Below are 144,179 nucleotides of genomic sequence, written 5' to 3'. Positions count from 1 at the left end.
ATGCTGCAATGGTCATAAGTGTGAAAAATGGTCATAAGTCAATATTTCAGTGCCGTTGTAACAGTCAGTAAGCGAACTGTTGTAAGTCAAGTACTACCTGTACTTTATTGCTTTTTTCTTTCTTTCTTTTTTTGGTCAAGTTTCTGACACCTTGCTAGGCGACTGGTGGTACTCAAATATTGCCAATCCTAAAAGTGGTACAATCTATGAAAAGGTTGAAAAGCCCTGCTCTAACAAAGTCAAATGAGCATGGCTTAATTACTGTAGAATTCTGACTTATTTGCATGCACATGTATATAAAAGTGGTATGTGAGTGTGTGCATACATGAATTATGTCCAGCCAAGCCAGCCAGCCACTGCTTTTTTCCTCAACAGAATGGCTACAACCTTGCCTGTGACTTGCCTGCTCAAAAGTCCAGCCAAGGTATTTCATTTGGCTACGTGCCGTATTAACTGCACTGCTGCTTACTGTCAGGGAAATGGGGCTGGACATTTAAGGCACTCAGAATTAAGAAAATATGGACTAGAAACTTGCAACATTGCAGGATAATGACTGATAGACTTCTATGTAGAAGTCCATTGCTAATACCTTTTTTTTCCAATCACCTATATGACAGCTATGTAACAAAATGTCTTGAAGTGGGCAATGTCATAACAAAAGATATTACATCTTATGTAGCAGCAAATGGAAAAGTTCTCTGCTGACTTGCAAACATTGCCAAGGGCTGATTGTGAATCAGGCCATCGTCTATTAATCATAGAAAGGTATCAGACTGAAAGAGACTTACAGTGAAGAGAATTAAACTAATGAGGTACAACCTTGAATACATTTCTGAAGAATATGAAGCTAGAATCAGTTTCAAAGACCTGAACCTTGTAGACAGAATATCTGAAGAGTTGTGGGGAGAAATTAAAATGATGGTAAGAAAGACAAAACCAGAAAACATATAATAAGACACAGAAAGAAACAAAGGATACACTGTTTTCAAACAAAGTTATAGAAAAAGCTAAGGAAAAAAAGTACTAACTAGCCAAAGCCACTGAACTAATACAAACTTCCAAGAAGTGATAAAGTGGTATACCTGAACTCAAAATATAGTTAAGGAGATAAATATTAACACTATAAGAAACACAAGGGATCTATTTAGGAAAATTAGAAGAATCATGGAAAGCTTCCCACCACATCTCAATGACATGAGAAACAAACAGAAAGGAAGGAATTAACAGAAAACATCTACAAGAAAGGCAACTTAGATGAGGCCATAGTCAAGAAAAGAATCTGAGGATGAGCTTGAGGAACAAGTCAGATGAACTATAAACATATGGGCAAGTAGAAAAGCCTCAAGAGTGGATGAAATCTCCACAGAGTTCTTAAAGGGGCTAAGATGGAAACAATATAGAACAAGCCAGCCCCCCCCCCCATCAACAGATTTGGGCTCTACACAGAAATAAGATCTGAAATTGTTGCAGTTCCTAAAATGGGGAAATTAAAGGAATGCTATAACCATAGAATAATAGCTCTAATATCCAACAATGCAAGGTAGATGCTGTTGAGAATCCTTTAGAAGAGATTATATTGCAGGTAAACAGGTAGAATTAAGAAGGAACAAGGGAATATAAGGTCATATTGCTAATATTAGGTGGATGATGGAAACAGCACCAGAATATTAAGAAGAGCCTTACTGTTTAATAAACTATTTCAAAGATTTTGGAAATCTCTCAGAGCAATGTGTATGCCAAGCATCCAGTTCTTCTGATACAAAATCTCTACAATAACCAGAAAACTGCAGTAGGAATTGGGCTCTCCAGAGAGGTTGGGGCTGTCCCTATTAGCACAGCAGCATCTATAGGCAACTTTAGCTCTGCCCCTTTGTGCCTGCACACAGTGTTGATGCACATACAAAAGGGACAGAGCTTCAACTACAGCACCACCAGCACCATTGGGACTTATTGGCTGCATGGGGAGCACTAGATGATTAGGCTTGGACTTAATTATAGAACCAAAGAAGTCAGCTTTGACTCTTCCCCCTTCCCTCCATATTTTCTAAAGCTGCAGAAGCTATGAATACCTGCTACATAGCCAGCACATATTCCACTTTCTCCGTGGAAGAAATTGTTGCTGCTGCACCCACTGGTTTAAGATGGTTCCAACTCTACCTCCATCGGAAGAGGACATTCTCAGAGCAGCTGGTACGACGGGTTAATGCATTGGGATTCCATGCCCTGGTGCTCACAGTTGACGTGCCCTACACTGGCAAAAGGCGGAATGACATTCGCAACAACTACCAGTTCTTGAAATCCATTCAAGTGAAGAACTTTAAAGGAGCTTTTGAGGTTGGTAACTCCTAAAACCCATCAGTTTGAAAAACCACATGAGGGAAGGGATGGTGGATCTTAGCATCCAAACATGCTGCAAATTTTAGAATCCTGGCTGAGTTTCCAAAATGTGCAGTCTGCAAACTAAGGTTTAGAATTGCCTACCTATGCAGCTTCTACTACTGAGGCATAAACTGTTTCTAAGGCTGAATCCTCTGAATTAATGATGTGACAGTGAAAATCTCACCCTAAATTATTGTTCGTGAGCTTCCTGAAGGGTAACTTCATGTGATGTTTGAACATAGCAAGTTCACACGTACGGAATTCATTTCTGAGGTATTACATTCTGAATTGCTAATAACCGATAATGTAAATAGATGACTAAATTATCTCTCTCTCTGAAAATTATTTAAAAATACCAATATTACTGATCAATTTTGTCTGATGGCTGTGCAGATGGTTGAATGACCATCAGTTGAGGAAACTGTAATAATGGATTTCTATATTTGGCAGGAATGGATAATTTCCTTCCAACCCGGGAATTGTCCATTGTATTGTATTGTTCTTAAGCAAATATCTAATAAATATATTTCATTAGTAGCACTTAATATTTGACATTTAAGTAGCAGTTGATGTCTAACATTTAATACTGATATGAGTACATGAAGTTTTGTGAAGGACATTTCATTTTTATTTTTCCTGTGAAAATTTTGAAACTCAACATTTCCCAACCATTACTTTGTCTTTTTGGCCCTAGGCCAGAAATGCCACCAAAAGGGCCTTATAGGCTAAAAAAGACAACACCCTGTCTGGACTGATTCACACCACATCTTTACTACCGAGCCATTGTGACAATATAGCTCTTTGTAATCGACACTTCTTGATTATTCACACAGAAAATGACGAACACCATTATAAGTACAGTAATATGTAATAAAAGACTGAGCCATCCAAAATTAAATCTATAACATTCCTTAAAATAAGATCAAGGATGGATTGATGGATTGAATCCCGATCCAGATTTCTAGCATATACTTTGCATATTTGTACTTGATAGTCAGAAATGTACATCTGCTGGAAGGGGGGTTGTTGGGGGCTTTTTCTAGGCTCAAACTCTAGAAATGGTCTGCATGTGAAAAAACGACTGTTCATTTTTATGAAAAGTCAGGCAACTCTTAAACTCTTAAAGTTTTGATGGTCCTGGTGAGGACAACCTTTTTGAGCTCTTTAAGATGGAAACACCAAACTTTTAGTGATGCACCATGGGGGTAGGGAGGACAGAGAAATGTGTTTCCAAGTTACACCTACCTCTCCTTGAGAAAAGGTTCATGCAAAGGCAATGCAATCCCAGATGACAAGTTTTCCTGGTTACAGTAAATGAGTTCTTGGGGTAATTGCTCAGTCTCTAACAGACTGTACTAAGCAATGACCAGAAAAAAGAAGAAACCTCCTTAACTATGAAAGGATATTTGGCATACTGGAGAGTATTTTAACACTTATTGTCACATCCCTTGCAATCTCTTGCAAACTTATGAGGCTTCCTTGCAACAAAATGAGGAATGGCAAAATGTTGCCAAAAGGCTACTTATATACTAGGAGTTAAAAAGTGAAGCACCAGAAAATTTTGGAGGGTGTTCATTAAATTTTCCAGCTTTAACGTCTGATGCTCTGGTCGTCTTGTCAGCAAAACAGAAGGCACCTATGACAGCCTGCTGGACAATTCTTAGGTGAATTTAAGCATTCCATGGGACATATGCAAGACACCTGGAAGCGCCTCATAAAAAGATAATTATTTTGGAACAGCAGATTTTAACAAAGGCATCAATGACAGGAAAAATAAGTTATATATAAAGCTAATCATATTACCGGAGAAGTGTTAAATTATAATAATGTTGCAGGACTAATAAGCCAGCATGTACTTAAGCAGACATATGTATACTAACGGAACATACAATGGCAATGAAATTTCAATCTTCCTCTCTCCTTTAGGATGAAGACCAGACTGAATATGGTCTACCCTCTGGATCCATAGACCCATCTATCAATTGGAATGACATCACCTGGCTACAAAGCCTGACCCAGCTGCCAATCATCATCAAAGGGATTCTGACAAAGGAAGATGCTGAGCTAGCTGTGAGACATGGTGTTCAAGGGATTATCGTATCCAACCACGGAGGAAGACAGCTAGATGGAGTCCTTCCTACTGTAGGTCATGAGCCACTGTTTATCCTATTTGCAACCTGGCTATAGCAAACAGTGTTGCATTTTCATCGTAAGGGTCCTTCCTGAGGAAAGTTAAAGTTAGAAAGCTATAACCCCATTTAAAATGTGAGATCCATCCAGTTGCTGGGTTTCCAAAACAGCTTTTGCAAAACTTGTTAATAGGATGTTAATTTATTTTAGGTCTGTCTTGGAAAAGAATTCCTGAGTTTAAGCACAGTCCCTGAAGATCCATTTCCTCCTCCCAATCAAATGGATAGCAGGGCTTGTTGAGATATACAAGAGGTTCTTGGCAAATAATTTTAATAGACAACCAGGTTATACAGAATGCTTATGTCCTTCATATTAGAATAGAAAAGAGCTGGAAGGGACCTTGGAGGTCTTCTAGTCCAGCTCCCTGATCAAGCAGGAGGACCTGGGAACTAACCGAAAAGGGGTCTATTTGTTTTAGTTAAGCACTTACAAGTTGCCCCATTCCATGCAATTGTGATAGTTTGATTTGATTGATCATGTTTGCAGATTGCTGCTCTGGTTGAAGTTACTACCGCAGTGCAAGGCAAAATTGAAGTTTACTTAGATGGTGGAATACGAACTGGGAATGATGTATTGAAAGCATTGGCACTTGGAGCAAAATGTGTCTTCATCGGCAGGCCCACTGTATGGGGTCTGGCTTATAAGGTGAACATAACTCCCTGCATACAAGTAGCTATGATAAAAAGTTGAAGATAAATAGCTGTCTCTATGCAAACAACTGAAGTCAGCTTCCCCTTTTTCTTTAGATTTGCACTCACTAGATAATGCTTCCCATTTGATTTCATACTGCATGCCTGTCTAAAGATCAAGCTTAATGTACAAACCTGATTTATTCAATAAGCTTCATTACATCTGCTTGTATTCACATACACACATTTTTAGATTTACTTCATGTCTCTGATGCAGCAGGCTCTTAGCATGACAAGTTATAATTCAAGCAGGAATAGTAGAGAAAGATCTCTATTCAGAAAGGGAGTTTTAAATCAAGTTGGTCATTTACCATAAGAAAGGCTAGTATTCAGAAAGCAAAAGCTGAGTTTTTACAAACAAGTTCTTGGTCAGGCATAAAAAGAATCTAGCATTTAGTCTTGCTCTCTCGGGTGCTTGAGCACATCTCTGTCATTTTATATATCATTATACCCTTTCTTATAAAGATAAACCTAATTATAGTCACAACAATACACTTTACTGAATTTTATGATAGCTGGAGGCATGGAAGTTTAGAAAAAATGGAAAAGAAGAAAGAGATGGTATGTTGTAAGGTCGCTAGAACTGCACTAAAATGAAAGCTGTACTTAAACCATTCTGGAGAAAATTAAACTCTCCTTGCAAGGCATCTGCAAGAGGGTCAAAAAAATCAAGTTAGTAGCTATGATCATATAATCAAAACCTTGGCCCGTTTTACATGTTTCACATAACACACATTTAAAAAGGGAGGACCTTTGCCATATTGACTTTTTCGGCTCTCCCCCTTCCTGCTCCCCCCCCTCCGTGTCCCCATTTTCTGATATCCAATAAATAAAATCTTATCTTTTTTTCTGGACCCACCTGATAATTGTATCTCCTAACCCAGAACTGATCCCTGTTTGCCACACTGGTTCCAGTTTCTTTCTGGTTATGAGCTATGTTCAAATAAAATACTGTAGTAACTTAATAATAATAATTAGTAGGAACATAAATCCACGATCCTTAGGTTCTTCTAGGAACAAATTTGCAAGATTCTAAAATTTACTCCACTAAGCACAAACAATTATACTGACAGTAGCTCATGTTAGTTCTCAGAAAAATCTAAGGATCATGGTCTCAAAAATTCACAGATCATTTATTGTTAAGACACATATCTGAGAAACGGCAAATAGTTTTTAAAAAATATGTACAAAATAAGATAGCTTTATTTTTTTAAAAAAAGTCAATAGAAACAATTTGCACATTTAAAAAATTCTTCTCAATGCTTTTATATGAGCACCTATTTACTTTGGTGGAACTAGCATATGAAAAGTCTGCATGGAGGTTAAATATGTAAATGAAACCAGAGACAGATTTTAAGGATCTATTTTAATCCATGAAAAAAGTTGCAGCCCAAAATAATACCAAGAAACCTGGATGGTAAATGAAATGGTTCACGTGGATTCATACATAATAACTAGTTCAAACTTCCCTACTGTGCCAATTTATTTGGTCTCTCAGCAATGCTGTTAGAGATAGTGAAGATTCCCAAATACTCTTGGGAATGGCTAAGAGATAAGTAATATTTTTTGAGAACTGGAAATGGAATATATACACCTCTTTTTCCCCAGTCAAGGCACTAGCATCTTGCTCAGATAGGGTCAACAGGTTTTACATAACTTTAAACGCTGACAATTCTGATTAGAAACAAAATAAATAAATAAATATACAGCCAACATCATAGAAAATGCTGTTACTGAGATCCTTTTATTTGAAAACGGCAGGATTTTCTATATTTTCAAGCTATGTTAGCCACATCATTTACAATGCCATTCATTTTTGAGACAGGGTAAAGAAGGACTTCAAGAAGTTTTGAAGATTTTAAAAGATGAATTTTGTCTGTCAATGGCTCTGACAGGTAAATACATTTTTAATTTATTGTTGTATTATAATTTTTCATTTCTTTGATTGGTATATAATAACAATAACAATAAAGTTGGAAGGAATCTTGGAAGTCATCTAGTCCAACCCCCGTCTCTATGTGTTGATTAGATTTGGAAGGCCACCCAACTTAGAACTACTCTGAGCAGCTTACAGTACAAAAACAGAAAAACAAGGTAGAATCTGAAGTAGCTTTTCAGTTGTATCCCACATATAATACAAACACTGATAAGGCTACACAAACACTCCATCCCAAGGCCTTGGGAAACAGCCATGTTTTTAAATTTTCTGGAACACTGTTAGCGTGGAAGCTGGCTGTCTTGGGGGAGGGGGGTGTCTTGCACCAGAGGAGTAGCATTTTTTGATTAAAGGGACTTGAAGGGCACCAACTCTATTCAATCTTACTGATCAGGCAGAAATCACAGGGAGATCGGCAGGCCTATCAAATAACCAGGCCTAGGCCTTGAAAATAATAATAATAATAATAATAATAATAATAATAATAATAATAATAATAATAATAATAATAATAATAATAATAAAAAGTTGGAAGGGACCTTGGAGGTCATCTAGTCCAACCCCCTTCTCACGCAGGAAACCCTATACCATTTCAGGCAAATGGCTGTCCAGTCTCTTCTTAAAAACTTCCAGTGTTGGAGCATTCACAACTTCTGGAGGCAGGTTGTTCTAACTGTCAGGAAGTTTCTCCTTAGTTCTAGGTTGCTTCTCTCCTTGATTAGTTTCCATCAGTTGCTCCTTGTCCTGCCTCAGGGGCTTTGGAGAATAGTTTGAGTCCCTCCTCTTTGTGGCAGCCCCTGAGATATTGGAATACTGCTATCATGTCCCCCGCTTGTCCTTCTCTTCATTAAACTAGACATACCCAATTCCAGCAACCATTCCTTGTATGTTTTAGCCTCCAGTCCCCTAATCATCTTTGTTGATCTTCTCTGTACTCTTTCTAGAGTCTCAACATCTTAGTTATCAGCACCTTAAATTGCATCTGGAAATCCACTGGCAACCTGTGCAACTCAATTCTATATAATGTTGATATATTCAATTTCAAAACTCATAAGGTGAATTTGAAGAAGAAAGTATTTTCAGCTGAAAAGAAATTGTATAGGTGGCCCTTGACTTACGACCACAATTGAGCTCAAAATTTCTAAGCAACACATTTGTTAAGTGACTTTTGCCCCATTTTATGACCTTTCTTGCCACAGTTGTTAAGTGAATCACAGCAATTGTTAAGTTAGTAACACAGTTGTTAAATGAATTTGGCTTCCCCATTGATTTTGCTTGTCAGAAGGTCACAAAAGGTCTCCAGGACACTATAACTGTCATAAGTATTAGTCAGTTGCCAAGCAAACAATTTTGATCATGTGACCATAGGGATGCTGCATTGGTCATTAGTGTGAAAAATGGTAATAAATCACTTTTTTCAGTGCCATTGTAACTTCGAATGCTCACTAAGTGACCTGTGGTAAATCTAGGACTACCTATATTTGAAAGTCAGGAAAGGGGGGGGCGGGAATGCAAAATTAGATTTCCATGTTTAAATGTACTTCAATTCATCAGCTCATAACAAGAAACTTAAATCTGTTTTAAAAAAAATTTATGAGCCTTAATTGTTTTCTGGGTGTACTAGTTTCCTTTAACTATTTGCATATTTTCTTTCACTTAGGCTGTAAAAACGTCTCAGAAATTGGCCGGCATCTTGTTCAGTATTCCAAATTGTAAAGAACTCTTGTGTGGCACTTACCGGACCAGAAGCAGTATGCTAGCTAAAGAAAAAGCCCTGGATGATTAAAAACAAGGGGGAAACCTCAGCCACAATCCACATTTCAAAAAGTTTGTCTGATGAAATTTTTGCAGTCCCCTGAAATGAATGGGACACAGAAGCTTATAGCTGGCCTATATTGAACTGTGAATAACTGAGAGGCCCAGTTCTTTTGCATGCCTGTCTTCATGACAACCAGCTAGGTTAACATTCCTTAAAAACTTTCAGTTTTACCACATTCTTTCCCCTGGATTATGTGTGTGAAATGCCATAGTATCCAATGACTTATGTGTTTCACTTTGAATAATATAATAAAAATAAATAAAGGCATTGGTTACTTGGAATGGCAATATTAGACCACAGAGTCCAAGTACAGTTCAGAGATGAAATCTCAGTTAAAACATCCAAGACAGGTTTCTATCCAGCATCTGTCTGAACATCTTCAATAAAAGGGAAGCAATCAACTCGCTAGATTAAAGATTTTTAGATTTCTTTTTCCTTACTAGAACTTGTCTTTGCAAGTCTGAACTGCTCCCAGAGGATCAATCAATCCATCAATCAGAATTCTCCATTCCTGATCAATATCCTGGAAATGCATCAGCCAATTTCTATTCATCTTCCAGTTAAAAAGGAAAACTACCTGCCCATCCATGACTGTAAAAACATTTCGACGATGCTCTCAGTTTAAATACAGTGACGTCAATAGGGCAACAGGAAGCCAGACCTGGGTGATGGTAAAAGCCCAGCAATGGCTTCATACAATTGCCAGGGAGTACAACTCATTTTTGACTGGATTTGCCCAAATCCATCTGGAATGATAATGTATTTATACTTTGTTCATGTGACAGATACTTGAAGAGCACTCTTATAGGGTTATCACCCTTTCAATAATGTCTTCTCAAAATTAAGCGTGCTTAGCAATGTTCATTATTCTTCACAGGGCTTGCTCTCTGGGCCCATGAGCAGAAACTAAATTGTTGCCCTTTAATCTAATCTAATCTAATCTAATCTAATCTAATCTAATCTAATCTAATTCCTAATCCTAATCCTAATCTAAACATGTGTTATTCTCCTGAATTCTTAAAGGGAACCAAATACCAGATATCAAAAGTGAACAGACTGTACTTGAAGGGGTCTCTAATCAATCCAAAATAAAATAGAACAAATCCTGTGGTTTAGAAATTGTACTGTATAGTACTGTGTTTATATTATCTAACAATGTGCTTGTCTCTTCCAAAGCCTCATTAAGCAGTTAATTCTTATTTATATTTTAAATATCCACAGCTCCATGTGCCTAAAGGGAATCTAATCAATCACTCATTATTATTCAAATAATAGAAATTAAATCAGTATGCTCTGTGCATATTTTTAAAATCCAAGTACTGAGCGCAAACCTTGTAACTGTAGCTAGGATTTGCTCATCATGACTTTTTATCTGTAAAATGGGTGGGTAAACTGTAAAGCATCGCCAGAACGTCTTGCCAAAATTTAATTGTAAAGCCACCAAATTTCAAAGGAATGATTTTTCACTTTTGAAACCATGTTAAAGTATTATATTCTGTCGCAACATTGCAACTCAGGGGAAAATATCACATCACAAATCCTGCAGCCTAAAACTCCAAAATAAGAAAAATGCATTCTCTAACCACAAAGAGATTGATTAACCCTGCAGCAAAACGTGTCTCTTATTTTTACTGCTGTGGTTTAAAGAAAGCTGCTCAAAAAAAAATTATGACTTCACAAAGTCACAAAATACTAAATTTTTGCTTGTAGTCTCGAATTCATCGAAGTATATACTACTCTCTGCAATAAAGACCAAAACACAAACTTCAAAATGCCAACTCCTTTGGCTGTCATTTTGGGTATCAGGAAATCCAGTGTGCCTTGGCATTCCTAGATCTGGCTGTAAGCCACCCTTTCAATCTTTTTTTTTATTTTTTTTTAATTTTCATTTTTTCCAACTCTCCCCCATACATATCAATAAATATACCGTAATATTTTATCAAGTATTAACATACATTCTTTTTACATTCTTATCTGTCAGATACTCCTAATAAAATAAATACATACACATAAATTTTGGTGTTGCTCGTCCATTTCCCCTTTCACTGTATCCACACTCCTTCTCTTTCTTCCCTACTTCCCTCTTCTTCCTCTCCTCTCCCCTTTCCTTCACCGCTTCCCTCCCATTTCTCCCTACTTCTCCTCCTCTTCTCCTCCAACCTTCCTACTTCTTTCCCCCCCTCCTCTACTCTCTTCCCTCTCTCCTCTCCTTTCTTCCCTTTCATTCCTCTTCCGATACAATTCAGGGGTAATGTCCAAGCAACTCCTCTCCCTAGATTTTCAATATCTATATTAGATATTGAAGGGATTTTATTATGCTTAAGCTTGATGTTAGTAATATTGATATTAGTAGTGATACTTTGCAATCATCTTTGTTTATGTGCAAGCAGCTTTGTAGGTGCTTTATATTGTCCCAGATTGTTGGGGGCAATAAGCTGACTTTGTAATAATGCCGCTTGGGGGGTGTGTGTGAAAGCCCTAACAAGCAGGCATATACATAGAATGAAGGCTACTGCTAAGCTTGTAAGCCGCCCTGAGTCTTCGGAGAAGGGCGGGATATAAATGGAAATAAAATAAAATAAATAAATAAATAAATAAATATTGGGGAAATAGTTATATAAAAGCAAATGTTTCATGCTTTAGATACAGGGGATTGCTTACATGAAAAGAGCATGGGGAGGGGAGGGGGGAAAGGAGTTGCGGATGGAGCCTGGGTTGTTGTGTATGAGTCAATTATTTTTCTGTACCTTTTGGTTCCTGGCACCAAGACCAGATCTCTTTGTTCTGGAAAGGTATAAAAGGTGGAAGACATCTTTCCTGGTTGTTGCCTTCATCTCTCTACCAGCCACAAAGAGAGATGTGGCCACCCAACTCTATTTTGATCAAAATAAAAGTTGTTGGCTTGCTGAAACCTCGGCTCAGGAGTTTCTTTTGGCTCTTTTAAATTCCTGAGTAATGCTGGGGCAATTGTGAGGCTAAGCGTAAAACCTTACATCATAATAAGATTAATTTTATAATTGGGAATTATATTATCAGGCTGCAGCATTATCACGGATGGGAAAATGGATCTTACTGAGAAACACAAGATTATTGACGTTAGAGGGACATGATTTACAGTTGGGATGGCATGCTTTCATATGGTATGGGGAAAATAGGATACCTAGCTATTTCCAGAGACACCATATAAGGAATTCTTTATTTGTGGTTTGGGAGAAAATAAAGAGAAAGCATTATTTGAAGGTTCCAAATTGGCTGTCAACTATGGAAGCGCTAATACACCCCAATATGTTTAATATGGGAAATATTATAAGATATAAAGACTTACTAACAGACACGGGGGAGCTGAATAACTGGGAATAACATAACTGTGCTTTCAGTTCTCCATGGCCTTCATTTGGGGCCTGCCTTCCTGTTCCACAAATAACTGACCTTGTAGCCAACTCATAACTCCTTAGATAAGAAAATGACTTATCACTTATCAGCCCATCCAACAAGGGTCTCCCACAATGACAAAGCTTTCTAAGTAGCCTCAAGGATTTATGTGGGATGTGGAAAAACATGCTGAGCTCTTTGAAAAAGAAGGACAAGTACATGGAGATTTAGTTTTAATTGTCTATGGTTATTAGAGACAGCCACAGAAATACCAAGTCCAGATCTCTGTTTTTTCAGACTGAACTAAATGAAGCAACTGGGGCAGCAGATGGTGAAGGCTGCAGGAAGGACCTGGGTACTTGGTTCAAATTATGTCTACTTTTATTTTATTAGATGTTTTTAATCCCAGTTTATTGTTTTTATAAATACCTTGATGTGGCAGACACATCTAATACTCCTTCCTCCTCCTATTTTCCCCACAACAACAACCCTGTGAGGTGAGTGAGGCTGTGGGGACTAGAACTCACAGTCTCCCAGGTTCTGGCCTACTCCCTTCATCACAAGGCCAACCTGGCTCTCTTTGTTGGAGTTAAGCAAAAAGGATGCCCCTTCTCCCAGCTCTTCTCTAAAAATGACTAGCCATATTTAAATGATAGGATATAGATGAGAGCAAACTAGCAAAGAGACATAATTCTCAGCCTCTCAGAGCAAAAAAAAAAAAGGTTCTTTCAATGATTGTCATTATTGCCAGGCAAGTGATTGACAGTTTAAACCTGATACTTGGTCCAAAGATTTTAAAAAAAAACAACAGTATATAAATTTGAAATGCATGCATTGCGTTAATAATCACACTGGATTATGCACAGAGTGATTTAGTCTATAGATTAGACTGAAAGGTCTGAAATGCTTATGGCGCAGAATATTGGGGAAATTCGGCCATTGGATTTTCAGTCTCAATATGCAAGTTGGAGTCTATTTCAAAGTAAAGGCCCATAGGAATTTATTGCAAATTATTTTTGCTTCTAACATCTACAGATAAATGAGATAGGTCTTATGTCAAACTCAGCACTGTGCTCATTGTCAAAAGTAATAGAAATGAAGAGGATATTTGAAGCACACATTAGTCAGCTACAATACTGAATGGTGGCGGAGGGGGGGGCAATGCAAATCACTTCTTTCTTACTCAGAAATATAGGAAAAGGAATGGCAGAACCTGGGGGCAGAGTTAAAAGAGGGATCAGCCTAGAATTCCTACGTAGCCACAAGCAGACTAAATTAAACCCCTTTTGAATTCCAAACACTCCAAGCAGGTGCTAACCAGTTAGTTGAGAAAATTCCTGTGCAATAGGCTGTCTAGTAATAAATCGGTTTAATTGAACTGTTGAAAGAAAAATCTTCAGGGTTCAGTCCAAGCTGGGAATAAACAAAATGGAGACTGCTTTAGAAAGGTTGTAGTTTATTGAACAGCAGAACCACAAGACATGTGGCTCTGGGGCAGCTGACCACACGCAGCTGGGAGTGGTGGGTTATTATAACTTCTTGGGCTTTTGTGTTTGGAGTTGTTTCCTGTTCCTGTGGCATGAACCTTGACCTGAGCTTTTAAGTGTATCTGTCAGGACTCTTGGAACAGTTTCTTTCCAAAACGAACTTGTATTAGGAGAAGTTGATAGCAGGCATGATAGGCAGGATCTGAGGGTTTCCCACTCAGATCACTAGGTTAAAACAGTCCCAAGCATAACCCCGCCCCAATAGTTCATCCAGTCAGTTTGAATGGGCCAGGCGTTACGTCTGCTGTAGGAAAGGAGCTGATAACGGGGTCCTTTCCCATGCTTGTGAAGATGTTGTTGAATCTTTGCACCTTCCCTTCCGCAGCGAGAGATAAGCCAGATGGCCAGAGGCACATTCCTTTCTCACCTCAAGGAAACATCAAGGGAGAGACTGTTCAAAGAGTAAGTATGTAGGAACAGCAGAAAGGATACATTGTAGCAAAGCAGAATAACATACCACAGAGCCTTCCCCCTTCCCCCTCAGGAGAATGGCAGAACCCTCAGAAAGAAATGAGATAGATTCCCAACCGAGGGAAAGAATGAGTTCTGACATCCTGCCCCCCCTTAGAAAAAAGAAAGATCCACCTGTAGGAAATAAAACAGAAAAAAGAGACAAGGATTAGTCTGGTTTATCTGGGTATGCAGCATGAAACTTACTAAGTAGTCAGCGGGCCCTAACATGATGTTTCTGAACCCAACCATTTTGGGAAGGCAGCAGGTGTTTCCATGCTACTAGATATTGGGTGGAACCATGATGCTTCCTGGAATCTAGGATTTCTTTTATTTCAAAATGTTGTACACCTTCCACCATGATTGGAGGAGGGGAAGGAACTGCAGCTGGCCTTAAGGGTGATTGCAGTTCATGTTTTAAAAGACTGCAGTGGAAAATTGGGTGAACCTGTCTGAGTGTCTTTGGGAGCTCCAATTCTACAGTGACCGGATTGATTATTCTTTTAATGGGAAATGGTCCCACAAATTTTGGTCCTAACATTTTTGAGGGCTGCAGGGATTTTAAGTATTTTGTTGACAGGCAAACTTTTTCTCCTACTTGAAATGGTTTGGGTTCACTTCGTTTCCTATCTGCTTGGAATTTATATGATTCCCTTGCTTCATCTAATGCCTTTCTCATGACTGGCCAGGGTATTTTGTAATTGTGCAATTACAAAGGGATGGTCTGGTCACTCGATGGGAGTTCAAGCATTGGGTTAAAACTTTGTCCCGTTGCCACCTGGAAAGGAGTGTAGCCCGTGCTGGAATGTACTGTGTTGTTATAGGCAACTTCTGCGAACAGGAGTATTATAGGTACTGCTCCAGTACTGAGTTCGACCGTTCAGTCCCACCATTTGTCTGCAGATGGTGACTAGATGACAACCCCTGTCTGGTTCCCCAACAGTCCCAGGAATGCTTTCTGATGTGAACTGTACCTCTCTATCTGATATGATTCATTGTGGGGCCCCATGAAGTCAATAAATATGCTGGACGAACAGCTAAAATGTACTTGTTTAGAGAACAAATCCATCATGACCCAAATGACTGTGTTCCCCCCACTTTCCAGTAACTCCACAATAAAGTCCATAGAGATCTCTCTCCAAGGCACTGATGGGGTCGCTACTGTTTTCAACAAGCCTGGGGTCTTTCCTTGCCTTCTCTTCACCACAGCACAAATTGGACAACTGGCCATGTAACTTTCAATATCCTTTTTTTATTGATGGCCACCAAAACTGCAGTTTCACCAGGTGGAAAGTTTTTACACACCCAAAATGACCAGCTGATTTTGAATCGTGGCATAGCCACATGAATGTCAGTCTCTGGCTTTTTGGGATGTACAGCTTTCCTCCGACCCATGGTAAACCATCAGTCATGATGCATAGGTTCTTGTGGCTTAGGAACCATTCATCAGTTTCTAGCACCTTTTTGAATTCAATGCCTGCTTGGCTCGCTAGGGGCTTTTGAAGTTTGGCTTGTGTTCAGATGGTGACTTGTGCTGCTAATTGCTTTGATGGCATAAGTGGGTCTGTTATTTCTGTTCGGTTGCTATTATACTGGGGCAGTCTGGACAATGCATCTGCTAAGAAATTCTTCTCCCCCGGCAAGTGCTTTAGAGTGAAATTAAACTGGTGGAAATGCTGTGACCATCTCGCTTGCTTAGGGGTCAGTTTCCTGGGTGTTTTTAGTGCTTCCAGGTTCTTGTGGTCGGTCCATACTTGGAAAGGAATTTTGTTCCCCTCCAGGAAGTGCTGCCAGGTTAGAAGGGCCATCAGACTGCGTAAGTGTCCTTCTCCCAAATTGCCCACCTTTGCTCTGTCTCTGTGAGTTTCCTTGATGTGTACGCGCAAGGCTGCAATTTCCTTTTATCATTCTCTTGTAATAGTACTGCCCCCACAGCCATGTCACTAGCATCAGCCTGAATCACAAAAGGTTTTTCAGAGTCAGGGTGCCTTAGAACTGGTTCTGTCCACTTCAATGGCTGACTTGGCTTCGGGTTTCCCTCCCCTTTTGTCTTTAACAAGTTAGTAATTGGTAGTGCGATCTGTGCCAAGAAGGGAATGAATTGCCAGTAAAAGTTAGCAAATCCAAGGAAACTTTGCAATTGCTTCCTGGTGCGAGATGGAGCCCAGTTGTAATGCCCCCATCGGAGCCTGAATCTGCTGAAGAAAATGAGCTGGAACTGGAACCGATGGAGGTTGAGGGAGGGGTGTCTGTGGCTTCCAAGGAATGTGGGGAAGAGCAGGCTGAGGCAGGCTGGGGCGTTTCAGGATTGGGACAGGATGAACTTGAGAAACAGAGCTCAGGTGATGAGCAGGAGCCACCCCCACCTGATCCTAGAGCACAGAGAGTGGAGACAAGGAGCGAACAACACAGGCAGGCTCAAATACTTGGGAGGAGAGTGCCCTGCCCCTCTCCACAAGACACATCTGGAGACTGTCAGGAACAAACGCTGCATGCTTGGAGTTTTGTGTGCCATTGCTGATCTTGGAAACAACTCTCTGATCTCTTGTTCTGTGTTGTGATTTCTGCTGGGAGACCCTGAAATTCTGACCATTGGACTGGCTGGGAAACTTGATTTGTTGTTGAAAGACCTCAGATTGAATTTTGGCTTCTCTTCTGAAACTGCCCAGGCAAGCTTGTATTCCCACAGATTCGTTTTGGATGTATGTTTCTTTCCTTGTTATCTACGTGGCCTTGAGTAAATTACTCTTCTAATCTAACTGTGAGTTGAAACTTGAAGGAGGGCGGCTTGTTCCATACACACACTCTCCTTGCCTGAAGAGTTAAAAACTTATGAAACGACTTGCAGCCAGAGGCTCCTGAAGGTGTATGTGTCTTGCTTTGTTCTGAGGCTTGCCAGAAACGTGGGAGCATTTGGGGAAAATTGGAGCAAATAAAGGGTGGTTTGAACTGCCAGTTGACTGTTTTGCCTCCGTGCTATGCCCTGGGTCATCACACCATTCTAGTACAACTCGGACTTTCCCAGGGTCCATCTCTATGCCACTTGGCGAGATGCAATACCCCAGGTGAATTTCCTTATGAAATTCACATAGACAATTTAGCATACAGGTGAGCTGTCTGGAGTTTTTTCAGCACCGTTCTGACTAATTTCAGAAAGTGGCCATCTCCGTTGGCTGGTGCGGCTTGTCAGGGGGTGGAAGCGGCTGTAGCAACAGCTGCTGCTTCTTTGGCACTGGTGGAAGGGCCTTGGACTGATGGTTCCCCCCCCCCGTCATCTGTTCCTTCGGCTGAACCTGGGTTGGCGGTTCCCCGGCATGGGTCAGCTTTCTCCTCCTTCATGGAATCAAAGGTAACTCTCAACATGTCGATATCTTGCTCCAGGAACCGGCTGGAATAGGGCAGGCAGTCGTCCTCGTGAAAAATTTTCAGGGTTCAGTCCAAGCTGGGAATAAACAAAATGGAGACTGCTTTGAAAGAAGGTTGTAGTTTGTTGAAGAGCAGAACCACAAGACATGTGGCTCTGGAGCAGTTGACCACACGTAGCTGGGAGTGGTGGGTTATTATAACTTCTTGGGCTTTTGTGTTTGGAGTTGTTTCCTGTTCCTGTGGCATGAACTTTGACCTGAGCTTTTGAGTGTGTCTGTCAGGACTCTTGGAACAGTTTCTTTCCAAAACGAACTTTTATTAGGAGAAGTTGATAGCGGGCATGATAGGCAGGATCTGAGGGTTTCCACTCAGATCACTAGGTTAAAAGAGGAATGAGCCAATCCCCAGGCATTAAGTCTGCTGTGGGAAAAGAGCTGATAACGGGGTCCTTTCCCATGTTTGTGAAGATGTTGTTGGGTCTTTGCACCTTCCCTTCCGCAGCGAGAGATAAGCCAGATGGCCGAGGCACATTCCTTTCTCACCCCAAGGAAAAATCAAGGGAGAGACAGTTCAAAGATTAAGTATGTAGGAACAGCGGAAAGATACATTGTAGCAAAGCAAAATAACATACCACAGAGCCTTCCCCCTCCCCCTCAGGAGAATGGCAGAACCCTCAGAAAGAAATGAGATAGATCCCCCCCTTCAGGGAAAGAATGGGTTCTGACAGTGTCCTTTTTGGTATTGTAATGGTGGTGGGTTAATCCTATTATGTCCTAAAGGTCATGTCTTTAGAGTTTGGGTGGGGAATGCAGATTTTAGGGGTCTTTGTCTTTCTAATCTCATCAGCTGAAAGCTTTCTGGCTCCAGACTTTCTGAATGAATCACCAACTCTGCATTTCTACAGAGCTGGTTTCTGCTTGGGGCAGGGAGAGGGGGTTGGTTTCTGGGAGCTGGTTTTGTCTTAGTTTTTGTCCCATTATTCCTTTGGGGAAATATAATATTCTGCTTTGTATTACAGGTAGTCCTTGTTCAGTGACTGCCTCATACAGTGACCATTCACCGTTACAGCTGCAACTGTGTTTTATCATCGTACTTCTGTTTTTCCTTTTGCTTTAAAAACCTACAAAGGTCATCAATGCTAGGATTGGTTGCAAAGTTACTTTTCCATCACCTTCATAACTGTGATTGGCCACTGTATTAGGCAGTTGCTAAATGAAGCTTACCTGCACTTTTTCCCATTCTTCTTCCCTTGTCAACATCTCTCACATGGCAGCTTCTCTGGAGAATTTTTTGTCTTATTTTGTTTGGTTTGGGCTTTTTTACAAATCACTGGACAAACCTAGACAATTGAAAGCAGCCATTTAAGCCATCAGAGCCAATCCCCTGCTTACTGCATGGAGCTAACCGAAAGAATTCGTCAGAAGAGCTCCCAAACCTCTGCTTGAACATATTCATTGATGGACACTCATCACCTTCCTTAATTGAGTTTCACAGTTGAACTGATTTGCCTTAGATTGGTAGGGAATTTTTTATAGTAGGCTCTGCCTTCCTTATTGTTAGATGAATATTCAGAGGCTGGGAGGAAACTGCTAACAGGTGATGGTAAACAGACCCTCCCCCCATTTTTTTTTAATTCTGATCACACACCTTGAAATCTAATTCAAAAAAATCTTGAGATACATCCAAATGTCAAATATGATACAGACAGTTGTTGGCAACATCAGTTCCACTGTATATGCTTGGCTGTGTGTCCTTAGGCATGGCTCCCTGCATACGCAGCAGATGTGAAAATCTACTTCCATTCATGGGTCCCTCATCCATCCTGGATGCTTCTCTGTGGTGTCAGATGTGGCTGTTCTGGCCTAGATCTTTGGCATGTGTAACCACCCGCTACCTGTTCCTCAATAGCCTTGTCCAGGCCCGGCCACCACAAATAACTCCTGGCTAAGGCTTTCATCCTGACTATGCCAGGGTGTCCCTCGTGTAGTGACTGTAAGACCTTGTCCCTAAGTTTCTCCGGAATGATGACTCTGCTACACCATAATAGGCATCCCTTGTGAGAAGACAGCTCATGTCTCCTCGTGAAGAATGAAGCCGCTGGGGGAGCAGTAAACACGACCCATCAAACTCGACCCAGCAGCCCTGGCAGTTCCATTCATCATGGAGAGGCTGTAGACGGCGGAGAAGCGGCGGAGGAGGCTGAGATTGATGCCATACATCAAAAGCAAGGAAGACAGCAAACACGGTGAGACAACAATGGAAGCCAGCGGAAGACACCAACGACTAGCAAATGCACAAGCTGCCACTGCAAAGAAACCACTCAAAAATGTGCTAGCTGCGGGGGAAACCATCCAAGGGTGACCTGCAAGTTCAGATCTGTTAAGTGTCGGTCCTGCGGTAAGATAGGACACATAGCAGCCGTTTGCCGAAATTGCACGCGGGACAACTTGCACGAACTTCAATCGGTGGACGCGTAGCCTAAAGGTACTGAGTCCCCTCATCTCAATTCTCCTCAGCCCTCTCCGACCAAATTACACGGGAACAAGGTGACCGTGTCACACATGGACATTCACCGGGTTCTCACACCAAAAATCACATTAGATGTTCAGTTGCAAGGGTTACCTTGCAAGATGAAACTCGACTCCGGATCTGCAGTCTCCATCATTTCTAGCGATACATTTAGAGCAGTTTGCAGCTGGAGCAAACGGTGGGCTCCTTTGAAGCCCACCAACATTCAGTTAGTGGATTTCCAGCACACACCCATTAAAGTTAAGGGGGTGGCCACCATGTTAGTGGGGTTCAAGAACTTCCAGGGTCCTTTGGACGTCCTGGTAGCCAAGGGCCGGAGGACCAGTTTAGTGGGGCTTAATTGGTTTCAGGCTCTGGGAATAGGGTTCTCGGGAATCCATAGCACCCAGACCAAAAGCCTCGAATCCATCTGCAAAACGTTTGCAGACATATTCGAAGGCAAGCTGGGTAAATACACAGGATTGAGCAATAGGGGTTACCTGTACCCCTTATATACCTGGCCAGGTGCACTGGCAGCCAATCCTTTACTTGGGTTTTCCCACCGGCTGCATCCCAGCCAATCCTGTCGCAGCACAGCACGCCCTGATGGTTACAATGAGCCGCTGCTTGTATTTTATTTATCCCCATACATAACACATAGAGTTTGATGACAAGGCTTTACATGCCATGGCTTCCTATCTCTTGCTACTATTGGTTGGGCTTTCCTTTACTTAATAGCAGAAATAATAAGCCACAGTTTGCATGGGAAAGAACCCAGAGGACTCACTCTTTTTGACAATTTTTTTCTTCCATCACTCACCTCTCTCCATGGACTAGCAAATATCTTTTATTTCAATCTGCGGAGCTTATAATAATGTGACTTGAGATTTTCCTTTTTTCTTGTACATGCAAAAGGTGTATCAAGTATCTCTCACTGGATTTTGTTTTCCTCCACATTTAGGAATCAGACCTGGCATACTTCTGAAATTCCCTCTGATTTTCAGTCACCATATATTTTTTTCCATTGGAATTCCTTCTCTAGGAATTAATTTCTAATGAAGTTCATTTCCTTTGATGGCTGGTGAATGTTTATAATGATTGATCAGGCAATAAAAATTCTGAGGAAGTGGGAGCATTTCATAGCAGCTGCATTAGGCCAGGTGATGGAAGCAGCATTTATGAGTGGGATTACAAAGTATGTGATTATTTCCAAGGCCCTTATCTTGAGTCATATTATCAATAATTCAGAGATTAATTGCTCCAGAGGACTACATCACTCCTGAGATGCAAGCTTTTCTGCATCTGAAAAGATGCTGAATGTTCTCATTCTCTGCAGGGTTTTATTTGTAATGTTTGTGTGGGAGGGTTTTATAAATTGGTCTTAACTTTTAATGTGTATTAATTTATTTACGGGCATTGCTGTTTAATTACTTTTTAATTTTTGTATCCTGTTTTTATTATGTATTGCCCTGTTCACCGCCCTGAGTCCTTCGGGAGAAGGGCGGTATACAAATTAAATTATTAAATTAAATTAAAAATTAAATTAATTTCACCTTTACTCTTTCTGACTATCTTTACATTACTACAGCATTTCAAATACTTTGGATCAATTTAGATATTCTGCAAGATAAAGGAATTACAAGTTTTTTCAGTCCTGGACCATTTCAAGCAGAAATCTCTCTATGGAAATACATGATCCAAAGAGAGTATATCTATGGTATGGAGAGACTTCACTAACTACCAAGTAGAGGGGGGGGGGTCAGGAAGAGAAGGCAACCTGTAAAGGCCAAGAGCCCTCAAGTGCCATCTCAAGCCTTAGAGGCCAAAGACTGTGCAGTTTAGTAACATTTAGAGATTAGAGTGCTCTGATGTTTCATCTCAAAAACATGTAATAACTCAGCAGCAGTAGGCAGAGGAAAAGATAGAAGCAAATAGCCTTGAATATGAAGACACTCCCACTTAGCCAAAGCTTGCCAGTTGAAACCTCCCCCTTCTTCCTAATAACTTTCTGCTGCATTCTTCTCCTCTGTCTCTTTTTCTCTTTTGTTTCAGGAGGAACAGCAGCCCTTGCAGCATCTCCTTGCTCATCATCATGTCCTTGGGAGGAATGAGATGCCTCGTGACTGGTGCTGGTGGGTTCCTGGGTCAAAGGATTGTTGGCCAGCTGCTGACAGAAAAGGAGAGTTTGGCCGAAGTCAGAGTCTTGGACAAAACCATCAGCGCTGAAGCACTCCAGGATTTTGAGAGTAAGTAAGGTAGTTGAAAGGAGAGAGTAATTTGGATGCCCAGGAAGAAATACCTAAATCCACATTGTAGAAGTTCCCCATGTAGAGGACTCCATTGTGCTCAGGTGGCACTTCAGTGTCTCAACCAAAGCCACTTCAGACTGCTGGTGAAGGTTCACGTAATGGAAACCTTGTCTCCAATTTTTTAAATACACAGAATTTTGGACAACAAACTAGATTAATACCCTTTTCCTTGACATGTTAGAAAAAAATGCTTCTTCTATGGAGGAACATTTTATCTGCTGAGCTTCGGCCTCAAGTCTGATGAAGTGTAAGCTCAGCACCCTCTTTCCTTCAACATTGGCCAGACTAAATTGTTTAAATTAGATAATTAACATTTATTATTAATATGTCTATATAACATTTCTGCTAAGAGGTCTGTCAACAATATCTAGGATACCGTATTTTTTATGACATTTCAATTTTAGTTGAAAGGGACGATACGTAGCATGTGTGCACACATGCAAAGTGGATTAGAAGATTAGCTTTAAAGAAAAAATAGATGTCATCTCTCTGATGCCCAAAGTAGTGGAATGCATGAGCTCGTGCATGAATCCAGATTAACAAAAAAATAATAATGAAAATCAGACATTGTTTGCACTGTTAATAGAAAAAAGGCTTAAAAGTAAGCATTATGTATTTAAAGTAGTGTACAACAACTAAAAATAGGAATATATTTGGGCATATGGATTTGCACAGCTCCTGCTCAGCTTTCATATTCCTGAAAGGCATCTTGTTGTTAACTACTGTAAATGGGTTTGCTTTCCTTTTTTCCTTCCCACTCCTGGCAAAACCTTATTCTTTTGGTGTAAGGGGTCCAGGGAAAACATACTTGTCCATCACTTAATTAGTAAACATTCAAAAGTCTCTTTGGTATTTCTGACTTCAGCAACTGCCTGTAGTTTGATAGGAAGCAATCACTTCACGGGGATAGAACTAAAAGAAAGCTGAAAGACTCTTGGCAAACTTCTGCCTTGCATCCAGAAACAAGTCTAAATCAGTAGTGACAGGTAGATCCATGTCTAAAATGGAATGCAAAAATATTTATATTTTTGGAATTTATTTTCCAAACAGAATGCTGAATATATTACTGTAATCTATTATTGAGGCTGGGACAACTATGGATGTAATGTAAGTCCACTGGGGCTTTAGAGAACTTAATATTTTTATGAATGTGACTAAGACATAGTCCTTATTTATTCTTGTTCATTTCTAAGAAATTTTGTCAGCAAATGTAAATGGGGTATTTTATGCGGTCAGTGCAATCATTTATGCAATAAATTGTAATATAACTAATGTTTTTAAAAGCACAGAATATGCATTGTATGCATTATGCTATTGACAGAACAGCTCAGTTTAATGCATGTTTCCTCATAGGATTAGTGAAGATATTCAAGATATTCAAGACTGGGTTGTAAGATAGTTTGTTTGCTCAGCAAGTTCAAATGATTTTGTTCCTCAGGTTGCAGCTGTAACAGTTCTGGGGCAAAAGCCTCATACACTGCCATTGACAAGTTTCCGTAGGTCGTAGCTTGGCCCAAGGTCTCTTTCTCTGACCTTTTGTAATAAGAAAAGAGGCTCACTTCTTCCTATGGTCCTTGGATCCTTTAAATCTTGCTGCTTGTTCCAACTCCAGTCAATGTGCTAAGATAAAGAGACACCTTATTTTGGAACACAGGTCCTTGGTCCTGAAGCTCATTGGCTATGACCAAGTCTGTCCTTGTGCATGGAGCCACAGATATCTTTTAAGTAGCGGCTTCTCTTCAGATAAGATGGAGAGCCAAGGTTCGTTGGAGACTTGAGTCAGGGTTTGTCTTTCAACGGCACTGAAGGAAAATTGCTTTTTCAGGACAAAGGCAACAATAGCTAAATGGCAACTAAGCTGGGGTGTCCATTGCTGCTCTATGTTTTTCTGTGTTATCTGACTAGATGGCTAATGAGAAATAAAACTCAGCAGCATGGCGGAGGAGAGGGAGGAGAGCTTGCTTCTCTCCCCAGCTATAAGGATGGTCTGCATTGCTTGCTTTAAAGTGAATAAAAGGAAGGTAAATACAGGTCGTTGCTTTATTGGGTGCTTTTCTTCTTCCAGAAGTGAAAAGTAACACCCTTTTGACAGTCATACAAGGGGATATCCGGGATGTGGCGCTTCTTCAAACAGCAGTCCAAGGAGTCTCGCTTGTCATCCACGCAGCTGCCATCATTGACACCCAGGGGCTCATCGATCGACAGACCCTCTGGGATGTCAACGTCAGAGGTAAGGTGGGGTGACGTTCGATGCCAAGCCAGAGAGGGGCACTTGAAAATAAATTTTAAATGCTCTCCAGACTGCACAGAGAGAGGTGAGCCACTCACTGGCAGGTGGTGAATGGGCTACTCCTGTTCTTATTAGGAATAACAGTGTGTGTGTGGGGGGGTCTCTCTTCGTGGGGAGCATCTGGATTGCAGACTGACAGGAGGCTTTACCTCGTCCTTCTGTTGTAGCTGAGTTTGTTCTCTCTGTGTGGATAAGTATCTGCTTAAGAAGAAAAGTTCTGCAAGACATTACATGCACACATGGATACGCACAAACCCTACAAAGTTATCTTCCTTAATGTCTCACATGGCAAAACAGATAAGAGGTCACGTAACCCCATGCACATCCTTTATTCTATAAGAGACCTAGAACAAGTAACTTTAAACTGATCCCATGCAAATCTCGCAAAGCAGGCAGCATGTATTTTATTCCATTCTTCCTGGACAAATCCATGCAGTTTTCTTGCAAAGGTTTTTCAGAAGTGGCTTGTCCTTGCCTCCTTTCTAGAGCTGAGAGGAAGTGACTACTAGCCCAGGTTCACCCCTCTGGCTTTGTACCTAAGGCAGGACTAGAACTCTCAGTGTCCCAGTTTCTAACCTGATGCCTTAGCCACTGCAGCAAAGTCAACCCTTCTCCCTTTCTCTCTATAGACTGGTAGTCCTCGACCTACCACCAGCATTGAGCCCAAAATTTCTGTTCTTAAGTGAGACATTTTTAAAGTGAGTTTTGTACCGTTTTACGACATTTCTTGCCACAGTTGTTAAGCGAATCGCTGCAGTTGATAAGTTGTTAAGTGAATCTGGCTTCCCCTCTGACTGCTTGTCAGAAGGTTGCAAAAGGTGATCACATAACCCTGGGACACTGTAACAGTCATAAATATGAACCAGTTGCCAAGCATCTAAATTTTGATTATATGATCATGGGGATGCTACAAAGGTCGTAACTGTGAAAAACAGTCATAAATCACTTTTTTCAGTGCTGTTGTAACTTTGAATGGTCACTAAATGAACTGTTGTAAATGGAGGACTACCTGTATATGTGTGTCCAAACACACAAAAAAACCCAAACATTCTCAATGTTATTCTCTCTCTCTCTCTCTCTCTCTCACACACACATACACAGACAGAGACAGAGACAGAGAGGGGGTGTGTGTTCTTTTTAAAAACCAACTATATAAGATAACCAGGCTGGAAACCCAGAGGTAGTGAATTCTAATCCTGTTTTAGGCATAAAATTAGCTAGGTGACCTTGGGCCATTCATTTGCCCAAGCAATGTCAAACAGTTCTGAAAATATTGCCAACCCCCCCCCCCCCACAGAAAATAGTCCAGACTCCAGGCAGTCATCAGGACTTAATCCTGACTTGGACACACACAGAGAATTGCATTATCGAATTAGCTAATCCAAGCACATGGCCAAATCAAGATCCATTTTGCATTTTATAGAAAAAACATTCCCAATCATGAATAATCCTAGTCAGGAATCAGATTGTTTATTGTTTATTATTTTACTTATATCTTTGTTTGCTTTAATCCTTTTTAATTATGTTTTACAAATAACCTAAGGTGGGGATCATAAGTCCTAAAATATTTAATAGGACATATGAGATGGTCCACAGTCCTGGTATCTGCGCCTCATGCAGATTTATGTGCTACCTGTATAAATGCCAAGGCCTGTCTTATCACAAAGATAAGCCACAATTGACATTTCCTAGAAACATGCATATTCATAACTGTTTGTAATGAGTGAAGGAAAACGTTAAGTTTATTTTGAAACAGATTGCCATCAATGTGGTTATGTCAGTAAAATCAAAGCAGTAAAGTAATTTTTAAAACACTATTTCATCTGAAACAAAATCAGAAATGCAGCTTTTGTTCCAATAAAGAAGATGGCATTCATTCCTAGGTTAAAGAGAAATAATAATGGAAAATGAGTGGATTAAGTTATAGGCAACCTATCTGAAACAGCACTGTTCTTGGGAAATACATGCTGTCTTCATTAAAAGATTCTAAAGCTTCCAATATATATTTGATTGAGGTGGGGGGGGGAGAGATATTCAGTGAAGTCCTTCAGACTTAGAGTAAGGTCTAGAAAGGAGGAGGACACTAAGAAACAGAGGGAAAATATAAAAGCCTCCTTTAAAAATTTCACTGTAGTTCTGGGGCTGTGAAAGTTCTTCTGGGGAACCTTAGCTCACATTAATCCACAATAAAAAGTGTTTTCTAGCAATACTTGCAAAATCAACAGTATCAGACCTTCCTCAACTTGGGCTTCTAAGTAAAAAAGATCCTTATCTCCATTTGTTGAGAATGATATACAGTAGTCCAGAAGGTGGCAGTTCTGACAAACAGGCTCAGAGGCCTTTGTGGCATCAACGTAAGATGTTCTCCTGGAGGAATAGCAACCACCTCAGCCTTTGTAATGTTGCTAACATTTCCCTTTTTCTGAAGGTACACAGTTGCTGCTGGAGACTTGCCTCCGCAATGATGTCCAGTATTTTATTTATACCAGCAGCCTTGAGGTGGCAGGTCCAAACAACAGAAGCGATCCCATCTATGACGGTGATGAAGACACCATATATCAGATAACCCAAGGCCCACCCTATGCTGAAACCAAAAGAGAGGCAGAGAAATGTGTCCTGGAGCTGGACAGGTTGCCACTCAAGGGGGGCAACAGTTTTGTAACATGTGCTCTGAGGCCCATGTACATCTATGGAGAAGGCAGTTGTTTCCTTCTGGGTCACCTCGATGAAAGCATCCTGAACAATAATGTATTTTTGAGGCTGTCTAGGAAAGAGGCGATTGTAAATCCTGTCTATGTGGGAAATGTTGCTTGGGCTCATATTCAAGTGGCTAAAGCCATGAGAAACCCAACAAAAGTGAAACTGATCCGAGGGCGTTTCTATTATATCTCGGATGATTCTCCCCACACAAGCTATTCCGACTTCAATTATGAGCTGACAAAGGAGTTGGGCTTTGGTGTTGAACCCAAACCTGTGATGCCCATTACACTTTTATATTATTATGCTCTGCTCCTGGAGATTGTGAGCTTCTTGCTCAAACCTTTCTTCAGATACGTTCCTACTATCAATCGTTCCCTTGTAGTCCTGCTCAACACCCCATTCAGTTTTTCTTACAAGAAAGCACAAAAGGATTTTAACTATACTCCTCACTACTCCTGGGAAGAAGCCAAACAGCGAACAAGTCGATGGATTGCTGACATAACCCCCCTAAGGGCAGCATATCTGAAAAGCAAGACTACCTGAATACCAGAAAAGAAAAGCCTATTTTTTTAAACAAAGGGAATGGGGGGGGCATAAGAGTATCAAATCAATTAATTTTTTTTATTATGGTCACAGACTAGCATCACTAAGAGTATCCAAATAACTGAAATGGGAAAACAACATACTGAAATACCTGAATAAATAAAAGGCAAAATTTTCCACATTGTATATACATTTGCACCATTAAAATATCAAATGAGCATCCCTTCTGACTTCTCGCCATTTCTTATGTCCACTTAAGTTGAGTTCCTGTCAGCATTCACCATCCCAATTCCAGAGTATCCAAACTGTCGGGTATTGTGAGAACATTTCATTCTTCTTTGGGAATGAACAAAGATGTTGATAGGCTCACTTTGTTGAGCATCTTTAAGTCCATGTAGTTTTACATTCACACTGATTTTGGTCCGCACACACCAGACAAATGTCCTAGCACATCATGAACAACCATCTATGGATCCCACACTTACATGTCTCTAAATATGGCCTGAACATGCTATGGTAACTGACAGCATCTCAAGATGCCATCTTCATCTCCAGTCCACATCTGGGGCAGCTTGAAGTCATATTTATCTCCTCCACTTACAAAGTAGTATTTTCCCTCTTCTCCTGATGCAATCTTTGCCGGGAACACAATGTGGAACAATGTTGGTGATGACATGGCTGGCCAAGGGCTAACTAGTTCTGATTGTCTACTTTAGTCTGTTGTGGGAATGTTCCATCTCCTCCAGTCCCTGTGCAGTCTCCTTCATAGTTGCAGAAGACACTCAATACCTGCTTTCTCCAGAGGCAGCTGCCACGCTAACATTTGATCAGAAATTTTGAAACTGTTGTCTTGTAAAACATCACTAGACCTCTTCTTAAAAAAAAAAAAGTAAGACTACTTTAGTGCTCCACTGAGTAATGGAAAAGAGCAAGGCCACTAGTAGAGCAGCAAAGCTCCTTCATCTTTCACCTTGCAGAAAAGAGCTTTACTTGCCAATGGCAGCTCCTCACACAGGAAATATTGCAATTTTGAGCCTGCTTGGGGTGCTAGACATGCTGGGGGTCTCTCTTGACTTTGCTGCTAGGGGAGCATCCATTGCCTGTCCAAGCAACAATTCTGGCTGAAGTAGGAAGAAGCAATAAGATATCCATATATCAGGCCACCCGCTGCAGGGCGAGGTGAGGGTATTGTAGTTCACAGTGCAACACATCTGTGAGAGACCTTCTTTCTTCTCTTGTAAGCTGCCTTGATAGCAAAGCCAAGGTACCTCTTGCAGCTGTCAGGAAATGAGGAAGAAGAACAGTTGCTTTCTTGGGGGATCAGGATCAAGTACAATTTAGTGAATACCCTGTCTGGCTAGTGGTGACCCACTCTGAGTATCTCTCCCTCCCTTTGTCCACCATGCAACAAGCCTGTCCCCAGCTCCAAGCATCTCTGGAACACCAGAGACTGCTTTTTTCCCCCCTGTCCAGGCGCAGATTATCATCAGAGCTTCTGTGGCCCCTTTGTGGAGGCTTCCTTTGAGACACAAGATTCAGAAAGAAGCCTCACGTGGAGAAGGGGGGGAGATGCAGGGTGGGGAGACATGCTTGAGGAAATGCCTTGCTATTTTGGAAAATGATTGGTTTGGGGGGCTTCAGTGGGGTATCTTTAATCTGCCACACAATCAGCTTCAATCCTTTTGGTCTCTATAAAGGCTGTCAAGAGTGGTTGCTGCCCCAGGTCTCTAGCCCTGATAGCTTAGAGCCCTTTTATTATTTTATTATTGCTTACTGGTTTATGTTTTGGAGTTTTTAATTTTATTTTATTTTTTGGTATTGTTGTTAAATTCTGCTGAATTGAAGCCCTGAAACAAGGGCAGCCCAGAACTACTATAAGTGCACAATCTTTTTAAAATGGAAAGAAAAGTGAAAATAGTTCTCTATGTTTTTGTACCTTTTAAAACTAAGCACAATCTATTTTTGCCTGAAGATCTGAAGGGCCAGATTTGGAAGAAAACATCATAGAGAAAATCTATGCAATCGCTAAGAGTCTACACCTATTTAAAAACACATAATCAATGTTTGCCTGAGAGGTTGATAAATATTTTTAGATTTTTTTTAAATGCTGGATTTTTTTAAAAAAAACTATCCTGCCAAACTGGATAGTGTAATGAAGCAGGTTTTTGAGCATCCGCCCTTCCGATTACTAAATCAGATCAAAGGCTAGAACCTCAGTTAATATTTTAATACAGAACTTTACTTGGAACTTTATAAAAGAAGAATCCAAATTATTTATTGCTCCATGAATTGCCACAAGCTTAATTCTTAAAAGATTATTCTAAGTTTGAAACATTCCCCCCACCTCAAAAAATCCTTCAGCATATGCTTCAAGTTATTTTTCACTTGGCATTAGCAAGACATCTTATATTGATTTTATGGAAATCAATTAGCAATTCTCAATAGATTTCTAGTGATATTTCAGTAAATTAGTACTCAAGAAGCTATTGTTGTATTCAGCATAAGGCACAGGGTATTTCCTCTTCCAGGTTCTTGGGATATCTTGTAGATCGTTGAAAACAAGTGAAAATTTTTAGTTGCCTAGATTTGTAATCAACTGCTCCAGCAAAAAGTCCCTCAATTATTCATGGGCAGAAGTACAACTATTTATAGATTGTGTAAGATTGTGTAAGAAGAATGATGAGATTATGGCTCTCGGCTTTTTTTTTTACTTGAAATGCTTTGTAGAACCGCATGGCTCTATAAGGTAAGGTAAGGTAAAGGTTCCCCCGCACATGCGTGCTAGTCGTTTCCGACTCTAGGGGCCGGTGCTCATCTCCGTTTCAAAGCCAAAGAGCCAGCGCTTGTCCGAGGACGTCTCCGTGGTCATGTGGCCGGAGACACCAAAGGTACATGGAACGCCGTTACCTTCCCACCGTAGTGGTCCCTATTTTTCTACTTGCATTTTTACGTGCTTTCGAACTGCTAGGTTGACAGAAGCTGGGATGAGTAACAGGCACTCACTCTGCTACACGGCACTTGGGATTCGACCCACCAAACTGCCAACCTTCTGATTGACAAGCTCAGCGTCCTAACCCACTGAGCCACCGCGTCTCTATGGCTCTGTAGGAAGTGCAATAAAAGAGAAGCCACCTCTGCAAAGCCCTCACTTATCTTCTTATTGCTTATGACATTTTTGTCTTCACATGAAGAGCTTCCAACATTATGAATCAAAAAGCATGACACTATCTATAAAGCAAATTATTTGCCTCTCTCTATTCTTAGCCTATTTATAGCCACATTTTAATTTTCTGCTGAATGCTTATGAAAAAAAAATTCCAAAGATTGACAATTTCAACCAAGAAAGCAGTAAAGGGATGAAAGCTGGCGTGACAAATTAGTGTGAGAAAAAAAACTCTGAAACTGCACCTTATTTTCCCCCTACCCACCCGCCACCTTTGGCATTGATATATATGAAAGGAGAAAATTTCCATTTGGAGATGAAAAAGGATAATTTTCAAAAGCTGTATTTAAATGCAACCACATGTAGTCCTCGACTATGATCATACCTGGGAGCAGAATTCTGATTGTCATCACGATCATAAGTTGGGGCAATGACAGGACTCAATTTTATGACTGTTTTTGCAGTAGTTGTTAAGTGAATCATGTTGTTATAAATCCAAATCACATGGTTGTTAAATAATTAATATGGCCAAGAGCGCAACCCTCTCCTTGTCTTGTTATGCTATATGAAGCCTGTGGTACTGCACAAGTTGAGTGTCATGGTTCCGATAGATGAAACCCATCAAAAGAACTTCAAGGCAAGAATTCTTCCTCAAAGAACATTTTATTCGGGAAACAAAGCATCAGCACTACATAGTTGAACCCTAAACAAGATTCCCTTCCCCTGGATACAAAATTGAAAATTGCAATTTCCACCCCCATGAAGCAGTCTTTAATCACATTCTCCAATTAGCCTGAATCGCGGGCTTTCTCCCCAGCTCCTCAGTTCGCCCAAACGTTATCAGTTTGTGTCCTTTAGCTCCCACAGAGCAGCATTATTATTATGGCTAGCTGAGCTCAAGCATTCACCCGAACCCCCCCCTTCTACACCTGATTTCTAAATAGACGAAAAAGCATGTTAAAAGCATAGCAAAAATGGCTGCAATTTCCATCAGTTGTCAGAGCGGGAACATCCATTGTTACAGTGTTGACATTGAGTCTTGTAATGGAAATCTCTCCCTCATTCAGGACATTTAGAGAGTTTCTCCCAACATGGGTTTTCCAATGCCTTAGGACAGGGGTCAGCAACCTTAAAACACTCAGCCACTTGGGCCCGTTTCCCACAGAAAAGAAAACACTGGGAACCGCAAAACTCTCGCACGCACACACACGCTGGAGGGGGGAGCTTGACTGAAGTTTAATTAAAAAGAAATAGAGGCTGCTGTGCGTGAGTTCTCTCTCTCTCTGTCTCCCTCTCCCTCCCTCTCTCCAATCCTTTGCTCACCTGGCAAGCTGGCTTCATGCTGTTCTCTGACAAGCTGACACACATTCTTATTGGGCTGGCTCTCCTGCCCTTGGTGTGTGTGTGTGTGTGTGTGTGTGTGTGTGTGTGTGTGTGTGTGTGTGAGAGAGAGAGAGAGAGAGAGAGAGAGAGAGAGAGAGAGAGAGCTGCTGCTTCCTGTGGAGATGCAGCAAAGGCAGGAATCCCGCCCAATAAGCTTGTTAGCTTGTTGAAGAACAGCATGAGGCCACTCTCTTTTGCACACACACACACACACACACACAGAGAGAGAGAGAGAGAGAGAGAGAGAGAGAGAGAGAGAGAGAGAGAGAGAGAAGGGAAGTGCAAGTGCCTCTCTCTTTCTCTGCAATTGGCGGAGCCGCGGGTTGCTGACCCATGCCTTAGGAGGTTTGAACTCTGCATAAAGCCTTTCCCATGCCCAAGGCATTTTCATTGGGGTGGGTTCTCTGGTGCTGCATCAAGTTTGAACTATCCCAAAACCTTTTTCCGCACTCTCCACATTCAAAGAGCTTTCCTGTGTGAGTTCTCTGGTGATTGACCAGATGAGAGTTTTGACTGAAGATTTTCCCACACTCAGCACAAAGGAATGGCTTCTCTCCTGTATGGATCCTCTTGTGGATAAAAAAGTGAGAGCTCACAGCAAAATTTTCCCCATATTCGCTACATAAATAGGGCTTCTCTCAAGTGTGAATTTGCTGATATTTTATTAGGTCAGAATGCCAGCTAAAAGTCTTGCTGCATTCAGTGCATTTATGAGGCTCCAATAAAGGAGAATAATTGTAGCTCAGGGTTGAAACTAGAGGTTCTTCATACTCCCTGAGCTTGGTTGTTTTCTTGCAGAAGATGTTAGGTAACATCCTCAGTACTATGTCAATGCTGTAAACATTGGATGCTCCCACTCTGACAACTGATGAAAATTGCAGCCATTTTCTCTTTGCTTTTAACATGCATTCTAAATACATTCTGGTATTTAGAAATCAGGTGCAGAAGGGCGGGGTGGGATGAAAGCTCGAGCTCAGCTAGCCATAATAATAACAACGCTGCTTTGTAGGAACCCAAGGACAAGCTGATAACGTTTTGGCGGGCTGAGGAGCTGGGGAGAAAGCCCGCTTGTAGGCTAATTGGAGAATGTGATTTATGACAGCTTATTGGGGGTGGGAATTGCAGTTTGTTACTTTGTATCCGGGGGAAGGGAATCTAGTTTTGGGTTCAACTATTCTTTTGATGGGTTTCGTCTATCAGAACCATGACATGCTATTTATGAGGTTTCTCTCCCATAGAGGAGATCTCAGCTTCAGTATTAAGGCTTGTGTTCTCTTGGGTGGTCTCTCCCCTTTTAGCATAATTATTCTAATCCCAAAGGAGTTCCAGTTCTGGGGATGAGATCTTGAAGAATCTCAAAGACTCCTGATGGATCAGTTGTTTCAACCTGTGATTGATCAAAGAAACAGCCTTGCCCATGTTGCTTTTCAAGGGTTTAGAACACAGAACCTTAGGACTGGAAGGGACCTTGGAGGTCTTCTAGTCCAACTTCCTGCTCAAGACAGGAGACACTATGCCATGGTTATCCAGTCTATTTTTGAAAACCTCAGTGATGGAGCACCAACTCTGGGAAACAAGCTATTCCATTGATTAATTGTTCTCGCTGTCAGAAACTTTCTCCTTACTTCTAGGCTGGATTTCTCTTTAACAAGCTACCATCCATTATTTCTTGTCCTGCCTTCTGGTGCTTTGGAGAATAAGTCAGTCCCCTCTTTTCTGTGATAGCCACTCAAGCACTGAAAGTTATGTCATCACTAATCCTTCTCTTTGATAGGCTATACATACTTAGCTCCCACAACCATTCATCATATGGTTCAGCCTCCAGACCTCTAATCATCTTTGTTGCTCTTCTCTGCACCCTTTCTAGGGTCTCAGCACCTTTTTTGTCTCATGGTAAATATTTGTCTGGATAAAATCTCTTCCTGCACATTCTCTGAATCATTCAAGAATGTCCTGATCATATTCACTTGGGATTGCACAATTTCCTTGAAGAGAAAAACACCAGGTAAGAAAGTTAGGCAAATAACATGAAGTCCTTTAAGTGTCCAAAGAAAAGTTTTCTTAATTTACTACATTTCTTTTATTTTGAAAACACATACTGAATGCAGTTAATGAATAAACAATGATAGAAAAGCTTTAAGGGAATGAAATCAATTTAGCTCCTCCTTTGAGTTTTATTCCAGATATCACCCTGAGAAACCTAGCAACTGTTCCAGTACCCCCAAGATGAGCATATATTAAATAGCTGTATGAGAAAGGTACCCATTGCTCTAAGGAAAGCATACTGCTCTGATTTAAGCATATAAAGGGAATTTATAAATACACAGTAAATGTCCCCAAATGGTTGCAGTTCAAAACACACTGGAATCTACACTTTGGAATTCATAAATAGTGGTGTATAAAAAAATAATCCCGTACCACTATTTTATCAGTGTTCCCCATTTGTAAAAATATTCTTTTAATCAATAACATCTCTGCCAAATATTTGCAAACTGAGGCGAAGGCAGGGTTCATGTTAAAGTGCAGAGCCAATGTAAGAGGTATGGAGTCTATCCCTTTCCCTGCTTCTGCTTTTAATTCCTTCCCCCAAATGTCTTGTAACCTGAGTTGTATGCCACATACCAGATTAGTAGAGAGAAAAAAAGATGGAAAATAAAAGAGGATCTTGTATATTTTGCATGTCATTTGCTCATGCTGTGGCTAGTGCAACAAGAATCATAATTTCTACTCAGCTTTCAAACCAAGGCAAAAATTGGAATCCCCATTCCTTACCAGAAAATCTAGGGAGAAGGGATGTGTTGCCTAGTTCACTAAGTCCTACCACCACACCATCCTGCCATATTCTCCAAAGGAAACTGCAATTGGCCAATCCTCTCCCAAAAGCACAGAAAGAGGGAGTAAGAAAAAATGGTTACAGGGAGGTGGTCAATAAATTTGTCGTTAAGGATGAACAGCCCCCACCAGACATAAGGTAAAAATAACAGTACTTTATTAGGTGGAAATCCTTTAAAAAATATGAAGAGATGTATCTCCCACCTATGATCTCATAAAAGTCTTCCTCTTTCTGAAGTGTCTGGGGGCACAAGGGGGTACAATCCCTCTTCTGATTCCATCCACAAGATGTGAGCTCAGAAATCCTACTTTCAGTAAGATATATGTGGTCATGCTATGGTAGCAACTTAAAATGGTTTTCAAATCACACACAATCTTTCTTTATTAAAATATAGAATGTATTTATTCCATATATTTTTTTATTTTAATCCCATTTATATCCCGCCCTTCTCCGAAGACTCAGGGCGGCTTACAAGCTTAGCAGTAGCCTTCATTCTATGTATATGCCTGCTTATTAGGGCTTTCACACACCCCCCAAGCGGCATTATTACAAAGTCAGCTTAATTGCCCCCAACAATTTGGGTCCTCATTTTACCTACCTCGGAAGGATGGAAGGCTGAGTCAACCTTGAGCCTGGTGGGATGCGAACCTGCACTAATTGCAGGCAGCTGGTGTTACTTAAGGAGGCATTAGCCCACTGCTCCACCAATATAAATATGTTTTATATAAGTATATAAAGTACACAAGAATGGGTGATCAGTGGCCCTATAGATTTACTCAAGTACATCTTCCAGCATCCTTCACTATTAGGAATTCTATCTATGGTTGAAGAAAAAGCAGAGTTTGGGGGCAGAGTCAAGAGAGGAATCAGCCTGGAGTAGTTATGTGCCCACAAGGGATCCAAGTCCAGTCACCTCCCCTACCCCCCAATTCCATTAGTTCTTGTCTAGCACCAATTTTAGTACTGTTCATTAGTTGACTAGATTCTTGTGTATACACATGAAAAATATATCAGCTTAACTGGAGCTTAATGTGTGGTCCCATTCTTCATTACTGACAATAGTTGCTACAATTTTCAGTACTTCAGGTCTAAAGGGAGTTGCTTTCAGTGTTCACTGATCAATTACAAACATACAAAATGAAAGGACAGAAACTAAAAATAGATTTTGGGGTAGGCTCAGCTTAGTAAGCAACACCAAAGAGTGTTTTTCTTTGCCATCTGCAAAAGAAGCAAAATTTTAGTCCTTTTCTAAGGCACGGAAGTATACACGTACACAAAAGAAGACAATGCTTTTTAAATATTTATCTTTACACTGATCACTTGCAAAGAATGGCACAGAAATATAGCTATTTAATTAAATACATATTTTATTTATATCTAATTGAGGTACCATCCCTACCCAAAGTAACACCAAAAAGTAACCAAAATGCTCTGCTTGTTTATTCTAAGCAGTTCCCTCAGAAATGCTAATTGCTATGGCAATTCTTTTTTAACCTTTCAAATAAAAATGTGCTAGCGACGTTAGGCAATAGGATTATAAAATTAAATAGGATAAAATAAATAGAGGAAAAAAATAAGTAAAATTACATTGCATAAATGATTTGCACTTTAATTTCAAAAAGTTCTTTAATAACTATTTCTACTTTCAATCAGTGAGTGGATCTGTGGATTTTATTTATGGATAGAGTTGGATTTAAGTAAAAAGATGCGTTGTAGTACAGAGTTTTTCAACCCAAGAACTTTATGATGTGTGGACTTCAGCTTCCAGAATTCCCTATCTGGTCAATGCATCTTAAGATTGCTGAGGTTGAGAAACACTACTCTAATGTAAAAGTTTGGGACTAGGGGCAGGAAGGCCTAATACTCTGTGGGTTGTTATGAAAAAAATATAGAAAGTAAATCTAATGAAATAAAAACACAAGACTCTAATAAGACTGCTACTATAGATATAGTGGATTAACTTCCTGACAGTTAGAACAATTAACCAGTGGAACAACCTGCCTCCAGAAGTGGTGAATGCTCCAACATTCTTAAGAAGAGATTGGCCAGCCATTTCTCTGAAATGGTATAGGGTTTCCTGCCTGAGCAGGGGGTTGGAGTAGATGACCTCCAAGGTCCCTTCCAAATTATTATTGTTGTTGTTGTTGTTGTTATTATTATTATTATTATTATTATTATTATTATTATTATTATTATTATTATTATTATTATTATTATTATTATTATTATTATTATTATCTATTGTTTTCTCATCCTTCCGGTGATGGGGAGTCCACAAAGAAAGTGTTCCAATATCTCAGGGGCTGCCACAAAGAAGAGGGAGTCAAGCCATTCTCCAAAGCGCCCGAAGGCAGGACAAGAAGCAACGGATGGAAACTAATCAAGGAGAGACACAACCTAGAACTAAGGAGAAATTTCCTGACAGTTAGAACAATTAACCAGTGGAACAACCTGCCTCCAGAAGCTGTGAATGCTCCAACACTGGAAGTTTTTAAGAAGAGACTGGACAGCCATTTGTCTGAAATGGTATAGGGTTTCCTGCCTGAGCAGGGGGTTGGACCAGATGACTTCCAAGGTCCCTTCCAACTACTGTTGTTGTTATTGATCATTGCAGTCAGCCAGATGTTCAGACTGGATTTGGCATTTTTGTCTACCTATCGAGTCCTTACCAAGGACCTGGGATAGGCAGATATGGATGTTTGACAGTATTACAGATATCGCCGCAGGATGGAAGCAGTTCCTAGTAAGGCCGCCTTTCGCAATTGACTAATAGCGAATTTGTCAATGCCAATGGTGTTCAAGTGGTGCTCCAGTTGTTTTGGGATTGCACCCAAGGCGCTTATTACTCTTGGTACTACGCTTCCTCGCCTTTGCCACAGTCTTTCTATTTCTATTTGTAGGTCTTTGTATTTTGTTATCTTCTCCAGTTCTTCCTTGTCTATTCTGCTGTCTCCACGCGCTGCCACATCCACCATCCAGACCTTTTGTCTTTCTTATTGACAATTGTTAAGTCTGGGGTGTTATGTTGCAGGTGCTTGTCTGACTGAATTCTGAAGTCCCAGAGCGGATTATTATGATTATGACTATTGAAACTATCACCTAAAGACTTGTTCAAGCATTTGCACTTTTCTTCCCTTGTTCCATCTAAAACTCTGGCTACATACAGTACATTTTGGTGTCCAGTAAGTTTTCTCCCCAGTCTCTCCCCACCTACCTTCAGTAGTACTTTGCTTAGTGAAGAAATTATGACACACCACTAACTTGCACCTTGTTGTGTGATAATGGTTGGCCCAATACAGCTTTTGTGTTAATATGGACTTTGGAATTTTTCTTGTTGCCAGAATGGCTTTTTGGGAGAATCTGCTCAGAAGGGCAAGTCAATTAAATTATTGATATTGAACTCACTGCTCTTTAAGCACACATAAAAAATGGGAGATTGATGTATGGGCTTTGATACAAAGAAAACTAAATCATTTCTGATGCTTGTCCTCAATTTGTTATTATATAAATGAATTGAAGAAACCTGTCTGTACAGGTTGCTAACCAATCCATTTCATTCTTGGCCAGCAAATTAAAGTGTTCTATTTCCTCCTTGCATATCATTAGCATTCAATTGCTGAGTTCAAAAGCAATGAGCATTGAACACCACTCTGAATAATGTATTATGTTAGAAATGGGGCATTTGATCTCTCGGTCTTAGAATAGGCCATAGTAGGTAGTGAAGTGAGTAAAGAGAATTAATCTTCCAGCCAGCAGGTGGAACCAGCTGCCCCTGGTATTACTTAGCTGGTGAGACAGACAGACACACACACACACACACAAATATAACACAACTCATTATAGTTGCTTTCTCCCCTATTCCTGCTCACGCCTATCTATTTTTAAACTCAAATCAATCAGCTAAAAACAACTTTTAAAAGAAGAACTTGAACTTCTACTATCAGCTCAGAGAAATGCTTCCCCTGAATTGCATGGAAACTTGGATTTTTGAATTAAGTGTGCATACTTCACTTAACATACTTATTTGGATAAGACTACATTAATCCCTTCCTGAAGACAAAGGAACACTCTGAATTATTTGCAGTCTTTCCTACAAGATATTTCTTACATGATATACAGTCACGTATATGATCAAACTACACCAAGTTACATTATGCAGGAGCTCTACAGATAGTTGTTATAGAACTTGGACTGTCCATTGATACTCCTCATTAGGCTCACTGAACAGGCCAATTATGTTCTCTCAGATAATACTTACCTGAGGATAAAAATGAAGGTTGGCAAATATTTATATATTGCTCTATGCTCCTTGCTGAACATGTGATTAATAATTATTAATATACCACTTTACTTATTTTGCACTGTAGATCAAATAAGGTTTTAACCAGAATAATCTGCTAATTATACTTCCTCTGCGCTCTGGGGTTATTGGACCAGGCTGCACGGTATGGGAAGCAATAACAACAATTTAATACTGGTATTCTCCCAAAATAGGAGCATGGCATAAGAAAGTAATGAACACATCTTTTTACGAGGAAAATTATTTTTAAAATTTTAAGGATATGAAAGAAATGGCTAGCCTGCATCTGACCACAAAGGTGGGGAAAACATTATTTTTCTGCTTCAGTACTATTGCGAAGTAACATACTGATGAAGACTTTTTCTTCAACTATACTGTACATAACCATTGAGATCTGTCTGGCGTCAAAATGCTAAAATTCTGAAATATTAAAACTAGGTTATTCTCATTGAGTTCTCTTTGGCTGAAATTTTTGGTTGCCATGGCCCCATCAGAGCCCGGTTCAGAGGAGGAGGAGGAGGAGGAGGAGGAGGAGGAGGAGGAGGAGGAGGAGGAGGAGGAGGAGGAGGAGGAGGAGGAGGAGGAGGAGGAGGAGGAGGAGGAAGAGTTGGAACTGGGACCATCCAACAGGGATGGCACCTCTCCTTTGGCATAGAATAGAATAACAGAGTTGGAAGGGACCTTGTAGGCCATCTAGTCCAACCCCCTGCACAAGCAGGAGTCCCTACATCTAGTGTCATCTCAAATTTGATAAGTTCACCATCTATTCCCTCAACTAGGTCATTTATGAAGATGTTGAAGAGCCTAAGATGGAGCCTTGTGGTACCCCACTGCTTACTTCTCCCCATGTGGATGTAGAACCACTGAGAACTACTCGCTGAGTACAGTTTGTCAGCCAGCTACAGATCCATCTGGTGGTAATGTTGTCTATCCCACCTTTTTCTAGCTTACCAAGAAGTAGATTGTGGTCTACTTTGTCAAATGCCTTACTGAAATCTAAGTATACTATGTCCACAGTGTTTAGCTGGTCTACTAACTTAGTCACTTTATCAAAGAATGAAATAAGATTGGTTTGGCAATAATGAAGGTATTACTAGAGAAATTCTACTAGATTTTTGTACATTAAATATTTCAATGCTGTCTTCTTGAAATACTGACAGTAAGAACAATCAATGACACAATTTTCCAAAATTTTAAAGGACTAGCCTCCAAAAAACCAATACTGCCAGGAATGAAACCATCAGTTTCACTACAACATTTTGATAAAGTGGAACCATTCATAAAATATAATGTTGCCAAGTTTACAAACAACAAGCAAGCTCATTTTATTTGTGTAACTGGACTGAGCACATGTAAAGTCATGAGTAACCTCAATTGCCCTGCCACTGGATGTTAATAAAGACTAATGTTTAAATACATCTCTCAAGACAATTTCATGCCAGATGGAGACCATAGGGATTATCTAAAAATCTGCTACACAGGAAAGAAATTTGATCCTTAATAGTATTGTTTAGTCAGTCACTAATCCGGTTGCTTCTTTGTTTACCCACTGATTGAAGTTAGAGGCTAAGGACTATTTTATAGCCAATGAAAATGTTGGTTTTGGAAAAATATTTTGAAAGCATTGAAGAATCATGTACAAGAGCCCACTTTCCTCCAACAAGATGATAAAGAATACTATAAAAATGGGAGAAATGGAAATTAAAAGGGGAGGAAACAAAGTAAGAAGTGTTACAGTTTCAGACTAGGCTTTCAAAGTTTATACTGGCCTCATGCAAGAAATTCTGAGTCAAATAGACTAATATCTTGGAGAATAGAAGAAATGGCATTGGCCAGTGGGAGAGATTTGGGAATTCCATGGAGACCAAGTGCAAAGCTATCTTTTCAAATAACAGGCATTAGCTGTTTTAATACAGGGCTTTTCAACCTTGTACCACTTTTAGGATATAACAACATCCGAGTACCACCAGTCACCTAGCAAGGTGTCAAAAACTTGATGACCAAAAAAAAAGGAAAAAAGTGATGAAGTACAGGTAGTCCTTGACTTACAACAGTTCACTTAGTGACTGTTTGAAGTTACAATGGCACTGAAAAAAGTGCCCCCCAAGGCACAGCCGAACAAGACACCTGCCTGCCCTCCTGTCCGAGGTTTTCATTGTTGTGAGCATCTTTTGAGAATTGGCAGCGGGGGTGGGGTGGGGTGTTTGGTTTTTATTCCCCCCATCTGCTGGGTGGTTGCAGCAGGTTTTGGTCACTTCACATGATCCTGGGACACTATGACCGTCATAAATATGAATGCCAAGCATCTGAATGGAAATCACAAGAACTTGAAGATGCTGCAACATTCCAGCTGGAGCCTGGTGCTGATCCTGGCACTTCCGCTGAGCCCTGACAGCCCTGCAGCTCCAGCCATCTCTCGCTCAGGCTTGTGCGGTGCTGCCACGGGTTCAGCTCATTCCCCTCCCCTGCTACTACTTTTTTAGGATGGTCCCGTACCACCTGCCAGGTGCCAATGTACCACAGGTGGTACCCGTACCACTGGTTGAAAAGCCCTGGTTTAATACATAAAACTTTTTTAAAAAAAATAGTCTGGTATGTGATAGTGGCAAATATCTCTAGCTCGAGTGTAGGATGAGGGTGGAGGTTTATTCTCCGAGCTTGTAGGTTGGTATAGTAGACATACCAATGTCTACTATATTTTTTTAAAATAGTGATAAATGTGATTAATGATTAATAGTGATAAAGCTAGCATACATCTAGGTTTTTGGCATGTTAAAATGCTAACCTACTATTGAAAAAAGATTTCATGTATGCAACACCACTCTAAAATTTGTCAAATTGTCTTAAAAGCCCATCATCTTGCAGGGATTTGCTTCATTTGAGGATCAATAATTTAGGACCTTAATGTGAGGCATCATTTTTTTTACTTACCTAGTAACTTTCTAAAGCCTCCCACTCACCAAACAACTTCAAACATCTTATGGGATAGAAACAATAAATAGTAATAACCAAAGAATACATTAAAAGGTAACCGTCCTGGAAGAAATCCAGGTGAAGAGTTCAAAAATTCTTGCTTTAGTATTATATTAACATTATCACAAGGCTTAACTAAACCAGGAAACAATCTACTGATTTTCAGTGGGTTGTGTACAATATGATGTAGATTGAAAGAATTTTCAGTAAAGAAAAAAATCAGGTTCATATCCTTCCGAATATAGTAAAAGTCAATTTTATAAATAAGTGAATATGAACATTGCTATTTCATACTGATTTTTTCCCTTGAGGCCAAAACACAAGATGTTTGCTGTTGCCATTGGTCACTTAGGAGCACAGAAAGAAATGAAACTGAATTCTTGGCTATCTACTTTATGATGAATGAGGAAACACCTGCTTACAGAGGTCCCACTATAGCAGTCTTTGAGTTATGATCATAATGGAGCCTACTCATGGTTATCCAGTGCAATGGCTGATTTTATGATGTTTTTTGCAGCTGTCATAAATTCAGAAACCATGGTCATCAAACAAATGCCACAGTTGTTAAGCAGACTCATTGTTCACCATGCTGTAAATAACCATAAATGTGACCAAGTTTCTGAGCACCCGAAATATGATCATGTGAATCTCAGTCATAAGGTTGGTTGTAATTCTGACTGGTCGTTGAGAACTACTGAATTACAACATTTATTTGTCATGCTTGTGTGTATTAGAAAAAAGCTAGAATTTTGACTCCTTTGACTAAAGGAATAAATGTTTGTCTCTGGATTATTTTCACAGTACTAGTTAATTCTAAGCACAGTTCCAGCCAAAATAATAATGAACATAATCTTACATTTGTCCAATACTTACAAAAATGCAGGCTAATAATAAGAAACATATGCTGCAGAGAAAACGTGGGGGAACTGGTTATATTAAAAAAAGAAAAAAGAGGATACATTGGCAAAAAATCAGCTTGACTATTAAAGTGATTGTGGTGGCATGGTTGTGGAGGGCAATGATTGGCTTATTTTTCAATAAGAAAATCTTGGGTTTCAGCATCAAACCTTTTTAATGAAGATCCTGAGGCAACATTGGGAAAATGATACATTTTGATTCTGTCATCTATCCATCTTCAAACACAATAAACTTATAAGGAAAAAGTATGGCGGAATATAATCTGAATCAAATTGGTGTAGAAGCCATTACTCTTTTTTTTCCTTCATACTAACGTACTGTTACATCAAATGTGATCTATGAAGATCACTGAATTTGATATTTGAACTATCTGAATATTTAATATTTACATAATGATCACAAGGGGTACACTCTTTTGGCTGCAATGTTTGTATTTTTCAGAATAGAATAGAATAGAATAGAACAGAACAGAACAGAACAGAACAGAACAGAACAGAACAGAATAGAATAGAATAGAATAGAATCTGGAAAGGAGCTTGGAGGTCTTCAGTCCCCTGCTCAAACAGGAGAACCTACATCATTTCGGACAAGTGACTGTCTAGTTTCTTAAAAACCTCCAGTGATGGAGCACCCACGATTTCTAAAGGCAAGCTGATCCACTGGTAAATTACCCTCACTGTTAGGAGGGCAATTGGTGGCCTTGGTGGAGCAGTGGGCTAATGCCTCCTTAAGTAACACCAGCTGCCTGCAATTAGTGCAGGTTCGAGTCCCACCAGGCTCAAGGTTGACTCAGCCTTCCATCCTTCCGAGGTAGGTAAAAGGAGGACCCAGATTGTTGGGGGCAATTAGCTGACTTTGTAATAATGCCGCTTGGGGGGGGGTGGTGCAAAAGCCCTAATAAGCAGGCATATACATAGAATGAAGGCTATTGCTAAGCACATTGATTTGTGCTTTAGATTGTAAGCCGCCCTGAGTCTTCGGAGAAGGGTGGGATATAAATGGGATTAAAAAAAATAAAAATAAAAATAAAAAAGTATCTCCTTAATTCCAGGTTGCTTCTCTCCTTGCTTAGTTTCCAAACATTGTTTCTTGTCCTGCCCTCAGGTGCTTTGGAGAAGTTTGACACCCTCTTCTTTGTGGCAGCCCCTCAAATACTGGAATACTGCTATCATGTCACCCGTTTCTTTTGACTAGCCCACAGGTCGGCAACCCGCGGCTCCGGAGCCGCATGCGGCTCTTTGAGCCGTCTCTTGCGGCTCCCAGCCGCCCGGTGCGCGCGCACCTCTTCCAACGGGCAGTGGTGCGCGCGCACCTCTCCAAATGGAGAGTGGCACCGCCCGTTTGGAGAGGTGCGCGCGCACCTCCCCGAATGGGCGGAGGTGCGCGCGCGCACCTCCCCAAACCTTTGGAGAGGTGCGCGCGTACCTCCGCGCGAATGGGCAGCGGTGCCGCTCTTTGAGGAAGCTGCCGCGGCCCGTCTGCGAAGCTGCCGCTTTCGGCAGCTTCGCAGACGGGCCGTGGCAGCTTCCTCAAAGAGCGGCGCCCCTGCCCATTCCAAGAGGAGCGCGCGCACCTCTCCGAATGACCGGAGGTGCGCGCGCACCTCCCCAAACCTTTGGGGAGGTGCGCGCGTACCTCCGCGCGAATGGGCAGCGGTGCCGCTCTTTCAGGAACCTGCCGCGGCCCGTCTGCGAAGCTGCCGAAAGCGGCAGCTTTGCAGACGGGCCGCGGCAGCTTCCTCAAAGAGCGGCGCCCCTGCCCATTCCGAGAGGTGCGCGCGCACCTCTCCGAACGACCGGAGGTGCGCGCGTACCTCCGCGCGAACGGGCAGCGGTGCCGCTCTTTGAGGAAGCTGCCGCTTTCGGCAGCTTCCTCAAAGAGCGGCGCTGCTGCCCCTTCGCACGGAGGTACGCGCGCACCTCTCCAAAGGTTTGGGGAGGTGCGCGCGCAACTCCGGTCGTTCGGAGAGGTGCGCGCACACCTCTCGGAATGGGCAGGGGCGCCGCTCTTTGAGGAAGCTGCCACGGCCCGTCTGCGAAGCTGCCGAAAGCGGCAGCTTCGCAGACGGGCCGCGGCAGCTTCCTCAAAGAGCGGCACCGCTGCCCATTCGCGCGGAGGTACGCGCGCACCTCCGGTCGTTCGGAGAGGTGCGCGCGCACCTCTCGGAATGGGCAGGGGCGCCGCTCTTTGAGGAAGCTGCCACAGCCCGTCTGCGAAGCTGGCGAAAGCGGCAGCTTCGCAGACGGGCCGCGGCAGCTTCCTCAAAGAGCGGCACCGCTGCCCGTTCGCGCGGAGGTACGTGCGCACCTCCCGGAATGGGCAGGGGCGCCGCTCTTTGAGGAGGCTGCCGCGGCCCGTCTGCAAAGCTGCCGAAAGCGGCAGCTTTGCAGACGGGCTGTCGCCGTCGGGCAACCGGGAACCGGTTCCATCTCATTTTTTTAAAAATGGCAGCCGCGTGCGTCCGCGCATGCGCAAAAACCTTTTTGCGCATGCGCGTGCATGGACACGCGCATGCGCGTGCATGGACACACGCACGCGGCTCCCACTTTTTTTAATTTGTGATGGAACCGGTTCCCAGTGGCTCTTTTCCTTTTTTAGGTTGCCGACCCCTGGACTAGCCAAACCCAAGTCCTGCAGCCATCCTTCATGTTTTAGTCTCCAGGCCTTTGATCATTTTAGTTGCTCTTCACTGAACTTTTTCCCAAAGTCTCAACATCTTTTTGGTAGTATGGTGACCAAAATTGGTTGCAGTATACCAGGTGTGGTCTTACTAGGGTTTTATAAAGCGGTACTAATAGTTCGTGTGATCTTGAATTTATGCCTCTGTTTATTCAACCCAGGACTGTATTAGCTTTTTTGGCTGCTGCTACAAACTGCTGGTTCAGTCAGGTGATCATCCACTAGGACTCCAAGGTCCCTCTCACAGTTACTGTTTTTAAGCCTAAACGTAAAACTGCTTTTCTCCACATTAAAACTTATTTTGTTGGATAGGGCCCATTGTTCAAGTCTGTCAAGATCTTTTTGGATCCTGAGCTTGTCTCCTGGGGTGTTGGTCATTCCTGTCAGTTTAGTTTCATCTGCAAATTTGATGAATTCCCCTTCTATTCCCTCATCTAAGTCATTTATGAAGATATTAAAGAGCACTGGGCTTAAGACGGAACCTTGTGGTACTCCACTGCTTACTTCTCTCCATGTGGATGTAGGGCGAGTACTACTCGCTGAGTAGGGTCTTTCAGCCAGCTACAGATCCATCTGCTGGTGATGTTGTCTATCCTACCTTTTTCTAGGTTATTAAGCAGCAGGTTGTGGTCTTCTGTCAAATGCCTCACTGAAATCTAAGTATACTATTTCCACAGCATTTTGCCGGTCTATTAACTTAGTCACTTTATCAAAGAATGAAATAAGATTGATTTAGCATGATCTGTTGACAAACCAGTGCTGGCTACTGGTTATGACTTTGTTTTCTTCTAGTTGTTGCAGATCTATTTTTTGAGTTATCTTTTCCAGGATCTTCCTTCTACCTCCCAAGGCTGAACAACAGTCACTGTCCCAGATTAAATGGACTCTAGTTCACAAAGCTTCAGCTGCACCAAACAAGCCAGTGTATAACTAAACTGTTTCTGCAAGCCAACATTAAGAAAACGGTAAGAACAATCAAAACTATTTTTGCCTTGCTCTTTTAGATAAGGAAAGGGCCACATAAAATAGCTCAGGTTTGGCGTGGGTCGGAATGAATAAAGTATTATTTTTTTTCTCAATTGGGCAAGAGATAATAATTTGAGAGCCAAGCGAAGGACCCCTTTGTGTTGAATCACCCACCTCCCCAGCTCACGCCGGTTTATTTATTTATTTTATTTTAATTCCATTTATATCCCGCCCTTCTCCGAAGACTCAGGGCGGCTTACAAGCTTAGCAGTAGCCTTCATTCTATGTATATGCCTGCTTATTAGGGCTTTCACACACACCCCCAAGCGGCATTATTACAAAGTCAGCTTAATTGCCCCCAACAATCTGGGTCCTCATTTTACCTACCTCGGAAGGATGGAAGGCTGAGTCAACCTTGAGCCTGGTGGGATGCGAACCTGCACTAATTGCAGGCAGCTGGTGTTTACTTAAGGAGGCATTAGATGCAAGCGGGCCGCCAGAAAAGTAACGCGCGTCCGGGCGGGAGTACTAGCGAGCAGCACAGAGGCTCTTTCTTCTCCTCCCTCCGGACACACGCACTTGTCGCCCTGACCACCTCTGGCCAGCGGAGGGAATCGGCGCCCGCTAGGTCGTACTTCCCAACCCTCCCACCGCCAGGAGCCAATCGCGCCGCGAGGCCCCCGACTCGGTCCCCCTGGATCAGTCGCGCTACGGCCTTTCCCTTCGGACCTCCGGCACGGCCAACCAACTCCAAGGGAAGCGGGTCTCCGGCGGCAAGCAAACCCTTCCGCTATCTCTTGCTCCTTGGCTCCGCCCTGCCGCAGCAGGCCCAGAGGAGGGATAAAGGAAGCGGCCCGCCGTCAACCTTTCCTCCCGCGCGCTCTTTCACCGCTGCGGAGGTATTCCGAGGAGCTGGCCGGCTTCTCGAGTCTCACGCCTGGCTCCCAACTTCCAGGGTCTGGGACAGGGGTAGGCAACCTCGGCTCTTTTATGACTCATGGACTTCAACTCCCAGAATTCCTGAGCCAGCCAAGCTGGCTCAGGAATTCTGGGAGTTGAAGTCCATGAGTCATAAAAGAGCCGAGGTTGCCTACCCCTGGTCTGGGAGAATCATAGAATCAAAGGGCTGGAAGGTACCTTGGAGGTCTTTCTAGCCCAACCCCCTGCCAAGGCAGGAGATTGCTTGCATCCTGGATAAATGGCTGTCTAAAGTTTTCTTGAAGACTCTTCGATCGTACTAGTCAGCCCTATGGCTCCTTAGCCAGCGGCTTCGAAGCCTGTTTCAGCTGTAGTGGTGGTCGGACGTGCCGAGGGCGGACTGGATTGGGTTGCAACTGAGAAATGGACGCGCTTCTCCTCCTTCTAGCCCCGTCTTTTTCTCCCAACAATCCGCCTGTCGTTCTCAGAAGCTTTGAGCGCTCAGTTTAACTCCCTACCCATTCAAATCCTGGCAACCCGGTTATGGTTTCTCTTACTTGAATATGGACTTTCATCTCTTTATTAAAATTACTTTTTTAAAAGCATTATTTGTTTTACAGAATTTTCGTAGAGGAAAACGCTCCTGCGAACCCGAGGGAAGCTTATGGAGCTCGAAATTTAAAGCCCGCACCGCAAATAAACCTCATCTTAGCTATCGAAAATGCGTATTTTCCACTTTTTTTAAAAAAAATAATAATCACCCGATATTATAAAAATAATGTTTTAAAGTTTATTTAGAAGAGAGGAGTTTTATGTATGAGCGATTTATTCATAGTTTACAGTGCAGTTCGTTCTTTCCTGACTTGGAAATAAAACCCGTTGTGTTCTGTTGCTCATTTCGAAGTTTTATATGATTATATTATTTATAAGATTATAGTCTTTCTTTGTAATACACAGAATGTATGTATGACCGCAATACAAACTACTGGATCCTTCTATGCAAACAAACTCTTTGAATTAACTGTTGCCAGATGAAAAGTGATTTGAAAAAAGTAAAAAGCTGACTAAACATGCATTTTGTGGCTTGTAAAACAAAATGCATGCACAGAATAAGATTAGCAGCATGTTCAGTTTTATAACATTACATTTTGTACAGTGCACATAGGCAGTATAGGAAGTAAATACCATCTTACTAATGTGTGTTTACTTAAAAATTTCCATCCATATTTTGTAGTAAAGTGGAAAAAAGATCACAAAAATAGTGTTTTTTCTGGTGCTTTTCCATTTTTTTAAAGGCATTGTGGGGGTGAGAAACAGTAGAATTTTTTTTCTGAGGGTCTTTTCTTTCAGATTATTCAAGCCTGAATAAACTAAGGCAGCCTCATATGAAATAATGATTCTTCTGTGATAAAAGCACAATAGTAACTAGTTTAGGGATTATCAAAAAGCAGCAGGAGAAACACATCAAAGGAACTTTGAGAGTTTCTTCATTCTTTTTTTTTCTTGAGGAATCTAGGTTTAGTAGAAAAATAAACTGAGGATTCCTTCACTAATTAAATGAAGTCCATCTCCTACATTTCCTGTGCCCTCTCTTCTGCCAAATAAGGCCATATCAAACACATTCTTGTAAAACCAATTTAATGTACATTTTTTAAAAATCCTTACACACAGAATGCCAACTTAGAAACAGCCCAAGGTTTCCCAGATAACAAAGCTGACTCTTACATCTTTTACTAGTTCACAAGAAAAATAGGGACTTTGGGGAAGAGAAATAGGCAGGCTAATCAGCTAGCTTTCATTATGATTTCTACCTCTGAAGGTAGCAATTTTAAATTTACTTGTGGAGAGAGGCAACTCAAGTGAACTCAAAGCTTCCCAAACTTTTTCCTTTATTGCCCCAAAGCACTTACCGTGTTTCTCTGAAAATAAGACCCGGTCTTATTTTAATTTTATTTTGCCTCCAAAAGAGGCACCAGATCTTACTTTGGGGGGGGGGATTCTTCTCCACTCACCTCCGGCACCAACAACCCTGCCCAATTGGCCCACTTCTGTGGCTGAGGGAGCAGCTTCATTCTGCAGCTGAGAATGGAACTCCGGCCTGCATTTTGCTCTCAGAGGCCTTTCTGGAAAGCCTCTGCAGCCGATAACCAAGCTGGGTTCTTGGCTACAGAGGCCTTGCAGAACCAAGCTATGGATTGAATCCATAGCTCAGTTCTTGGCTGCGGTGGCCTTCTGGAAAGGCCTCTAACTGCAAAATGCAGGCCCGGGGATGCTGCAGAAGAAGTGGGCTGATGAGGAAAGGACTGGCTGCAAGGTAGGTGGGTGTGGTGCATGTTGGGCAGCTCCACATTCCCACCCCAGCTTGATTTTTTATGTGTGCGCCTCGCCCCAAAACTAGGGTTTATTTTCAGGGTAGGTCTTTCGGGGAAACATGGTATCAAAAAGTCTTATCACACATTGAAGACTAGTTTTAAGTGCCTTCCTTCAGCACCCTCAAGGTCTACCTATATTATAAAATCAATGTCATTTCAACAAAGTAACACTGGTAATTTCATCATTTTTCATCTTAATAGGAATACTTCGGGAGATTTTCAAATATATTTTAGTACATGTGGCATTTAAATGTCAATTTAAATGTCTCTTGTAGTGGGTAGTGTTTTGTTGTTACTTAAAAGAAAAAACACTTCTATATAATTTGGGATAATTTACCCAGGTTGGGTATGCACACAGAGGATCACACAAGGTACCAAATAGCAGAACTGATCAACAATATTTCCACTGCTGCTTTATATTTGTCTAAAGAATGAGCCAGGCTTCCTGGTGTGTAGCTTGTTGCCAAATGTCCAATGCACAATATTAAAAAAATATTCACACTGGAGAAAAGGAAAGGTTTTTTAAAACTGGTGTGTTGTTCTGTGTCTGAGTATGAAAAATAACTGGGCAAGATATTCAGAGAGTATTTATATTGAGTACATATTTGGAGTCTGCAGTATTTATAAAAATGTGGGGGACTTGGTTGTCTTAAAAGGATTGTTTCCAATACATAACTTGTAAACATGTAGAAATTGCTCATCTGCAGATATTAAAATAAGAGTCATGCTTTTGTTAAACACCGATCCTCTCAGAAGATAAGTCAAATTTAAAAAAGAAAAATTCCAGCTACATTCTTTTTCTGTTACTGTAAATATTTTTTAAAAACCATTTTAAAAGGAAAGACTGAAGGATTTGACTTCAGTCAAATGATGACAAAAATGGTTACCAGCTTGCACGTCTATTCATCCTTACCTGGGAATATGCTCGACTGAACTGACTTAATGCTTTTAGTCTTTCAGAAAACGGAATCTTTAATATTCTACATTAAAATGCTCAATTTAAAAGTATTAAATTCATTGTGATCTGGGGGTTCTACGGAAAAATAAAGGGTGTCCATCAATTCTCATAAAGATAGCAATCCTAAACGCAGTACTCTTGTTTTCAAGCAAAACTATATTAGGATTGGCTTCTAATTTTTTATTCACATTAGCACATTCAACAGTTGGGGAATTGCAGCTGTGAAAACCCACCAGAGACCCAAGGCCACAATGAATATACTTTCCAAAGTGATCAAGTCACACATTCAGCTGCCAGTCATTAATAATTTCATCCAGAAAAAAAAGCAGAGGCTCTATATCACAGGTGTCAAACTCACCGTATCACAACTTTTTTTGCATTGTTGGAGCTGGGTGGGTGTGGCCTCCGCATGATGCAACTGGCCCATGGGCTGTCAGTTTGACACCCCTGTCCTATATGAACAAGCAGTGAATTAGACTATATATTCTGGCTACATTCTAGGGTAGGTCAACTTTTTTAAAAAAAAATCAGACTTTTATGGGCTTGGCGTCGTAGGGTCTCGTTTCTGTTAACATGTTTTTTCTTTCTGAAAACAGAAATTTTAACAGTTTAACAATTTAGCAGTAGCCTATCTTCAGAGAAATTAGACTGCACCAAATATATGAATACACTGTAAATTATTTAAAGTATATTATTCTCATTTTATATATGGCCTCAAATCCAACTGTTGCTAATAATTTTATATTTTCATCTTATTGAATGGCAAATACAACCAATGTATTAATTAATTTCTTTAATTTCTTCACTTCTCCTAATTTCTTAAATGGTGTGAGAAATGAGTCCACCAAAGACAGCATCAATGCAGCAGTAGCCATGAACAATACAAAGTCTTATTTACTAAAAAAAAAAACATGGAATCTCAATTGGGCAGAGTACTCTGAATGAGACCAGATCAGGGCTGAATACAGAGAAACAATTACGGCTGGTGACCTGAACTCTGTATTTCTCTTAGTGCATGTGAATATAGCATCAGCCTTTTTCACAACTGAATCACATATCTGGCTCATATTTATGATCACCAAAATTCCTTTTATACGCTCTATTGCCTCTCCAGGTTTCCTCCATCCTATACTTGTGCCTTATATTTTTCCTACTCTAATGTAGAACTTTGTATTTCTCATTAAATTCCATGTTGTTCATTTAGTTCGTGTTCTAACACCTTGTTGAATTTTTTTTCATTCAAAATATTATCAACCATACCCAGCTTTCTGCCACCTGCAAACTGAGTAAAGTAGCCCATCAATTTCCTCATCAAAATGTTGAACTGTGGAGGCCCAGCACAGAGCTTGTTGGCATCCTACTTAATAATACCTCTAAGCTGAAATGGAGCCAATAATCACTCAGTGCAATCATTCAGCCAACTATGAATACATGTAACTCTTGTATCAAATAGCATTACATTTACTTTGAAACAGAATATAAAACTTGTGGCAGTTTATTATGCTTCACATATATGTGAAGAAATATACCTAAGTGGGTTAATAACTAATTACACTAAAGGGAAAAAAAGTATAAATGAGGTTGAATTATTCAACCTTTCTCCATGGTATATATATTTATTCTGGGATATTGGCAGACATACATGTGATCTCTCTCCTCCACGTTTTTTCATATTCTTCCGAACACAGCAAAAGAGGAACAAGAATATGATAGTATTTCTCCATAATTCTGAATAGAAAAACCCCAACAGATGGAAATAGAATAACCAGAGCAAAGCTCATCTTCCTAGCAATTATAGAAAATAGTAAGTTAATTTTAATATTTTTTCCACAATGGAATGAAAGTATTTTTAATAATTAAATACCAATTAAATTTGTTTTAATAATTCTCAGAGATAATTTTATCCCATTTCTGATTTTCAGAACATAGCCATAAAGTTATAAGTAAATTGAAGGGCTATTAACAACAGTCTTAATCACTTTGAACTTTCCTGTTTATGAATAATTGAATTATTCACCTCTACTATTAATCTCCAACTCTCAAAAAGATTTTTATTTAGCACAGAAGTCATCTTCTAATAAATATATATTATGACAGATGTTGGAATGCTGCTGAAAAATAGCAATTTTCTCTTGCAGTCAACCCACATTCTGCTAATACAGTATTCCATTATATCATAAGCTCCATTTTCCTTCCCCATTGTCTGCTTTGTTCATGGAGTGGGGAAACACATGCCAAATTAAACATAAGCATAAACAAATATAGGGTCTACCTGGTGAACTCCCTAGGCACCAGCTCCCACCCTAGAGTTGCCCACTTCTTTATTACTGCTTCTACCCATTCACTTGCACTCTTTTTAGACCGAATTGCTCTCAGGTCAAGAGGGCAGCAGAATGGGAAAAGTAACAAGGGGCTGCAGCAGAGCCCCTTGTTCCGGAAGTTGACAAGGGGATTCCCTGGATAACTATGGGCCTTGGAAAGTGGGCAACAATGCCAATCTTGAGTACATGTACACGTCTTTTTGACTTTGCTAAAAAGCATGGTGAGGTCCATATGACATTGACAACTTGGAGAACTTTGGATTTTGGATGTTGTGGATGAATGCTTAGCTGCAGTTTTCAGTTTGGGTCTTTTCCCCCCTCCTTGCACAGTGTTTGCACCTGAACACAGTGATTAATTAACTAAGCAAAAAGACAACTTGAAGTGTTCAAATTACCGGTATCTTTCCAAGATTCCTTTCTGACAATGACTTAATGATAGTATATATATTTATATCTTGAAATCAGGTCAACAAAGCTGATTGCACAAAGGATGGGTATATCAGATTCCTAAAATTAACAAAGGTAGGGAAAGCATGCAGACCGTGGCTTCTAGAATTCTTTCCAATCCAGAAACTCTGCCTCACTGGGAAGGGAAAGAGGGGTCTTAGAATGGAGGAGATAACTACATTTCAAACAACTAGCTAACTACCTCTTCAAAAATAGGGGATTTTTTTTCTTTTTCTTTCACAGCCCAACAAGATTTGCTCACTTTTGATCAATATTTCTATTCTCCCCCAAACACCAAATTTGCTTCCAAGAGTTATCCTGTTGAGGGAAGCCCAAGACTCTTCGCAGAATTTCTGTCACGCATTTGTTTGGGTTGGAAAGAATAATCCAGTGCAACATAATGTTTGTTCCTTATAGTTAAGGAACAATTTATCTCCAAGGATGCAGGTTGAACTAGGAATTTGTGACCTTTCCTGCCAATGAAGGCAGAGTGAGAACAATAATCCATTTTTTGGTTTCCTGTCAGGCAATTTCTTTTAAAAAAGAGCCGTGTCTGCTTTTTGCACCCATTGTGGTTATTATTTCTGGTTATCAGGAGCCATAATATCTTGTAATTTTGTTTATTAATTTCTAAGTCTTTTTAGACTTAAAAGACTTCAGAAGAAAGTATAAAATCTTAACACAAAATGTAGAAATGTAATACATTTAAAATTATTCTCCTGCAGTAGTCCAGAAATAACACTCACTTTTTAATTGCAAATTTTATAATCACTGCATTCTTGCACATTAATAACCAGCAAGGGAAGGAAAAAAGAAGTAACATGAAAACTGGTACAATAAATGCACAGTGGTCTGTAAAAACAACTTTGGAAATAAAGCAAGGGAAAGATTAACTGACCATCAAAATAATATTGGGTCTATTAATGATGCTATTATGCAACGAGAGTTAAGATGTCTGTGTAATAATTCCTAAGACAATATTGCACTGCTTACAACATATAGTTCTATCAAAAGTGAAAAAAGAAATATTTAGTTTGTATTTAAAGGGAAAAAAAATAATATGTAATATTTCAAACACAATGATTGTTTGATCCATTATTTCCAAACACAGAATGTAGCTGGAACATTTTCATTTAATTTAATTAAGTCAAATTTCATTCTATGAGAGTTGAGAACTTTTAGTCACCGATGGTATATTTTCAGCAGATAAATATTTTTGATATGTATAAATTTGTCACAGATTTCACTAAAAATACTATAGTCTTATGTGGATAAATATAAGTAACATCAGTTTCCATCTTACAATTCAAGACTCAACAGTACTAAAATTTATTTCAAATTCTATAAACCTGTAATACTGTCTCAAACCGCACATGTCCTTGGTCTAAAAACTTATTTTAAAATACTGATTTTGAGAAAAGAAAGAGGAGAAAAGAGCCTGGATATGAACATGTGAAAAATGATTATGAAGAACATTAAAATGTATGCCAGAACCCAGGACAGGTGAATTTCGGTGCCCTCGTATCTGGAATTCAACTTGGATATGTTCATTGCAATTGGCCCACAAAGATTCCAATAATGTTTTAAATTTATCCCTGCAACTAGATGGGCCAGAACATGTAGAATATGGATTTCATAGTGGAATGCAACACAATTTGGGCTGGGCAGATTCTCAGACTCACCTGCACCACACTTGCAGTAAGCACTGCATCAATCTTCTCACTGGGACTGCAATATGCAACATGCATTAAATTATCTTTCGTAGTAATTGAATTGTTATATCCTTAAAGATATGGTAAAGTGCCAATAGGAAAACTTGGTCAACAAAGGCTATTCCAACCAACCTTTTAAATTTTAGTAATTTTAAAAAGGAATCATACCACCACCGACAATAATAATAAAGATGTGTTATCTGTATTCATCAAGAATTTTGATTCCAATATACATAAATAATATTCACATATTTTATATATCCTGCCCAAAACAATTATGGCCAAGTGTTTTTCTTTAACAGAAGTGAGGAGCTCGCTGAAAGATCCATTTTTAAGTTTTGAAAAAGCTATTTTATCCCAAAATGTTGTCTGTGACATCTAGTAGTGACAAAAATGTATTGCAAAATAAATTTTACTTTCAAATTCCATTTGATCTGTTCTCTGTTGTCTTGGGTGACATTGTTTCCAGATACTTGAAGATCAAAAGACCAGATTTCAGATTTTCAGACAGATAGGTGTGAAGGTTGAAAAGATCCTCTGCCGACTCCAGCTTTTACAAAAGATCCCTAAAGAAGCACCATTATACCCAGGTAAGTCTTAATCAAAGGAATTAAAATTGGTAAAGACTGTCTCTTTACAGGATTACTCTACACTTTTTGAATATTGTACAAATAAAGAGTGAGATCCTTGTGAAACTCCAGGATTCATAGACAAATGTTAGTTATTGCAACTTAGTTGAAAGAAATCGTGGCCAAATGATAAATATCATTGGGCAATTTTGTCATGATGGTGTTTAAAACAACTCTGCACTGAATGAAGATATCCTAAAGTGACAGACTGAAAGAAGTTGCTGATCCTTTCCCTAACCCATTTACTCATGAACAACAAGAACAAATGGCTGATCCACAGTATTATTGATAATAAAAAGAGGCAAGGGTCTCAGAGGCACTGGGAATGGTTGCCAGTCTGAACAGACTGATGAAGATGTTTAGATATTTCAAAAGAGCAGTCAAAGAACTTGAAATCTGGGTGCTATTAGTGCAGTTTTGTCGTCTTGCATTGTTTTGCTCATGCCACCAAGTGGGGGGGGGAAGAAAAGCAAATGACAAACTATCAGGAATCCACATTATTTGGGCAGGACAATGTTTACTACAATGGTCAATCTCAATAGTTGCAGCTTGTTCCTGTGGCTGGGATATTAACCCAGCCTTTGAATCCTTCAAACATCATGCGGCACCTTCTTTGTTGCAAATATACAAGGTCTTTTTCTGCCATATACTGCACAAATTATTTTGGTCATATAAAATGGAATTTTTGAATTATCTACATGCTTAAGAGTGCAGTACTTCTCTCGTCATTCTGAAGGTCTTATTTAAACACACATAAATCTTCTCTCAAGCCTGAAATCTGAAGTGGTCCATGTAAACAAAACACAGCTCATGTAGATTGTTCTGTCCTTTTCCTGGAATAGTTTTTATCGATATGCATTATTTCCTGAAAGTGTCGTATTGGCTAGATGTAAAACTGGCAAGGGGTGAGCTTCTGTGTTAAAAACCCAGTGATCCAAAGGTAAGAGATCATCATTGGAGAAGAGCAGATATAAATACCTACAAAGAAAGAGAAACAAGATCTGTCACTATACATAATAGACAAAAGATACCACTGAGACTACATCGAACACTCCATGACTAGAGGTCTGCTTGTGCAACAGGGCTATTTTCTGTTTGCCTTCACTATCTCCTCCCATCAGCCATCTGAGAAGAGAGGAGACATGTGTACAAGAGGGCAAATCAAGAAAATTCTGTTGTTGGCATCAGGACAGAGATTCCACTGTTGACTATTGAAATACATTAACTACAGAGTATAAAATAATGCATACCATCTGATTAGATACAGGTATTATACAAGGGCAATTCGGAAATAAACCTCCATTTGGTTATCAATGACAAGACACTCGCAGATACAGAACTTTTATTATACACATTAGAAAACTACATTACTTTTCGACATAATCACCATTCAAATTGAGGCACTTGTCATAACGTCTTACAAGGTTTGAAATTCTTTAGTAGTAGTCGCTCGGTGCCAAATCTGAGCTATTGTGTGTGTGTGTGTGTGTGTGTGTGATCAAAAACATCCCTATGGAACTGCTTCAAAAGTTCCTGGGTGCGCCTAGCAGTGTGCGGGCGAGCATTATCGTGAACCAACACCACACTGGAAGTTAGCATGCCCCGACGCTTGTTATGGATGGCTTGTCTTGAGTTTTCATAATGTTTCACAGTAGACTTCTGAATTGATGGTCAAACCAACGCTCCATGAACTTCACTAGCTGTACTCCTTTGGCATCTTCACATTTGGCAGGATTTTCTATGGCATCACTTCCGGTGTGATGTTGGTTCAGGATAATGAAATACAATAATATAATAAAAATACAATCCAGTATTTTTTCCATGTTCCTTTTTCTCCATATTTTTTCCATTTTCCCTTCTACCCACCATTATAATTTTTGGTACTGTTAATGTATACAGAGTCAGATATAAGCATCTTTATCATATTTTACTAATATCATACAAATAATATCAACTCATAAATCAATATCAACTCATTAATCAATATCCTGTTTTTTGTGCTTCTTGTTAGTTTAATTTCTCATCAGTATTTGAAATATCTTTATCAATTATGATTTTCTCAATATTAATTACATTTATATATAGCTGAAAGTTTTATTCAAATCAATCCTCCTATCTTCATATTTCTCATAACAAAAAAGAGAAAAAAACTGCTATCTTAATTCTAAATCATATCTTTCATTATAACAGTCTAATTACATCTAAAAGTCTTCCATTCTTTTAATCTTATTCAAAGAAGTATTTAAACATATAATGCTCCCTCTAAAAGGTCAAATCTTTTGTTTTTTAAATCTAACTCTTGCTTTCTTTTTTTGCCAAGTCACTTTCCAAGCCAGGGAAATTAGATTGCCCAGGAATTTTCTTTCTATTTTTGTAAAAATTGCTTGGCAATTTAGGTAGGGTTTTTTTTTTGGATATATTTCTTTCTGAAAGGTGTTTGTTTTTTCTTGAGGCATCATTACTGAAGATTAGTTTTCTGGTCTTTATATGTATCTTTTATAATCCAATAGATTCCAAAGTATAGGTTCAGTTTTGAAAACAATATTTTATAGTAATCCCTTGTCTCAAGTATCCCAAAAATTGTCAATCAGGCAAGGTTGTAATCCACAATGTTTGAAGTGTTCAAAGTGTTCAACCTCTCTGAAAACAGCTTAAAAGTCTCTCTCAGCCAGTCATAGTCCAAAGTCATTTTTTTCTTTCTCTTCCACTAGCTCCTGAATTTAAAAGTTCAAGCTCAGTCGATATTTATAATCCAAGAAGGTCAGGATGATAAGTATGGCAAAATATTTTCCTTTATTACCAGCTGTTCTCCCAAGGTAGGAATCACCAAGCAAAGCAAATATAGTGCTACACACAAATCCACCAATAGATGTCATTCAAAGTCCATTTTCTACTCTTAAAACAAATGATTGATTTCTTATATTTCGCCTCAATGGTGTTTTTTTCAAAGATAAAAACTTAACAGTTATCTCAGTTCTCAAATTTGTCAAAACTGTAGCTTCCACTTCAATACTGTATGTTTCTGTCCCCCATAAAATTAAAATGCCGCTTCCATTTACATTCAGAGGTTTTTAGCTTCTCGGGAGCCTTTCCCAGGAAATTCAATTGTAAAATAGCAAAGAAAAGATCAATGTTCTCACCCAGTTCTAAATATGCTGTTTACGATGTATTAAGTAGTGCTTTTTTCTTTGTCGGTTGTCAGCAACTAATGGCCAGCCACAGGAATGTAGCCAGTCTTTTCCCTGCCAGTTTGGAGGGCTTTCCTTGGATCGAACAGAAAAACTGCCATCTCTGCGGCACCCCTCCTTCTTCATCGCCTCTTCAGGGCAATTTTTGGCCCTTTTTAGGGCCTCCAGGGGGGCGAAATCAGACGCGGAAGGCAGAGCTCTGCTTTCCTGTGTCCCATTCCGCTGTGATACAAACCAGACTTGGTTTTCTAATGTGTGTAATAACAGTTCTGTATCTGCGAGTGTCTGTTATTGATAACCAGAGGTTTATTTCCGAATTGCCTTCATAATTAAAACACACTCACTTCCCCTTTGAATAGGATGCATAACTACTCATGTATTGTAAATGTTCTAAATTTTGCACCAATTCCTACTGATGGAAGATTTAAAGCATTTGTAATAGTACACTAAGTTCTAAACAATCATGACCCACACTACCAAAAAGGATCTTCAGTTATAATGAACATCTACAATCTGTCACTGAGATCCCATTCTTGTGTCAAATTTCGTAAACTCTGTTGGTGGAGCCAAGCTTTTTCTTCAATTCTCTCATTCTGCAACATACTAAAATCCAAATAATGTGTCAAAAATTCCTAAATTCTTCACACTTGTATAATTTCAACTTCTGGCACAACTGAATATCTGTGTTTTCACTATATTCATCCAGGCAATTTCAATGTGTGATATTATAAGATACAGCCGATACATTTGATACCATCTCATTCTCACCCTAAAAGAGCTGATGGCATTCTCATAGAAATTACACAGGATAAAGGGCATCCTTGTGTAAGTGTTGCAGAATATATTATATTCCTTTTATTTGGGAGAGAGAAAAAGTAAAAGATAAAAAGAAGACTGTAGTTATGTGCACTGGCAGCCTGGTGGGATAAAATCTCCAAGGGTGGTAATATCCAACAGTTTAATGCAACCATTTTCCTAGCAGGTGATTATTATGTATTTTATAAATATAAAAATCTGTTTCTATAATATTTATATTAATATATAAGTGCTGGATGTTTCTTCTAAGAACCTCAATCTCCAAGGTTGCTGAAACAAATATCAAAGAGAAAAATCTACTTACTTTAGAGTTTCAGCAAGAAAGAAGCTTTGTTGTACATCATCATATGTAGGAGCTGATGAGTAGACATCCTTGACCCCAGAAAATCCACCACTCACTCGGCAGTACTTATCAATGGCCTTAAGTAGAACAAACAGAATGAATGCTTTATTAGCCAGCAATTCAAAATTGGATGTAGTATTATTGCCAAAATGTCTATAGGTATTCCTTGACTGTTTAATGAAGTTCAAAGTTACAATGGCCTTGGAAAGGGTGACTTACAACCCATCCTTGAAGTTATGGCCATTGCACCCCCACCCCCACAACCAGCTTGCATTTACAATGGTTGAAATGTGATCCCAGCTAAAAGTAGTCAGTTGGGAAAGCCAGATTTGCTTAACAATCTTGTGATTCACTCAACAACCATGCAATTCACTTAATGTTGGTGGTAAACAGTGCTTTTTTTGTCATAGAACGAACCAGAACAGAGCTCCAACACCTTTTTTTGACAGATTTACAAGTTTTAAAAGTAACTTTTTATGTTTGGTCCACGTGGACTTGAATCGCCCTGTCGAGCCTAGCAGGTTGGCAGCAAAATCATTAAAATGGTGCATGCAGGCTGCTTGTGTGTCGAGTCCGATGCATGCGTACTTCATCCACGCTCGTTGTGATGGCACTGCTCGGCTTGTGATTGGTTGTGTGGTCGCACACTGTTTACTGTGGGCGGTGACCATTATGTTTCGTTACACAACTGACATGTATGGGTGTGTGTATAGGGATTGATTACGTGCAAAGGGTAAATAATTTATTTTTTAAAAAATTGGTGAATTGAAAATCTTTTTTTAATTTTTAGTGTAAAAATGTGACCCCAAATTTAAAAATGAAAAAAAAAATACTAATTACTGCTAAGAACTGAATATATAATATTTGAAATAAAAGATTAACAAGATGTGAGTTCTGGCACCTTTTTCTTACAAAAAAAGCACTGGTGGTAAAAATGATCATAAAATTGGATTCAGTCACATGATAACTTGTTTAACTATTGTATCGCTTAAGCAACCAAAATTCATAAGTTGAGGACTACCTGTGTCTCTAAAGCAATAGCATCCTGGAACACAAGTATCAAATTTTGTACAGGGCTGTTTTTTTTTTATTTTTAAGCAATATGGAAACAATGCATTAAGTGTCTACCCTAAGAAATGAAAAAAAATGTTGCTCTTAGAATTATTTTATCAGCATTTCAATTATGTTTGCATTTGATTGCTTCCACAGTACTGTTGAAAGATTTGTTATGTGAAGTATGTCTAAAAGGGGAATGATAGTGCTCTGTCTACTTTATGCCACTATTTGAGATAAAAATAAAAAAGATTCATTATATAGCAAACCTCACGAGCCAAGAGCAAAACTGCCAATAACATTTAGCAATGAATCTGACTGGTTAGGGAAAACTGGAAGCTTGATTTATAGGTTACATGCAAATCAGCTTGACTTTGGGGATTTGGCCAATATCAAAATTCCTACTTTATGGTGCCTCAGGAAAGCTGAGAAACACATAAGTGGTAATTCTCTACCTAATCTTAAATTTTAATTTCAACTGAATGGCATGACTGTATGTATTGTGTTAATGACAACAATAAAGGAAAAATTAACAATCTCTGACTACATAGAAATAAATCTCTTAAAGTATGTGCAACTGTGCCTTAAATTTCTGCAATTAATTGTGTGAAAAATAACTATAAAGTAATTTCTCTACAAAAAGCATTCAAAAACAACAAAAAATGGCTTTTTTCCAGAATGCAGATACTTGTTGCATCAACTGTCCTTCTCCCTTGTTCTTGCTCAGCAAGAATATAAGTATCCAAAAGTAAGATATGAGAAAAAATATTAAGAGCAGCATAGCTTAAGAATAAATGGAAACAGAATGACCCATAGCTGGAAAGATGAAATAGATAACTATTCCTTTATAAAATGAGATCAGCAAAATTAATATTTCTATTTTCCTATATTTGTATGTTTGATTCTTTATATTGCTCAACTAATATCTCTAGAAAGAAATTAAATAAAATAGTTTTGACAATTTGTCCAGCAACAGAATAACTCTCTGAAAGCAGAATAGAACTGAGATTAAATTTGTTATGTAGGGAGAATTATGAAGATTATAAAAATCTGAACATGGCCAAATCCAGCTATGTGCTATAGAGGGGGAAAAATCCCCCAACCATGCCCATGGAAGATAAATAATTCCCTGGAATGTTGACTACTGTTCCATTCTCAGTCTCCTCCCTCTTTTTTCTTTGGTGTGGTCCAGAGCAGAGCTATTGTAAAAGAGGTTGGAATTGGAAAAAAAATCCAGGTTTTTCGATTCCCACCATGGACAAATGGCTACAAAAGCTGATGGAATAACAGAGATGGCTAAACTGACTGTTTTGATAAAAGAAAAGAATATAAGTACTTTTATTTCTATTTGGAGACCGCTTCTGGGTTTTGTGCTTGAGGTGGAAAAATGATTTTGGATTTTGCTGATTAGATTGATTTGTTGATATAGAAATGGCTAGTTCATACTATTATAGAAATGTAAAAAGTTGAGATTCGATGATAATGCCTTATTCTACTGTAACAGAGGGAGTTGGAAGTCAACACTTTCCCCCCCCCCACCTTTTCCACACTTCTCCTTTTCCCCTTCCCCTTGTTCCTCACTATTTGCTTTTGTATTTTACTATTTTATGTTAAAAGTGAATTAAAAAAAAGAAAAAGAAAAAGAAAAAAATCCAGGTGTTGTGTCCTGCACGATTCTTTCCCTAACTTAATTATTTCATATTTTTCAAAATTTCTTGAAGCATTTCCTTTCTAAAGATTCAAAACAGCCCTTTTATAAACAGAGATGCTTCTTCAATAATAAGGAGAGGTCCATGGCAACTTGAAGACATGTGGATTTCAACTCTCAGAATTTCCCAGCCACCATGCTCTCTGCACACAGGTCATCTCAATATTCCTTTCTAGAAAGTTGCAAAATACACGCAAACCCTTTTTCTACAAAGCAGCCTCTATTTGGCACACTACTTCTTATTGTGAGGGAAATTTGATCCTGGCTGTCCTTCTTGGAACAGCCTTGAAGGAGACTCTTTTCTTGTGGTGCAGCTGCCAAGCTATATATCCTGAACAAGCCTCCATGAAAAAAAATAATAATTTTTAATTAGATTTTCATTTCAATGCTCATTTTACAACTGAAGGCATTATTGTAAGGCAAACTTTAAATCCTTTCTTAAAAAATCTAAATGTAAGATGAAAACATTCTGTAGGCAATATTAGAAACTGGAAATTAGAAGTCTTTTCCCCGTATTCTGTCATCAGAATTTATTAAGCCATTTTTCCTTAGGTCTCCACAAGCAAAGAAGGAACAATCTAGGAAAAAAACTGTCTAATATGAACAATATGAAGGTTGGCAGGTAAACTCTGTGAGGTTTTTTTTTAAAGAAGTCTAGTTAATAATTACCTGTGCTGCCTCCCAGCCCCACTGTCTGTACTTAGGATCATGTGTGAATCGCCACATATACCAGTATGTCTCAATCACCTCCGGTCTTAATATATAGTATTTTTCATTTTGCCGCACTGCTACTGCTTCTACACCTCCATCAAATTTGAAAGCTTCAGGCCCGAGTTTTAAAGCTGCAAAAGAAAATAAAGAAAATTAAGCCAGCATTCTATTATATAACTTCTAAGTTCAACAATGCTACTCTAAAAGAAACATTAACATATGTTTTTAATGATCCCAGAAATAGTTGCGACGGTTCTTATGAATCTGGTTAGGTCTGTGAAAACTTGATAAAAATCTAAATTCATTTCCGAATTTTGAGTGTATGCATGGTTGTAGTATATTTAAGAAGTATTTAACTTATAAAATTCGTATCTTAAGGAACAACAAGTGAATAGAGAACTTGCTGCTATTTTATATTCATATATTGCCTGTTTTCTGGCCCCAACCTTGAAAAAAAATGGCACTGTGTATAAAAAAGTGACTATGTCTATAGAACTCCTATGGAGGAATGAGGAACACATTGCTTATTCCCAAAATATATCAGTTTCACTATATGGCTCCTTTCAATCTTTGAAATTTGGGCCTACTGAGTGGAGCCCTAACTATCCCCTTCTTCTCTCCTAAAAAAAGCAAAATCTTACCTTACTTGTCTGGGTTGGAGAGGCCAACCTCACTTTTCTCACCTTCTCTACACAGAATTTAACTGCTAAAGGAGATACTGCAACTTCTCCTATTTGAAATTTTGGGAAGTGAAATACAGGTTCCACTGGCTCTCTTTAGTAGCATATTTTCCTGGCAATTATCATGATTCAACTCTCACAAAGAGGTGTCACAGTATCAAAGCTAGAAATGATCTTTTCATCTTTGAAAGAGCTGGGGGGTGGGAGTGGGAATGAGGGCAAGGGGCAGAGAGCTAACTAGATCCTTACTGTCATATTGTTGGGGCCATGTTTACTATCTCATCCTACCTAAAGTCAAGCTTTTGCTCCTGGTGAGGTTGTGGATTTAACAGCACATCCTAGGGGGCCTGTTTTTTAATGATAGTTACTGACACAGACAAGATAGTCACAGTGAACCTGTTGGAAGAAAATACCCATGTGCCACCTTGGTCAACCCTCCCACCCCAATCATTCCACAGGCAAAACCACCTCAATTAATACAGCTACATACCTTATGAGCAAAGTCCACTATTAGTATAAATATCACTACTCTCAGCATTCTGATTTCCTAGCTTACCTTTTGATTACCGTACTGCACATTATACTGTCAAAATAAACTGCCTCTGCTTCATGCAACTTGCCCTGTGTGTTCTTTAACATGACCGAGTATGGATTTGAACCCAGAACTTTCTTCAAACAAAATTTTCCCATTCCTTTTGACCTATAGGCTTTTCTGCCTACCCAAGTAACTTTTATAGGAAACAGAACACCTATACAAATTAATAATGTAACTCCGTCATGCATTTTTGATACAAGATGTAAGACACAACTTACAACTTTTTTGACTGTTGCCTAAATTGACAAATTCATTCTATTTTCAGATGGAGCAGAAAAGTTCTATTAAGTCTTTCATGGATAATTAAAGTTCATCTACCTATATTTATGCAAGATTTTTGTGCAAATAAATTTGTTAAATGTATATCAAACTTTTTTTGAAAAATATTGTATGTATCCCAATGCAAATAAAAATATTGTCAGCAAATTTATCTTATTTTATCTTACCTTCAGAAAATCTATCATGCAACACACACACACACACACACACACACACCCCAAAAAGGGGTGTGTGTGATGGTGTCTCTAGTGTTTAAAGAGATTGCTTGGCCACAGAGTATGAGTTTGCTACTAAGTTATGTAAAATGTTATTTCATTGCAAAGCCTGTATGTTAAGACTATTGCAGTAAGCATATAGATCAGGGCTTTTCAACCAGTGGTATGGGTACCACCTGTGGTACATTGGCACCTGGCAGGTGGTACGCAACCATCCTAGAAAAGTGGTAGCGGGGGAGGGGAATGAGCTGAACCGGTGGCAGCACCACACAAGCCTGAGCGAAAGATGGCTGGAGTTGCAGGTCTGTCAGGGCTCAACGAAAGCGCCAGGATCATGGTTTCTTTGGGGCTGTCAGGGCTCAGTGGAAGTGCCAGGACCAGCGCCAGGCTCCAACTGGAACTTGGCGCTGATCCTGGCGGTTCTGAGCCCAGAAGAAGCACCAATCAGCTGGAATGTTGCAGCATCTCCAGGGTCTTGTGATTTACATTCAGATGCTTGGCAATTGATTCATATTTATGACGGTCACAGTGTCCCGGGGTCATGTGAAGTGACCAAAACCTGCTGCAACCACCCAACAGAGGGGGAAAATAAAAACCAAACACACCCCACCCCAGCCCTGCTGCCAATCCTCAATAGAAATGTTCACAACAATGAAAACTCGGATAGGAGGAAGAGTGCCGCCAGGCGGGCAGGCGTCTTGGGGGGCACTTTTTTCAGTGCCATTGTAACTTTGAACAGTCACTAAGTGAACTGTTGTAAGTCAAGGACTACCTATACTTCATCATTATTTTTTTTTGGTCATCAAGTTTTTGACACCTTGCTAGGCAACTGGTGGTACTCGGATGTTGCCATATCCTAAAAGTGGTACAATGGGTGAAAAGGTTGAAAAGCCCTGATATACCTCAGGGTACCGTCGGCTAGACAATGTCGGCTTGCGAACCCCAGGGGAAGAGCCTTCTCTGTGGGAGCGCCAGCCCTGTGGAACCAGCTCCCCCCTGAGCTTCGGATGGCCCAAGATCTCCGGTCCTTTCGCCGCGGCCTCAAAACACTCCTTTTCCACCTGGCTGACCTGGACTGACAGGGATTTTAATTATGTTTACAAATTTTAACTCTAATCTTTAATTTATTTCAATTTTAAATTTTAATTTACTGTACAGAGACCTTTAATTTTTGTTGTTGTTAGCCGCCCTGAGTCCCTCGGGAGATAGGGCGGGATATAAGTCCCGTTAATAAATAAATAAATAAATAAATAAATAAATAAATAAATAAATAAATAAATAAATAAATAAATAAATAAATTACTAAGATTTACACTCTGCTTTTGTGAAGCTGTGGGAAACTGGCAGAAGAGGAATTCAATAAATGCAAGAAGAGGCAGTATGACCCAAGGAAATGATCTGAAACTAACAGGAAGAAATTTCCTACTATTCTGACTTCTCCTATTACAGGAAATTATTGCTGGCTATTCTCACAGCATCTGTTAAGCTTTCTCACAGTTAGTTGAAAGGAGAAATGGTGCATGTTTTATGAGGGGTTGTGGGAGATGACAGTATATTCAATACATTTATTTTATTTTTATTTTAATTCCATTTATATCCCGCCCTTTTCCGAAGACTCAGGGTGGCTTACAAGCTTAGCAGTAGCCTTCATTCTATGTATATGCCTGCTTATTAGGGCTTTCACACACACCCCAAGCGGCATTATTACAAAGTCAGCTTAATTGCCCCCAACAATCTGGGTCCTCATTTTACCTACCTCGGAAGGATGGAAGGCTGAGTCAACCTTGAGCCTGGTGGGATGCGAACCTGCACTAATTGCAGGCAGCTGGTGTTACTTAAGGAGGCATTAGCCCACTGCTCCACCAAGGCTCTAGCAGCATGTTCCTTGTTTAAACAAAAATACCTGATTGAGGAGCTAAAACCTCCACTTCCAAGAATTCTGCTTCAATTGTACCTTATTGCAACTGCAAAGGCAAGTCTCAAGAAAACACATTCAAAACCTAAGATAGGCAAGGATACTTACTTGTTCTGTCATAGGATTCATGGCATGTATGTGCAATTTCTGCTCCAAGTTGTAGGTAATGTCCAGCCTTCTCATCTCGGGAACCATCAGCTCCAAGGGCAAACATTCCCCCAGCAAAGCATGTGAGATGGCCCATCTTTCTCTCAAGGTGCCCATTTTTCCATTCCCCAATAAAAGTTAGGCCCCCATTAGACTTTCTGACAAGATGCTTCTCTATGGCCTGCAGTGGAAATACACGTTTAATTACCATGACAGGTCAAAACATCTTTTCATTCTCTTGTTAATATTCCTCCTCCGAGACACCAGATCTCATGAAGTTACAGAACAGGGCAAGAACTATATAGTTACTCTATTTCGCCTCTCTCCATTGAAAGAGAAATGGGAAAAGAAAGAGAAACTAATACACTTTCACAGCAGAATTAAGCACTGAGTTCCTTTTATACTTTCTACATGGATGACCACTACTTAGGAAGTGTTACCCTCATTCCTCCACTCCTCACTATGCTTCTTCTATTAATGACATTTTTGAAGCAAGTGTGTGGGCCCTGTATGTTTAAGGTCAATTGGATCAATTTTGGAAACAATTTTTCTTCATGTCAGTTAATAACTAAGACATGGCAACAAACTGAACAATTCAACTTAGATCGGGCAGTTCATACCTTGGCCTAATTTTCCTATTTCTCTGAATATGTTTTACTAAAGACAGTCTTTTGGATTCTCATGCAATTAAAATGAATTGTTGAGCAGTTATGGAGCTTAAAGTTAGAACCTCAGTTGCATTATAGTGCTTTATAGCACTATAATGCTATAGCATTATGCTCTAGCACAGGAGTAGGCAACCTTGGCTCTTTTATGACTCGTGGACTTCAACTCCTAGAATTCCTGAGCTAACCATGCTGAGGGGAAAGGGAGAGGTTTCCAAGCTGAGCCATGCTGGCTCAGGAATTCTGGGAGTTGAAGTCCACGAGTCATAAAAGAGCCAAGGTTGCCTATCCCTGCTCTAGCATTATAGCATGGCCAGAGAAAAATATGAAGTTGTTTCCATTTTTTCCTCAAATTTCTGCAAAGGCATGTGTTTTTGCAACAATTTAGTAAGACATTGTTAATAACTGCACAAATTACTATCAAACTGTCCTTTCTTCCTCGGCTATGACAAAACATTCCATAAAATAACACTTTTTTATATTAGTTCCCTGAGCAAGTGAGAAGGGAAAGCAAACAAGAGTTTTGTGATTTACACAAATAAACAAACTCAAAAAGTACCTCCCCTTGACTTCATTAACTGAAAAGGTCAAGGGTAGACATCAATTGGGGGGGGAGGTGTTTGCTGTTTGTTGGAAGGTAAGAACCTCCATGACATCTCTGCTAGCCAAGCCAGACATCAATCTCAACCATTCCTGATCCACCAGCAACCTCAAAATAAAGATACAAAGCAGCCACTTAAAATTTTCCAGCAGTACTGACACTTGGGCTGCAATTGATTAAGCATGTCCCTTCAGAAAATTATAGGCAAAACACTATTGAAACAAAATCCCCTCAAGATAAGAGAAATCTTTTATCACAACATTACTCCTCAGGCACTAGACTCCTCATCCAAAACTCCCAATGCCAAACCCCTCATAAAATTCCACACTTAAGAAAAGATTTATACATATAAAATGTACACATAGGAGAAAAACTTTCCTCTCTAGAGCACGAACATCTCATTTTGCACATCTAATGCACAAAGTCATTATTACTATAAATATTACTACTGTCTGTGTTCTGATCTTTCGGCCACCTTCATCAGCTGAATTGTGCATTTACTTTGCTATCAAATAAACTCTACCTCCACTTCAAGCAGGCATCCTGTGCTCATTTACCTGGCCATGGAACAGAGCATATTTTCTTCTAACACGTTCATCTCAGCAACATGGTAATCATCTAAATAATTCTTTTAATTTGGATGGAGAACTGTCATTTCTTCATTTTCTCCCTAAAGATTAGGGATATGGGTGCAAATGTAGACCAACTGCCTTCTTGGAAGATAAAGGAGGTACAAACCCAATGTTCTCAATTATGGAAGATACGGAATTCTCAGAATGGATTCATATATGAGGGCCGTAAATAGAACTAAAAAGTTTCTCAGAAGGTAAAAGAAAATCAGAGAGCAAGCGATTTTTATAGGCAATCTTTCCTTTGCCTGAGCCTCCCCCCATCAAACCCAGAGCAGAGAGACTGGAGAGGAAGAGATTTCAAGAAAGTTTGGTCTTCTACACATCAAAAGCAATGAAATCACAATAGCTGTGGGAAAAGATCAGGCAAAAGAGAGACTGCCCAGTTATTCTTTGTATTCTCAAGCATTATATGTGACGGATATGTACACATGCAATGGGTTCTAGGAATTTTAGCATGAGTCCAGTAAGAATGTTCAGGTAAAACTACAAAGAAGGGAAAGCAATGACGCTTTTATTGTTGGAGTAAATTATAGACTGTGAGGCCAGGCAGAAATCTAGAGAACTTTCAGGAACAAGAGCTACAGTAATGATGGAAATCTTCCATTGCCTGGACATCTGTTGGATGGATAGCCAAGATAGTAAGGTCCCAAACATTCCTCAGTGATCTTACTGCCTGCCTGTTTTATAATGCAGAAGATGAAAGAAAAAAGCCCCAAAGAATGGCTCTCTAGAGCTGATTTTAACAGAGCTGGTTGAATAGTTAAATGTAGTGAGAACCATGGGAAGAAATAATCACATTATATTGGAGTTCAAGATACTGCAAAAAGGTTTTTGACTAAGAGTTAAAACTGATAAGTAGGGAAAACAATGATCAAGGAGGTATAACAGCTAAAGCTCTCACACCCTCTATCAATAAAGAAAAACAAATTTGCTCAGTGATATACACAAACCATGCTCCGATTTTAATATCTTGCTTTCAGGAAGAAAAATTATTTTTTAGAGGATAAATAATGTTGTTACTTTAAGAATATATTACAAAAAAGAAAAAAATAAATATGAGTGTAAGGATGATAGAAACAACTATATGGGAGTCAACTAAAGCTTATATAAGTCCAGACTGTGGGGTTGTTAATTTAACTGGGTTTTAGATTTACTCTTGGGGCTTGAATTTAATTTGTTTAATTTGTTTTTAAATTTTTGTATTCATGGTTTTAACTGCCCTGTAAACCGCCCTGAGTCCTACGGGAATAGGGCGGTATACAAATCCAATAAAATAAATAAATATAAGAGGAATCTTAATAAGACTTGCGGCATACCAGAAAAAAATAGATTAAAATCACAATTAAAAAACCAAACCAGATCAATAAGCATTGGAAGTAATAAATAAATTGAAACAACATTTAGATTTATTGGAAACAGAAGAACTGCAAAAGAAGAAAAAGTGTATAAAACAAAATTATTTTGAAAATGAAAGTACACCAGAGAAGTATATCAAATTAGGAAAGAGAAATAAAAAAGGGTGATAACAGCAATAAACATAATAAACTATTAGATATAAGGTCAGAAATAACAGAAGAACTTGCAAATTTTAAGAACAAAATTAATTTAGAAGTATATATACTGAAAACTCAGATCTTAAAACTTTACTTAAAAATGAGAAATTTTAAGCAAATTACTAACAATTCAAGATATGAAAAACAATAAAAAATTAAAATTAATAAAGCTCTGTATGATAAAAAGCAAAAAAAACCCTAGCAGAACCACTGCTAAATGCAATGAATGAAATTCAAATAACAAAAACAATTCCCAAAACTTGGGAATAAGAAGAAGAAATCAAACAATTTCTTTACTACTGCAAATTCAGATAAGTAATCCACTAGCTGAACATATGAAGAAATAACTTGATAAATTATTCATATAGATTTCATTTCAAAATGGGGAAAAAGGTAATAACAGATTTATCATAAAAGTACTATAATTTATCAAAATTAAGAAAAAATATCAATAATATTTTTAATGTGGAAAAAGTCTTTTGATAATTTGAAATGGACTTTTTTAAATAAAATGTCTTAAACAAAATGAATTCCAGAGAAGCATTCAAAACTTGGATGGAGAGTACACATAAAAGGCAAACAGTAAATATTAAATTTAAATAATTAAACCTTCCTTGAGAGGATGCAATCAACACATATTTTAAAGGAAATACAGTAAACTATGACTAAAAATAAAACACAATATTAACAGGTGAAAAAGTTTTAAACTTTCCTATGTTATCAATTAAAAATGAATATATTACTTAGGGTACACTTATTAAAATGGCAGCAATTCAAACCTCAGATTTAAAAAAATTGCAGGATTGGCAAAGAACAATTAATATATTTGTATTAATTATTTAAAAACCAACAGTAAAATTCAAAATTATCCAAGCCATAAAAGAAACGTGAATTAGCATTTTCCGATCTCAAATTACATTATAGAGCAAGCTATCCATCACAGCCAGCCAGAATGGGGCAATATTTCCAATAACGCAATAAGTACTACAGAAAAAGTAGGTTTAGCCAAGGAAGAGGCTTCACAGATACTTGTGGTATAAGGGAACAAAAGAAGACAAGAATCTGAAGTTATGAGAGAAAGTCTGTTAAATATTTTGAATTCCCAAAAAGCCTAACAATTTCATCCCAAACGTCATCAAAATCAAATGATTTCTATTTCAAAGATAGTTACAGTAAGAAAGATCTGGTTACGTATGCCAATATGATATATCTGGACACAAAAAACAAACTAAAGACACAATAATTTTTAATGAAAGAAGAAATCTACCACAGTTAATGCATTTGCAAATAACTGGAAAAATAAAAAGTAAAAATTGGTACAAAATGTTCTACAGGTGGTTTTTAACTAATTAACAATTGCCAAAATGAATACATCATATAATAATTAAAATTGGGAATACCACAACAAGCAAGGATTTTTTTTTATCATATGTGGTTTTTACATAAAAAAATAATCAAAAATTACTGGAGAGAACTATACCAAACTACCAAAATATGCCAAAAATTCAGAAAATAAATCATGAGTTAAAATCACAAATATTCTCATTAGATATAAATCTAAAGAAATTTTTGCATCATGATTTATTAATATTCATAGTAACAATGGCAAGAATCAATCTAGCGCAACACTGAAAAAGAGAAAGCTTGCTGTCAATACAACTTTGGAAGGCTAAAATCGAAGCATATGCAGCAATGGAAAAAGTACTGATATAAATTCACAGCTGAAATGTAACCAAATTCAATCAGGAATGCTTGAATAGCAAGACAAGCTAAGACACTTAGATTATGGATTTTGAAGAAAACCCATGTATCAAGAAAAGTTAAAAACTTGAGGAAGTCACAAAAATAATTAAAATGATCCAAACAGAAATGAGTAATAATGTCTAAAGTATAAAAATATCTAAGTTGCAATTAGTGGCTGGCTGGCTGGGGGAAAGAGGGGTTACCAGAATGTCTGTTTATAATTTTTGTTTTTCTAATTTTCTAACTTTTCTCAAAACTCTTTAAATGTGTGTGTGTATAAAAATATACTATACACACATACACACACACACACACACACGTATATATATATATATATATATATATATATATATATATATATATATATATATATATATATATATATATATATATATATATATATATATATATATATATATATATATATATATATATATATATATATATATATATATATATATATATATATATATATATATATAAGGGACGCGGTGGCTCAGTGGGTTAGGACGCTGAACTTGTCGATCGGAAGGTCGGCAGTTTGGCGGGTCGAATCCCGAGTGCCGCGTAGCAGAGTGAGCGCCTGTTACTCGTCCCAGCTTCTGCCAACCTAGCAGTTCGAAAGCATGTAAAAATGCAAGTAGAAAAATAGGGACCACTACGGTGGGAAGGTAACAGCGTTACATGTGCCTTTGGCATCTAGTCATGCCGGCCACATGATCACGGAGACGTCCTTGGACAAGCACTGGCTCTTCGGCTTTGAAACGGAGATGAGCACCGGCCCCTAGAGTCGGAAACGACTAGCACGCATGTGCGGGGGAATTATATATATATATATATATATATATATATATATATATATATATATATATATATATATATATATATATATATATATATATATATATATATATATATATATATATATATATATATATATATATATATATATATATATATATATATATATATATATATATATATATATATATATATATATATATATATATATATATATATATATATATATATATATATATATATATATATATATATATATATATAATTATATATATATAATTTTCTTTGCATGTTTCATTTAACAAATAAGACCTAAAACAATTAAAATGTCAGTATATTTTAGATTTGAACATGAATTTGGGCAAACTCTCGCAAACAGCGGAGGACAGGGGAGCCTTAAATGCTATGGTCCATTAAGTTGCGAAGTCAGACACGACTTTGTGACTGAACAACAAAAAGTATTTTAGATGACATCTCTTTCAACAAGAAATAATATTCTAGAAATGATCTTATTTCAACAGGAAATATTTTAGAAATGACCTTATCGCATATATGTTGTTGAAGATGCAGTAAAATTAATGTTTAAATTAAATATATTGCTTCATCTCAGTAAGAAGCAAAATTGGTGTCAACTCAAATTTAAGATTTAATATTTTTAGATGTTTTCATCAATTATATGGGAATTGGCTTCTGGACAAAGAAAATGGAGTTAGGTTAGTAACACAGTTGTTAAATGAATCTGGCTTCCCAATTGATTTTGCCTGTCCTACGGGAAAAGGGCAGTATATAAATCTAATAAAATCTAAATCTAAAATCTAAATGGTCACAAATGGTGATCACATGAACCTGGGACACTGTAACCGTCATAAATCTGAGTCAGTTGCCAAGTGTCTGAATTTTGATCACATGACCATGAGGATGCTGCAACATTCATAAGTGGGAAAAATGGTCATAAGTCACTTTTTCAATGCCGTTGTAACTTTGAACAGTCACTAAATGAGCTGTTGTAAGTTGAGGACTACCAATATTCAGTTATTTGCAGAAATGATTAATATAGGCAACCAATAATGATTTTAATGATTCATGGCCTCAATTTATTGATAAATGGGCAGGTGCATGCATGTAAAGTTGCACTTGCATGAGTGGAATGTGCTTGCTTGCAAAGCTCCATTCACATGAATGGAGCTTCATGCACGAGTGCTCTCCACTCATGCAAGTACGCTTTGCGCTGGAGCACAAGTGCCCTCTTCTCAAGTACCCTCCGCTCGCATGAGCGGAGCTTCGTACACAACTGCAAGCATCCTTCACTCATGCAGGAAGCTCCATTCGCGCAAGTGGAGGGAGTGTGCACACACTACTCACACAAATGGAGCTGTGTATGCGTGCATACACCTGCTACTTATATGCCTCCCCCAGCGCCAGGCCACCATGCTGGAAAGATTGGGGACCACTGGTTTAGACTTCAGGCAGTCCTCAACTCACAACTGTTCATTTAGTGACCATTTGAAGTTACAGTGGCACTGAAAAAGTTGCAGCATCCTCATGGTCCTGTGATCAAAATTCAGGTGTTTGCTGTACCCCAAAAATAAGCCAGGGGGTGGGTGGGCGTGGCTAGCACAAGTGGCAGCGAGCGAAGGTCGTAAAAAGGGGCAAAAGTCACTTAACAACTGTCTCAGTTTACAACAGAAATTCGAGTTCAGTTGTGGTTGTAAGTTGAGTGTTTATTTATATTTAGTTCTTCTGCTCATGATGTATTCAATCCCCAAACAACATTTTCAAGTAAGAGAACCAGATGAGCTAAGTTAAGGATACATTTTTGTTTTCATTCTGATTCTTGAAAAAATACAATCAGTAATTGCTTGAGGAAAAGGGGGAATCAATGCACTATAATCACCTCAATAGCATCATCATACATTTTCCTTGCTTCTGTGTCCATCTTATCTGACATCAACCAAGCTTTCAACAAGTATTCATAAAAACTGTCTCCCAAACCACCCATGGATGTGTGATCTGCAAGAGAAAGAGACAGGGAGCATATAAAATATAAAACTGTGAGTATGAAAGATTACTGAGATTTGCAATTACAAAATCCACAAGCCTGGATTAAAAATGCTAATGTTTTAGAAATATTTTCACACTTCATCTAGCAATATAAGAAATGATGCTCTCCTTATGTTATAACTAGACAAACTGTGATACCTGGGCTATTGTTTCAGAGATATTTCCTTACCAGGTTCGTTAATGTCTCCAACAATGGCAGAGCTTCTAATATACTTTAAAAGTTCTTAAAAATTCAGGAAGCTATATTTGCTTTGAAATAGCCCATGTTGAACTGTACAGCACAATCAAACATCACAATAAATGCCTTGTATTTTGTCATAAAAATGCTTTATGGTAATTTTTTTGTCATAAAATGTTTTATAAAATTTGCCAAATTTCAATTCCATAGGAATCATGGGCCCTAGAGATTTTGGATGCATTCAGTAAGTTAGCCCATTTGAGGTACTTTGGTTCAAAATGTTTTATCCAACGATGCATATTTTGCCCAGTTAAAGTTATAGGCATAAGGGTTTTAGTAATAGATAGATTTACCTGGAATCTATTTTCATAAATGTTATAGCAATTCTCAGGTTTTCAATAATTTGATCAGAAACTACATAGTCAGGACTCTGTAACTGGATAAAATTCAACTTACATAGAGAATAACTTTTTATAAGCCACCATTCTGAGCAAAATCTTAAGTCAAATCATCAAATAGTTGATCTGAGTTAAAGGTGCTTTAGTTGGAGCTAACCAAGCACTCTGAGCTAGAGCAACAGGCCCAAAGTCACTCAGGAAGTTTCCGTGGACTTGAATGTAAGTTTTCCCTAATTGTATTCCAACACTTTAATCATTACCCCATGCTGGTTGTCAGTTGAAAATTGTAAAATTACAACACTACATTAGTAAAAAGATGTGCTCCACTGGTATCTGAATGGTGCAACAAAAATGAAATAAAACATTTCATTAAAACAATTTAGAGAGCATCAAATAATGGAAAATAAGTTTACTGAAAATTGAATAATGTTTGAAATACTGTTTTCCTCAATTATCAATATAGGACAATGGTATTTATTTTTCAAAGAGCGTATTTTTGATCCCAAATCCTTAAAATGTATGTCATAGAAGAAAATGTGTGTGCGTTTGCATATAAAATCTGGTCTAACAGGCACATATATTTCATCCCCACAGCATTATTGTACAGTATTTCCACAAGTATTTTGTTTTTACCATCGTTTCCTATAACAATTATGAAAAGTATTGATTTGCTTGATGAGTCTTGTTAGAACAATACAATTATAAAATTGAGATGAAAGTGATCTCATGGTCATTTAGTACAATTCCCCTAAACCAGGGGTGTCAAACTGCTGGCCTACAGGCCAGATACATCAGGCCAAAACCGCACCCACCCCATTGCAGACAATGAAAAAAAAGTTGCGATACATCACAACACGTCACGTGATATTGGAAGTTTTTTTTTATTAAAGTTTTACAATATTTTACAATATATCCCCAAATCCCTCCCACCCCAACCCCCCCACTTCCCCCCCCCACTTCCCAGAGCTAAATACAGGATTATAGTTACAACAATCATATTCTAAATAAAAATTTACACAATATACAATCAACCAAATTCGTACTGCGCTTTAACTCTCTCTTAGCATAACTACTAACAATAACAATATCCCACTAAATTCTACTCATAAGCTAAATGGAACTTTTTGGTCCCATATTTGTTTTCAATATAATTTATCCATCTCCTCCAAACTGAAATATATCTCTCCTGTGAGTGATCCTTTAAATAAGCAGAAATCTTGGACATTTCTGCAAGATTAGAAACTTTAAACACCCATTCTTCTACCGTGGGCAGATTGTCCTTCTTCCAATATTGTCCCACCAGTAACCGTGCTGCCGTTATCATATTCAACATCAGATTAGTCTCTTTGACATCACAATTTACAACAATACCCAGTAAGAACAATTGCGGGGAAAACTTTATCTTCCTCTTAAAAATCTTTTGAATGTTCCACCAAATTTTAATCCAGAAGGCTTTTATGTTTCTACAAGTCCACCACATGTGGAAATAGGTAGCTTCTAAGCTACCACACCTCCAACACTTAGACTGCAGATTAGGATACATGTTGGACAACTTCTTGGGATCCAGATGCCATCTATAAAACATTTTGTAAAAATTTTCTCTTAAATTTTGAGCCTGGGTAAATTTAACATTTCTAACCCAAATTATCTCCCAGGTGTCCAACGAGATTGGTTCCTGAATATTTTGTGCCCACTTTACCATGCAATCTTTAACCAATTCCGTTTCCGAATCCAATTTAATTAAAGCATTATATATCCTCTTTATATGTGCACATTTTGAATCTCTAATTTGCTTTACTAAATTTTGATCTGTAATTGTGATACCAACCTTTTGATCTGACTTCCACCTAGCTTTCAATTGGGTATATTGAAACCAAGAGTAATTTATGTTTTCTTGTCTTAACTCCTCTGCTGATTTAAGTTGCCAATCATTCCCTTGCAATTTGAGTAGTTCCTTATAAGAAACCATATCCATACTCACTCCCATAGATACACCCTCTATCGCGTGTCCAGGAATTCCCCAAATCGGTATTTTATAATTTAACTTATTATAGTACTTTTCCCAGACACGCAGTAAAGCACTTCTAAGAATATGGGATTTAAAAGCCCTGTCTACCTTCTTATCATAAAGCAAGTATGCATGCCATCCATATACCAAATCCCATCCCTCAAGATGAAGTATTCTCTTGTTAGTTAAATTAAGCCAATCACTAACCCAGGTCAAAGCAGCCGCATCATAGTACAATTTCAAATTCGGCGCCTTGAGTCCCCCTCTTTCCCTGGCATCCTGTAAAATCTTGAATTTAACTCTTGGTTTTTTCCCCGCCCAGATAAATTTGTTAATACCCTTCTGCCATTGATCAAGGTTGGCATCCTTTTTCAGTATAGGTATCATCTGAAACAGAAAGAGGAACTTTGGTAGAACATTCATTTTAACAACTGCAATTCTTCCCAGTAGTGATAATTGTAATTTTTTCCAATTATTTAAGTCCCTTTGTACCTTCAACCATAGTGTTTCATAATTATTCTTATACAATTTTACATTTGAGGCTGCAATATGCACTCCTAGATATTTAACCTTCTTCACTATTTCAAAACCTGTTAAGTTAGATAACATATCCCTTTCACTCGTAGATAAATTCTTGGATAATATCTTAGTTTTATTACTGTTCACCTTAAACCCAGAAACCTTACCATACTGAGTTATAATTTCCATCAAGTCTACAACCGACTGTAGCGGTTGGGATACTGTCACAACCAAGTCATCAGCAAAAGCTCTCAGTCTATAATCATTCTGTTTTATTTTAATTCCCTTTATCATGATATTGGAAGTTTGACACCCCTGCTCTAAACTGTCCCCAACAGGTGATGATTCAAAGTCCATTTGAAAACATCCAGTGGGAACTCCACTTTCTAGAGATACTACCGTACTTGACTCTATAGTTCTTACTGGCAAGAAATTCCTCTGGATACTCGGCCTATTTTTTAATGTCAATTTATCTCTTCTTATTCCCCTTAGTTAGATGATCCAGCTAACTACTACCTAACCTATTTATTAAATCAGATCTGCAAAATATATGCTTATCAGGAGAAACTAATTGATTGGCTTGAATCTGAAGACCTTGTGATGGACGAAAAGGCTGGGTTTAGAACAAGACAATAAAATTAGACCATGCTTTGGTGCTGTAATGTCTAATAGAAAAAGATAGGCATAACAACACTTTAGCAACTAGCTAAACTCTAATGATTAAAACAGCAGTAATCCCTTTTCAGGATCACTTGGCTTTTGGAAGCAAATTATGATTACAAGCATCCACAGGAGGTCCAGTTCAGGAATCCATCTCAAATCATAATTATCATAGCAATGAAGTAAGAAACTAGAGCTTTGAAAATGTTGACCTTTGAGCCTACATCCATAAAGATTATTCAGTAACTAATCATGACATTAAATTGAGTTTTGGAAGAAGTTTCAAGTGAATTCATTGACAAATACATACGTACATTCATACAAGAAACAAATTCAATTTGCAATTTATATGAATGAAATACTTACGCTGCCCCCAGCGCCCAGTTCTTGGATTCAAGTAGTTTGGATAAAGTCCATTAGGGCGGTCCATTTTCTGAAGCAGTTTACGAATATGCATAACCTTAATGAGGAAAAAAAAGGTAACCACAGTTTCCTCTCAACATTCCTCTGATTTTTTTAAAATCAGATTTCTTTTATAAATTACCTCCTTATTGTATTTTAAAGAATTAGGAATGTTAGTTGAACTAATAACCTGTTTTAAAATTACATTTAAAAATATTGAGAAAAGAGGTAAGTAGGCGTTTTACATCCACGTAAACACAGATACACATGCATTTTTCCATTTTATCTCTATCTTCACAAGTCTCGAACTGTATAAATATATCAGAAAGAGGTACAAACCCTACCTTTTCATAGTAGACAGGGTTGCCAGTCAAATAGCTGAGGTGTACAAATTCCATGTGGAGCGTACCGAATTCTGAGAGGATGCTGCTGCCAGCAGAAGCCCAGCCCCAATTGCGACCTACACCACTAATCAGAAAACGATAGGAAAAGGCTAAGAAAATGTATTTACAAGAAACAAAAAAGCAAGGAAAGAATAACACTTAACAAATAAAAATAAAATTGTAGTACACCTTAGGTTTGTGTGGTTAACATAGAGTAAGCACAATTTGGAGCAGTCAAATAAACCCAAAGCATCACATTATGTACCGTATTTTTCGGACCATAAGACGCACCTGACCATAAGACGCACCCAGTTTTTAGAGCAGGAAAACAAGAATTTGGATTCTACTTTTACACCCTGGGAGCAGCTTGCCTTTCAGACCTCCGATATATAAAATAAGGGGAAATGTGCTACAAAGGGACGTCTCGCGGAGTCTTTCCCAAGTGACGCCTGCGCTCCACCACTGCAGAAAAAGAAGCGCTGCTTTTCTCACCAGTGCAGGCAGCCCGGGTCCTGTGAAAGGACGAGTGGGAACGAAGCAGTCCTCGGGTCTGTGCTGCGGAAAAGCCGCAAGCTCCGGTGTCGCCTGGGCTCCTGCCTGACTCACTTGCTTGCGGAAAAGAGGCTACTTGCTAAATGAGCTGGGCAGCAGCCCGGGATCAGCGTTTCTGAGTGGGATTTCTCAGCTGATCCTGGGCTCACTTAGCAAGCAGCCTCTTTTCCGCAAGCAAGCCGGGCAGGAGCCCGGGATCAGCTGAGTCGCACTTAGAAATCCCATTCAGAAATGCTGATCCCGGGCTCCTGCCTGCTGAGACTCCGGATTTGAGCCGCGGACCAGAGAACACCGCTAATCAGGTGGGAGGCTGGGAGTCCGGATCCGATGCCGCTGGCCAGCTGGAAGTCCCTGCGGGTGGCCCTGCTGCCGCCGAACAGCTGGGAGCATCAGCAACCTTCTCTCGTGGCTGCCAGTCACCTGGGAGTGCTGGTGCTTTTGAGCAGGAGCAGCTGTCAAGCCCCGGGCTCCCAGCTGACTGGCAGCCCCCAGAGAAGTTGTCGACGCTCCCGGTTGTTCGGCGGTGTCGGGGCCACCCGCCAGGACTTCCAGCTGGCTAGCGTCGTCGGATCCGGAATCCAAGCCTCCCACCTGATCAGCGGTGTTCTCCTCTGGTCCGTGGATAAAATCTGGTGTCTCAGCCTCCCAGCTGATCGGCAGAGCAACGAGCGGCTGGCAGGACAGGTAGCAGGGTTGCTGCACAGATCTCCCTCGGTTGATTGTCGAGCCCGGGGCTTTATAGCCACTCCTGCTCGAAAGGCAGGGTTCAGAGGCCAGTGAGGCACTTGCGCGGGGCTCTCCCAGGGCTGGTGGGCGATTGGGGAGGAGCAGAATCTGGGGTACCACACCTTCGGACCATAAGACGCACCCTCGTTTTTCCCCCCACACTTTTTTTTGGGGGGAAAGTGCGTCTTATGGTCCGAAAAATACGGTAAATTCTTTAAACTGCTTAGCTAATCTTCAACAACACAAGGAAAAAATAATCAGATGTTTTACATTATTCTTCACTGTACCCACATTCATACCTTTTCAAATTCACCATTGCCCAAGGAATTCCTGTGGGTGTATTGAAGGCAGGGATGAGCTTTCCTGCTAGTTGCACTGCTTTTATCTTGAACAGCTGAAACAGATGGAGAAAGACAGCTGAACCATGGTTTGCTGTTTAACGTTCCAAACCTAAACATGTCTACTCAAAAGGAAGCCATGTTCAATGTGGAACGCTCTAAGTGTTCCTGAAACACATCTACATAACTATTCTTCCACAGCATTTTCCTTTCCACCACTATGCCAGTAGGAAGGAATAGATTTCAGTGATCTATACATTTTAAAAATAATTTTATTAAACTTAACAAAATGTAAAACAAAGTAAAAATAAAAATAGTAGGAAAGTGAGGTAAGTGGAGAAGTTAGAGAGAGAAATGTGGGGTGAAGGGGAAAAAGGAAGGCAGAAGCATTCACGTCCGGCTCTTTTTAGTGCAGTAAAATAAAAATAACATTACAGGTTTAATATTTTACGTTTGCATACTTAATATATAACAGCCGTTTTTTATAACAAACTTATCAGTGATCTCTACATCTTGTCTGGATTTATTTGACTTAATTATCTATTTAATGGATGGCAAAGGTCTTCTAGATAATTTTCTCAGTTGTTGTTGTTGTTAGCTGCGAAGTCGTGTCCGACCCATCGTGACCCAATGGACAACGTTCCTCCAGGCCTTCCTGTCCTCTACCATCTTCTGGAGTCCATTTAAGCTCAGTACATAAATATATATTGAACAATAATGGCATTAATATAAACTGGAGAAAAAAATCCTAGGAGGTTCTCTACTTTCTCCATGTAAATGCTATACAATTCTTCATACAATTGAAGGCTACAGGAGTTAAGATGCTGTTAAAGTAATTGCGTAACGTAATTAATGCAAAAGCGGAACTAGCCTAGTATCATATTTGGATGAACAAGTATTCCTCTTGTGGCACAAAAGACAAAAGGGTTTGGGGGGGTTGGTTGGTTTTCCTTTTTGTCCAATGAGGGATATACTGTACACTTTCCACTTATCTGCGGCCTAAAAAAAGAGGAGCTCACCTTTAAAAGGAAGCCAAGATCCAGCTAAAAAATAACCAGAAAGATCAATACAATGTTGAAGCATTGAAAAAGGAAAAGGAACCAGTTTTGAAGTCTTCCTGGTGAGTACAATATATGCCATTAAAGCTCGAGAATAGATCTCTGGTTCTTAGCTAATTATTAAAAGTGGGGTGTTCATAAATTCTAGGTGATCATTCAAAACGAAATGAAGTGAATGCTGAATCAGTTAATGAAAAGCTCAGAGGAGATATAAAATATTGGTGCTAGTAGTACCTTCTTCATATAAGCGCATAACCTCGTAACACCATTTTTCTTTTTTTCTTTTTAAAACAACAAAAAGAAAAAAACCAAAAAGTATTTGGAAATCATTAAAAGGACCTCTAATGTAATAACCAGATTCCTGTAAGTTCCCAAGTGCAGAAATTGACAGTCTGCTGCATTTTAGTCCCCAAACCACATTTTTTAGAGATCATCAAAATTTCATTGGTAAAATCTGATTGAAAACTACCCAAAAGGTATAGAATGATTCTTAAATTTTCAAAAATGAAATGAATATGAATAGTTGTGTGTATAAGTGGAAAGTTTACCCCAAACAACACTGAATGTTCTATATTACCCCCTCCAATTTTACTATGATGTAATTATCCTCTGTTTTGCATTCATTAGGCAAGCATTTTTTGATACAGCCATTGTCGTCTCTAAAAGATTATTTGCCTTAATCAGTCTTCCAGAAACTCAAAAGCTCATTCTTTTAACAAAGCTCATTCTCAGCTTTTTTTATCAAATTAATTTGTGCTCAGTCAATTGTATATTTTTTAAAAAAAATTGTTTGAGGTTGCTCTTTACTCCTTCCTTCCTCTTTCTTAAAAATCTTGAAGTTTATAAAGAGGCAAAGGCTGCCGTGTACTTCTACTTGGAATCTGTTTTCAGAGTTATTTTAAGCTAAAGTCCAATATAAAATGTATTACATAATAAAAATAAACTGATATTTGCAACTTCAAAATAAAAAGAATTATTATTAAACATTGACTGTGATTAATTTTTCATCTCAGCAGTTCTTCTCATATTAGGAATAAAATGAATAATTAGGATTTATATATGGCTATATCATCTCAGTACTGATTCTCTGTATATACCTGAATCTGATCCACTTTCTCCAACCAAAAACATGTAACTCAAATTTTAAGTAAAAAAAATTAAATTCTGCAAACCATCATAATAGATAAGCTAGTTCATAACTATTTTCCCTAGTACTAAATCCAAAGTGAAAAATCAATAAATTCATTAGGGAACCCAAAGGACTTTCCTTTAACTATGGAAAATAAATAAAATTTAAGATTTTCACAGTATACTATTTTTTGAGACCACATCAAGTGTTGTTGTTTTTTCATTTAGACATAAATTGAGGCTCAGCCTTCACTAGTTCTGGTTACCTACCAAACAGCCTGTGAAATGGGAAGAAAACAAGCATTTACTTCCTTAAAAAATTAAGAACAACCCTTAAACTTTTACAGAAATGTACAGTGGCTCCCTTACCTCTTGTCCTGAGAGGTAATAAGCTGCAAGCAAGCCACCAATGAAACGAATGTTGACTTCAAAGACAGATACCTCTGAGTTCTTGAAACAGATAAGAAGATAAGATTCTTTAGGTAGAAACTAAATAGTAATACACTGCATTTACATTTCATGTGCATCCTTACAGCAAATAAACAGAGGATTTCTGCTTCTACCTTGGACAAATTGCAATTACTCTTTATAGCAGTTCTTTGGGATAGTAAGCCACTGTTGCTACTAGTAACAGTGAAAATTAATTATCTTGAGTTTGGATGTAATGCTAAATTGGGATTAATTAAAACTGGATGTGAAAACTTTTAATACAACTTTTAAATGGTTCAAATATAAAGACTGGGGATTAAGAAAACTCTTATGTGATTTCTGTTTTTTAAAAAAATATGATTTCTGAAAAACATGAGCATAGCTGAAACAAAACCAGTACAAGCTAACTAAATTTACATTTTAATATTTGATGTAACTAAAACAATGATACTTAATTATGCAAAATATCACTGGACATTTCAAAAGCAGTCTCATAAAAACGAGCGCAAAAGAAAAAAGTACTAGCACAACTCAAATAAGTGCTTGCAAATCAACAGGAACACCAATTCGCTCTTTAAAAAATTGCAATAAAAAGTGTGCTTGAAGTTTTACAAAGCTTTCATGTCCATTATCACAAATCATTTTTAAACATTGGTAGAATAAAATTTTAAGTTTCTCCAAACAATAATGTTGTGAGATACATTTTCTTACCACACTAAAATCAAGATGATTCTCAATCCATTCCTGTCCTTCTCTGAATTCATCATGAAGACCCATTATATAGAGGGTATCCAAAGCATCTACTATGCTTGCTCCCAGTTGGGAATTGCCTACAATCAAAATCCAGTATTTCCATGATAAATATATCATTTATAGATATCATTTCCAGAGCCATTACCCACTTATCAATTGAAACAATACTTCATAAACATTTAATGCCCTTATTTAGAAATCAAATAAAAGATTAGAATAAGAATACAGAAATAATTAAAACAGCACTTTTATGAAAATAAACATTCACCAATATTTACAATATAGGGCTGGTCTCGAGGTTACCAATTCTGGATTACAAAAGTCTGGATGTTTACCTCAGAGGAAAGAGTCGTTTCTGATAATTATCTGCTGCAACCAGTTGAGTCCAGATTCTTTTTAGGCCAGATATGGTCTGATATTATCAAATAATTACCTAAGGTATTCCTCACTTAACAACCATTCACTCAGCAATGATTCAATGTTGCCACAGCATTGAACAAATGGAATTTACAACATTATTTATTTGTATCCCGAATCAAGGGATTACAGGGTCATAAAAAGAAGAAAAATAGTTGTATCCTGCTTTTATTACTTTTACAAATAATACAAGGTAGTGAACATATCCAACACCACCTTTCTCCTATTTTCCCCACAACAACCCTGTGAAGTGAGTTTGGCTGAGAATGTATGACTGACCCAAGGTCATCCAACTGGATTTCATGGCTACGGTGGCACTTGAATTCATGATCTCCTGCTTTCTAGCCTGGTGCCTTAACCATTAGACCAAACTAGCTCTCAAACTTGTCCTTGTAGTTACAACCATTACATGATCAAAATTTGGGTGTTTGGCAATCTGCCTGCAAAGTGTACTTCAACTCCCCCCACTCATCTATCTTGCCCCCATCTCTTTGTCCTTTACTCCACTGCCCTGCCACCCTGCCATCTAAAATACCTAGAGCCTTGCCCCCGAGCTGACCTTAGCCATCTTCTTCCTTCTGCTACCGAGAGGCAAACTGGTCCTGGTCCTCCGTATGGCACTTGCTAGCTGCATGAGCCTTGTGAACGGTCAAGCCGTGTGTGCATCAACAGTATAAGGAAGAAGATGGCGAAGCTCAACTGGGACAGCAAAGTGAGAGGTAGGCAAAAAGGCAGAGATAGGGGAGTATAAGTGGAGGCAGGCAAGGTGAGAAAAATGTGAGATGCTTGTCTAATGATGGCACAGTCCTGGCCTAATGAGTGCAACTGGGACTAATGGAACTGCCATTGCTAAGCAATGCAATTATATGAAGTTCCGCCTAGCAATCGCTTGACTTAATGATAACCTAATCCCAGTTAGGTTCATTAAGTGAAGACTACCTGCACCTTCCATGGTTTCTATAGCATTTCCTGATAGAAAAGTTAAGGAGTGTGAGAGATTGCTGATCAGAAAAGCTTGAGCAGTCTTCAAAATTCAAATTGTTTAAAAAATTATTATGGCCAAAAGCTACCAAAATGAATAGTGACATGGAAAACTACCTGCTTATGCCACATAGCCTGTTAGTTAGTTAATTGATTAATAAATAAATAAATAAATATGTATGTATGTATGTATGTATTTGTTTGCCTTCAAATTAGTGTCGACTCCTGGTGACTGTCTGGATTAGTCCCAGGAGTTTTCCTAGAAAGGTTTGTTGAAAGTGTTTTGCTGTTGCCTTCTTTCCTGAGCTGAGAAACAGAAGGAATGGCCCAAGGCACTCAGCTGGTTTTGTATCTAAGACTAGAACTCAGTCTCCAGTTCCTAATTTGATGCCTCAATGACTACACCAAACTGCCTCTACTGTTATTCCTCCAGTACTTTCTGTACAGGATCTTAGTTCACATTCAATATGTGTAGAACTGTTTCTATTACAGGCTGAAAATGCAACTGTCAATTGTAGTTTAGTGTCATTTGAGCAATGTCGTTGACAGAGGGATTTAAATCAAAGGACTCAGTTATGAGCATAGTGGTTTGTATAATGATAAAAATGGTTATGTGTAAACCATGAAGAATTTTTAGACTATCAAAAATAAACATCTGTTTCAATTGCTTACCAGCTGAAACAATTCTCAAATCTTTGTGGAACCAAAAGCTTTCTTTAGGCCAGATTAACTGAAAACAATTTGAAGAAGTAACAGGAAGTAATATTAACTACATACATAATCAACATTCTAAAAGATTGCGAGACCACCTGCTGCCAATGTCAACCTCCCATCGCCCGGTTCGCTCCCACAGAGTCGGCCTCCTCAGGGTGCCGTCAGCCAGGCAATGCAGGCTGGCGACCCCCAGGGGAAGAGCCTTCTCTGTGGGCGCGCCAACCCTCTGGAATGAACTGACTCCGGAGCTGCGGACGGCCCCTGACCTTTGATCCTTCCGCCGTGACCTGAACACGTGGTTGTTCCAACAAGCGGGCCTGGACTGATCATGGTTTTTAAATTTGGTTTTTATTGGCTTAAATTGTCCTTTATTTCTTTATTTATTGTTTAATTCTTTTTTAATCTTTGTATTCTATGTTTTTTAATTTTTAATTGTTGTGAGCCGCCCTGAGTCCTTAGGGAGAAGGACGGCATATAAATTTAATAAATAACAACAACAACAACAATAATAACAACAACAATAACAATAATAATAATAACTAGAGAATGTGAAACCTGGAGATAGAATTTGAAAGTTATATAGAACTCATAGAAAGAAATACCATAACTCTCAGGCCTATTCAGGATTTGCTCCAACCCAGCACTGGAATATAATTCTGAGAATTTACCAAATTTGAACCTGGACCTCAGGCTGTTAAAACAACAACAACCCTACTGAAAATATTTCCTTATTTAGTTTTAATTGAATTGAATTGAATATTAAGATATTCAAAATTTAAATATGTCTTTTTTATTTACAATCACTGCTGTTTTTTCTATTCATCTTCCTAAATCCTTTAGTTATTCCTTTGTTTTTTCTATTTTTTTGCTTATTATGTATTAAACTATTTTCTAGAAAATTATTGTTTGGGGCTTTTCACTGTTTCATTTAAGGAATTAGTCCATGCCTTCACATTTTGATTTCTCATTTGATGGAATATAGGTACAGTACATATTTTTCATTCCAATATTAAGTAATGCAATTTCTTTAATTTTGCCCTTCTGAACTACAGTTTGTCATATTTTCCAGTCTATTTTGATAAATGCATTATCAACACTGGCCACCATCGTGTGAAGCTCATAAGACAGGCTTCAAAAGAATTCTGATTATTCATGAACAAGCTGTTTGCTAACATGTTGCCAGTTCTTTCCCAAGCTGCAAGCATTGCAAAGTAAAAAACATTTCACTATTTACTAGTTATGGAGAAAATTCCTTGTGAAACTCATCGATCTTATTATCTACTGCATGTCTTTGAAGACATGAAGGATATGCACTCTAATATAATCCTTTATGCTTCTTTAAACAACATTGAGACATCATACAAGAAATATTTGACATCACATTTGATAGCCTTTGAGGACACTCATTACACTGAAATATTCCCCTTACAGTTGCTTCACAAAGATAACCGAATTAAGCAGCAGCCAAATCCCACTGCCACTTTGTAATTCTGCTTCTATATTTCATATGTAATAATCTCATTGAGCTTGTCTTTACAAAAGGCAGGGACAGATATCTATGAAAAAGGATGAAGACTGCAATGCAGCAGACAAAAGTGGATAACTGTATCCATGGTAAGAAAAGTGGGCTTATTATGTAACAAACAAGGTTGGGGGTTATAGCCATGGTGAGAAGATAAATGTTACCAGGAAAGAGCTTATCATGTAGCAAGCTTAGGGACCTGGGCTTTCTACTGAAGACCAAAAAGAGCCCAACCTCTTCTAAAAGAGGAGAACGCCCAGTTACTGTTTGTACCAAAGATGAAGATAAATGATAGAACATCAAAGAGAATGATGCTGCTCTTCATCAGACTGTTCCTTATTTTGATTCCATCTGTGCTAGCTCAGAACCCTGGAGTCTTCCACATCAGGCCAGAAAAAGGAGGTGATTACTGTTTCCTTTTCCCTTCTCAATGGATAAAATCATATCAGGGAGACAACAAGAAACACTGGTTTGACCTTGAGTCATTTACTCAGAACTTCACCTATTCAGCCATGTGTTGCTTGCCTTCATTCTTTGGGGAAGACGACAATGATGGTGGTGGATTTAGTACAAGAATTGCATCTGTCAGACAGGGAAACTGCAATCTCTTTCAGAATGCAAGAGTCCGTCAGATTAATAGCACGGAGGGGCTTCTGTTTCTTGGTGGAGACGCTCCATATCCAATGAAAAGCTTGAGATCTGGATACAATTGGGGCCACTGTGAAGAGATTACTCTCCCGGGATTTATGCTCAGTGATGTGGATATTCTTTATTTAGTATTCAAAAATCTGATTAGAAATTTGTTATACAAAACTGGGATCATCTACTTGATGGCAATGGGCATAGTCGCCATAGGAAGCTACTGGGCAGGAAGCACGGAGAAGAAAAAACAAGACAATATAAAAAATCAGGGCCAAACACAAGATTTTGATGAGATAACAATTGATACCAATATCTGCTTCACATGTACCTGTATGGTAATGGGCACCTTCATGCTTCTTTTTCTCTACTGCTTCTATGATTATATGATGAATGCAATGAATGGCATTTTCTGTATCTATGCATCTTTTAGCCTATACTGGTGTTTGACTCCATTTGTGAACAAACTCCCGTTTGGAGAACATTTAGTCCATTTTCCGTATTTCCATAAAGATCTAGAAATCAGAGCACTGCTTCTAGCAATGATGTGTTTGTCTGTCAATGCAACCTGGATTATTTTCCGAAATGAAAACTGGTGGAGCTGGGTTTTGCAAGATGTTTTAGGAATTTCAATTGGCATTTACCTTCTGAGAACAGTTCACATGCCTACCTTAAAGAACTGCAGCTTGTTTCTGTTCACTCATTTGTTTTATGATATACTTTGCCTGTTAGTCACACCTTTTCTAACCAAAACAGGTAGAGACATTACAGATATGACGATTTTTGGGTCATCTAACTCAGAAGAGATCCCTTTTCTGTTGAAAGTACCAATATTATCATCAACATCCTTTCTGGATAATGCTTCATTTACTGCTATAGGCCTTGGGGATGTTGTACTTCCTGGTTTCTTGGTAGCCTATTGCCACAGATTTGATGTTCAAGTTGAGTCTCCAGGGATCTATTTCCTAGCTTCTATTCTGGCATACAGCTATGGTCTTTTGGTGACTTTTGTGGTAGCAACATTCCTACAGGCAAGTCAGTCAACTCTTCTATATTTAGTGCCTTGTATACTTATCACTACACTGACTGTTGCTGCTTTTCGCAAAGAAATAGTACTGTTTTGGACAGGTATAGGCTCTGAAAATGAGATTATTCAATCTTCTTCACAAAAAATCAACAAACATTCAATTACACTGAAAAAGTCAGAGGAACAGCTCCATGGACTAGAAGAGGAAAAAGATATTATTACCGTCACATTCGACCTAGAAGAGCTTAATAGTGACAATATATTCACAAAGCAATTATTAGAGCAAAAGAAACACACAGAGAAGATGTACTGCACATTAAGCCATGCATCACTTCTCAATCAACATCTGGAGTACCAAGAGCTGATTGGAGATGCCGAGCAGCAATGTCTGATTGGAAAAAACAATCTCCCACCTATACAAATTTGCAACAATCTGGATGATTCAGATTGATCAAATGCAAGTCCATTAAACTTCCTTTGGGGCAGAAATAATTACATTGTCATTTTTATTGTGAAAATCAGTAATTCTGAATCACTACACATCTACTGAAGCCACTACCAGTGTCACTAACATGACCAAGAAACAGAGCCTGAGAGAAATCCATGGCTAAAGGGCCCAGCTACACAGATACCTGGGATAACAACAAGGTTGACTGTTATTATTTGGAGTTATCAGGAACAAAAACAATGTTTGATTCCCCCCCCCCCCCCAGCAACAATTATACTTGGCTTCTGAGTGACATGCCAGGGCCAAACTCCAAGACAAAATGTAAACTGCATTTAACTTATGTTTGAATTTAAAACTGATTGTAGCTAATATTAACCAGTCATATATTTAATAATTTTTGTCTTGTCTCTGGAAGTCAAGATTGCATGTGCATCTAAGCTTTCAATCAGATACTACTGTAAAATCTGTTCTCTATTCATGATGTGGTGATCGCTATACTCTGCATGAGTAGAAACTACACAAAGAGGTGCAAGTTGTATCTTATCTTCAGCTAAAAGATTCCTATTAAGGCTATTTCCACATATAATACTATGGTCAAGTTTTACTCCATCTGTAAATACAGGCAGCAGAGTACCTGTCAGTTTGACACTGAAACATGCTAAGTTACTGTTAATATTAACAGAGGGAAAAGGACACAAAAAATTTGTTAAATTTAGTTACTTAAAGACTGTCACAGTCATCTGACAAGATTTAATTATAGCTTTTAAACCTTCCTGTATTTGAACTGCAGTGTAAATCAGTACACTACTAGTTATTTTACGGAAGAATACATTTTGTAGAATTAAATGGAATTTAAGAATATCTCAATGAAAAATAAAACAGAAACACTTTTGTACCATACATAAGCTAGAATAGAGATTGAGGAATCACCATTCTGCATGCTGGTTGTAACATGCAGTGCCTCTGTACCTAGAACTACCTTTCTAGTGTTTTTTTTAAAAAAAACATTTTCAACATAATGAAGATCCCTTATCTTAATCTCAAATATACTGCATATTTGGACCTGCTTGTAAATATATACAGTACTCTTTCTCTTTATTCTAAATTTAATTCTGTCAATAATTTGTAGAACACTAGGTATTTTTAATGAAAACTGAAAACCAAAAATGTTATTGAAGAATTTATTTTGCTCAACCCACATTGCTGCAGAAATACTTACAAAACTTTACACAGTGCTAACTAACATGTTACAACATGTCATACTATTGACATCTGTTTATAAATGGAGAACTTGGTTCTCCCTTCTCTTGACAACTTTGGTGACACTTTATAATAATTCAGACTTCAACCCAAATAGTTGTTTAATCCTATTATCCTTTTGGCATAGCCTAGCTTTTTATATTTATATATTTATTAAACTTTTTGGTGCCACAAGTTAAAATTCCTGTCTTTACACCAGCTGTCTGAGAAAATAATTTTTTATTTTTCCTTCAGCATCCTGATTATTAATCAGTTTGACAGCTTGTTCTGCTATTTATTCAAATATTTATAAATTATCTCTTCACCCAAAACAGCTGAAAGCAATGAACAAACTCATAACACAATTTAAAATTAAACAGAACAAATAAACTTTAAAGCAACCAGGGCAAAGTCATTTAAAATCCGTCAAAATCAAAATTTACAAAAACGTATGTCAAATAGATTTTACTGCCAATGTAAAAAATACCAAAGATGAGTTAAATCTTATTACTTTAGAAAGGGGATTCCAAAGGCAAGATGCTAGCTTAAATAAAATTTTGCTTATATCTCCATCAATGTAACCTTTTAGCATTCAATCCTTCTAAAGCAGATTTTAAGAAATAACAAGGTTAATAACAAGTTTCACACATCTTGACCTTTAACCAGTTAGCTTGTTTAAACACATATAAACTGGGCCTAAAAGCAAACTCAAAGCCATTTTTTAAAATTCAAGAGTAATTCACAAAGCTGTAAAATTCACAAAACTTGCCTGCATCAAAACCCAATCTAACTATTGCATTTAGTACTAGCAACACTTTTCAAATATTCTCCAAGAGGGCTCTACACTAAGTTGCAATTATCTAGATTGATGGCTGAGGATAAGTAATAATGTGCAGATTCTAACCAAGGCTCATCTTTTCATCTCAGCCACCAAAGTGCTAAAATATCCACAATGGTTCTTGCAAGATTTTTTTCTTCACCTGAATGGAAACCTGATCTAAACATTTGGGTCAAATCCTGAAAATTAAGACATCGCTGACTACAGAGAGCTGTCTGATGATTCTACTAGCTATGCCAAGATAAATAGTTCACAGAAATTAAGTTACAAAGTGTACCTTTCCCTGCAAATATCGCTGAGTTAACTTGCTGGCGATAACTTTTCTGCTCTTTCTATTACTCTGGTAAGCAAGATAGCTCTGGAAACTCTCCTTTTTTCAGGCATTTTGTGATAAATTGTAGGGGAAAAGTGTTATTGTTTTAAAAATGGTTCCACCTCGCCCAACCTTCCAGACTTTTCTAGAAGGACCCATCATCCATATGAGAGGTCACACAAAGCCCATATAATGAGTAAATCAAAAACAAAGCAAACTATCTTTTTGCAGATGTGTTTCCAACTATTAGCATCAGGTTGCAACTTTTGTTCTGCTATCATTTAAACTTAGAAAGAAATATTTAACTTCTCAGTTGTACCTCTGCTTTTATCTTGGGTTAACCTTCTTATATCTAAAATTTATTTTAATGACTTCAACAAGTTATATAGATGTCATAAAAACTCTCTCTTAGAACTGCTACTTAAGATGTTCTTAGGGCTTCTGATTAATTTTATATTCAACAACTCTTGTTGAATATTCTAAAATAACACTTTAGCTAAATTTGCATTATTGCATACCCAATTCATGAGGAATTAGTTAAGCTGTAGACAGTTTAAAAGTAGATTTACTTCTGCACTGTAACTCATCTTGTGTTAAGGTCCTCATCCTCATGCTACCATTTGCTTTAGTCTGTGACTATAAATAGAATTTGATTAATTAAAGTCATATCCACACACTTATATAAATGATTATAAAAATTCACTAATTGAGGGGTCCTTGGTGCACTCTCGAGTTTGCTTTCTTGCAGACGTTTCATTACCCTACCAGTAACTAGGTAACGTCATCAGTACTAGTGCTAGAAAATCACTAATTTTCTGCTTTACTAATATAAATTTTATAATAAAAGGACATCTTAATATCTTTTGCAGGTAATCCTTGACTTACAACCACAACTGAACCAACATTTCTGTTGCTAAGTGAGACATTTGTTAAGTGAATTGTGCCCATTCTATCCTATCTTGTCACAGTGGTTAAGTGAATCAGTGCAGCTGTTAAATTACTGATCCAGTTGTTAAGCAAATCTGGCTTTCTCATTGACTTTGCTTTGTCAGAAGGTTACGAAACGTGATCCCACACATCTTTCTCTTCCTATATTCCCCACAACAACCCTGTGAGGTGAATTGGGCTGAGAGTGACTGGCCTAAGATCACCCAGCTGGCTTTCATGGCTAAGGTGGAACTTGAACTCATGGTCTCCCGCTTTCTAGCCTGGCCCCTTAACTACTAGGCCAAACCGGTTCTTAATGTTATTTCTATTCCGTTTTGTCCCTTCTGCTGGTCCATCACATAGTAAAATACATTATTGATGATACACTAATATTAAGAAGAAAATGTAATGTAGAATTTTCAATATAAATAACCTACCAAATATGTTTGTGGAATGTCCTTTCCTAGCAATAGGTTTCAGTTCATTATGCCCCCATCCATACTGCCGATAATTATCCCAGGCATGTTTCATCATCTACAAAAAAAAAAATAAAAAAAAATAAAAATGTTAGCATGTAGCATGTCGCTATTACCTGTCAATGTTTTAACAAAAAGCATTTTTACACATCCATCTTATATGCACCCATCTTCTATTAATCCTTGAAATCCACTGATTCCTTTCACTTTATATTTTTCTCATTGTTGGCTATGTTTATGTCTGTTTCTTATCTTCGCATGGTAACTAGAGTTGCTTTGGTGATTGTGGTGGCTAATAAATTAATTCAATAAACTAAACCCAAAACAGAGCTTAAAAATCTGAAAACAGGAAATGGTAATGTATTTCAAATTTTAATAGTTTAGATCTAATCCAGGTTTTCTGCCTGGAAGGACTCCTAGCTAATAAATGCAGATGCTCCCTACTGAACAGGAACATGGCAATAGTCAACACTTTCAATATATTCATAATGATTATAATGTACAGGTGAAACTCAAAAAATTAGAATATCATGCAAAAGTTCATTTATTTCAATAATGCAACTTAAAAGGGGAAACTAATATATGAGATAGACTCATTACATGCAAAGCAAGATAGTTCAAGCCGTGATTTGTCATAATTGTGACGATTATGGCGTACAGCTCATGAAAACCCCAAATCCACAATCTCAGAAAATTAGAATATTGTGAAAAGGTGCAATATTCTAGGCTCACAGTGTCCCACTCTAATCAGCTAATTAAGCCATAACACCTGCAAAGGGTTCCTGAGCCTTTAAATGGTCTCTCAGTCTGGTTCAGTAGGAATCACTATCATGGGGAAGACTGCTGACCTGACAGTTGTGCAGAAAACCATCACTGACACCCTCCATAAGGAGGGAAAGCCTCAAAAGGTAATTGCAAAAGAAGTTGGACGTTCCCAAAGTGCTGTATCAAAGCACATTAATAGAAAGTTATGTGGAAGGGAAAAGTGTGGAAGAAAAAGGTGCACAAGCAGCAGGGATGACCGCAGCCTGGAGAGGATTGTCAGGAAAAGGCCATTCCAAAGTGTTCGGGACTTTCACAAGGAGTGGACTGAGGCTGGAGTCAGTGCATCAAGAGCCATCACACACAGATGGATCCTGGACATGGGCTTCAAATGTCATGTTCCTCTTGTCAAGCCGCTCCTGAACAACAAACGTCAGAAGCGTCTTACCTGGGCTAAAGAAAAATAGACCTGGTCTGTTGCTCAGTGGTCCAAAGTCCTCTTTTCTGATGAGAGCAACTTTTGCATCTCATTTGGAAACCAAGGACCCAGAGTCTGGAGGAAGAATGGAGAGGCACACGCTGCAAGATGCTTGAAGTCCAGTGTGAAGTTTCCACAGTCTGTGTTGATTTGGGGAGCCATGTCATCTGCTGGTGTTGGTCCACTGTGCTTCATTAAGTCCAGGGTCAACGCAGCTGTCTACCAGGAGATGTTGGAGCACTTCATGCTTCCTTCCGCAGACAAGCTTTATGGGGATGCTGACTTCATTTTCCAGCAGGATGTGGCACCTGCCCACACTGCCAAAAGCACCAAAACCTGGTTCAATGACCGTGGGATTACTGTGCTTGATTGGCCAGCAAACGTGCCTGACCTGAACCCCATAGAGAATCTATGGGGCATTGCCAAGAGAAAGATGAGAGACATGAGACCGAACAATGCAGAAGAGCTGAAGGCCGCTATTGAAGCATCCTGGTCTTCCATAACACCTCAGCAGTGCCACAGGCTGATAGCTTCCATGCCACGCCGTACTGAGGCAGTAATTGCTGCAAAAGGCAGTAATTGCTCCAAACCAAGTATTGAGTACATATGCACGCTTATACTTTTCAGAGGTCCAATATTGTTCTATGTACACTCCTTGTTTTATTGATTGCATGTGATATTCTAATTTTCTGAGATTGTGGATTTGGGGTTTTCATGAGCTGTACGCCATAATCATCACAATTATGACAAATCACGGCTTGAACTATCTTGCTTTGCATGTAATGAGTCTATCTCACATATTAGTTTCCCCTTTTAAGTTGCATTACTGAAATAAATGAACTTTTGCACGATATTCTAATTTTTTGAGTTTCACCTATATATGTAACACACATACATGTGTATCTGAGTCTGTCTGTGTGTGTGTGTGTGTGTACATAGGTATTATTCATAATGTCATCCATATTCACAAAGCTGTATGAGTTGTTTTGTCTCTCGGTTGCATGGCATCATTCCAGAAGTGGTCGAAAATTTTTCCAGTGGCCAAATTGTCTTCTAGTATTGCTGCCACTTCTGGAATCGCACTATGTGGCTGCAGGACAAACCATTCCATTTTGGTGACTTAACATGGTTTGCACAGTGCTGCAGAACTTTCTGCAGCACTGTGTATCCTTATGAAGCCAGCAAAATGGAGTGGTTTGTCTTGTGCTCACCATTTTATTCCTGCCCACAAGTAAGTGGGGGAAAAACAGTGGCCATTTCCAGGGCACCACCATGTGGCCTAGGGACGTGTGGTCTGGCCTTTCTTCTACAACATTCAGTCCAGAGATCGTCACAGAGTGCGGAATGCGTGATGGGTGTGGAGATCAAGGCCAAGAACTATGAGGTCCTGGTGGGGCGGGATGGGGGGGGGGAGAGGCAGTGTGAGAAAGAGGCGGGGGGGTGTTGTAAGGGCGAATAACTATAGGGGTGCTGCAGCAACCATAACTTTGAAACGTATGTACAGGGGGGGGGGCTTGAACTGCCATTAAGTGACCAGTTGTATCTTGAGGACTATCTGTATTCACAATCTCCTCCCTACATTTCTTCAGAATATTCTTCTGAATATTGTACACTTCAAAGTGCACAATGACTGGGCAATATTCTCTCTGATGATTGTAAGAAACTTTGGCATCTATCTTATGAAAGCATATCTTAAGTACAGGCATGATTGATTACATTTAACTTATATAACAGAAGATAATCTATACAAACTACAGCCAAACAATGCTGTCAATAAACTGCAGAGAACCTGTTCAGGCAGTCACCAGGAAGTAAGACTAACTTGAAACTACCGCACCACAACAGCCCTACACAAACATTATATTTCAAATCATTGACATCCTGAGTTGCATGTTCACTGATGAGTCATGTATTAAGTAGGAGGCTATATAAATTAATTAAATAAATAAATTGCAAAACTGGTAGCATTTAGATAGCAAAAATTCCCAAAGCCCTAGCATTTAGCCTCACTTACAGTAAGGTCTCCAAGAGCTTTATAGAAATGCTTCTCACATCAATAAAGATAAGGAGGTAACAACCATTGGCATAACTCATTACCTCTTTAATTTTATCCCTTTTTTCTCGTATATCTGGATCCACTGGATCTCCACTGTTTATTCCTACAAGATTTGGCACAGGGACTGGTGGCAGAGGATTGCTACTTTTTCTTTTCAAATTTTTTACAATGTTGTTTTTCTCAGTCTGAATTTCTGCTTGGATCTCATCTCTTGACTTCTTCAGTTTCTCTTTCGCTTCCTCTAGTGCTTTTTCATGATCTGCACGAATTTTATTTCTCAAACGTTCTTCTTCTTCCCTAAATATAAAAACAATAATAACGCTACTTTTTAAAAATAATTCAAATTTTGTTTTTTTGAAAAATGTTGTGAACAAAACATTATTAAATTCAGAATTTAGTCTTTTATTATCCAAGATTCTACTAAATATCCCAAGCATAAATGAAGAGAAGGTGCCAGGTAACTATTAATCTATTGGTATTAGAGGATTTAAAGAAATTACATCAAAAAATTATATGAAAAAGTTGCCAGTAAAAAAAATATTACTTAAAATCTTTTTTAATATAATCCAAGAATTTCATTTCATTTTCATAACTAGCAATAGATGGTGTAAACTACCCTATATGGTGGCATACATCACATTAGATAAAAACACTTGAAAGAACTTCCAATCTTGTGTTTGGTGCCTATGATCTGTTATACATAGGAAGGCAAAGTAAAAATATGAGTCTGATGTAAGATCTGATTCCCCTGTTAACATCATTGTTCTGTTGTTTTTGCTCTTTGTCAGTAATCAGTTCAGTTGGGCAGTTTATCTGTATACAAATACAGGTCTGCTACCTACTACCTGAGTAAGTACAGTTCCATTGTGCGGTACGTACTGTAGCTTATTAATGCATTTGAGTGGTTTGAGCAGTGAGCTGTATAGGTGACAACCAGTGGTGTTCTGTGCTTCTATTTTCATAGTCTCTCTTTTACTAGGAACTCCCTAGCAAACAGTTGGCTTTGTTGATTTGTTTACAAATCTCATTTTGTACAGTTTAATCTCCTGACACTTGGCTTAATTTCAGCTATCAAACAGGATAGAACGAATTCAGTTGTAATGTACAGTCTGACTACACATGATATATTTGCTAATGTGTTCTGAATGAAATCTATAGGTATGTAGGTATTAATGATGACTGTTAGGTTTTCTGTATCATGTGCTTATGTGTGCATTGTGTAAGTTTACCGTGACATCAAGAAAATAGACTTGTAGATAGGTTAAGGTTGAAATTGATGGTAAGATGCAAGTTGTTGATGTAATTATGGAATTTGAAGAGATACTGAATTGAACTAAATACTTTATTTGGCCAAGTGTGATTAGACACACGTGTACATGCAAAGCAAATCAACAACAACAACAATAATAATAATAAAATCTCAAAAACTTATTATCTACAATGTCATGATCAAGTTGCCAAAATCATACATTGAAATCTTTGCCAGAAGCTTGGGTTTCGAATGCAGAAAAAATACTGGGAACATCAAATTGACAAAGTTCTTGAAAATGAACAGGTCAAGGTGGGACTTTCGAATCCAAACAAAGAGACATCTGGCCCAAAACATGCCTGACATCAGTATTGTGAAAAAGAATAAAGTCTGGTTCACTGATTTTGCAATACCAGGTGATGCATGAATTGAAGAAAAACAGCTAGAAAAAATAACAAAATACTGCAATCGATTATGGTGTAAGAAATCGATGGTTGTACCACTATTAATCAGAGCCCTTGGAGCAATACCCAAAGGGTTACCTAGATACATGGAAAATGTGAACTTATCAGACCTGAATATTCTGACTTTGCAAAAAAACATCTTACTCAGAACTGCGTACCGTATATACTTGAGTATAAGCCGACTCGAGTATAAGCCGAGACCCCCAATTTCACCCCCAAAAACTGGGAAAAGTTGTTGACTCGAGTATAAGCCGATCCGCCGTTCTGCAAGCCTCCGCCGCCGGCGGAGGCTGGATCCGCGCTCTGCAAGCCTCTGCCGCCAGCAGAGGCTCGATCCGCCATTTTGCAAGCCTGAATACACAGGAATACCCTGTGTGGCCGCGGCTCTCGGGGAAGCCCTGGCTGTCCGCTTCCTCGCTCCACGCTGCCATTCGGGGCCCGCGCGTTCCCCGGGCAAATCGCGGCGCCCAGCAGGCGAGGAAACACGCCCGCTCCAGTCGCCCCCCCTTCCCTCAGGAGACGCGAAGCAAGTGACCGCCCGGAGCTTACCGAGGACTTGCGCGCGGCCGAGGCTTCGGTGCTTCCAGGATCGCGCGCACCTCTCCCAAGCCGCCGCCGTCCGGAGACCTGCCGAAGTTTGGGGAGGTGCGCGCGCACCTCCCCAAACCTCCCCAAACGTCGGCAGGTCTCCGTTCCTCCGCACAGACCTGCCGACGTTTGGGGAGGTTTGGGCGCCTCCCCAAACGTCGGCAGGTCTCCGTTCCTCCGCGCAGACCTGCCGACGTTTGGGGAGGTTTGGGCGCCTCCCCAAACCTCCCCAAACGTCGGCAGGTCTCCGTTCCTCCTGCCGACGTTTGGGGAGGTTTGGGCGCCTCCCCAAACCTCCCCAGGTCTCCGTTCCTCCGCGCAGACCTGCCGACGTTTGGGGAGGTTTGGGCGCCTCCCCAAACGTCGGCAGGTCTCCGTTCCTCCGCGCAGACCTGCCGACGTTTGGGGAGGTTTGGGCGCCTCCCCAAACCTCCCCAGGTCTCCGTTCCTCCGCGCAGACCTGCCGACGTTTGGGGAGGTTTGGGCACCTCCCCAAACCTCCCCAGGTCTCCGTTCCTCCGCGCAGACCTGCCGACGTTTGGGGAGGTTTGGGCGCCTCCCCAAACGTCGGCAGGTCTCCGTTCCTCCTGCCGACGTTTGGGGAGGTTTGGCCGCCTCCCCCAACCTCCCCAGGTCTCCGTTCCTCCGCGCAGACCTGCCGACGTTTGGGGAGGTTTGGGCGCCTCCCCAAACCTCCCCAGGTCTCCGTTCCTCTGCGCAGACCTGCCGACGTTTGGGGAGGTTTGGGCGCCTCCCCAAACCTCCCCAGGTCTCCGTTCCTCCGCGCAGACCTACCGACGTTTGGGGAGGTTTGGGCGCCTCCCCAAACCTCCCCAGGTCTCCGTTCCTCCGCGCAGACCTACCGACGTTTGGGGAGGTTTGGGCGCCTCCCCAAACCTCCCCAGGTCTCCGTTCCTCCTGCCGACGTTTGGGGAGGTTTGGGCGCCTCCCCAAACCTCCCCAAACGTCGGCAGGTCTCCGTTCCTCCTGCTGACGTTTGGGGAGGTTTGGGCGCCCCCCCAAACCTCCCCAGGTCTCCGTTCCTCCGCGCAGACCTGCCGACGTTTGGGGAGGTTTGGGCGCCTCCCCAAATGTCGGCAGGTCTGTGCGGAGGAACGGAGACCTGGGGAGGTTTGGGGAGGTGCCCAAACCTCCCCAAACGTCGGCAGGAGGAACGGAGACCTGCCGACGTTTGGGGAGGTTTGGGGAGGCGCCCAAACCTCCCCAAACGTCGGCAGGTCTGCGCGGAGGAACGGAGACCTGGGGAGGTTTGGGGAGGTGCCCAAACCTCCCCAAACGTCGGCAGGAGGAACGGAGACCTGGGGAGGTTTGGGGAGGCGCCCAAACCTCCCCAAACGTCGGCAGGTCTGCGCGGAGGAACGGAGACCTGGGGAGGTTTGGGGAGGCGCCCAAACCTCCCCAAACGTCGGCAGGAGGAACGGAGACCTGCCGACGTTTGGGGAGGTTTGGGGAGGCGCCCAAACCTCCCCAAACGTCGGCAGGTCTGCGCGGAGGAACGGAGACCTGGGGAGGTTTGGGGAGGTGCCCAAACCTCCCCAAACGTCGGCAGGAGGAACGGAGACCTGGGGAGGTTTGGGGAGGCGCCCAAACCTCCCCAAACGTCGGCAGGAGGAACAGAGACCTGGGGAGGTTTGGGGAGGCGCCCAAACCTCCCCAAACGTCGGCAGGTCTGCGCGGAGGAACGGAGACCTGGGGAGGTTTGGGGAGGCGCCCAAACCTCCCCAAACGTCGGCAGGTCTGCGCGGAGGAATGGAGACCTGGGGAGGTTTGGGGAGGCGCCCAAACCTCCCCAAACGTCGGCAGGAGGAACGGAGACCTGCCGACGTTTGGGGAGGCGCCCAAACCTCCCCAAACGTCGGCAGGTCTGTGCGGAGGAACGGAGACCTGGGGAGGTGCCCAAACCTCCCCAAACGTCGGCAGGAGGAACGGAGACCTGCCGACGTTTGGGGAGGTTTGGGGAGGCGCCCAAACCTCCCCAAACGTCGGCAGGTCTGCGCGGAGGAACGGAGACCTGGGGAGGTTTGGGGAGGCGCCCAAACCTCCCCAAACGTCGGCAGGAGGAACGGAGACCTGCCGAGGTTTGGGGAGGCGCCCAAACCTCCCCAAACGTCGGCAGGTCTCCGTTCCTCCGCACCCTGCCTGCCTGCTTCTTTCCGCTGCGGAAAGAAGCAGGCAGGCAGGGCGCGGAGGAACGGAGACCTGCCGTTTGGGGAGGTTTGGGGAGGTGCGCACGCACCTCCCCAAACCTCCCCAAACTTCGGCAGGTCTCGGACGGCGGTGGCTTGGGAGAGGTGCGCGCGATCCCGGAAGCACCAAAGCCTCGGCCGCGCACAAGTCCTCGGTAAGTTTTTTTGTTGACTGGAGTATAAGCCGAAGTGGAATTTTTCAGCCCAAAAAGTGGGCTGAAAAATTCGGCTTATACTCAAGTATATACGGTATATACTCAGACACTACCTTAACAACTCTTAGGTCCTTGGTTAGGGCTTAAACTGTTAAGTTTTTACCAGTCCCAGACTGTGAATCGAATTGAAGATTAAATCTTAATTATTATTTTTAATAATAATAATCAGGGCTTTTTTTCTCATAGAACGCTCAGAACGGAGTTCCAGCACCTTTTTTGGATTGAACCTTGTAGAGTAGGCAAGGTGGGTTGTATGACATGTGTGAGTTCCATCACCTTTTCTTTTACAAAAAAAGCACTGATAATAATAATAATAATTTATTGAATTGAAAAGAAAGAACTGGAGAAGATAACAAAATACAGAGACCTACAAATAGCAACAGAATGACTGTGGCAAAAGCAAGCAAGGGTAGTACTAATAATAACAGGTGCCTTGGGTGCAATCCCAAAACAATTGGAGCACCACTTGAACACCATTGGTATTGACAAATTCACCATCAGTCAATTGCAGAAGGCGGCTTTACTCAGAACACCTGTGACATCTGTAACATCATCAAACATCCGTATCTGCCTTTCCCAAGTCCTTGATAAGGACTCAATAAGTAGACAAAAATGCCACTCAGTCTGAAGATCTGACTATGTGATGATCAATAATAATGCAATAATAATAGTAATAATAATAATACTACCAATAAAAGGGGAAGTAAAGAAGATAATGAGAAGGATAAATAATACTATAGCCACACTACTTGTCCCTGTGTTTCAGCATAGAATGCTTTAAAGTACTGTCCCGAGGGAAGGAGTTGAAACAGTTTATGTCCAGGATTTGAAAGGTCTACAGATATCTTCTCAGCTCTCCTTCTGACCTGCACAATATACAGGTCTTTTATGGAAGGCAGGTAGTTGCAGTTGTTATTTCTGCAGTTTTAATTATCCATTGGAATCTGTACCTGTCCTGTACCAGTTATGAAAGTACAAATAACAGACTCAATAATTCCTCTGTAAAATTGTATCAACATGGATGTCATCAATGAACCTCAAATAAAGGAAGAGTTTCAACTAAAAAAATATGAGAAAATGTTCAAAATCACCAATGAAAATGTTTGCATATTATGAAGTCACGCATAAGCCATTCCCATGACTGCACCACAGATTTGCAAGTATATGCAAACTAATGGTGAATTAGTTATGGATAAATACAAAGTCATATAGTCTGGTGGCAAGGTATGCGGTGTTGATACAGAGTGATTATGTTCATGTTGGCTTGATGTACATGTTGTGGGGGACACTGGTACATTTTTTCCATGTATTATCAAATTTCATGGGTCCTGTACTTAGACTTGTGGACTCAAACTCTTGTATGTTAAGACTTGTGGACTTAACTTTAAGACTTGTGGACTCCAACTCCCAGAATTCCTCAGCCAGCCATGCTGGCTGAGGAATTCTGGGGGTTGAAGTCCACGTCTTAAAAGTTGCCAGGGTTGGATACCCCTGCCCTATACCACCAGTACTCCCAGCTGCATACAAAACATCACAGACTTCCTAAGAATACTGAACTCTATTGGCAGTCTCCCTAACACCACAATTTCAGTCATCATGGATGTTGAGGCACTATATGCTAACATGTCCTATTTTAAAAAAAATGGATCCTGAACTCCTTCATGCTGTCTTTAATATAAATTTTCAACCTTGGGATTGAGAAATATTTTATTGTTTATTTTGATTGTGAAGTCTTGTCCATTGGGTGTGTAAGGAGATATCAGTACACCAATTGTGCCATATACAACAGGATATGGTGTTTAGCATCTATCATTTAGAAAATGATTTTTAGCAACTGAATATAAAATGTGTAGTTTATTATGAAATAGCCTTTTAACTATCAGATTATATGAACTGTTTTATCCCCAAACTGTCAGACATGCCTGAGTCCGGTCCCTTAGGAAAGAAAGACCCTCGTCTCCAAAAAAGGAGGGGGAGACACACAGGAAAATACAGAGTTAATTAGCTGGTCATTAAGGCTTATCTGGGTATTGTTCATGAAACTTTTTTAGCACTTTGGATGCTTTAATGTATTTGTAATCCACCCATTCAATTTCAGAGGGAGGGAAGTCCTTCCACGCCACTAAATATTGGGTTTTTCCTCAATACATGCTATAGTCCAATATGTCCTTAACCTCAAAATGTTGCTCCCTTTCAATCATGGGAGATGGCTGTGATTTTGAGCGAAGGGAAGGGAAGACATGATCTCTGGTTTTAGGAGGCTGCAGTGGAATAACAGATGCACACATCTAAGAGTTTTTGATAATTTGAGTTCAACAGTCACTGGTTTCATAATCCTTCTTATGGGGAAAGGGCCAACATACTTTGGACCCAGTTTCTTGGAAGGTTGTCCAGATTGTAAGTACTTGGTAGATAAATAGACTTTATCCCCAACTTTAAAGTCTTTTGGTTTTGCAGCCTTTTGTCTGCTTGTTTTTTATATGCTTCCCTTGCCTCCTCCAGTGTTTTCCTTACTACTGGCCAGGTATTTTGTAATTGGGTTATCCACTCCTTTAAAGCAGTGTTTTTCAACCTTTTTTGGGCAAAGGCACACTTGTTTCATGAAAAAAATCACGAGGCACTCCACCGTTTTCCGCACCGTTGGACCTCCCCATGGTCGCTACACGAACGGTCGTAAGTCGAGGATGGCCTGTGTTCTCAAGGGGTTGGACTAGATGACCACCAAGGTCCCTTCCAACTTCTTCTTCTTCTTCTTCTTCTTCTTCTTCTTCTTCTTCTTATTATTATTATTATTATTATTATTATTATTATTATTATTATTATTATTATTATTATTATTATTATTCTCTTTATTTTATTTTATTTTATTTTGGGGCTTTTGTTTGTTTTTACTGTGAAGGAAAAGGAAAGCTTGCATTTCTTTTTAATTTATCTTTCTGTATTTTCTTTTTTCTCTTCTTTTCTTTCTTCCTTCCTTCCTTCCCTCTCTTCCCTCCCTCTCTTTTCTTTCTTTATCTTCCTTCCTTCCTTTCTCTCTCCCACTTTCTTTCCCTCCCTCTCTCAATTTCTTGCTTTCTACTTGTTGTGGAAATTGGAAGCTACTTGCATTTCTTTTTAATTTTTCTTTCTGCATTTTTCTCCTTCATTTATTTTTCTTTCTCTTTCTTTCTTTCTTTCCTTCTTTCTTTCTTTTCTCTTTCTTTCTTTCTCTTTCTTTTCTCTTTCTTTCTTTCTTTCTTTCTTTCTATCTTTCTTCCTTTCTTTCCTGCCTTTCTCTCTCCCACTTTCTTTCCCTCCCTCTCTCAATTTCTTGCTTTCTACTTGTTGTGGAAACTGGAAGCTACTTGCATTTCTTTTTAATTTTTCTTCCTGCTTTTTTTCCTTCCTTCCTTCCTCCCCTCCTCTCTCTCTCTCTTTCACATTGTGGCAAAGCAGAAGTGAGGAGTGAGTGAGGTCAGAGCTGAAAGTAGGGCTTTCATTCTCTTTCTTTCATCATTCCCACCATATATGTGCTTGTTTTAGCTTCCCTGCTCATATCTTCTTTGAATCAATTTGAGAAAAGCTGCTTGGGGTTTAGTTGTGGAAGACAAATGGCAGATGAAAGAAGGAATAAGTTCTGCTTCCCTACTGCAAATTTCTTGTGTTCTCAAATTGGCAGGGGTGTGGGTTCAGGTGGTACAGATCATGCACAATGATTGAATCACTCACGCATTCTGGCTCTTAGAATGGAAAGAATAAAATAAAATAAAATAAAATAAAATAATAAAATAAAATAAAATAAAATAAAATAAAATAATAAAATAAAATAAAATAAAATAAAATAAAATAAAATAAAATAAAATAATAAAATAAAATAAAATAAAATAAAATAAAATAATAAAATAAAATAATAAAATAAAATAAAATAATAAAATAAAATAAAATAAAATAAAATAAAAAAGAATAAAATGGCCCCTTGGTTGGCATGTCTCCACTCCTGCGGAACTTCCACCAGAGGGGAAAGTCTACCAACCGACTGTCAGATTGAGCACTCGGCCATCCCAGACCAAGCGCCCCTCCGCCCGGGTCACAAATGGCCATGAGAAGATCGTCCTGGCCGCCACAGGCCCTAGGCGTCTCGCCGCCCGGGTAGCACCTCGAGCGGGCCCTATACAGTCCTCATAGGCCGAAAAGCCTCGCCGAAGCATTCCAGCTGCCATGGGTCCCGGCGCCTCGGCGGCCAGTAAAAATGCCGAACGGGCTCAGAAGGCGTTCCCAGGCACTCCGCCGCAGGCCCCAGGCGCCCCGTCGCTCGGAACGGCCCGGCCACTTTAGGTCCAGGTTCCCCGCCGCCCGACTCATCTTCGGCGGCCTCAGAAACGTTGCCGCCGCCGCGGGTCAGGCCCGGCGGACCCAGACCGGCACACCAACATCTCCCGCGGCCTCTGCAAGTTGTTACGGCACCGGGAACTCCCGGTGCCCAGCCGAGGCCGTGCAACAGGCAACAGCCTCCTCAGGGCTCAGCCAGCCAGAACTCACCCTCCCGTCTAGCTCAGCCACGGGCCACGGCCATCTTCTCCGGAGGGAGGTAAAAAAAAAAAATTCCCACGGCACACCAGGCAACAGCTCGCGGCACACTAGTGTGCCGCGGAACAGTGGTTGAAAAACACTGCTTTAAAGAGGCAGTCAATGGGATGGCCTGGGGCAAATCAGGGATAGACACAAAATCCTGCCCTGTAACCCACTTTAAAGGGTGAATCCAGTGCTATTGTGCACTGAGTTGTTGTAGGCAATCTCAGTGAAAGGATGCCTGCCCATTGTCCTGTTGATAATAAATGTAACTCTTGAAGTACTGCTCCAGGATCCCATTTGTATGTTCAGAGCCTTCATTCGTTTCCAGATGATGTAAGGAAGTAAGCGGTCCTCAAAGGTTTTAAGAATTCTTGCCAAAACTGCGAAGTGAACTGGACTCCATGATCTGAGATTATTCTCTCTAGGGCTCCGTGCAGTCTATAGACATACTATATGAACAACTTGGCTAAGGTGCAAGTGGATGGGATTTTTTTGACAAGGCACAAAAGTACTTGTTCAGAAAATAAATTTATCATCACTCAAATCATGCTATTTCCTGAACTCTCAGGCAGCTCCACTATGAAGTCCTTTGAAGTCTTTCCATGTGACTTTAGGCTCAGCCACTGGTTGAAGAGCCCTGGTGTCTTTCCTTGCTGCCTTTTGGTATAGGCACAGGTAGAGCAGCTAGCTATGTAGTGACAGCCACCAAAATTGACACTTAACCAAGTGCAGGATTTTGACAAAACCAAATGTCCCGCAACTTCTGAGTCATTGCTTTTCTGAGAAACCAACTTTCGGGGATGTATAATTTGGCTCCTACCCAAACTAAACCATATTGCATCATGCATTCATCTTTATGGGCTTGGAACTACTTATCCCCCTCCAGTGCTGCTTTCAGGGCATCCCGTAAGTCCTTAGCTACCTGGGTTTTAATTCAGCTTGCACTCTGATGGTGACTGGAGCTGCCAGTTGCCAGGAAGGGATAACCAGTCTAATTATCTCTGGTTTTGAGATATTGCAGTCTGGATAGGACATCTCCTAGGAAGTTCTTTCCCCCAGAAGATATCACAGCATGAAATTGAATCAGTTAAAGTATTGAGCCCAACGGACTTGCTTGGGTGACAATCTTGGGAGGGGGGGTGTCTTTAGAGCTTCTAAAGTCTTATGGTGAGTCCATACCACAAAAAGGATTGTCCCCCCCTTTTTCAAGAAATGTCTCCAAGATGCCCAGCGCACTGCATATGCTTCCTTTTCCCAAACCGTCCACCTACATTCAGTTTCAGTAAGCTTTTTGGAAGTACAGGCACATGTATGCAAGACCCCGCTTGTTTTTCTGCAAGAGCACTGCCCCCACCGTGACATCACTAGTATCTGCTTGAATCACAAAGGGGGCATTGTGATCTGGGTGTTTCAGTACTGGTTCTGCTTCTCAAATGCTACTAGGCATTCCATTGTCCATTTCAGCAGCTGGCTACGTTTTGGGCTTCCCCTCACCCTTCTGTCTTTAGTAGTGGTGATGGGTATGGTTATCTGGGCAAACGATGGGATGAATTGGTGGTAAAAGTTGACAAGCCCCAGGAAGCTCTGTAGTTGCTTCTGGGTGCGGAGAGGAGTCCACTCCAGTACTGCCCGCACTTTCTTGAGGTCCATTTCTATTCCTTCGTGGGTGATGCAGTACCCTAAATAGTCAATTTTACTTTGGTGGAATTCACATTTGGAGTTTGGCATACAACTGGGCTGCTGTAAGTCATTTTGAGCACAACCTTGACTAATTTTATATGTTGTGGCATAGTCTCAGTATAGATTAAAATGTCAAACAAATAGACTAAACTCCTTTGTATAGGGGCTCATGTAGGACTTCATTTATCAGCTACATAAATAAAGAGGGGGCAACCTGCAATCTGAAGGGGAGTACTCGGAATTGGAAAAACCTTAAGGGGTAAAACGCCATTTTCCACTTGTCGCCTTCCTTGATTCTAACCCACATGTCCAGTTTAGGAAAAATCCTCCCCTTGGCCAAGCACATTAGCATATTTTCCACTTGTCACCTTCCTTGATTCTAACCCACATGTCCAGTTTAGGAAAAATCCTCCCCTTGGCCAAGCACATTAGCATATCCTTCATCAGAGGCAACAAATAGGCGTTTTTAATGCAAACAATGTTTAGCCCACAATAGTCCACACACAGACAATGACCCATCCTTCTTTTCCCTGAACAGGACTGGAGCAGCCATCCTTGGTCTGGCAGTTGTATGAAGCTGCACTTCAGGTTTTATCTATGAACACTCACAGTCCCCCTAATTCTCTAGAGGTCATTGAGTGTACTTTACGTTTGGGCAACTTAGTCCCCAGCAGTATCTCTATGGAGCAGCCAGTTGGCCTGTGGGGTGGAAACACGTCTGAGCCCTTTTCACTAAAAACATCCCATAGGTCCCGATATTCTTTAGGGATCTGAGGATTGCCTTTGGGGTGCTCCGTTGCAGCTCCTATCTTCCTTCTCAGTTTTGCCCACAGCAGCTTAGGGATAGGGACCTCAAGATTCTTTTCCAGTTCCCTTTTGGGACTGGCCCACTGAATCTTCCACTTCAGCAGCCATGCCAAACTTAGCAAGAGGGGTCTCTCCATGCTGGGTGTTACAATAAAGTCTATATATGCGCCCCTATCCTCATTTCTATAGGCTCAGCGATGAGCACTGGTGGCCTCTGCCCGCTACCGAGCCATCCAGCTGGAAAAAAAGCCACGGGCATTTTAAGTTGCTTGAGTCTTAAACCTAATTTCTCAATTAGGGCAGGGTTGACCAGGCATCTGGTGCAACCCGAATCCAGGAGGGCCACTAGGTTCCCCTTCCACTTTGAGGATGGAACCACCAGTTCTATGGGTATGGTTACTGTGATGACTGGGCAAGGCATCATTATCATCTGGGACAAACAGAATTCTCTTTTGGAGAATGGGGGTAAACTCATTGACTTTCACTCTCAGAATCTCTGAAGAGGCTTTGCCAGATTCTTGGTGGGTCCCGGGGGTGTCTTCTGGGCAGGGTGTGTAGCTCAGCATTCAGCAGCTCAGTGCTCTTCCTTCCTGCACTCAAATCAGCCAGTGGAGTGCGAGCTCTGTGCGGTGGCTTCAGGGCTTCTTTTTTCCCCGGGAGTGATTTTTGCTACTCACAGCTGGGATGATGTCAGGAACAGGCCAGGTCAATTTCCACCACCTCCGCTAGGATGTACCAGCCATGAAAGGTGTGTGTGTGGGGGAGAAACCTACCTGGAAATGCTGGTGTGGTTGATGTCATCATTCAGCTTATCCTGGAAACATCTGGTTAGGATGTCTTACAGCCACCAGGCCAGGTCACAAAATTCTTGCGTGTATTCAGCTACGCTCTGTCACCCCTGACTTATGGTCTTGATCCGGTCTCTTGTGGTTGGCTAGGGGTTCTTCAAAGCACTTCCAGAATGCTGCCATGAAACAGTCAAAAGCTTCACAGCTCCTAGGCAGTGTCATTATGGAGTGACATCCACTCCACTCTGGTCCCCTCCAATGCCATGGCCACACATCATACTTTGGTCAGTTTGATTGCTATCTCCAGACAATACTCTTGCATGTAGGTCCAGATTTGAACCTGGAAGAACACCAGTAGTTTGGGATCTCTGTTGAACTTCACACCAAAGGTCGGTGTCTTGCGACCCCTCTGCCTTGCTAGCACGTCTCCATCTGGCAGTACAGGCTGGACCGCTGGGCCTGTGGGTGGTTGTGGAGCTGGGATGGCTGCTGATGCTGTGGGAACGGACGCCCCTGTGGCCACGGTGGTAGGTGCAGCTGTATCATTTCCCACAGGGGCTGGTGCCAGTTGGGTGGCGGCTATGCTCCTTGAGCTAGGTCTTCACCCACTTTGAGGTTTCTGAAAGCCCCCCGCAGAAACCTCATGGCTTGTTTCAGCATCCAGTCCTGTCAATCCAGTTCTTCTGTGGTCATTTCTTCCTGCAGCTCCACTCGCGGCTTCGTCCTGTGACTGCCGAGGCTCCCATGGGTGAAAAACACCACCATGGGCTTTTATTCAAATTCTTCTTTCTCCCTGCTCTGAGACCACCAGGATTTCAGTTGGTCGTTACAGGCTTCCACTTCTCCCAGGCATTTTTCCAGTCCTGCGGGGGGTTTCAATGATGTTTCCACCCAGGCTTCGATCTCCTCCTGGTCACTTCCTTGAGCTGACATTCTGTGCATGGTTCCCACAGTAGAGGTGTTTCTTCAGGTTGACCATGACTGCAGTTCTAGCCTAATGTCAGGCCTGTCCCAGTTTGGACCCTTAGGAAAAAAAGACCTATGACTCCTTTAGGGTGAAGTGATACCTTCTTTTATTAAAGAATACTGGCTACAATAAAGTCAGGCTAGAACTGAATTTCCCGCATGAAAATGTTACAAGCTTTCCCTTCATCCCAGCCGTCCCTCCATGACCATTTCATCTGCAGCCAATGAAGAGCCGCATAGGTGTTTTGAGAAATGCTGAGATATTTGAGGTAGTCCACATTCCAATCTCAGGTTGCGTGTCCTTGAGCGCTGGCACAAACTAGCTGTATGCTTCCCTGGTCTTTGTCAGTTGTCATTCCCCCTTGCATTTCCCCATCACATCCCCATATATTTTTATTGCCCATTTGTTTTCCCCAGGCCCCCTCCTCCCTAGCCTTTGATGGCAGGATGCCAGCGAGGTGCCAAGCCAAAGATTTAGTGACTTCTCCTTCAAGATGGCTGGGAGATATAATGACTATACAAAACAGAAATATTTCAAATGTATTGACATTAAATCTCACTCTAAACACTTGAGAAACAAAACTTTGTATTTTTGGGAACATAACATTTTTAATGAAATTAAAAGACGCTTGCTCCTAGGGAGAAAAGCCATGGCAAATCTAGACAGCACACTAAAAAGCAGAGACATCACCCTGTCAACAAAGTGCGTATAGTCAAGACTCTTCTGTGGGCTGCAGTGAAATACAGGGGAAAATCCCATTGACAATGAAAATGAAACTAAGCTTGGAGTTAAGGTTAGGGTTACAGTTACGGTTAGATCATATTGGAGTCTCTGCTGAAAAATGGTGTTATAATTAGATTCTTGGGGGTTCTCAAAGGAAGAAAAATGTGACAGCTTTTGTTTGGACTCTTCAATGGGCCACAATGAAATACATTTAAATTTTAATATTATTAAGAAATACAATTTTTAACAAATATAAAATGGCTTCCTAATCAGAAAGCAGTTTTTTTTATAAAGATATATTTTTGTATTTGATCAGCTTTAGTTTTTTATCTTGAAGTAATATTAAACTTATTTTTTGCAACATTTTCACTAGTACAAAGCAATGGCCTTTGTCAACATTTTTCTGAAAAATATCAATACTATATACTCCTGTATCCAGGGTTTCAGCTATATTTTAGTGTTCCTCATTATAAGATGAAAATTTTTTCACTGCAAAATCCCAATGTTTATGTATTCAGTGTATCATTGCAATCTACACTGACCTCTGGCAGGTAACTTCAATAAAAGTAGTATATAGAGTGGGACAAAAAAGTATTTAGTCAGCCACCAATTGTGCAAGTTCTCCCACTTAAAAAGATGAGAGAGGCCTGTAATTTTCATCATAGGTATCCTCAACTATGAGACAAAATGGAGGGAAAGAACCCAGAAATTCACACTGTAGGATTTCTAACGAATTTATTTGCAAATTATGGTGGAAAATAAATATTTGGTCAATAACAAAAGTTCATCTCCTTTGTTATATACACTTTGTTGGCAATAACAGAGGTCAAACGTTTTCTGTAAGTCTTCACAAGGTTTGCACACACTTTTGCTGGTATTTTGGCCCATTCCTCCATGCAGATCTCTAGAGCAGTGATGTTTTGGGGCTGTCGCTGGGCAACACGGACTTTCAACTCCCTCCAAAGGTTTTCTATGGGGTTGAGATCTGGAGACTGGCTAGGCCCCTCCAGCACCTTGAAATACTTCTTACGAAGCCACTCCTTTGTTGCCCGGGTGGTGTGTTTGGGATCACTGTCATGCTGAAAGACCCAGCCACGTTTCATCTTCAATGCCCTTGCTGATGGAAGAAGGTTTTCACTCAAAATCTCATGATACATGGCCCCATTCATTCTTTCCTTTACACGGATCAGTCGTCCTGGTCCCTTTGCAGAAAAACAGCCCCAAAGCATGATGTTTCCACCCCCATGCTTCACAGTGTTCTTTGGATGAAACTCAGCATTCTTTCTCCTCCAAGCACGACGAGTTGGGTTTTTACCAAAAAGTTCTACTTTGGTTTCATCTGACCATATGACATTCTCCCAATCCTGTTCTGGATCATCCAAATGCTCTCTAGCAAACTTTAGATGGGCCCGGACATGTACTGGCTTAAGCAGGGGGACACGTCTGGCACTGCAGGATTTGAGTCCCTGGCGGCGTAGTGTGTTACTGATGGTAGCCTTTGTTACTTTGGTCCCAGATCTCTGCAGGTCATTGACTAGGTCCCCCCGTGTGGTTCTGGGATTTTTGCTCACTGTTCTTGTGATCATTTTGACCCCACGGGGTGAGATCTTGCGTGGAGCCCCAGAACGAGGGAGATTATCAGTGGTCTTGTATGTCTTCCATTTTCTAATAATTGCTCCCAGTTGATTTCTTCACACCAAGCTGCTTGCCTATTACAAATTCATTCTTCCCAGCATGGTGCAGGTCTACAATTTTGTTTCTGGTGTCCTTTGACAGCTCTTTTGGTCTTGGCGATAGTGGAGTTTGGAGTGTGACTGTTTGAGGTTGTGGTGTCTTTTATACTGATAACAAGTTCAACCAGGTGCCATTCATACAGGTAACGAGTGGAGGACAGAGGAGCCACTTAAAGAAGTTGTTACAGGTCTGTGAGAGCCAGAAATCTTGCTTGTTTGTAGGTGACCAAATACTTATTTTACCGAGGAATGTACGAATTAATTCATTAGAAATCCTACAATGTGATTTCCTGGATTCTTTCCCCCCATTTTGTCTCTCATAGTTGAGGTATACCTATGATGAAAATTACAGGCCTCTCTCATCTTTTTAAGTGGGAATTGCACAATTGGTGGCTGACTAAATACTTTTTTGCCCCACTGTAAAACCCATTCAATAATGGTAATGTCAGACAGGGGCAATTCTTTGTCATACAAATACTGTTTGGGGATGCTCAATTTCATCTCACTTTTACTAATCTGACTTCAATTAAGTGACTTTTAATTAAATAAATAGAAATTAGCTGGAAGCTAGTCCCTATAAAACCCTGTTTTTTAACTGTCTCAGAATTGCAAGACTAGCAGCAACGTGTCTTATTGGAGAGCATGTACTAGATAGGTTAATTCTATATAAAGGCAGCAAAATATCTGTAAGTCGAGCTTATATGTTAAGCCCAGCATTTTGAGCTACTCTTGAAATTTATTGATAACCAACAAAGTATGTGCAACACAGGGGTCATATTTCTACATCAACTTGCACTACAAGTTGCAATATTTTGTACCAACCATAATTTCTAAGTGGTCTTCAAAGGAAGGCCCATGAAGCATGCACTGTAGTATTACAGCAATTAGGTAATAATTGCTGAAAGTTGCCAAACCTTTCTGTTCCAAATAGAGCTGCAACTTGCCACAGCCTCTACCTGGCAACCAGCAGTAGTTATGTGTCCGGGAGAATCTTCAAGTTATGGATCAGTTCCTTTCAAGGACATGTAATTCCATTCAGAGTTACAACCAGAGCCACAGGGAAGCTTTCTGAAAGCAGCTCCATTTTGCTGTTTTGTCCCATCCAGGCACCAACATCTTCCAAATATGAAATCAACACCTGTCTAACAACTCCAGTTCAGTTTGGGGCAAAGATGTAAATCTGAATATCACTGATGTACTGATAATGCATCAATCCAAAATTGATGATCTCCCCCAATGGTTTAATGGAGATATTAAAGAGAAAGGAGAGAAACATACCGTATTTTTCGGACCATAAGACGCACCGGACCATAAGACGCACCCAGTTTTTAGAGCAGGAAAACAAGAAAAAAATTCTTTCTCCTTCTCTCTCTCTCCCTCTCTCTTTCTCTCCCTCCCTCTCCCATTGTCCCTTCCTTCCTTCATTCCTTCCTTCCTTCCTTCCTTCCCTCCCTCTTTGTCCTTCCCTCTCTGCATTAGAGCAGTACCCGCGGAGGCAGCCCTGCAGCCCGGCTTTCTCTTGCAGAAAGCAAGCTGAAACGGAGTGAGGGAGATTGCCAGAAATGCGAATCGGCCGATCTCGTGCTCCTGCAAACTCCCTCGCTCAGTTTCAGCTTCCCTTGCTACAAGAGAAAGCAAGCTGAAACGAGGCAGATTGCAGCAGCGCGAGATCAGCCGATTCGCATTCCTGGCAATCTCCTCACTCCGTTGCAGCCTGCTTTCTCTTGTAGCAAGGGAAGCTGAAACCGAGCGAGGGAGAATGCAGGAGCGTGAGATTGGCATTTCTCAGCACGTGCCGATTCGTGCTCCACTTGCAGAGGTTGGGGCTGGCCATACGGATCACCTTCGGACCATAAGACGCACCCTTGTTTTCCCCACTTTTGGGGAAAAAAAGTGCATCTTATGGTCCGAAAAATACAGTACATCTCCCTCTTCCAGAAAACACCACCAGGTCAACCTCTTTTCTTCCAGTCTATTCAGATGTTAACTGCATTGTGCTTCTGATTTTCTATCCTCACCAATTAGCCAAATAATACACCACCGCTGATAGTAATAAATGCAGTTGAGGGATCTAAAAAGGATATACTTCCCTGCCTATTTGAGTCGCATCAAAGATCATCTAACACAGAGGTCCCCAACCTTTGGGGCACCAGGGACCGGTTCTGTGGAGAGAGGTTTTTCCGCAGACCGGAGTGTGTGTGCTTTTGTGTACTGCCTGCATCTTGCAGATGGGGCTTCACTTGTTTGTGCGGACCAGTTGCTGGCATGCCGTGGCCCGGTACTGGTCCATGGACCAGTCATAAACATGATTTCAAAATGAAAGGGATCTAAATAATCTGCTTTCTTTTCAGCCCTTTGTAACTGGCAATTACTATTTTCAACAACCTTCCCTGAGAAAGAAGATGGGACACGACACAAATGTCCACTTTGAGGAGGGGAATATACCACCATTATCTTCAAGACACGGACATCATCCCTTTCCTCTAAGAAGCACATTACCTCACTGACCAAGCACATCACATTTATTCCAGCCACCCAAAGGAGACAGGAAAGTAAAAGATTTAACCCATGACTGAGGTCAGTGAGCTTTTTATTCACTTGACTGAAGTTTGCAGGCCAGAAGGAATCCTAAATAATACAGCAAGGTGTTGCCCAGGCATTGCTTCAAATATGGGAAGGATCAAGATTCAAACATAGGTAGTTACTATCGGAAACGTAATCAGGAAATATTGTGTAAACTGTTAGGCATATGGTGTTAGCCTACAATGTTGGGTTGAAAATATATTAACCATGATGTTGTTATGTCTTTAAGAAGTTAATTGGCCAATGGGTGTATAAGTGTTCTCATGGCCATAAGAGGGAGCTAGTAACATAGCTTTTCTCTCTCTCTCTGAATTCACTGCTCTCTACTATTACTGTTTTTGCTCTGCTGTTGGTTTACTACTGTTGTAAACCTGAACTGTGTATTGACCTCTGGACCGGTAAGAAGACTTTGTAGTTTGGATTACTCCTTGGACTGTTGCTATTGTTTATGACCTGGACTGTTTATTTTTGACTGTGCATTTTTGTTCTTACACCACCTCAAAAGTAAACTATTTTTTGCTTTTACAACTCAGTGTACTCTTGTGGTTTCTGTGTGACTCTTGCTGCTCTCAGTACCCTTCCTTGTCTGTGCAACTCTTTGGTAGCACAAGGAGACCTCTGCACAACAAATTCCTTAACATAAACATTCAGATCAGCAGAACAGATAACAGAACAGAGTTCAAAGGGACCTTGAAGGTCTTCTAATCCAACCTTTGCTCAAGCAGGAGACCTTATACCATTCCAGACAAGTGGCTGTCCAGTCTTTTCTTAAAAGCCTCCAGTGATGGAACACCCACAACTTCTAAAGGCCTCCATTGGTTTATTTTTCTCATTGTCAGAAAATTTCTCCTTAGTTCTAGGTTGTTTATCTCCTTGATTAATTTCTATCCATTGTTTCTTGTTTTGTGTTCTGTCTTGGAAAATAGATTAACCTCTTCTTTATGGCAGTCCCTCAAATAATGGAGCACTGCTATCATGTCACCCATACTCCTTCTTTTCACTAAACTAGACAAACCCAATTCCTGCAACTGTTCAAGTTTTAGCCTCCAGCCTCTAATCATCTTTGTTGCTCTTTTCTGCACTTTTTCCAGAGTCTCTACATCTCTACAAGATCTTACTAAGGCTTTATAAAGCAGTACTAATACTTCATGTGATCTGAGCACTGCTCTTTGACATAGGAGACTGGGTTTTAAATCCCAGCTGGTACCCACCTAACCTGAAGGTAAAGGACTTTGGGGCAAAGACCACCTTATGCTTTATCTGCTTACCTCAGACATGAGAGTGACATGAACTAAAAGAGTCGTGCTGGCTTAGACATCACTTGGATTAAAACAGGATATGTGCTAGAAGTTGGGGAAGCAGGACAATTCAACAATAAGTGGCTACTGGACAGGACAAGAAAGCCTGGAATTGATTGAATGCTACTATAACGGCAGAGGTAATGAGAGGTGAAACTTATGAGGGAGCTGTGGACAAACAGAAGACCTGCATCCACATAGTGAAGAGGAAGCTGCTATTACACTTGAGATAGATCAACTAGACATTACATCTTGGACTCGGAAGAAAAACTGGATATGCAGCCAACATCTGAAGCTGGAACATCATTGCCACCCCCTCCATTTACAAAGCACAGCAACCGCTATGAGACATAAAATCATAAATAAACTAGCTACCCTCTTGAGACCAATTACCAAAGTTTAGTGGAGACACACCATCAGACAGTAAACTAGAAGATGCTAATAGAGCCCTCACAACAATCCCTATTACAGCTCAAACCAATGAACTGGTGGTATACAATACAGCCACTATAATCCCAGAGATGTTTGCTACATGATCAGAACAGCAGTACATACCCCAAATGGAAAATGAGTTGGAGGCTAAGATCAAAGCTATTCAGAGAGAAGTTAATCAGCTGGTGGAATTACAGAAGGGTATAGAGATTAAAGATGAGACTTGGCTATTAAAAAATACAAGGGCCTGACTACCTGAAGCTCGCAGACATATCAAACTCGCAATGTCATGTGACGTTGTGTGACATCGCGTTACGTCTCGGAACTTTTTCCCCATTGCCGGCAATGGGGTGGGCGCAGTTTCCAAGTGACGCATCTGGCCCTTGGGCCGGCAGTTTGCACCCCTGCCCTAGAGACTGCTAAACAAAGGCTTACCACACTACCTAAGGAAATACATTAGAGAAGCCTTGTTCTCCAAAGAACCACCAAGATATACTCCCAACTGCAGTGTAACAACACAATAACAACAGAATCACCAACATCAGAAAATTGAACAGTATTGAAAGAATATATGGGTGAAAGAAAAAACATATAACACCAATGCAAAGTGACTGTAGAATCTAAGAATAGACCATAGTACTTTCTCAGAACAGGAACCAATCGTCATCATACAGTAGTAGCAGACGTCTAACAGTGGATCAAGAACATAAAGAGCTGGATAGCACCTGATCTGGAGATGATCCATATATACTGGCTAAGAAATTCACAACATTACATGAATGCCTAGTAGCACAGATGAACCAGCTGTTAACAGCAGGCTCCCACCCAGACTGGCTATAACGAGGAAGGACAATGCTGATCATGAAAGGCAAGGGAGCAGATTAGCCAATTACCAGCCAATAACTTTCCTTCTAACAAATATGAAAAGTCCTATCAGGAATCATAGCCATCAAGCTAGAGGATCACATAGGTCACCTGTGCTTCTTTACATGTAACCAGTACATGAGCACAGCTCAGAAAGATATTGGAAACAATACCAGAAGCTCAAAATGCCAGTTGCTCATAGACAGAGCAGTTGCTCCAAACTAGGCAGACTAATGTGAGCATAGCCTAGACCAGGGGTAGGCAACCTTGGCTCTTTTATGACTCATGGACTTCAACTCCCAGAATTCCTGAGTCAGCTATGCTGACTCAGGAATTCTGGGAGTTGAAGTCCATGAGTCATAAAAGAGCCAAGGTTGCCTACCCCTGGCCTAGACTAACTATAGGAAAGCCTACAATTCATGGATCTGTGAAAGTCTAGCACTATACAAAGTCAACAGAGCACTAAAGAACTTTATCGACTACTCATTGGGACTGTGGAAGATAACACTCGAAATCAACTCAAGACAATTCACAAAAGTGACCATTATGTGTGGCATATACCAAGGTGATGTATTGTCCTTGCTACTGTTCTGCATAGGCATGACTCTCTCAGTCAGATAATCACGAGGACTGGATACAGATACAAGTTCAAGAATGTAACTACCATCAACTACCTCCTCTACGTGAATGGCATCAAGCTGTATGCTAAGAGTGAATGAATCATCACATGACATTGCGAGTTTGACACCCGATCTAGAAATACTGTAAGTTGAGGATGTGTTTTCTTTTATTTCTACAATCTAGTTCAAGGCTATTTTTATAAGGTATCTTTGGTGCTATCAATCACTATAAAGTATAGTAGGGCTGCATTCATTTAAAATATGATGTAGAAGTGCTTCAAAATTTAAATGAGCACAAGCTCTCTGCTATTCATTAAAATATCATTCCACTTTTAGTACATTTGCTGCCCTAAATGTAACCTCTGTAATAACAAAATTCTCAGGGCATTCAGATTAATTACTTATTTTCCAAAAGAAATACATCCTTCCCTCAATGTTGCAAAATTTTATCTAATACTTTGTAAAATTTGGCAAAGATTAATCAGCTGACACCAAAGTATGTATTATCTTATTGTTCTACCATTTATTCCATGTGTTTTTCTGTTTTTATGTTAGTTTGTCAATGACTATAATATCTATCTACATCAAAACACTGTGAACCCACTTTTTTCAGGCTTCCAAATAAACTTGAAAGGGTATAAGTACGTTAAGTAATTCAGTCATTACAGATAATGCTATTTTTAAAACAGTATTGCCTTTTTTCATATTCTGACAGAAGCCAGAAAAAAAAAAAATCTCCTTTAATGAATAACAGAATGGTGCTTGCATTTGCATGGGATTTCTCAATAGTTTTCAAAGTGTGCATAGCTTTAGTACAGAATATACTGCTCTTTACATTACTTCATGTAATTTCTTGTAAAATAATACAAACCTCTAGAACTTAGGTACGTCAGTTTAATATTATGAATAAGAAAGAATGTTTTCTGCAAGCCAAATATTGCTTTTATCTTCAGAGGGCAATCATATTAAGCATGGAAGTATACAATCTTCATTAACTAAAAATGCAGGTTTGTACTCATCTATCTTCAGTGGGTGGCACATGAGATCATTATAACTTACTCATTCATCAGAAAGTACTGTAACTACTGAAGTTCTAAAGGAATCAGCTTAGACATAATGTATCTTAAGTTTATTAAGTTGAAATATACATACATCTTGTGCCAGTACTCTGGACTCAAGAGAACCTTTTGCAACTTTCTTAGGTTCAGCAATCAAAGATATTTTGACTTTATTAACCATAATTTCATAATATATCTGAACATGGTTATCAGATTCAAGAATAAACAGGACGAGAAAACAACATCACAGTTTCAGGTTTCAACAAATCAGACTGCAAAGGTAATTAAAGCAACAGATTTTGTTCTGCTCTGGCAAGTAATAAAAACATATTGCCTAAGCCCAGAGAGGCTTTTAAATTTTAATACAATACTCCCTATCTTATCTATGCCATTAACTGGAGCATCCTTAAAATTAAAAGTGGAGAAAAGAGCTTGATATTGGTTCAACTTAACTAGACAAAAGTGAGTTTCATATATTCCAAACAACCAGCTTAAACGTGAAGGCAAAAGGTGTAGTGAGAAATCTTATATGTGCTAGATAAGTCCCCTTTTCAGCTGAAGAAGTTCTTATTTCAGATAAGTTTTAACTTTTTTATAAGATTACATTTGATTTTAATTAAAACTAAATATTGTGTCTGAGAAAGTGGTGTCAGCAGTAAACCACAAAGAACCCAAAGTTATAGCATACCATGACATCATCTAACTCGCCATTACATATTTGCATTCCATGCAATCCAAGTATATAAATTATGGTATGAGTAATGACATGACATCTTTGTAATATTTGATTTATAACTCACTTTTCACTTTAGGAGCTCAAGGAGGAATACATGAGGCAACCTCCTCCATAAGAAACAACTGTGAAATATGTTGGCCTCCTGCTGCCTCTTGTATGTCTATCTACAATTCAAATGATCCCAGAGCCTTTTTTAAAATATTCGTTATACATTTGTACTCAGACTAAGCAGAAAATTACTTACTAAAATTACACTGGGATTTCTCAAATCACTTATAAGAAGTTATCATTTAATTTAATTCAATTCACTGCAGTCACAGACCAGCCAGAAGTTACCATTCTTAGGATCCTAACAATAGAAGAGAATATTTGTAGCCTAGGTTTGAACTGTGGGGTCCACCAAGGACCCTATAGTTTATCCTGGCTGCCTGTAAAAATTTACTTAAAATTTCAGTGTAGTTTTCCAGATACATTGAGGAAATTTTTCATAATCCAGATTGAAAAATGATTTTATGAAAGCTCACAAAATATTAAAAAATGGCTATTTAAAATACATTTAATAACATTTCAGAGAAAAATTAAAATAATAATTATTAAATTATACAGTTAACCTTTTATGGATACAGCAGAGAAAATGTGAAAATTAATATTCAGAATTCACCTCCAATTTTATTTTTGTAAGTTTATTTTGTCTAAATCATAAATTATACAGTTTTAGAGAAAAGGCTACTGATTACTGTCAACCCCCCCCCCCCGCAAAAAAATAGCACTCGGTGTTCAGGAAAAAAGTTTTAAAAGACTCTGCAGTACAAAAAGAATGCCCACCTCTTCTTTAAAAAATATAGCTAACATAAGCCAATATCTGGCAACCAATTCCAATCAATACTATCCCCCTGGAAGGTAATCAGAGACATACACAAAAAAGAGCAAATAAAAAGCATGAGAACTGAATTGTGCATACAAAATGTTTGTTTGAATATTAGACTGAAATCAGCAAAAGCTGATTTGACAACCTTGGCAAAGATCAAGGAATTGGTCAATAAACTAGTGCCCTGGAAACATTCTAGATAAAGGAGGGATGGGAGATTGCCCACATGTGCTCCAAACAGCTGGAGACTGTAGGATAGTGGTTTTCCATGAATTTCAGCACTCGGAGACAATAGGATTAGCCATCTTGCTCACAATCATCACAGAGACTTAAAAGCGCAAACCTCATTTTCTAATCACTTTTGAAAATCACCATGAACTACCTGTAAACCATTAGTCACCTTTGGAACTATTATTTTAAAATAGAAATGAGTCTGTCTTCAGTGTTTAATGAAATAAAATTTTAATCATAAGCTTAAGAATTTAAAGAATCTGAAATAAACAAGAAAAAGCTACATAAGATTTTGATCTTAAAAAATATAAATGGAATAAGGGTCCAGAATTTGGAAGTAATTTTGAAATTAATTATAAAATGCAAACAACTTGTCATGGGAAATAGATCCTGTTTTGGTTTTTTACAAGAAACATAAATAATTTCATGATTTCAAAAAGTGGGCATTACAGGGGACAAAGATTTTAGATTTAGATAAAGCCTGCAAAATGGAACAAAACATTTTGACAATAAAAACACTGAAGGAGTCTTTTGAAGAACAGAATCTGAACATAGTAACTACCGATACAGTATCAACAATGTCAGTAACAAAGTTTGTTTCTATGGACAGATTATATCTATATCAAATAGTATATCTGACAAGGTAGAGATTGTACCAAAAGTGGATTTACACCTGGCAGGCCAAGAGACTGACTTAGAAAAGGATGTTTCACTAGATCTACAAAAGGAACCAACTGGCCACAGTTTTAAAATTCAAAAGGGCAACACAAATGACAACCAAAGAGTGTGACCTTATGTAATGGCATATAGGAAAGCCTTGGAAAAAATGCTGCCTAACGGAACAATCAAAAAGGAGAAGGCATAGCTCACAACTGCATGATGGGCAGAGAAAGAGAGTGGGAAAGAATCCTCTCAGAATGTAAATGAGACAGCAGGATATTTGTACTTGCAAATTTGCAAGCTTCTGTTAAAGTTTGTACATTAATGTATTAGAATAAAATATTATTAGCTCATTTGGTTGTGTTTCCTATTTGGTCTGCCTGGGAAGGCTGACACCTGGATTTGTTTTATAGATAAGAAACTAGATATGAGATGAAGAAGTAAATCTTTATAACTTTAGAGAACAAAAGATACTAAATTTGTTTATACTTGTTGTGGTGAAGGTTGGAAGTAACTTCTTTATATTTTTCTTAATCATATTCTTAAATTCTTACCTTTCTCTTACTTTTTCCTTGCATTTTTTATTTCTCTCTATTCTCTTCATTTGTTTTATATTAGATTTTACTTTTATAATCAAAATTCTTAAATATACAAACACACATACTTCCACATTTTTTGTTAAATGAAATGAACCAGGAAAGGATTGTAGACAAGAAAACTCTATGAACGCGAGATAACATATTTTCCAACATTTTTTCCTACAAGCATAACTATTAGATTAAAAAATAGCATGCTTATAGATTAAAGTCTTTAGAAACTAGGGCTGCATCCAATTGTTGTCCCTCCAGATCTGACAGTGGAATTGGGAGAAAGGATTTGATGGTCATTTACATTTCCAAATTATTTCTATTCCTACATTTCCAAACTATTCCTCATGTTTTCAGAGCAGAATAGACAGAGAAAGGCAGAGAAAGAGAATTACTGCCCATCATCTCTCTTGCTGAGAGACAGCCTCAACCAGTTCTTTTAGCATTAAGGTTCCAATAAAGTCAATGTAATGTTATTGTAAAAGTGTTGGACTTGGACCAGATTCAAATTCATCCTCAGCTTTGGAAGCTCACTTTGGGCCAATCATTTTCTGTCAGCTCAAATTCCTCCAAAAGGGGCTTGTTGTTAGAAAAACTGAGGCAGGAATGGTATATATGCCTCCTTGAGTTCTTGGACAAGAGGAGGAAGCAACTACAAACAAAAATATATTCATTTTGGGAGAGTTCAGGTGCTTTACACATAACACAATACATAATAATACTCATTAAAGTTAGAATATAAAGTCAGTCTCCAATGTAAAGTCATCGGTCTCTAATGTTGAATAAAACTGAGCATGATCCTTTTCAAATTTTGTTATAATTTGTATTAAATAAATAACTGAACTACATAAATTCAGTAATATCCCAATTAGGTCTGGTAGCTTGCATTTTTCTCTTGAAATAAGCTGAATTGTTTTAATCACTATTTCATACATTTTTAAAAAGAGAAACTGATATATTTATAAACAAAGTTCAGAGTTTATTATCTCACTGATAATACTGCTTGTTGGTTTTTGTCAGTCTTTCATCCTATTGCATTTAAAAACTTCCTAATTCCATTTGCTAATATTATGTTACAAGCCTGCTTATAACTGGTTTTGAATTTATATGAAAGGCAGGATAAATATTTGCGTACTTCCACCACATTCATTGATTTCTTTTAATTATTATTATTTTAGAACTGACTCATCTTTGTTCAAAAACATTCCAGATATAACAAAATTTCGCTAATACTATATCACCACATCTCAAATTAGCGAAGACAAGAGGGCACTGTACCGCTATCCAAAGCTTTTATGGAATCAGCTTCCCCCCCCCCCCCCCCGAGCTTCGGATGGCCCAAGATCTCCAGTCCTTTTGCCTCGGCCTCAAAACACTCCTTTTCCACCTGGCTGACCTGGACTGACAGGCATTTTAATTATGTTTACAATTTTTAATTTATTTTTAATTTTAATTTATTGCACAGCTGACTTTAATTTTATCTTAATTCCTGTACTTATTATATGTTATTGTTGTTAGCCGCCCTGAGTCCTTCGGGAGATAGGGCGGGATATAAGTCCCATTAATAAAATAAATAAATAAATAAATATTACTGGACTCTGACATGTTCCAGAAAAGAGGCATTTGTCTTCTCTTTTGTGGATTTTTCCTGTATTGCAGTCCTTGAATGGTAGCGTCGAGCGTGTAGAATGCCACATTTGTGACTTACCTTGAAAAGAGTTGCTGCTACAGTAGAGAAAATGGGATAAAACTGCGATATTTCAAAGATCAAGTCTATGACAATAAACAGAGGGATGCTTCTTCTGGACAACCCTAGGCAACCTTCCGGCCAAGAGAGAAACCCATCAGCCTACCGTCATTCTTCAGGAAAACACTGCATTTTTAACACATACGGGCATTGTATTTCCCAGAAACATCTATCTCATCTCACACAAACTGAAGGCGACGGGAGTTACCTGTGTCTGTGCTGGTCGCGGCCCTGCCCGTGGAACAAGAAGCCACCCGCGTTTTTCCCACCGTCGCCGGTATCCACGTGAGGAATCAAGACGTCTTCCAAGCCCAAGTCGAACCGTTTGTGTTTCGAGGAGTCCGGCAAAAAGAAGAACGCCCCGAAACACAAGGTGATGAAGGCACTGAGAATAAGCAGCAGGATGAACTTCTCCGACAGTCTCAAGGTAGCCCTGTGATGAGGGAAGGAGGACGACGGACCCAAGTTGCGAGGCGGGATCCGGCGCCCAGAAAGAGGCAGCAGAGCCGGGGTTGTCATCGCGCCGGGAAGGCGGGAGGGGAGCGGGGGGGCGGCGGCGGCGGCGGCAGGGAAGATGACAGCGCTGGCCTCACCCCCGGGAACGGCTACCCGTCCTCACCAAGGTAGCCCGGCCCCGCGCGGGGAAGCCGGCATCACAGCGGCTTCCGCCAGGCCGGCATCACCCCCAAATCCCAGAGGCCCGGGATCGATCCGGCCCGGCCGCGCTCATCCGGAGCCAGCAGAGGCGTCGCGGGAGGCAGCGGATGAAGACACCGGCTGGGCAACGGACTTCAGACAGGCCCGGAGGTGGCGGTGGGAAGGGAAGAGACTCATTCAATCAGCGCACCGCATGCCCGCTCCGGGAACCGCTTCGGTCTCATTCCCTTCTACCCAGCAGGACGCGGGCCCCGGGGGGTGGGGGCGGGGAGGAAGCCAGTAAGCGCGGCGGGGACTAGCGGGACCGAATTCGGCACTGGCGCCGGAGCCTCCTCGCTCCGGCCGGGCAGCGGCGACAGACACGCTCTTCCACCCCGCGGCTAAATCCTCGGCCGGGCGACGGCCCGCTCTGGCATCCTGCGCGAGAGAGCCAAACCCGCCTTTGCGGCTGCGCGCGACCGGAAAACGGAAGATGCTGTCTCGCTCACGCCCACGTTTGTGGAGTTACAATGTAGAACTCGGCGGTGGGTTCTCTCGCTCTCGCGCGCCCTCCTTAGGCGAGAAGGGGAGCTGCCGTCGTTAGCGGCGGAGGGCGACCTAGCCCAGGGGTAGGCAACCTCGGCTCTTTTATGACTCATGGACTCCAACTCCCAGAATTCCTGAGGCAGCTACGCTGCCTCAGGAATTCTGGGAGTTGAAGTCCATGAGTCATAAAAGAGCCGAGGTTGCCTACCCCTGACCTAGCCGAAGCTCGGGCAGGACCCCGCAACGCTTTGAAAATGTGCTTTCATTTCACCCTACAGTGCAAAAGTCTCGGCTTGTTTCGAGACTGAAGCGTGAGGAGTTTGTTCATAAATTGCACAGACCACGTCTACCGTTTCCAGTGTTTCAAAGTCCATAGTTCGAAATTGCCTCCTACGTAGCCATTTCTCCGTTACAGCTGTTCTGTAAAACTTTTTTTTTCTTTCGTTTTTTTCCTAGTTTTGTTTCTTTTCCTCCTGGGAGAAGAGAATGAGACTTTATAAGCGAAAGCAGTAGATCAGCGCTTTTCAAACCTGGGTAAATTACTGAAAATTGAGTAAGTGTTTTTTCCTCCCTTTGGGTAAGAATACATGAACCATCATTCAGTTAATCATAATAGAAATATTTCAGTACGGTTAGGACTTTCTGATAAAAGGGTTCTGGATAATGATTTTTCTTCATTTAGGAAGCACTGCTATAGATAAACCCAGGTGTTGTGTAGCCTGTTCTTTGCAGGCAATAAGCGAGAGGAAAGGTTGCAAACAAGAACATGCTTTACTGGAATCAAGCAGACCAGAACTGAAACAGTGACTGCTCTGCAGCTACTTATACGGTTGGCCACTAGGTGGCAGCCAATAGGTTTAAACCTACCAATGATCTTGGAGACAAGAAGTCTGGCGTAGTCAGTGACCATTACACACACACACACACACACACACACACACACACACACATATACCATTGAGCAACCTTTAAGCAGCATTTAAACAGACACATGAATCAGTACAAGTAAAACCCCCAATACATTACACCGGGAATGTACTTTAGCTGTTTTAGACATTAGCCTGCCCCACCAACAACGTGACTACAAGCAGATCAGAGGCATGTGAAAATTCTGTGGGCAGCTGCTGCATTCTGGATTAAGGCTGTAAAATGTTTATGGCTATTTGAGGTGTGTTTTGGAGGAAGCAGTTTTTGCTGAAAATCCAAACCAGTTTCAGCCCACCTTTCTCAGCTTGGAATCAAGCCTACAATATCAGCACTTAAGGGTGTTGTAGAATTATTCAGCCCTCAAATTATGGAAAATTAAAATAATGGTTGATATTGATGTCCCAATTTGCAGTAATGGCTATTTTTTTTATTTTGGAATTAAAAATTAAAAAGATCTAATCAGGAAAAAAAACTGAGTGAACTCTTTATTGGCTATTCTTGGCTATTTTGTTGCAGGAAGCATATCCAACTGCCAGTAAAGAAACATGCGCATTCTCTGTACATTGTTAAAATGAAATTTTCATATCAACTTGAGAGGCTTTTAAAAATAGGCTGTCCATTATAAACTCAGATGTGTACTAAAATTATAAGGCTTACCTTCCCCCATCTTATTTCTATGTTCCAGAGTGATTCAAAATCAGGATTACAAAATAGACAATACGGTATTTATCTTAGTTTCATTCAAACTTCAAGACCTTTCCATTAATAATAATTGAATGTCTAAGGAGTTCCCAGTTCCTAATCTCCACTTGTGCCAAATAAGCACTTTTAATGTGGAACTAAGTTTATACCTCAAAGTAAGCTTTAGACCTTATTGCATCTTGCTTTAGAGAAATGCTCTTCAAGATCCACAACAATCTTTCCTATCAATTTGTACAATGAAACCAAATGACAATTATAAATATGGATAAATGTCCCACAAATTGTTTTGGGCCTCTGATTCAAAGATCTTTGGTAAACCAGATATTTTGAGAAACATTGTACCACTTGATCTAACACTTCATTGAATTCAAGGCACTGACGCATGAATAGAGATCTTACTGATAATAGCTAGTTTATGTAAAAATATTTATGTGGACATAAGAGGTAAATTTTGGGTTGCTTCTCATAACAGAATTCTTTCCCCTAGAAAATGCAAGGAATTTGGGGTTCTAAAACTTCCTAGAATAATTTTTTTTTCTAATGCTGGGTGAATGAGTTGTAATTATCCAGGCCTTACTCAACAATGCATAAATCCTTATTCCATTTAACAGAAATTGGCATGAGGCAATATGTTTCATAATGCTGAAATGTAATGGTACAATGTACAAGGACATGTAGAGCATACTGTCATGTATAATGTTACAAGAAAGTGGAACAACTTGCCTCCAGAAGTTGTGAGTGCTCCATCACTAGAGGTTTTTAAGAAGAAATTGGACAAACATTTGTCTGAAATGGTTTAGGGTCTTCTACTTGAACAGGGGGTTGGACTAGAAGACCTCTAAGGTCCCTTCCAGCTCTGTTATTCTACCATGATATTGAGATGTCTCCTCCCTAGAAATATGCTTCTAAAGATATGAACGTATGAGCTGTGTCAGTTCATGGCTTAATTCAAGAGGCTTATCCCAAAATCACTGCATATATGGCAAAAGATTTTGGCTTGAAGTTGGTTCCTTTTTAATAAATGTTCTCTAGCACGTTGCTATTATAAATTATCAAGTATTGGAAGAAGGAGCAAAAAGAATTGGAATCTTGAAGAAAGCAGTTCCTAGTCATGGGAATACATAATATCAGTAGCTCCAAATTTATTCTAAGAGTGCTTATTAAAATAATTGAAACTCTGGTGATAAATAGGAATTAAGAATTAAACCAGGCTTTTCCAAGACATATGATTAGGCAACAGATTTTCTCCCTTCACCCACCCTACCTGTAACACACAGGAAAACAAAAGATGGTGAAGACAGAAGTTCTTACTTTTTTTCATTTGGATGTCTTTGTAGGCTTTTTTGAGCACTTTAAATTCACTTTAAATTGTGTGCAATTTAATAAATTCCAGTGATTTAGCATATAGCTGAAAACTTGACTTGAACTGACAGTGTGAGAACTTCAACATTTGAGTTTTGCTATTGTAATTTTATAGAAGTATATTTTCTGATAGAAATTCAAATTAGTATCAAACCCTCTTGTTCAAGACCAATGGAATACTTTTCAGGGAAGATATAGATCACGCTCTAAAAATTTAAATCTTGCAGGTTTTATCTCATTTGTTGTAAGAACTCTTGAAAATACTGTATATCTGGACTCTAGAAGATAATACATGGATTTTTAGGAATATAGAAACCATCTTTACACTAAATAAATTACACAGGAGTTGATTACCTAATCTACTTGTGACACAGAAGAGAGATTGGTTTGTTTTAACCAATAAACCAGGTTTACTTGTCCAACTCTTGGCAACTTTACAGGCAAGTGTTTTCCATGCTACCCTGTCAAGCACAGCTTCTTTTAATTGTTGCATGTTCAACTTTGTATCAGGTTTGATGTTATCAGAAGACAGGTAGGAAAAGGTAAAAACTGCCTTTAGATGAGCTTGACTCCTAGTGATCACATAGACATATCCCTGGAGTGATCTTGGTAACAGTATATAAATAATTTGCCATTGTTCTCTTCTGGATTATTTTCCAGTCTAAGTCTCTTATTTCTCATACGGGTTCTAACTAGGTCTCACTCACCTTGCTTAATTTTTCATGCTCAGTCACATAGGTGCCACACAGGTAGCTAACATCATACAAGAAAAAACATTCAAAATGATCTTCAAAGTTGGTACACTGGGCCAAAACTAACATAATAAAATTCTTTAGATATAAATATTTTTTTTATAAAATAAAGATAATTGTTAAAATATTTAATCAAAATATTTAGGTATTGAATCATAGAGAGAAGTGATAAGAACTATTCTGAGAACATTTGCAGTTATCAATAACAAGCTACAGTAATGCCATTTTACGTTGCACTAGTAAAGGCATAGTGTTCCACACAGATGAAGTAAATGGTCCCCCCCCCCCATTTTCTCTTTTAATTGAGCTGTATTTGAGATATTGTGTCAAGGTCTGGACAGTACAATTTAAGAAGGATGCTGAAAACTGGAACAGATCCAGAGATGAGTGACCAGAATATCAAGGAGGAACAGATTGCGTGGAACAGTTCAAGGAATGCAGCTTTGCTTAACCTAGAGAAGATTAGGGAGAGAATGTGATGCCGGATTCTTTTGCTTTAAAGAGCAGGAACATATAGGCAGCATAAGGCAAATGCTGAGTAAATATTAGGAAAATGTTATAAAAATATAAATTGTTTAGTGATGACAAATGTTTAATCAGGATTTGGATAATCATCTGTCAGAGATGTTATTATGACATCTTTGCAGTTCCTGCATTGAGGAAGAAATTGGATTAGTTCCCTGCATAGCCCTTTATTCATTCAGAGAAAGAATTTGGTGAGTCAGTTCTCAGACTTAAGAATACAGAAGGCTGCCAACGCCACGTACTCAGTTCTGCACTGTTTCCTCTATGCTACCACAATACTTGCGAGGTCTAAGAAGCATGGCAGCTCCACCTACCATTGTCTAGGCTCACTTCTGATCTCCTTTCACTAATAGGATATGGTTGACTAGCACAGAACCAATAAGGTATTCCAGTAAGGTTTCCAGTTTGTAATGCTGTTAAAAAAACAAAATACAAATTAATTAGGCAGGCAAAAAAGTAATGTTGACCTTGAGTTGAATTCAGTGCAGACCTTACATGGATGCAGTGTAATCATTTTGTTTTCTTGGCAACCACATGGAGGCAATTTGCCATTGTCTTCTGCTGTTAGCTGGATATATAAGAGCCAAATATTAGCTATGCTGGCTTTGCACTCAGCCAGCACTAAACTTCAGCATATCTTCTTATATTCCTATTCTTTTTTCTCTTCACCAGCAGTCAGTTGGACAATATAATTCTGGCAGCCCTTAAAATTATTGTACTTGTCTCAGATGTCAGTTTCTGTTAGACCTCAGTTGTTGACGTTACATTGAAACTGAACTACATTGAGCATATTTGATGCATAGGATAACAAGACTGCATTAACCTCAGAAAAACTGAACAATTAACCTTAGTTTTTAAAAATCAAGAGCAACTTTTCAATCAATCAGAATAGAGCAGGAAGGAACCTTGGAGGAGATCCTACACCCTTTCAGACAGGTGGCTGTCCAGTCTTTTCTTAAAAACCTTCAGTGATGAAGCATTCACCACTTCTGGAGGCAGGTTGTTCCACTGGCTAATTGTCTTCACTGTTAGGAAGTTTCTCCTAAGTTCTAGGTTGCTTCTCTCCTTGATTAGTTTCCATCCATTGTTTCTTGTCTTGCCTTCTGGTGCTCTGGAAAATAAGTTGACCCCCCCTCTTCTTTGTGGCAGCCCCTCAAATACTAGAATACTGCTATCATGCCCCTCCTAGTTCTTCTTTTCTCTAGTCTGTTCATACCCAATTCCTGCAACCATTCTTCATATGTTTTGGTCTCCAGGCCCTTAATCATCTTAGTTGCTCTTCTTTGCACTTTTTCCAAAGTCTCAACATCTTTTATGTAATGTGGTGACCAAAACTGGATGCAGTATTCCAGGTGTGATTTTATTAAGAATTTATAAAGCGGCACTAATACTTCACATGATTTTGATTTTATGCCTCTGTTTATACAGCCAAGGATTGTATTAGCTTTTTTGGCTGCTGCCACACACTGCTGGCTCATGTTTAAGTGATCGTCTGCTAGGACTCCCAGGTCCCTCTCATAGTTACTGCTTTTGAGCCAGATTTTGCCTAATCTGTATTTGTACCTTTGGTTTTTACTGCCTAGGTGCAAAAATTTGCTTTTTTCCAAATTAAATTTCATGTAGTTAGATAGGGCTCATTGTTCAAGTCTGCCAAGATCTTTTTGGATCTTGAGCTTGTCTTCTGGGGTGTTGGCTTTTCCTGCCAGATTTGTGTCATCTGCAAATTGATGAGTTCCCCTTCTATTCCTTCATCTAAGTCATTTATGAAGATACTGAAGAATACTGGGCCTACTCGTACTCTTTTGGTACCCCACTACTTACTCCCTTCCATGTAGATGTAGTATCATTAAGGACTACTCGTTAAGTACGGTTTGTCAGCCAGTTACAAATCCATCTGGTGGTGATGTTGTCTATCCCACCTTTTTCTAGCTTACTAAGCAGCAGGTTGCGGTCTACTTGGTCAAATGCCTTGCTGAAGTCTAAATATACTATGTCCACAGCATTTTGCTGGTCTAATTTAGCCACTTTGTCAAAGAATGAAATAAGATTGGTTTGTACTGGCTACTAGTTTGAAAAATCAACATTGAGAAGGTAAGCTATTTCCTTTCTAAATTACTAAAGCTTGCCCCCCCACAAAAAAGATCAATTTTAACCCCCCAAAATGTAATCATTGCAATAATATGCTTAAAGTATCAAGAAGTTGCAAATTAAGAAATCAGCTGTTGCCTCTCCTGCTGTTATGTTCACATTTTGATTATATAAATACTATATAAGAACCCTGGAAAAATCATCAGAACATGCTCAGTTTCAATTACCATGAATAAAGAATCATAAGTGGAGGTCAAAAATAAATGTGCCTGCTATCTTTACCACTACATTTTTATACTCTTATTTCTTCCTCAAGCAAAGCTTCTGGGGCAGCCCATTGGGTTCTTCTTTCAGTTTATCCTCACAATATCTTTGAAAGGCTGAGAGAAAATGAGTGGCCCAGTGTCATCCTGTGAACTTCCTCACTGAATACATTTCAGCTCACTTAGAAACATGTTTACTCAGAAAATAAGTCCTCTTTTAATTAATAAAGTGTGCTCACTTATACGTTTGTTTGGGATTCTGGCCTTAATTTTATGATAGAATGTAAATGAAATGTCCGTGGATGGTGAATGTTCCAAAATGAAATCAAGCATTCTGGATAAGGGGGGGTTAATAAATCATAGCTGTAGAAGACTTCTAAAAGTCAGCAGAGGGAGATGTTGACTTGGTAGTAGGAGCACTGTTAACACCCATGGCTTTGAAGTGTTCTTGTTTATTCTTTTGTGTCCTTTCCCCCCATCTTGCTTATCTTCACATCAGCCCTCAGTCGAATAAGAAGCTGAGGTAAAGTGAATGGCCCAAGGTCATTCATTGAGCTTTATAGCTGAGCAAATTTAAATCTAACCTACCCATTACACAACAGCCCTGATTCTTTTTGAATACAGAATGAATCATTTGTCCTCATGGACATGGCTATTGCTGGCAAAAAAAAAGATACCCACATTGGAGCTGATCGTATTAATGCTTAGCATAGGAAGGAATTAAATTTACTGACATTAAATCATTGGAGAGTATTACAGTTATTTCTATGGCACTTTATTGTCAACTGCTGAAAAAAGGGCATGATTTTCACTATAATACTGCATGTTAACAATACTTTGAAATTTATATCTACTTTAAGATGTAGCTGCCCTGGGTTTTTTTTTAATGCAGCGTCCTGAAAGTAATGAATGTTGAATTTGCCAGCTTCCTTCTATTTGTCAGTTTCAGTCTTACACACACACCCTCCCCAAAGCAAGAGTCCTATCCTCAAGTACCCTTAGCCATACAATAATGTGCCCTAATAAATCCTTTTAAACATCTCTGCCACCATCTTCCACCAACAGCCAAGATACATTAAAGTTGTCTCCAGCTGTTCCAGTTTTGAATTAGTATTTTTCTTCTTTGTACTAAAATTGGTCATGGTTACGATCTAGTACAATATGGTTGCTGACACACACAGATTGGGATCTGTCCAGTTCCTATTTAAGCTGCTGCAGAAATGTCCCTCCCCTACAGTTTCAGGGCACTACCCTTCCTGATCATCCAGATTTGGATTGCAGAAGAAAACAGTCATCTAGTTTCCACAAAGATATCTGTCCTGATAATGTCTAGCCACCAGTGCCTTCCAAAACACTTCTAAATTTGGACTTAGTGCTCCTTTGAAAGAGCACTATACCTACATTTTAAAAAAAAGAGTGAAAGCACTAGTTCATTCTGCATGAAATTCAGCTTAAACTGGGAATTGGATGCTCTCAGTTGTGGAATTACAGGCTTTCTGCTGCTTCTACCAACAAAATGGTTGCATGGCCATGTTTTTACTGTTTTTATTGCTGAGGCAGGAGGATTGTTTCACTTACTCTATTCAGTCTATGTTTACCCACAGTCTATTTCTAGGTGCTACCAACCAGAACCTGGTCTCTGCCAGCACTGACAATCCTGGGCAGCACTGTCTGGAGATGGGAGTTTGCTAATTAGTGATTCCTTCTTCTACTCCAGTTCCCTATTCCAAGTCCCCTAGGACTTGTTGGTTGGGCAACAAAGATGGCTTAATGTGCCGGACAAAGCACCTGCCTGTGGGCCTAACCTCGTAATACCAGACATTAGGAAAGGCTGTGGGAAGGGGGTCTCCAGCTGGTAGGCAACACTTAATGGAAGGGGAAATGAAGCTGGGAAACCCTCCAATCCATTTTCTTGCCATCTCCCACATTAAAATAATAAGAGTAGGACAAGACTCCAGTTTTGTCATTGTGACAGGACTCAGCAACTGAAGCAAATTTTATAGCAATATAGTTTTCTGCCAGCTCAAGGACGTATGGATAACACTTTAATGTAGCTTTTTGGCTGCAGGTTTGTTATGCAGCTAAAAAGGTAAAGGTAAAGGTTCCCCCGCACATGCGTGCTAGTCGTTTCCGACTCTAGGGGCCGGTGCTCATCTCCGTTTCAAAGCCGAAGAGCCAGCGCTTGTCCGAGGACATCTCCGTGGTCATGTGGCCGGCATGACTAGACGCCAAAGGCGCACGGAACGCTGTTACCTTCCCACCGTAGTGGTCCCTATTTTTCTACTTGCATTTTTACGTGCTTTCGAACTGCTAGGTTGGCAGAAGCTGGGACGAGTAACAGGCGCTCACTCTGTTATGCGGCACTCGGGATTCGACCCGCCAAACTGCCGACCTTCCGATCGACAAGCTCAGCGTCCTAACCCACTGAGCCACCGCGTCCCTGTTATGCAGCTAGTCAGTTTCAATTCTCAGAACTACAGGAGTTCACTGGTTGCATAATTGTGTCAAAGTCTGCCTCTATCCACCCTACAGCAATTTATGTCCCAGGGTCTTCTTTATGTCGTATTCTTTTAACTTGGGAGGTGTCCAGATAGGATGTGGGAGAAGGGCAGAAAAACCAGCTTAGGAAAGACAACCAGAAGTATTGAAGTGGACTTACCCCATTCCTTCAGCAGGAATGCATTTCCTACAGCTTGGTGATGTGCTGAAATGGGACAGGATCTTGCCTAGAGGGGAACACCAATCATTTTACCATAACAAGGTTGACTCAGCCTTCCATCCTTCCGAGGTAGGTAAAATGAGGACCCAGATTGTTGGGGGCAATTAAGCTGACTTTGTAATAATGCCGCTTGGGGTGTGTGTGTGTGTGTAAGCCCTAATAAGCAGGCATATACATAGAATGAAGGCTACTGCTAAGCTTGTAAGCCGCCCTGAGTCTTCGGAGAAGGGCGGGATATAAATGGAATTAAAATAAAAAAATAAAAATAAAAAAATAACAGAGGGCACGTTTACAAACCAGGACCATATCACTTGGCAGGTAATGATTCAGAACAGATGTCACAGAGGCAGGAAATATTATGCCAATATTGTTTTGCGCTAGATCAAAGATGGGGGATAGTATTTTAATTCAGTAGTGGAGAAAGGCCTGTTGACCTTAGTGTGGCATTTGATTCTATTAACAGAGACATTCTGTTGAATAAATTTGCAGTTCTAGACATGGAACCCAGACTCCTATGCTTAAGGTCCTCTAAAAGTCCTTACAAGAATAAATAGCACCCCAACACGTACCATGCCTACTACGAGTAATGTTAGACAAGGATGCTGTTTAATATCTAGGCCCATGACATCCCAGGATTCCTCTGCTGTCCACATGCCAAAGTTACTTAATAAATTTATCAACACTCTGTCAAAGATTCCGTCCGTGAACGGCAGAAAAAACCACAGCAGGAACGGAAGACAACCCACGAAGGAAATGTGTTTATTCTCTTGCACAAACAATCCGAAGCGGGAACAAAGTCAGCGTTGGGTGCTCTCCGCATCCAACGCCATTTAAAGCCACCCGGCACAAAACACCACACCCCCTCAACAAACCAGCATCCACCCAACTCCCCATATATGTGCTACCCCTCCCCTCCAGGGCCTTTTGGCTTCCGCCCTTCTTCCATGCCCCATATGCTCGTCCCTGGCAGGTATGTAGCCCCGGAAACCCCCACACCAGACCCCCAGGCCCCATGACCTCTGGTCCCCTCCCACCCGGGACTGTTCTTCTCATGGCCCCCAGGCTCCGGGACCCCTCCGCCCGTTGGAGCTGCCCCAGCTCCCCAACCAGGCAATCCCAAGAACAAACCCCCAGCAGTCAGAACGGCAGTCCTTTTAGCCAGCACGGTTCCCGTCCGTCGCACGAGGGAAGCCCGGAACAGCAGCCGCGTGTTGCCTTCCCTCCCGGCAAGGCCTCCCCGTGCCGGCACAGATGCCAGAAACAGCCGGGAGCTGGCCCCGTCGCGCGTAGGTCTCTCCCGCGCAGGCACGGCGTGCGGAGCCGGTCAGGGTCCTGTTCTGGCGCCTGCAGGCGACCGGAGGCAGTCCGACGCCAACACGGCCGGGAGTCCACGGGTGTTCTGGGCGGGCTGGATGGAGCGACTGCGGCTGGGCTGAGGGGTCCTGGAGCCTCCCCCCCTGCTGAATGTCGGGCCTGCGGGGCTCGACACACTCTGCTTCCTAAGGTCATATTGTTCTATGGATTTTCACTTCCCTATTTCATCTCATCATCCCCCAAACCAAATACATTTTCAGCAGAGGGCCCTGGATATTAGTGATCAAGCTGATATAGAGACACCTGCTAACATCAAATCCTTAATATGGCTGGCCCAGAATATTTTTCAACTAGAAAAATATCTAACAGGGCTAAATGACAGCCCTAACCAGATTTAAGCTCATGGATTCTATAGCAAAACAATGGTGATTTCACCTTATCCAGACAGGACAAGGAGAGAGAAAGAAAAAGAGAGAGAGAAAGAGCAAGGTGTGTGTATGTGAAATAGATGACATCTCTCATATCCTCTTTGACTCCCAACTATATTCTTCAGCCACAGCCCAGCATTTAAGGTCATCAATTGAGAAGACAGCTCACTGAGGACAGCCCACTGGGGCACGATTAATAGGCTATCTTGCCTCCTCCAAGGTCAGGGCTTTTTTTCTCAGAGAACGCTCAGAACAGAGTTCCGGCACCTTTTTTGGATGGAACCTTGTAGGGTAGGCAAGGCGGGTTGTATGACATGTGTGAGTTCCTGCACCTTTTTCTTTTACAAAAAAAAGCACTGTCCAAGGTACAAACATATGGGCAGTAAGAACGACTGCCAAGTCTATAGTTAAAGCCATCCAACTGAAAGAACAGATTGGGGTCAACTGCAAGGCGATGACCATATATGATTATTTCACTGAATAGTTTTATATATCACCATAATCTGTATTATTTTACTCTATTTTATTTGATATGATTGACTAATCAATAAATAAATGAAACTGAACAGTAGTGGGCAGGCCCTATAGTCAATAACAATACCATAAGGAAGGTCAATGAATATGGCCTTTATACTATATTCCATAGGAAATCTCTTTCCAAGAATATACTGTACTTGCCAATTTATTTATTTATTAGTTTATTTATTTCCCCAATATGGTGCTGGAGGAACATTCAGGTTAGTAAGAGTATACTTGCCAGAATTGGAGCTTCCTGGCAATGAGCAGTTTGAAAAACAAAATGAAACTTTATTTCTATAGATTATGTCTTTAAAAAAAAATCAGGTTTACAATAGAATGTATCTTCAAGAAAAACAAAGTTATGAAAGAAGAAAAGGAACCTTTTTATCCAGATGGAATATAATTTCTGTCATAAGGCATCTGTCACATTCTGTTGTATCTTGAACTTGTTAATTTCCTTCCAAAATGTTTGCTTAAAAAGATCAGCTAATGCACATTTAACTCTTTAATGCCCTGCGTACGGTCACTCATGCGCTCGTGACCTCTCGTTTAGACTACTGCAACGCTCTCTACATGGGGCTGCCCTTGAGGACCACTCGGAGGCTCCAACTGGTACAGAATGCAGCCGCGAGAGTTGTGCTGGGAGTCTCCCGATACTCCCATGTTACACCTCTGCTCCGTGAGCTGCATTGGCTCCCAGTTGTCTTCCGGGTGAGATTCAAGGTGCTGGTAATGGTCTTTAAAGCCCTACATGGCATGGGTCCGGCGTACCTTAGGGATCACCTGCTGCCGGCATCAACTTCCCTCTGCCCTGTGCGCTCCCACAGAGAGGGCCTCCTCAGGGTGCCACCGGTCAGAGAATGTCGTCTGGTGGCCGGATTTGTGGAACCGTTTGCCGGTTGAGCTCCGGATGGCGCCCGACCTTCGCTCCTTCCGATGCAATCTGAAGACCTACTTGTTTGAACAAGCCGGCCTGGCCTGATGGGTGATGGGTTTGGATTTTAATATTGTTTTAATGCATTTTAACTTATTGTTAGTTTCTGGGCACCTTGTTTAATCTTTTTTTTAATATTTGTATTCTTGTACTTTTATATGTTTGCCCTGTTCACCGCCCTGAGTCCTTCGGGAGAAGGGCGGTAGACAAATAAAATTATTATTATTATTATTATTATTATTATTATTATTATTATTATTATTATTATTATTATTATTATTATTATTATTATTATTATTATTTAATGTAAGATATTTTTCCACACCATATCTCACCACCTACTTATAATTATCAAGAGTTCAGGTGCTCTGACTCTCAGGGCACATATTCTTGGTCCATGTATGTTACTACGGGTCATTGCCTCAATGCTTCAACTCAAAAAACCTTTCTATTATAAAAACAACAGTGCAATGACAGGAAACGGTTAAGAAAAGAAGGGCAAAAACAATAAGTGGGAAAATTCCAACATTCAAGAAACTCTTGGGATATTTCATCCAATTCCTTTTACTGATTTAAATGAAAAGTAGTGAACTGTAGTCAAAATGGAGCTTGTTTCACATTTGAGATCCAGGTCAGTTGCTCTCAATGTCTCCAAAAATGTAAGTGGTTGCAGTGCCATGGTGTTGGCTCTACAGAAAACCACATTAAACTGATTTGTATGTTGAAGAAGGAAAGATGAACAGCAGATCACTCCTGCAATCACTCCTCTTTCATGCATGACCAGACAAGCCCAAGACTTCTCATGCAATCTATACATATAAGGATAAGCTGGCTCCCCTCCCCAGGAGGAATGGATCCAGAGACAGGCCTTCTCAATTGCTGTCCCAACTCTATGCTGGACACTAAAATCTCTTTGCCCCCTCCCACTCATTCCACTAAGTAACAAAAGGCTGGCTCTTTATGAGATCTTTTGGAGATTGAGAGTTACAACATACAGTAGGGTTACCAAGACAATGAACATTTGCAAACTATTCAAGACAAGCCCCCTTCTCTTTGCACTGAAAAAGGCATAAGAAAACAGGCAAGAGATTTGTCACCATAGATTGCCTATACAGGTAGTCCTCAATTTACAACAGTTCATTTAGTGACCATTCAAAGTTACAACAGCACTGAAAAAAGTTACTTACGACTCCTTTCACAGTTACCTTTGAAGCATCCCCCATGATCATGTGATCAAAATTCAGACACTTAGCAACTGGTTCATACTTATGGCCATTGCTATGTCCCAAGGTCAACTGATCACCTTTTGCAACCTTCTGACAAGCAGAGTCAATGGGGAAGCCAGATTCACTTAACAACCAGGTTACTAATTTATCAACTGCAGTGACTCACTTAACAACTATGGTAAGGAAGGTTGTAAAATGGAGCAAAACTCACTTAACAAATATCTTACTTAACAACAGAAATTGGGGGGGGGAATTGTGGTCGTACGTCAAGGACTACCTGTATACAGCCTTCTCATTTGAAAGCACAGTACTTACTGAAATTCTTGTATTACTGTATAACCATAAAGTTCAGTATATATTACGGTAGATTCTTGCTCCTGAGATAACTATTTCCTGCTTAAATTGCAACAGGAGAAATCTGACACGTGTTTTTCCATTTTTTTCTATTATTATCCTTTTGTAAATTTAATTTGGATGTTAGCAGCCTGGATTTTTTGATGCCACCCAAAGCTGAGCTGTAGGTTGGAAAGATTCTGAATTAATTGACAATGTACTGTGATTTCACCTGAGGTATATAATAGTGTAAAAGGGGGGGGAATCCCATTACCCACATGTTAGTAAAAATCAATTTCTCAAATTATGCATATATTTAAAAAAAAACCTTTTAAGTCCCAATATCCTTCTTAAAAGGTAATTGATAAAAAAAGAATGATTGAAGATGCTTATGGCACATTTCTTGTGCATTAAATTTTCTGCTAATTTACATAATAAAAGCTAGTTGGAGAGTTATCCAAGATTAAATCTAAGCCTTTAATTTAATCTTACATTTAATATTCCCATGGAACATTAGAGAACATTAACTTTCAGCGTTAATAAAATTGATGCAACATGTTTGGTTCAGTCTCCCCAGAATTTGGGCACACTCCTGCCTTAATTCCCGACTTGCATCTAGCAACCTAGAAACAACAGGAAGGACGCCTAAAGGCTATTATAGTAGCTTCAAGACCTGCATTGAACTTGTTTGCTTGCTTGCTTTGAAATTCCGAAATGGCGCCCACCGCTTCTGGCTACGCAGTCCAAGGGACCACTTTCCACCTCTTCATCTAATGAATATGCAGGACCGGCTGTGCCCTCCTCATTCAGGGCCCCGGAGCGAGCGAGTTACTCCGCGACCCCCACCGCCCGCCCCAGGGTGGAGCAAGAAACTTTTTGCAACCTTGGGACGGGACTGCGGCTGCCCCCTCCTGTGCCCTGCCCGAACAGGGATCCCCGTGGCCCTTTCTCCTTCTGCAGCGCTCTACCCGAGAGGGTGGCTGAAGAAAGTCGTCTTCGCGAGGGGAACGCGGGCTGGCGATGGAGAAGGCTAAGCTCTCGGGCGGCTCCCAGACAGGTGTGCTGAGGCTGGGCGCTCTGCGCGGGGCTCTGCCGGTGGGCCGGCCCTGTCTCTCTCCTCTGCTGGATGCCTAGACGGCGCGGAGACCGCAGATCCATTTCCCCGGCAGCAGCCTGGAGCTGGACGCGCGGGTCGTGGCCGCGACAGGCGGGCGCTGCGTTCTTTCCTTTGGGGTAAGAGCGGCTGGCGTTTGGGGGGTGATCACCTCCTACGAGCGTTACTGCGCTCGGTGGGGCTGGGTTTCTAAGCTTCTAAGACGGGAAAGCAGATGGAAGAGCCACTTGCGAGACGAGAGCTGGCTTGCTTAAAAAGGTCGTGGTGAATAGGTCTGGCATCCATTTCCTTAGGAGTGAGGTCCATCGCCTGTGGTGAAAAATCAGCCGATGGACTCTTGCCGGCTCTTATACATTGGGCAACAGCCACATCTAGGGTTAATCCCATTATGTTCAGTGGGTTTTGATTCTAGGTAGGTTTGCATAATAAGAAAGCTGCCCCAGGGTTATAGCTACCAATGGGCAGTCAGGAAATGGCCTTCATTTTCTGCAATTCTTACTGGACATTTTTGGAACACTGCAAATCTTGTGCCCATGCACACTCACCCATGCATTAATGGGTCCCTACATCCAAGAAGGAAGGATAAGTGGCAAGCATCTAATTCTTCAGATTAGTTACTGGTGGAATAAAAGTTAAATCGGGATAACAGAAGAAAACAAGCTATTTTAGTAATAGATTATTCACTATCAAGATGCACAAAGGTATTATCTTTTTTGAATTGGCCTTAAAAGTTTGGTTCCAGGGCCTGATGCAGCACCTTCCCTAACAATAGCATCTTAGGTAGGAATAAGGGCAGCATACCGATTGGGAATCACAGTTACATCAGAACTGCACAATGTAAGTTTGAAAAACTTTCCTTTGTGGTGATAATCCACTTCAAGTTATATTGAAATGTTAAAAGGGGATCTACTTGAGATCTCACCCAGAGTCAAACATATTCACTGGAGGAAAAGCCCTACTTTAGCAAATAAGTCCATGTTTTCATGCTAGTTCTATGCACAATAGCTCAGGAAAAAGTTTTGTATTTTATGAGTTTCACAGCCCATATCTGCAAATCTAGGATTGCAACTCCTTTGCACTGTGTTCATGCAGACTACAGAAGCAGAAGTCTGAACTTATTCATATGGAAATTAATGCCATGAACAACAAAGAAATTTACTCTTGTACATACAATTTACTCAAAATTCATCTTGCAGCTGAAAAACGAGATTTCCTAAAAGAAAGGAATGCTGATAAAACAGTCTCTCTTTTAAAAATGTTTTACTAACATTGTAATGCGGTATGAAACATTTGAAATTAGTTTTGCTGCTTTTGCTAGATTTTCTAGTGTCTTTGAATATTCATTTATGATTTTCAGGTTTGTACCTGTTGTGCCTCTCTTAGCTTTGAC

The 144,179-nt window shown here is 40.0% G+C and overlaps 4 protein-coding genes across 4 annotated transcripts in view; 3 read left to right on the top strand and 1 right to left on the bottom strand.

The window, feature by feature from the left end:
* Positions 1–8,910, top strand: part of HAO2 (hydroxyacid oxidase 2) — a gene marked incomplete at its 3' end in the record, with an annotated part of 13,851 nt that extends 4,941 nt beyond the window's left edge. The window contains exons 3-7 of the mRNA XM_081316192.1: positions 2,051–2,334; positions 4,306–4,521; positions 5,056–5,214; positions 7,084–7,153; positions 8,855–8,910. Of these exons, the coding sequence (XP_081172318.1) occupies positions 2,051–2,334; positions 4,306–4,521; positions 5,056–5,214; positions 7,084–7,153; positions 8,855–8,910 (785 nt within the window). The remainder of the gene's footprint in view (positions 1–2,050; positions 2,335–4,305; positions 4,522–5,055; positions 5,215–7,083; positions 7,154–8,854) is intronic.
* Positions 8,911–22,348: 13,438 nt separating this feature from the next.
* LOC308661615 (3 beta-hydroxysteroid dehydrogenase/Delta 5-->4-isomerase-like) lies at positions 22,349–28,098 on the top strand (the record flags this gene model as incomplete). Its single annotated transcript, XM_081316654.1, has 3 exons — positions 22,349–22,502; positions 24,631–24,795; positions 27,284–28,098. The coding sequence occupies 3 exons, from the start codon at positions 22,349–22,351 to the stop codon at positions 28,096–28,098; spliced, it is 1,134 nt and encodes a 377-aa protein (XP_081172780.1).
* A 29,069-nt stretch (positions 28,099–57,167) lies between these two features.
* Positions 57,168–127,513, bottom strand: MAN1A2 (mannosidase alpha class 1A member 2). The gene is made up of 13 exons (XM_081319435.1): positions 126,610–127,513; positions 98,787–99,042; positions 95,411–95,507; positions 85,867–85,985; positions 85,096–85,176; positions 82,502–82,596; positions 80,886–81,009; positions 80,506–80,599; positions 76,210–76,325; positions 68,282–68,501; positions 64,448–64,620; positions 60,979–61,094; positions 57,168–57,648 (listed from the first exon to the last, which is right to left on the bottom strand). The coding sequence occupies exons 1-13, from the start codon at positions 126,918–126,920 to the stop codon at positions 57,516–57,518; spliced, it is 1,935 nt and encodes a 644-aa protein (XP_081175561.1). The 5' UTR covers positions 126,921–127,513; the 3' UTR covers positions 57,168–57,515.
* Positions 89,821–91,659, top strand: LOC308661292 (signal peptide peptidase-like 2B; the record flags this gene model as incomplete). Its single annotated transcript, XM_081316208.1, has 1 exon — positions 89,821–91,659. The coding sequence occupies one exon, from the start codon at positions 89,821–89,823 to the stop codon at positions 91,657–91,659; it is 1,839 nt and encodes a 612-aa protein (XP_081172334.1).
* Positions 127,514–144,179: the final 16,666 nt, after the last annotated feature.

This window comes from Vipera berus (genome assembly GCF_964194415.1).
Source record: "Vipera berus genome assembly, chromosome: 2".
NCBI lineage: Eukaryota > Metazoa > Chordata > Lepidosauria > Squamata > Viperidae > Vipera > Vipera berus.
Note: the sequence above shows the minus strand (reverse complement) of the source record. Positions and strands in the feature narration are given on the sequence as shown.

Excerpts from the sequence above, each read along its gene's own strand:
- MAN1A2 (XM_081319435.1), bottom strand. The coding sequence starts at position 126,920 with ATGACAACCCCGGCTCTGCTGCCTCTTTCTGGGCGCCGGATCCCGCCT. Across the intron at positions 99,043-126,609 it reads CGCGACCAGCACAGACACAG|GGAAGAAGAAGAACGTTTGA; the intron begins GTAACTCCCGTC and ends TTTTATATTTAG. Across the intron at positions 61,095-64,447 it reads GGGGCTGGGAGGCAGCACAG|GCCATTGATAAGTACTGCCG; the intron begins GTAATTATTAAC and ends GTTCTACTTAAG.